At 43.8% G+C, this 119,216-nt stretch overlaps 1 protein-coding gene and 1 long non-coding RNA gene across 11 annotated transcripts; one reads left to right on the top strand and one right to left on the bottom strand.

Annotated features, from left to right (window-relative positions):
• Positions 1 to 5,816: 5,816 nt before the first annotated feature.
• On the bottom strand, positions 5,817 to 116,408 carry CYLD (ubiquitin carboxyl-terminal hydrolase CYLD). Of its 9 annotated transcripts, none has more exons than XM_089580400.1 (18): positions 115,613 to 116,408; positions 115,264 to 115,348; positions 66,026 to 66,180; positions 65,697 to 65,829; positions 63,441 to 63,518; positions 55,380 to 55,448; positions 50,570 to 50,620; positions 47,259 to 47,315; positions 44,980 to 45,026; positions 32,715 to 32,754; positions 28,402 to 28,645; positions 26,804 to 26,895; positions 25,091 to 25,154; positions 22,847 to 22,967; positions 21,635 to 21,743; positions 17,590 to 17,702; positions 8,796 to 9,000; positions 5,817 to 6,120 (listed from the first exon to the last, which is right to left on the bottom strand). In XM_089580400.1, exons 1-18 carry the CDS (start codon positions 116,009 to 116,011, stop codon positions 5,924 to 5,926), a joined length of 2,259 nt encoding a protein of 752 aa, XP_089436526.1. In that variant the 5' UTR covers positions 116,012 to 116,408; the 3' UTR covers positions 5,817 to 5,923. The 9 variants fall into 9 exon arrangements, with proteins under 9 accessions (XP_089436526.1, XP_089436523.1, XP_089436524.1 ...); XM_089580397.1 differs by having other exon boundaries at positions 65,936 to 66,180; positions 115,613 to 116,407; XM_089580398.1 differs by lacking the exon at positions 47,259 to 47,315 and having other exon boundaries at positions 65,936 to 66,180; positions 115,613 to 116,406.
• Positions 55,381 to 70,577, top strand: LOC149351137 (uncharacterized). Of its 2 annotated transcripts, none has more exons than XR_016290531.1 (3): positions 55,381 to 55,895; positions 62,941 to 63,033; positions 67,757 to 70,577. It is a non-coding gene; the product is annotated as an uncharacterized LOC149351137 (long non-coding RNA). The 2 variants fall into 2 exon arrangements; XR_016290530.1 differs by having other exon boundaries at positions 67,753 to 70,577.
• Positions 116,409 to 119,216: the final 2,808 nt, after the last annotated feature.

The following is a 119,216-nucleotide window of genomic DNA, read 5'->3' as shown; positions in this document are numbered from 1 at the left end:
TATAAAGGTAAAGAATGTCACCGTGTTTCCCCTTCTCCATGCTTCCTGCAATTTTTTCTGTGCTTCCTGCCGCAGTCTGATTGAAACGGAACCAAGGGCTGAAGAGCAACTGCATGTCTCTGTGCTTTTGCGGTTCTCGGAGTGGATGGTGCCGGTTTCTTTGATGATGGGAAGAGCTGCAGTGGTTGCACTTCATTACTGAAAACTCCTCTGTAACTGAGTAATATGCGGTTCCAACGAGAACAGTAAGGGATGACAGTTTGAAATGGTGTAATGCGTGTGTCTTTCACTGACGTAGCCATTACAAACCTCTGATTTAAGTAGGTTTTCTTTTTCTTCAGCAGCGTTTTCTGGTACCAAAAGGGCCTCAGTACTCTTTGTTAGTTTTTGCCCATGTGAACAACTGATCGGGTGTCATTATGTGGCCTTTGTAAGGCTTTTGAAGGCTTGCCCTTGATGGAAGGCACTTTACTGTTCCTTCAATGCCGCCGCAAACGTTCTTGCCATAAGAGGTGGCAATAAAGTTCCACTCAGCTGAGAGATTAAAGTACTCTTCATGGTGGCACAAGGTAACGAAGTTCTTTTTATTATTATATTATTATATTGGGATGAGGCACCGTTGGATAAGTACTTCTCTGATGGTGCCTGTGTAACCACCGAAGCTCTCTTCCCATCATCAAAGAAGCCGGCACCACCCACTTTGAGAACCGTGTAAACACTGAGACAGTTACTCTTCTGCTCTCGGTTCTGTTTCAATCAGATTGCGGCATGAAGCACAAAACATGGAAAAGATTGCAAGAAGCATTAAGGGGGGGGGGGGGGGGGGAACGCGGCGACATTATTTACCTTATTAATTCGTGCAAAACAAGAATGCTCAGAACAAATAATCTGGAAAATGGTATATCAACTCATTATTCAAAGCAATGCATGCTCCATATTTACTGGAGCAACACTGAACACTAGAATGAAATGCCTGCCTGCACTGCTTGCTCATAGGATAAAATGCATTTATACAGTCGTGCCTCATTAATATGGACACTTTAGTTTCCGAGCAAAAGTGTCCACCAAGTGAGTCGTCCGTAATAACAAATAATCATGAAGAAAAAAAATGCTTTGAAAAAAAAAAAATTTACAATTACGGACTGTCTGTGCGTAGTGGCAGGCAGTGAAGTGGAAGTAGGGCAATCTTAGCAGCTCGAAAAGCATTATTCTGGTCATCATTATTTTTAAAATTATGTGGTGTAGGTTGAAGCATGTTTGAAGTGCCTAGTGGTCCATAAGATGCATGATGATGCCTCTTGGCGTGATGAAGCATCTCCTACTGCAACTGTTCATATCCCAAGAACTCCGCACTCACTTTGCCGACAGCTGCTAAATATGGTTTTCAGCGTAGCGCTCAATTTTTTTCCCCAAGCATTCATGCAATGCAACAAATGGTAAGGCGCGTCAACCTTGCCACTGTATCACGCATGAAACCACGCACAAAGGCCATTATTACTGCATTTGCATATTTTAGCTGGTGTTCTGCACTCAAAATATAAGGGGCGCAACATCTGGTAGAGACACTCGGCATTTTGTTCTCTTCACTGTTCATATTAACGGGACAAAAATACATGGGTCCCAATGGGCTCCGTGCATTTTAACTCTGTCTATTGTCTGGACTGCGAGTTTCCATATCAATGAGGCATAAATACATTGAAAAATTTGGTCCCCAGGAAAACTGCCCATAATTCGGGTCGTCCATATTAACGGGGGTCGTATTAACATGGGCTCTAGACATAACAAGGGCGAGTTATTAGTAGAATTCGCAGAGAGAAATAATTTGTGAATCATGAATACCTTCTTTCGCAAAAGGGAGAGCAGGAAGTGGATGTGGACGAGGCCAAATGGCGAAACTAAAAGACTAAACTGTGTGCTCGCCTTGGCATCGTGTAGGAACTGGAGGTCCTCGGAAAGGTGCTTTGTAGTGACCGCAGGATGGTAAGGTCTCAAATTAGCCTAGACTTGAAGAAGGAACGGAAGAAACTAATGAGGCATAAGCCCATCAACGAGTTAGTGGTGAAGGGGAAAGTAGAGGAATTCAAGATCTAGCTGCAGATCAGATATTCGGCTTTAACTGAGGAAGATGACCTTAATGTTCAAACAAAGAACGATAATCTAATAGCTATCACTGTGGAGTGCGCAGTAGAAGTGGACAGTAGGGTGGTTCGACAGGATACTGTAAAGCTCTCTCGGGAGAAGAACGATCTCGGCAAGAAATGCCAAAGCATGAAAGCACCTCACCCCACAGACAGAATAGAACAGGCAGAACTGTTAAAGTTATTAAGCGCAAGGTAACCGACATTAGGAAGTTTAATATGGAGAGAATTGATGAAGAGGAACCTAGGCATAGGCAGAAACCAGATGTATGCGTTAAGAGACAGAGGGCAATGTCATTAGCAATATGGATAAAATAGTTAAAAGTAGCCGAAGAGTTGTACACAAATCTATACAGTAGCCAATGAAATCAGGACGTAAATGAGAGAGGCACTAACGCACAGCAATGGCACATCCTGACAGTAACGAAAGAGGCAGTAAAGAAAACATAAGGAGCAATGCAAAGAGGGAAGACAGCTGGTGAGGATCAGATAGCAGCAGATCTGTTGGACGGAGGGGAGGTTGTGCTAGACAAACTAGCAACCCTGTATACGCAATCCCTCATAACTTGAGCATACAAGAAACTTGCAAGAACGCTAACATCACTTAATCCATAATAAAGAAGACATCAAGGACTTGAAAAATTAGACGAATCACCTTACTGTTCGTTGCCGACAACGTATTTACCAAGATAATCGCTGATAGAGTCAGGACAAACAGACTTCAATCAACCAAATGGTCAGGCAGGCTTTCGTAAAGGATACTCGACAATAGACCATATTCAAACTAACAATCATGTGATAGAGAAATTGGCAGAATATAACCAACGCCTATATATAGCCTTCATTGATTACAAGGAAGCATTTGACTTTGTGGAAACCTCGGCAGTCATGCAGGCATTGCGGAATCGGGGTATAGAAGAGCCATATATAATAACACTGGAAGATATCCCTATAACGACTGCACAGCTACCATAGTCCTCCATGAAGTCGGCAATAAAATTCCAGTAAGGAAGGGTGCCTGGCAGGGAGACACGATCTTGCCAATGCTATTCACCACCTGTTTACAGAGGTGTTTCGAGGCCTGGATTGGGAGCAGTTGGGGATAAGAGTTAATGGAGAATACCTTAGCAATGTGCGACTTGCTGACGACATTGCCTTGCTAAGTCACTCGGGGGATGAATTGCAAAGTATGACCAATGAGTTAGGTAGAAAAAAACGGTCGGTCAAAAAATTAATATTCAGGAAACCAGAGTAATGTTCAACAGCCTCTGAGGGGGATAGCAGTTTACATTCGGTAGCGAGGCGCTGGAATTGGTAAGGGAATAAGTCCATTTAGGGCAGGTAGCGACTGCAGATCCGGATCATGAGAGTGAAATAACGAAGAATAAGAATGGGGTGGAGCCAATTTGGCAGGTTCTCTCGGATCATGAATGGCAGCTTACTAATATCCCTCAAAAGAAAAGTATATAGCAGCTGTATCTTACTGGTACTCACCTATCAGGCAGAGATGTGGAGGCTAACAAAAAGGGCCAGCTTTAGTTAACAACAACACAGCGGGCTATAGAAAGAAAAATTATAGGTGTAACATTAAGAGATCGGAAGAGGGCAAAGTGGGTGAGGGAACAAACGCGGGTTAATGACATCCTAGTCGAAATCAAGCGGAAGAAATGGGCAGGGCATGTAATGAGAAGGCAAGATAACCGGTGGTCCTTAAGGGTACTGAGTGGATTCTAAGAAAAGGCAAGCGTAGCAGGGGGCAGCAGAAAGTTAGGTGGGCGGATGAGATTAAGAAGTTTGTGGAGATACGGTGGTCACAGCTGGCACAGGACAGGGTTGTTTGGAGAAATATGGGAGAGGCCTTTGCCCCAGAGTGGGTGCAATCAGGCTGATGATGATGTATTAACGAGGCACGACTGTACTCTGTATTTGGAATAAAGACTGTATCGAGTCTTCTTTATTAGGTGAACAACTGCTGTTACAAAATTTGGGAGCAAAGCAAATTGTGTCAGCTCCGGCTGGAAGGTTGGTGGGAGCAAAGAAAGCAGATCGCAGAGGTGGCGAGACGCCTGTTTCCTGAGGTAATCATATTTGCCCTTCCTGATGCCCCCTAGAATCATTTGATGCGGCTCTCGCGTACCATCAAGTAAACCCAACAGAACTCTGAGCGGCACCACAACCGTTTTCTGCAGTGCAGTCGCAGTACGGGGTGGTGGTGGTGGAAAACATCTTTATTGGTGAGGTTGAGTGGGGCTTTGGTCTGGGAGGTTACGAGCTGGTGCTGACCAGCCAGGTCGGGTGACCAAAGGGCACTGTACCAGCCGGCTACATTCAGGACAGCCAGCCCTGGCAGGACCAGATGGTGCGAGGTAAAGTGCATGCTCTCCGCCTGGTGGGCAATTGGCGCAGTAGCGTGTAGGGTAAAGGCGGGGGTAGCGCGTGAGGTTAGGGTAGGTGCCGGTGTGAAGTTGACGAAAGGAAATGGGCTTCTCATGGCAGAGGCGAAGGTGAGCAAGGGAGCATTTGCAGCGTCAGGAGCGAAAATGCTCGAGAATCTAAGAAGATCAGGGGTATGGGGTCAAACAGTGCCGAGTCAGAGGAGGCGGCCAAAGGGGAGTCAAACCGGGAGATACAGTGCGGGCCCAGGCCTGCGCCTGTTGATTTCCCTTCAGAGTCATGTGACCCGGGGTGCAGGCCAGAGTGCAAGGCAAATCTCGAAGAGGTAGGTGACGGAGGACTTGCACAGCAGTACAGTAGACGGCAAGACAATGGAAACAGCAGCAAGCAGAACTTTTGCATTCGTCCAAGAAATTTTTTTCCCCCAAAGTTACAAAGCATAATCACTTTAGACAATCCAATAAAGAGTCACAAATTTTATGGAAAACATCGGAGGGGTCGAATGCAAACTATGGTTCGTTTGGCATGGAATGAGCCTGCTGGTCTTATTTTATTTTGGGTTGGCGTCACGCCATCCTAACGCCCACTTATATTTCCCTCCCTTGCATCTACATGCTTCTTTCAGTACATGCTCCAGGGCACTCAAATGGTGTGTTGGTCACGCTGCTTACAGTTCGTGCAGTGAAGCATCCTCAAAGCGCGATGGGGCTGTTTGTGAAGAGGCAGCACTATTACTGCGTCGCCCTGCGGAAAGGGCCATGGAGGCAGTTAAGATTTTGGAGCCTTCGGCTTTCCCAATAGTGTGCGCAAAGTAAAGCACCTGAACATGAAAAAAATCTTCGACGCCTGGTTTTCATCTCAAATGCAACCATTGTCCAGGCATTTGTCAGTTAAAATTACAGTGACGCGCAAACGGTTTTCAGCAGTTCTTTTATTGAGGGCCATTCAATCTTTCAGGTAATTCGAAAATTTTTTCTGGTCCCTTGAAGGCCGAATGAACTTTTCACTGTAATGCTACTGCAGCGAGCTTTAGGTTTTAAACTACAACGGGAAATAAATTGCAGATTTCATCACTGCATTTTCCATTGCAGATGAAGCTACTGGTCCCATTGCTAGTGCACACTGCCAGGCTTTAGTCCACGTGGTCATCAAGGTCTTAAATACAGGCCCAGCTCTGTAAATGAGCTGCTGTGTGCAGCATAATACGCATTTCCTAAAACGCATGACAGCTCAAGACAGCAGTGTGAAGTGATAGACACCAGCTAATAGTGAGAAATGCACAAAGCAGTTTTAAAATCATTTAATAGCGACAATATTGAATCATCAACTCTTGTAATGCACCACTGTGCTTGTCACACGAACGCTGTCACTTGAAGCCTAACTGATGTGCATCATTTGTACTGCATAACAAGTGGGTTCTCGTACATGCACATGTAGGCATCACGGAACACCCTGCGTGTCTTGCCAGGAAGCATGTTCCAACTGGCTTCGCGGAGAGATCGGAGTTTGTCCAAGCCTTTTGGCCCAAGCCAACTTTCAGCGTCCACATACTTCTCCACTTTAGGGATGTTGTGGCCATCCTCTCCTCCTGCATGGTGCCAACAAGTGGATCAGAAGCGAAAAAATTCCAAAGCACAAAACACAATCTGTTGAAGTCTACAAAACTCATTAGTGCCTAGTTAGCCACAAAAGAGTGCAAAAAAGTATCCCAAAATATGGCAAGAACATACAACGGCCTTTGCTCAGTCAAATTTGGTTGGTGTGAAGCAGTTACAAAGATTAGTTCTTTGCAGTTTGGTATCAGCCATATTTATGCAAGCCGCACTTGCACACTGCCATATAACCCTACTTGATTCTGATTTAAAACTGGCATAATGGCGCTACATTCGGTCCTTCCACTCCAACATGTGATGACCAGAATGCCTTTAAATGCAGACTTGTGACCACCATTTCAAACACACAATGCACTGCCCACATGTAACTTTAGCTGCAAGACTCCTGCGATGCAAATCAAGCAAGTAATTTCTATTATTCCTTGTATGCATAGCACAGGACATTGAGATGCCTGAACACCCAAGGAGACCACTGAAATTGTAATATTTAACATTTTAATCTGCTTCAGAAATGCTTGTTTTTGACCCATTGGGTTCAAAAACAGCAGCGATTTTCGACAGCAGAAATGAGGTGGCACTGCCTTATTGATTGGTTGGGCGTCCAGTTTGAATTAAGTTCCTTTATACTCAGGAAATGGGTCCAAATACGATGCTTGCTAAGTGATATCAGCTTTTCGCATGAGGAAAAAAAAACTGAAAACAAGCAGTAAAAGGAAACAAAAACAAATAAGAATAATGCTAGGGGCAACACTTTCCGCTTTGCTTTAAACTACCGTGGAGGCAAGCACTGCAAACTTTGGCCACAATCTTTTGCCTTGTTCACTGTGTATGGTGCGCAGGTGGCTTCAAGTTTTTTTTTTTCATATATTTACCATATTATTTGCTGTACTGAATACAATACCAGCCCAGTACCAACCATACCACACAGCAGAATGAATAAGACTCCCCTCCACGTTAACAACACACTGCAATGAGCCATGTGAACTGGCTTCAGCACACTTTCTCTCAAATACACCTTTATATGCACTGCACTTTGTTGGTTGGTTGGTTGGTTTATGGGGTTTAACGTCCCAAAGCGACTTAGGCTATGAGAGACGCCGTAGTGAAGGGCTCCGGAAATTTCGACCACCTGGGGTTCTTTAACGTGCACTGACATCGTACAGTACACGGGCCTCTAGAATTTCTCCTCCAAAGAAATTCCAGCCGCCGCGGCCGGGATCGAACCCGCGTCTTTTGGGTCAGCAGCCGAGCACCATAGCCACTGAGCCACCGCGGCGGCGCACTGCACTTTGTCCTTGCTCCAATGCCTCTTGTATGTGTGTAGCATAGCAATGCATGAAATGACTGCACATGCCGGTCTTGAAATGTTGGTGACTATGACGCGAAATGTTGATGTCACTGGCTGCAGCAGTCTGGTACAGCCCGGCCATTTCGAAGAGAGACTCGATTTTGTTGGAGCATAAAGGGGCCTACCACTCATGCTGTGCAAAAGTTAGCACCTGCATAGGATTCTTAACCTGCAACTTCAGTCAAATTTGTGCATCCTTGAGCTCAGGAAGTTGTTCACAGTATACCACCTCACAAACATTGTGTGTACACATGGTTTTTCCAAACAGAGACAGAAGTTTGCTACTGATGGATGCTCTGACAAAGCAGAGCAGAAAGCTTGCACCCTTCTTTCCGCTTGTAACTTAACAGTGCCATGGAAATAAGAAAAAACTGGTAATGGCGCAAGAAACGGGGACACAGAAGGCACACAAAAAGACAGGACAGGTGTGCCTTCTGTGTCCCCGTTTCTTGCACCATTACCAGTTTTTTCTTTCAACATGAACCAACTCGTCCAAGCCAGAGTTTTACTTGGCCATGGAAATGGCTAACCACATTTATGACATTCTTGGAGCCCCCTTTCACAAAGGAAACTGTAGCAAACTGAAGCTCCCTTTTTGTCATGCTACTTGATTTTTAAGTTAGTTTTATGAACTCAAACACCAGATTCTCTGGACAAACAGTAAAATAAAAAATAATGCCTGAATAAACAGTACAACAAGTGTAAGAAGTATAGAATTATTAGTGAGTCGTGAAGTCCAGCTGCAGGCACTCCTGCCAACTTCCATTTACTACTAATTTCACTCAAACAGTTTTAATAATAAAACGATTGCACTTTTTCTACAAGAATGCCAACACCACACTGAACTGTGCACTATGCTAAACATTTCTGGACAGACTTAAACATCCCTACATGTTTTGTAAAAAAATAAAATAGCCTCAATGCCAATAAAAAGAAGGCCACTCCACGATTACTGAAAATGGAAAAGTGAACACCAGAAGCAAGAATGAGGCCATGGTTAAAAAATGCATGCAAATACAATTGTGCCATTTAACTTGGCACACAATTGTGAAACTATTTATTGTTAACTGCCTAGTACAAATTTAACTTATTCATATGTGCGTATTACTGCCTCAGAGGACATAAGCGCACGCTTATTACAAAAGATAAAGGACATTTAATGCGTACAGGCATATAATAAATGTCAACCTATATTTCGCATTGCATGGCAGCACAGACTAAATTCTTGTAGCAGAGCTTCAAAGGAGGGACGTGACCAGAAGTAAAAACAAATAGAGTATAACAAATTGCAAACATACTAACCTACACGGTCAGCCATGCTGTCAAAAAAGCACCATGAGTACTTGTTGTTCTTGACAGGACATTTAACAAAGCAGACATAGTGACTTGTTTCAATGCAAACAATTGCAAACAGTCTCATGAATATCCTGAGGGGTTTTGCTTCTTCTCCAAAATTATTCTCCAATGTAGCCGGTTTGTGTGCTTCTCGGCTCTGGTGCTTATGAACCTGTAGATATACAAGGCAAGGAAATGTAAATAAATTTATAAATTTACTAATATTTGGCATGAAAAAATAGCACCTTTCTTGTGTGTGACCAAATGTGTTTACACTTCAGTACAAAAATTTTAAAAACAGGTGCTAACTGCTACACACGATTGCTGCTTTATAATAAGCTTGTAAATGACCCATGCACACTTCTGACTCCATCATGCTTTTCCAAACAGCATGCCAAAAGCATTGCTGTTTTTATCGGGCATGCAGCATGTGCCCTTGAACAAGCAGCTTTTAAGAAATGGTTAAAGGGGCACATGGCAAAATGAAATGGTCAGTTTGGTCAAATTTTTTTTTTTTTTGTAAACCACGAGTTTGCACCTGTCCCAATGCCGAAAAAATTAGTGAAGAAAGCAGTCCAACTTTAGAAAATGGTGTTTTTTTCATGTGCGGCCGTCAAAAACTGAGCGAATCGCACTCCTCACAGTCCCAGAGCAGCGTGAATTGCATGGACTTCCAACAACATAGCACCACTACGTTGGTATCACAATGAAGAGGACAGATCAGAAGATCAGCGCTTCTGTTGGTTGCAATGTTGCATTCCTCTGATCAAAAGTAAAACCATATGAGGCGATAAACGAGGCAAATGGAATAAACCGAAAGGTTTATGTTCTCAGCTTTGGTTTGGTTTATGGGGTTTAACGTCCCAAAGCGACTCAGGCTATGAGAGACACCGTAGTGAAGGGCTCCAGAAATTTCATCCACCTGGGGTTCTTTAACGTGCACTGACATCGCACAGTACATGGGCCTATAGAATTTCTCCTCCAAAGATTCAACCACCGCGGCCGGGATCGAACTCGCATCTTTCGGGTCAGCAGCCGAGCACCACAACCACTGAGCCACCACGGCGGCTGTTCTCAGCTTTCACTTTTTATGAGTTTGCTATCACTCATTCCTTCGGCATTTCGTTACGAATCACAATGTTTGTTGCACATGAATCTCAAGATGTTGAGAAGTGCAATAAAGCTCTCAATTTTCTGATATACATGTGTACTATTTTTTCAAGTTCTTTTTCTAAGAAATGTTTTCAAGTATACTGGAGTTTAATTTATTTCTACGAGTACTGAGCATTTAAAAAAAAAACATTGAACTAATAGCACTATTGCACTTAACAAGGCTTTAGGGACATGCTGGCATTAATATCTTGTGCGCTTTCTTCTTGATCATTTAATGTCCCGGGGACGACTTTACAAGGGTGTTAATTGTAATTACTCAGCAACTACACCAGCTAGCTTAAAATAAAATTAAGTTCTGAAATCAGCATAAAAAATTATCTGTGCCAAATTTGGTCAAATTTCACGCACAAATAACAAAAGTTGTTTTAACTGCCGTGTGACCCCTACCAACAGTATACAAATGTAGCCATTGTACTCTTATTAAAGGCACAGTACATGCAACTGATCAGCATAGATTTGGCATTAATAATAGACAAAATTACATTAGGGTGCCCTCAAGCTTAAAGTATACATCATAACGAACCAGTTTGTGAAAAAACAATGTGACCTCTATTTGTAGCTAGATTTAAAACCTAGCTATAAGAAACTAACTACCAAAATTTTGCTTCAGCTATGAATAGCTAATTTAGCTCTTTTTCCACAATCTACCTCCGAATTTAGCTCTTATAATCATCTCATTTAGCACAAAACACACGCCAGACAAAAGAAAGGAATACACAGGATGAAACACAGAACACACGTCCTGTGTGTTCCTTTTTTTGTTTGGTGTGTGTTCTGCGCTAAATGAGATAAATATAATAGCTGAAAACTAACCAGCCCTCAGTTAACTCTTCTGAATTTAGTTTGCGAATTCCAGCTTTAATCCAGCGAATTTTGATAATCAGTAACTTGGCAAAAGTTCAGCAGTTCTGGTAATACACTTCCTACTGGCGATAGAGCTAATGTTAAACATATAGCACCATTTAGTAGCGTTACCTCAAGAGAAGGAATGAAGCAGTTGAAAAGCGGGAGGAAAAGACATCAGCTTCCCTCTTCTCTTAAGGCACTGCAGGGGATATTTTAAATACCTCTTTCTTTTTTTCTTCTCTTTGATTTTCCTATTCCCTGGTTCCCTCACTGTGCACAGCCACTGACAACAGTGCCCCGCCTTTCTTTTCCCATCCTCCGCGACTCGTCTTGCTGTGCTGGCTTCTCTGCTCTGCCGCAGCTTGCTACACCTTGCTCGTTTTCCAAACTTTGGTATTGCTTAGGCAGCGAGGCATTCTCCAAAAACACGGAGTTTCTCCTCGAGCAGGACACCGCTGCTTTTGGGCAAAGAGGAAAGGGCATCATCAAACATGTACAAGGCGATGCCCTCTCTGGCTGTCATCAACGGATATTTTTCCATGTTCTCATACTTTCTGTCGTGCGAGTGGGCGAATTTTTGTTCATGTCATACAAGCTACCTGAATGCGCACCATTTTTGTTTTGCCCGTACAGAAACACGATTGGGAATATAGACTAAGGACTGTGCACAGGAGAGAGGAAAGCAGAAAATTCTTCAAGGCAAGGTAGTGTAACAGAATGGCCACAAAAATGAAATAATCTAGTCGAAGAAGCAAGCCCTTGGCATCGACCTGGACAAATTTGTTAGTTTATTTCCTGTTGATAACAGTGTGCAGGTCTAATCTAGAGAAGATTAGCCTCAGTGTACTTCACACACTTTAATACAGCACTGTTTTCACCAGGAGTTTTACTTTTGATTTTGTGAAGGTATGCTCACCCAGTAAAAAAAACCATTGGGACCAAGTGGGAATTTCAATTGGGTCCACATGGTTCCAGTTGGATCCCAATGGAACTGATTGGAGATCCAATTGGATTCAATAGGAAATAGCAATCCAATTGGTTGGTCCACCTGGATTACCCTAATGATTTTGCAAATTCCACCTTGACATTCCAATTGGTTCTAAGGGTACAATTGGTGTCATATCGCCCACTTGGATAATCCAGTTGGGAGAGATATCAAATTTTGGAATGTTAGGAACCAACCGAAATTTGCAAAACCATGTGAATAAATATCGAACATGTTAAGATTCCAGTTGGACATTCCAAATGGTTCCTGAGATTCCATATGGCATACCAGTAAACAGCAATAAAAAAAAACTGAGTGTCAATTAGACAGGTGAAAATCTTGACCAGTTTAACTGGTGTATGAAACAATTCCCAGTGGGTTCCATTTAGAACCAACTGGGGCCAACTGAATCAATTCCCAGTTGATTCCAACTAGAACCAAGAACTGAACCATAAAAAAGTTAAACTGGTCAAGACACAACTGAAAAATTTCTAATTGCAAATATATTTGAAATTAGAAATTTTTTCAGCACTGTATTTTCAAGCAATTGCAAGCTACAACTGAAATTACAAGTGAGCTAATTGAGATGTCCAACTGGGTGTTAACTCCAGTTGGTTCCAAATACACAACTGACATTTTCCAGATGGAAAGCCAAGCCAATGATAGACTTGGTTGGGACCTGCATATTGCTTTCTGTTAACACAGAACAGAGCACTAATTAGGTTTTAAAAAAAAAAGATATAAGCAGCTTTACACGCTGCAATTTTTTCATCATTTCTCATCCCAAGATGTGAATAAAAAAAAAAAAAAACTTCACTCAACTAACAAGCGCCACTGGCTCCAGCAGAAGGGTCCTGTGCATGGAGAATATAGTGGGAGCCAACGTGCGTTTTGTAGATGTATATATTATGTCCCTTTAATTATGGTGAATTTTTATGGCGCAAGGGCAGCTTTTGGCCAAAGAGTGCCATGGCACAAGGTAGTTTTCATTGCACAAGGCGGGACCAGAGACCAATTTCTCAAGCATTTCACTCTAAAGAATCCGAGCACCAGGCAGGGGAAAGCTTGTACCCACTGCATCACCGGCGAGTACCCGACAGCGCTTGGGATCAAACCTCATACCTCATATTACGTCCCTTTGTGATGCAGGCTTGCTTGCTTGCTTGGATTCATTTCTCTAATAGCATGGAATTTGCATGATTTCAATTGCCTTGTAAAAATGTTAGCCCAAAGGAATTCCCCCTGCAGACCTGGGAGAAAACTCAATTGACTCCAATTGGACTCGGTTGATTTATGAATGCCATTGAGACCAAGTAGAACCAATCGGATGTGAAGCCAATTGGCTCCAACAGGTTTTAACCCCAAGTGGTTCCAATGGTGCTCAAAAAACAATTGGTTCCAAATGGAATTCCCAATGGCTTTTTCTGACATTCCATGCTCACAGAGCAGTGATGCATTTGCAGCTCGTCTGTTGTGAGTGCACACGCACCCCCAATTTTGGCGAAAAGTAGTGCTGTAATAAATTATTTGAATCAAAACAGGGGCCCATTTTCTCCAGTTATTTTGTTGCTAATGCCCTAGGTACAGTTACCAGCTGAAAAACAAAACCTGAGAATTTTGTGCCTCTTGTCCTGTATGGTGTCATTTCAAACTGGTTAAATATCAGCAGCTCCACTCAAAGTACTTATATATGGACAAAATACATTGAAAAAGCATTTGAAAAACTTGAGCTACTTTCAGCTCTTTCTTTGCAGTTTTAGCTACTTTTTGGTTACTTTTACATGGCATTCTAGCTAGTTTTCCAGTATGGCATTTCGCAACGCTCCCAGCAAACCAAAAACCTCTCAGAGATGTCTAGCTAGACGTCTCTGAGAGGTTTTTGGTTTGCTGGGCTGCTCTACAAACTTTTTTTTTTTTTTTAGGCCTTATGCTATAACATTGACATCACACCATTCATCAGACATCCCACTTCAAAACCTAATGTTAGCAACTAGAGCACTGGAACACCAGTGCATTAGAAAGCTTTTCAGACTACATTCCTTGCAATCAGCCTGCTCATGCAATTTCCTTCTTAACAAAAAGTGTTTCACCCACTCTTCAACATGCACTGTCTCATTAATAATGGTGTCTCTTCCCAGTCCCCAACTTTCAGCAGCAGCAAAATGGTGCAGTGAACACAAGCGAAATGGCATATTTTCTTCATTAGCATGACATTACTATTCTGGAGTGCATGGCAGCACAAGTTTAACGAGACAACAGCTCTTGTGTGGTAGCAGCAACCAATCTTACTACTGAAGTCCAGGTAGAAGTTTACGGACAAAGAAAGAAGAATGGAAAAACGAGGCATTCTCACATACAAATAAGAATGTCACTAGTTCACAAAATATTCCACACGCACAGAATGAAGCAATGTTACCCAAGCCTACATTAGCATATCATGTGAATGCAAAAGAAGTGCCTGCAACTTAAATGGGCACATTTTTTTTTTTTTTTAGAAAACGGTGCTAAAATTGTCATTTGGTACCCGTGCTGCCATCTGTCGGCAAAAAAAAAAAAAAAATTCTTTGGATGATTCCTACTTGGCTTAATCCGGACACCGAGTGCTAGAAAACACATGACAAGTTGGACTTGTCATGAGCCAGAAATGACAGTCAGCTTATGACAAGCTTGGCTTGTCCAAGCCCACTAGGGGGCTATAATTGTAGTTCTCACAAAGAAGATAATGCAACAATAAATAATAAAGGCAAAAAAAATAGTGTAGCAAACAAAATATCTTTCTCAAGTGAAAATCAAGAATACACTCCGGTCTCATTTCTTATAACACTGAAGATAAGTGGCTGCTTTTTTGCAATTAATTTCAATAATTCCAAGTTATACTGACATAAAAATGCAGTTCTGTGGCCCTTCCCTAGTACTAAGCACCACATGGCAGATGGCTAGGTATGCTGTGCATCAGGGCTATCGGTAATCTTGCATACACAGACAAGACAAAAGAAGCACCACCATGGAATGTAAAAAGCATAACATCACCAAGCAGTCCGTGCAACTGTATAAACTTTGCCTTCGGCAGTACGCAAGTGGCAGCAGAAGTAATTGAGAAGACATGAGCAAGCCCAAGCAGAAATTAGCACGCATGACTGCAAAAGCAATGTAGCAGGAAAAGGCAGTCTTCGTTCTACAACAGTTGGACAGTCCTAAAGCAGGCAGCATGATGGAAACCATTTTAAATTTTGTGCTGTGATGCAACTAGGATACTTCAAAATAAATGCTTACAAATAATAAATTCCATGCAGATATGATGCAAGTGCAAGTGATGGTGCAAAACTTCTGCAAATTAATTTTTTTTTTTAATCCACGACACGAGAAAAGTTTCAACCACAAGGTGGAGGAAGAACAAACAGGCAGTGATCCCAGGTTCGGGCATCAACTATGAAAATATTTCAACTGACACAGAGTGGTTTTCCTGGTGCCCACAAAGTTAGTCACTTAGAAGGCAAATTTTCCCTCAATAATACATCAAATACTGTACCCATGCTACTGCTTAACTACACAAAAAACTCAAATACATGAAGCTCAACTAGGTTATAAAAGTAATCTATCACTTATTTTAGCACATCTCATATGCTGGCCCTTGAAGACATTCCTGGGGCCACTGAAGCTCCTGGGCTTTACTGAAGGCCCCTACATTTCTTGGATGAGGATGCTTATAAAGCCAAGAATGAGCCTCAAAAGACTGTGGTAGGAGCACGTGAGTGCGTGACCAGCGATGCCTGCAGCACTGCCTCATGACAGCCACCTGTATTGCCTATAAAGTTATACATGCGTATAAAGCAAGAGCTGGGCAGCAGCAATGAGCCAAAAGCTCATATAAGTGTAGCAATTAACTTTGTGTCTATCTTTTCACACGCTAAACACACAAATTGCATTCACTGGTTTTGTTGTCATATTGACCCCAAAAATTCATTAATGTGTAACAAAGGTACTTAAGCCCCTGCTGCACACCCCATCTTTAACAATCAGTTTAACAATCAGCAATGTGAACACTTCCATGGCACCGTCACCACTGTTTCCTTTGTGGCCCATGCATCACCACTTGCCCAGCATTCTTTCAAATCATGAGACCAATACCATTTCTGCTTGAAGTTGTTGACTGATTTGGCTGCGTTATGCTATCTGCTAGCCATTCTTATACTGTTAACCCTCAAGTGAGGGTTCACAGAATGATTAAATGAATAAATTGGTTTAGTAGGTACAGTGACTGCCCCAGTACGGCAGCACTTTTGGGTTCAGGTGCCAGACATGAAAGAATTTTTCTAGTGTTAGCACCCATAGGAATACATGCCAACAAAAGTTTTCAAAGTAGCTATCTCAATTCACAGTGCATCTATGATGTCGTCCCTTTATGAAGAGCAACCAAGTTCATCCTAGAACAGATGTAAAGTCATTTCAAAGCGAAATATTTTTAAAACATCGTGTTACGTGAGCGTGGGGGTCATTCCCGGCTGGGAAAACGGGGCAGGAGCGCGATCCTTAGAAGCACATGAAAGCAAACCTTTCAGAAATATTTTCCTCATTTCACAGAGTACCCTTGGAGGCTGCTATTTGTTAAAAGTTGACAAGTGCTTTGAAGAACAGTGTAAGAAATTATGCTACATCATTTCAAAGCTATCTTTTTAAAATGCCACAATAAATGTGTGTTGTGAAGCCGGACATACCTACAAAAGATGCTCTGTCCACTGGGTGCTTCCCCAAATCGCTCAAGCTTCTCATGTAGTCCACCTTTTCTGCCGCGCACACATCATTTCCTAGCAAATACTGCCGTTCAAACGATTTACACTGAAGAGTCCTTAAACAGCACGTTAAACAAACTGCGCAATGTAGCAGAGGACTAACATTACACATATAGGTGGCACTGACGGATGCCGGAGCCCAGGAGCCAGAGGAGGCTGAGGGTATCATCTGTGGCGCCACCTGCTACAGTGCGTGGTTCTTTTTCATGCACTCGCCATGGTGTTTGAGAACTGCAGGTAATACTGTCTAGGCTGTCTAGTTTAGTGAGCAAATGTAGCACATGCAGCAGCATGCTGGACTACATGAGAAACTTGCATAATTCGAGGAACACCCAGTGGATAGAGAGCCTTTCGGGAGTGCATCCAGCTTCACAACAAGCAGTTTATTAAAACGATAGCTTTGAAATGATGTAGCATACTTTCTCACACTCTTCTTTAAAGCACTCGCCGACTTTTTTTTTCTTACATCTGCTTCAATCGGGCTGTGCACTCACCCCCTACCTCCAGGCGGGGATCACCTCCAAGTGCACGTAACGAGATTTTTAAAAAATACATCGCCTTCGAAGAGACGTTTTATGCTTTCATAATCTGTTTGAGCCTCATGGATGACCTTGGTTATTCTTTATGAAGAGACGACATCATAGTTGCACTGTGAAACAAGGCCACAAAAAGAGAAAAAAAAAAACCACTTAATTATAAAAAACTTCTAAAAGGGAATACATTAAAGCTGGGTCATAAATGCAAAGCCTGCCACAAGAATTTTACACTGCATGAACTGCAGCTAAAAAAAAGATGAAATGAGTAGAACACTGACCAAATCAATGTTTTAGAACAGCACCAGACTTGCCATGCACATGTCTGGCATGGAAAGTGATTTATGTAACATTAAGTGCACAAGGTCAGCAAAGGTGCTTTGCATAGAGTGAACTGCAGCTATTAACTGCAGTCAATTGCATCAGGTACTTACAGTATCACTGCAACTACGACAGTAACTAATGACTTCAAGACCCACATCTGGCCGGAAGCAGTCCCAACACTCATGTGTAGCCTGTCTCCCACAGACGTAGCAAAACCGGGGTGCTGCATATGAAACCAAATTGTGAGGCACAGCACAAGAATTTCTTGGAACACCATAACAGCAAGTGTAAAGAGGCTGTTAAATGGAGATTAAAAGAATGACACTACTTATAGCGGAAGACGGGGTGTGGGAGGGGGGACGTTTGTCCCCCCTCCTGCACCCAGTCTTCCGCTTTATCACATGCACAGTGTGTGAACATGACACTAGTGACATCTACAACTGACAAGCCAGGAAATAGTTGCACTTCAGTGACCCAATGAGACAGTAATCAAGGTTTCTTTTGCCTCAAGGCAGAAAGCAACAGTCATGAGACATTACACAGCCGCTTCGTAACCTGTACTGTGGCGAACAGTCAGGCTGAAAAAGCCCCCTTTCAGTCTCTTTTCCTTTTTTTTTTCCATATTAATCAGATGGAAATATGTTGCTGTTATGGCCGTCCTGAACAGAAACATGTCAGGGATTGAAAAGAACATCTTCTGACAAGGCGTCAGCACTCAAGAGACAGACACTTGCACACTAGCAAAGGAACAAAGCATGACAGCGAAGCTCATATCCCCATATCAAGAAGCTGTCAATGGGCTTGCAGGATGCATTATACAAGTTACTAAGCATTTCATTTCTACAAGCATGTATGCAGAAGGACTTTTGTCTGAGCTGGTTGGTGTGACATACTGGAAAACAACAGCCAATGAACAGACGCCACACAGGAAGGAACACACACACATAAGGCAGAGCCTCGTGTGTGTGTGCAGCAAACAAGGCACAGGGGGGTATGCATGCAAGAAGCTTTTAGCAAGTTTCACAAACCAAAAATCACACTATTATATTAAGAGACTTGATTAGAATGAGAAAGCTCTAATAACATCGGAACTAAATGCTCCAGTGCTCCATTCAGTGCTAAAACAACACAAGTGGGATCCTGAAAACTCACAATCTAGCTAACAGCCATCAGCAATGTGAATACGGTTTACAGTCGATGACCTTCGTAATTAGTCCTAGCAACTAGAGCCAAAATCGGCATCATAACTAGCGACATGCACTCTGCGGTGGCTTGTGTATAATGAGAGGCATCTTGCCTGTCATCAAAACGCCAGTTGTTGACGGGTTTACGATAGAAAATTCAGGGTTGTTATGCATTTTGCAGCAGGTAGACTGACCTCGCTTTGAAATGCACCACTCTTTTCTTCAACACTTGCCGTCTCTGTAAAGCCATATGCCTCCCACATGCTTCATAGCTACCTCTTTCCGTATTCGGGACAAAAGACTCCACATTGATAGCTTCCGTGAGCTGCGACTAGTTTTTGTGCAGTGGACAATGTCCAAGAACAGTACGCAGGTGCAATGTGCAGACTTGCGGAGAATTTCAGCCCCGGAATTTTAGAGGCTCCTTTTGCGACCCTGAAATGATTTCAATGGGCATATTCTAATGCAACAAATCTGTAGAGGTGATCTTTGAGGGTATTTAGTCAAATTTGAACGCTCTGCATGGACCCTAAAATTTAGAAAACACTGTAAAAATCGCTGCTCACAATAGCTTGCGATTGATTAGGGTGATGCCTCACCGCCATGGCCCCACCCCAATGAAGTCAGTGGATATTTAAAAATGATTTCTAAATTATAGGGCCCATGCAGAGCTTTCAAATTTGACTTGAACACTCGCAAAGACCATCTCTACAGATCTGTTGCAGTAGAATATGCCCATCGAAATAACTTCAGGGTCCCTCTAAGCTTGAATTTCGTTTTGTTTGATCAGGTTTTCGATCTCCCTTGCAGTCTGCATTAACCAAGTTCCACTGCACACATTATATGGTGGCTTTGGTATTGGCAGCGAGAGCAAACGAGGTCCGAGAAATTGAGTAGTCAGTTGCGGTGCATCCAAAATTTCAGGCGCACTTATAGGCAACAGACAAACTTAACTGCAGGATAAGCTCGCTGCCGCACACGCTCCAACGGCTGCAATCTGATTGTGGCGGCGGGTCCTGCTACATTCTCAGTTTGCTAAGACTGACGATTCTGAACACAAACCGCTGAGTTGTCACATCGTTGCCTATTGCACAGGCTTGCAGATGCAATATTTCACCAGGAAGTCAGCTTGACAGCTCCAGTCACTTGATCGCGCTTGTCCCGCGGCAAACGTTGCATCACACGTACTAGAGTTTGTAGGTTACCAGATATTGAAGCTATGAATGCAAACTTCATGCAACAATAATTGAGACTGACTCCACACACACCAGTCGAGAATATGTGGAGCTTTCTAACTGGCGGTGCAAAACCCAATGAGACCCACCCCGCTTACTACCACTCGGCACTGCTGTAAAAGCGACACTGAGTTCTGGCTAGGGAATGGCTATATTAGTGCAAATTTTTCTGAGAGAACAAGTCCTTCGGAACTAATCTGTTTTAGGCACAAAATCTTTCGTCTTGCTTGAAAGAGCATCATTTTTTTATTAGTGCAGCTCATAGCAAAGGTACATCATCCTTCTCATCCCAAATGAAAACACCTTAAGTGGTCAAATTGGTTTAAGGAAGTTTTTTCCAGCTGGTATCAACTGCCTGATCACTTGGGATCTTTTCACCCGATCCGGATATTAATTATTAATTACACCCTTCATTCACTGGTGCCCTCCTTATGTCCATCAACTGCCAACTGCTTCCAGCACCGTTTCCCACCAGCAGAAACACCCCAAGCTCATGTTCGGCTGATTAGTGACCTAAACTTCGTGTCTTGAGCGTATAACGAGACAGCTCCACCATGCTCGCATTGTTTTTGCTTGCCGCACTACAGGCGCAGGACACCGGGAGTATTTCAGTGTCGGCAGTAGAGAGTTTTTGCACTCATACACTAAATATGATAACTATACAACCGCACGGCAAGTACAGACAAGCATAGTGCAACAGTAGCAACGGTAGGAACGGTAAACAGTTACGCGTTGCCATATTGGCCATTTCCGTGGCTGTGCTAAAGCAGTCTAAAAGCAGTAAAATTTGTAGGCACACAAAATACAAATATTTATTATGAAGACGTACAGCGGTGCTTTTATAGCCCGTGGTGGGCATTTCACTGTGATCTCAGAGGCGACTGACAACACTAGGCGCTTTATGTGATGCAAGTGTCCTAGTTCAAGAAAGCGTGGGTCCATTTGAAATTTCTTCTACGAAAACAAAAAACCCACGAGTTGAACCCTCATGGCCATGCAGCGCTGTCGAAACAATTATAAGCACGCTTTCTCTTGCGGTGCCTTCGGTTTCACACTATGCTACTCAGTCTGCTACACCAGCTGCACTGGAGCAATCCTGCAGTATTCTCACCCCTGCTTGCTGGGTGGCACTGGCTGCTAAGCAATGGCAGCGGCTCCTAGTGAATGCCAGTTGCCTATACGTTGGGTCTACAGCCCATGTCGCAGTGCCATGAAAAAGTCCAAATAATCAAGCATGTCCGAAAAATCAGGGGTCCAAATTTTTGATTGTCAGCTGTACATGTCAGCTGGAAAAATGAAGACAACCAGGAAGAGTGCAATGGTCCTGATGGTTTATGGGGGTTTAACGTCCCAAAGCGACTCGGGCTATGAGACACGTAGTGAAGGGCTCTGGAAATTTTGAGCACCTAGGGTTCTTTAACGTGCACTGACATCCCACAGTACACGAGCCTCTAGAATTTTGCCTCTATCAAAATTCCACCGCCACAGCTGGGATTGAACCTGCATTTTTCGGGACAGCAGCCAAGTGCCATAACCACTTTGCAGTGGCCATGAGAAAAATATAGTAAACTAGATCCCAGGACACAGAAAGCGCTTGAGGACGATGATGAATAAAGTCAGAATCTGTGTTTTCACCAGCATCAGCGTTCGAATGTCATGAAAACATCACAACAGAACCATACACCATTATAACTTTTTAAACAGCACATATAGCATCTACTCCTTTTGGTACTCACAGTTTTCCAAGGCATCCGTAATGTCCAACTCGAGGCTGGGCACAATGTGGTCATACAGCTTAAACTGCTTTCCACAACGAGGCATCTGTATGATCAATGCTTTTGGAATCTGCAAACATATTGAAATTCAGTTGGTTTCTGTAGTCTGAAAATCACAGACTGCATCTGTCCTAGGCATGAATTCAAAATGCACTAGACAGCTTCACACTTAGAAGAATAAAAAAGTTCCCTCGACTAAATCATCTTCCTGCAATCTTTATTTGAAAAGCAAAAAACAAAAAAAAAAACAGAACCAATTCTGTATCCTAGACACAAACAAATTATATAAAACAATAAAAAAGGCAACAATTCGCAAAGAAAACACAAAACCGATGCACTGTTTCACACAAGGTGCACCTATTGCTGAGAGTCCAACACCCTTTCCTCGAAACATATCCAAATAAATTACAAAACTTAGATAAAACATCACTTTTCTTTTGTTTCTTGCAGAAACTGCCAAACATGTGCATGCAAATATATATACAAAAGCTTTATTAAATCAACTGAAACTGCAGTGCAGATATCTTTTGATAAATGAGAAAAAAATGGTCTTCAATTCAGATCAGAAAAATAGACAAAAAAATTTATACTGAAAAGTTCTACAGACTGGCTCCACTTGCCTGCTGTCCTTTACAATTTGATAGTTTGACAGTTCCTTTTTTAAAAAGAGTAGTCAGAAGTTGGAATTATACCTATCTTCTGAACAGATGCATTTAATTTGTGAAAAAAAAAAGTCTGCCTTAATAAGACATCAGTGAAAGATACATAACAAATAACGTTTATGCAAAATACCAAGTACGCCCATGGACAAATTTATGAGACCTCCCAATTTCGCTTTCTAAACTGCATTTTCTCCCGTTACTGGCAAGGCAGTTATCCACCTCTGGTGCTTAGTGTGCTAATTACAGGCAAAACATCAAAATATTTGTCAAGAAGACACATACTAAAATTCAAATACTCTTGCCCATAGATGTTTACACTGATGCTACTAGAGCAGTAATTAGAGAACTAAAATTTTCAATCTGAAGCACTTTGGAACAGATTTGATTTAGGTTTTTTAGGACATGTTCGCGAAATCTCCTCATAACTTGCGCACCCCCTCTTTGAAGATAAAAAGTGCGCAAATTAGCGATTTGCGTAAATCCGATAGTAGAAATGAAGGGTGTAGCTGACCTCCTTGAGCTTGATCCTGGATTCATGAATGGACTGATGGAAGAGCTGCTGCACGGTGGGATGATCCAGAAGCTCATGCTTGGTGACAAACAATTGATAGAGGTGTGTTTCCTGCTGTGAGCTGAGGAGAGGAAAGAGAAAGAAAAACAATTTCATTTGAAACCTTTTACCAAGAGAATAAGATGCCTGAATGAAACTTCAGTAATGCAAGCAGTTTCTGATGCAGCATTGCTGCGTATTTGTGTGGGTGGTGAATTTTTTTTTTTTTCCAGCTTCTACAGGCACATCCTAGTTTTTCCCAAGTCAGTGTGAGGCAATAATACTTGTAATTTTTCTTCTCCAGTTTTCCCTTCCACAGTACAAAGTAATAAGTCACAAAAAGTCCATTCACATTAATACATAAATACCGAATCTTAGATCCCCACCATGATGGTTTATTGGTTAGGGCATTCAGCTGCTGAGTACGAGGCCATGGTGGATGCATTTCAATGGAGGCGAAATGCAAAGGTGCCTACGTGCTGTGCAATGTTGATGCACATTAAAGATCCCCAGGTGATCGAAATTATTCTAGAGTCCTCCATTATGGCACCCCTTTTCCTTCTTTCAATCCCTCCTTCATCCCTTCCCTCATGGCACGGTTCAAGTGTCCAAGGATAATCGGGACAGTTACTGCACCTTTCCTTTCCTCCAAACAATTTTTTTTCCAACCTTAAACTAAATGTGCAGCTTTTAAACTGTCTAAAGCCTCATAAGCATGGTACATGAGTACAATGCAAGCACGGGCTGACCACAACGACATTAGGCAGCCTTATACCATGCATTAAATGTTGTGCTAAACATTGTTAAAATATCGACTTTTGGCTGCTAATGCAGTAAAAAGATGCCAGCAGATCCCTATGCATCTTGCATACAAATTTTTTATAGTTGTCATAAAATTACTAACATTAAGTAATTTACCTTAACTACATCCGTGAGTACTGGTTGCACATAACTGCAACTGACAAAAACACATGCAAGCTGGTTTGGCGCTGTTGTGGTAGGCATTCCTAATGCAGACATGTGTAATAGGAGCAACGCAGTAAGCATGTGCATTGCCCTAAGGCAGAACACAAGAGCATGTGGTTTGCCCACTGCATAAAGCTAGGCACAGGCAATTGTGAGAGCATTATCTACGTACTGCATGCGCACAAAGAGTGCAATGGGCCAGTTGTCTACTATGGAGCTAGGTACTACCTGTATTGCTGCCAGGAGAAAAAGATCTCTGCACTTTGCTAAGGCTATTCAGCTCTTTCATTTATTGCAAGTCAAACAATCTCACACATTGCAGACAGCTTCTACACAACCAAGAATTAGCAAGCTAGGCGACCTTTGGCAGATACAAATGAATTGTTTGGAAACAACATAACATGCCTGCACAGAAAGCAGATGCTTTTTTTCCAGGCACCTGCAGCACAGTAGATTGTGTGCAGTGCTTTACACTTTATAAATATTACACAGTTGCCAGTGTTGCTCATAAGTGCATTTTTCACTGTTAATACATCTCCTCACCTCTGAAAATTTTTAGCAACTACTACAGAATACGGTGCACAACACTGAAATGCACTTGCATTTTCAACTCTCCACCTCTCCTTTGTTATCTGGCAGTTACACTCACGGAAGACTGTAACAATGTGTAAAGACGAATTTGCAGTTACATATTACAGCTACCCAAATTAAATAAGCACACAGGATGGCCTTTCAGAAATAGTTTATCGTTTAAGGGACTTACCGTCCCAAAGCGACTCAGGCCATGAGGGACACCGTAGTGAAGGGCTCCGGAAATTTTGACCACCTGGGGTCCTTTAACGTGCACTGACATCGCACAGTACACGGGCCTCTAGAATTTCGCCTCCATCAAAATTTGACCACCGTGGCCGGGATCAAACCCCTGCTTCCGGGTCCGCAGCCGAGCACCATAACCACTGAGCCACCGCGGCAGTGATTTTTCACGAAAGTTAAGCATACTTGAGTTCTTAGAAGACTACATTAGCAGCATCTGACAAGTATCACAAGTGTTGGTGGTAAAAGCCAAGAAAAGTTGCGGGCAAGTTTTCTCTTGCGAAAACCATAACTCCAGTGCAAATAGTGAAAAATGTTAATTTCATTACTGAAAAAAAAATTACATAAAGGCCTTTACAAGAGCACAAACACAATCATTATTTGCATTAAACTTGGGGAGTATGACTCGTCCTTAAAATCACTCACCTCAACTTAAGGAAAGGTGGCACCCGTAATGCATGAAACAGAGAATTCAGAAACTCTTCGGGATCTGCAAAAGACGAATAAGCATAACGAGAAAAGACAAAGCCGAATTTCACTTTTTGATTTATGCACTGAAAACTAAAGAACTGAGACAAGCTGCCCCAGCTATGAGGTGAAATGCAAGCTGTGACACCATCTACCACAAAGAAGACCGCCTCTAAATTTGTGTTCTCCACCAATGGCACATAACTTTGCTGTTTGCAGCGAGTATTTATGAGAAGGCAGCTCAATGAAAATGTAACACAAGACGTGCACGAGGCTTGGCCAAGTAGGTCGATGCAGAGCAAATAAACGAGCACTTGACTGTGGGTGCTCAGCTGCACAAAGTACTTGCTCACATGTAGCAGCATGGACGTATTAGCCCCGCAGATGAGAGGATCGTGCTTTGAGCCAAGCAGTCGCAGTCAGGTTTCATTTCTTTGCTGAGATAAGCACCACTCACATGCTCTAAAGAAGCCAGATACACACTGTACCTTCCTTGTCAGAGAAAGGAAACAATAGTGCTTTCTCTCAGCATGACTGCATAACAGGCATCATATCTCATATCCATATCAGTTTTTAAAATTTCAAAAGCGTGATTGCCCTCTATGCTAAGGCTGAACAAACGTTGGCCATCTCGTGTACACAGCACTGCCCACCAATACACGTCACACAATGGCACATGGGCCACATGACCTTATCTGTACTCCCCAAACTGCAGTGCTAGCCACTGCTCACTGCACTTGCTGCTTCAGCCCAGACAGGACTGAGAGAAAGTCACGTGACACATAACATACACTGTACAATAAATAACGTGTACTTTGTCACCCAAAGAGGCCAATGCAGGTTATCTGTTCTTGGCATTACATGCCCTACCCATGTCTATTTCTTCTGTGATTTCAACTACGGTATCATTAACTTGCACTTGTTCTTTAACCAACTCTGCTGTCTTCCTGTCTCTTAACGTTGCCCCAATCATATTCTGTCGCACAGCTTCCTGCACTGTCTGCAACATACTTTCATGCCTTTTGGTTAGCTTCCAAGATGCTGCCCCACAGGTGTACAGGCAAGATAAAACTATTAGTCACTTTCCTCTAGAACAGCACAGAAGACAACAGTTTTTGTATCTGATTCCATTATGGTTTGTCAGTCTCTATGATGGGTGGGAAAACTGACCCATCGGTATGTGATCACACAATGAAAGAAGTCAGACCTTATCACGGTTAAATGAGTCACAAGTGCCTCAACAGCACTGACTTTGTATTTAAAAAGTATGATTAAGAATATGCTGGATTGTTTTTGGCACCAGGCTCGTGGTCAAGAAGATGAACCACAGCTTTTAGTCTATTCAGATCAAGAAAGGAGCGTCTGTGGCATGAGCACCACACTACAACTACGGCTGTTTGTTTTCAGGTTGCATCTCTCAAAATTCTAGGGTAAAAAACAGGTGCTACGTTTACTGCTAAAAATAGGGTAGAAATACACAGAGACTCCTACTCCAGATCATGTGCACCTATCTGTGCCTCCGCCAGCAGCAGTACTAGAAAGCCACTATATGCAGCTCGTATACCTTGTCTTGAGGGTTACCACTTGTCACACAAAGGATTTTCTATGAGTGGTACTCCGATCACATACAATAGCTATGTATCCATACAAATAAGGAGGAAACATACATACCTTTCTCTTCAGTGGTGAGCCCAGAGACATTTCCTAGGGAGTCAAGGAGCTCTCGAAGCTTCATCACATTTTTGTGAGGTACATACTTTTTCCTAGTGAGCACAGAAATGACATAAGAGGAAAAGGAAAACAAAGAACTAAACGATCCTAAAACACAGCACATAAACAGAAAAAAGTAATTGCAAAATTAGCGAAAAACACAATATTGCATTCAAACTAGCCATATAATGCCCATGGCAGACAAAGAGCATGAAAATGAAGTATCTGACAACACAAACTTCAACATGGGTAGGGAGGAGAGCCTGATGCTGACTAACATTGTGACAAGCCTCTTGTCAAAAACATTCATCAGTGGACCAAGGCGTTCCTCCTGCCCCTATAGTCACATCAAGAAAATTTGAAAAAATTCATGTCAAAGAAAATTATTTTTTAGAGTATACCGTATAGACTCGAATCTAGTCTGGCCTCTATTTTAAGCCAACATCTGAAAGTTGAAGGTCAAATAAATAAATAAAAAAAACTTTCCTCGAATGTAAGCCGACCGAAAAAAAAAGTGAGAACGACAGCAGGGACAGCACAGAAACGGCATTTATTGCCACGAATCTGCTCCTGTTCACTCGTCCTAGTCATCATCGACCTCCTTATCACTGTCCTCTTTGTACAGTGCAAAATCTTCTGTGTCTTCTGTGCCATCAAGTGCATTGGAAATACTGCACTTTTGGAACGGGTGCACAACCAAGCTTTCAGAGATGTCATCCCAGGCTGTAGTGATCCAGCTAGCTACAACTTCTACCGACTAGCGCTCGATGCGGCTTGTTAGTTAGCTCATGCAGTTCACTGGTCCTGTGGAATGCCTTGCTCGCCTGCCAGCACTCTCACTTTGGCCTGTAGCACTTCTGTGGTCACTGGAAGTGGCGCAGCTCTGAGATTTCACAAACTCAAGTGCTGATTCCACTTTGAGATGGCAGCCTTTCTTCAGGTCCATGAAGGCCCTTACTTGTTGCAGCGCAAGCAAAAACTACATCACGAATACAACAAAATCCTCGAACCTAAGCTGGCCAAGGAGTTTCATATCTCGTGTTTAGAAAAAACAATCGAACTAGACTCGAATAAATAAGGTAATTCTTTGAAAATTTTTGCCTCTTTAAAACATCTTATTGGCAAAATGCACTATGTCATTTTAAGTGCTCAGCCCAACACGCACCATCTTACATTGCAAAAAAGCCCACTTGGGCCATGGATTGATTGTTTTTATAGAGTGGGAGTGCAGTGTTGCAGAGCTATATCTGGTCGCTTCTTTGCCTTGCCAGGGGGCAAAAAAAAAAGTCTGGGAGCTTCTGTCAAATCAACGACCTTAGAAGGAAAAAGTGCTTAGGATAAAAAAAAATGTTCAAATTCTGAAATGCAGCCACTAAAGGTGAAGGGGTGCTTAGGCTAGCAGAATCCATGACTAGTATTAATACAGTATACCTTCAAAACTACAACCTCAGGTGGGGAAGTCACCGTCAATTTTGCAACAAATTATGCACGTAAAATCCCTGCTACATTACACCAATGAACAAAAAAAGAAGAAATGATAAAAATTACAAAATACATACCTGCGAAGGGTACAGACAATGTCGTCCCGAAGAACTTCCCGAATTTGATCATACTCCTTTATGTCCTCATTAGGGTCACGTTCCCGAGTCAGAATATCATCAAAGACATAGGTGCAGGAAAACATGGCAAAAAGTGTAGCATCCAGATAGCATGAATTGTGGTGCCCTTGTATCCCTGCATCACTTCTGCACATCTCTGTTACTTCCTCCTCAGTTTTTCCCATTACTGGAGCAAGGTCAGAGGCTGCAAAAACAAAGTAGAGCCAAAATAGACTTTCTCACTGTTAGGACAAAGTTCTCAGCAATTTTTTATCTCGCAAAGATTAAAAATATTCATTTCACAATACCTCTTTTTGATGAAATGTGCACCAGGATAAAGCTACCATAACAAATATTATAAAATGGGTCACAGCACAATCTAGGTCATAACACAATTCTGAAAAGTTATTTTTAAACATGCAATGTTTGTCCAATCAAACACAGATTCCTCTATCAGAAAACATGTGCCTCAAATTCAGATATACTGAACAAAAACTGTGCTGGCAATACCTTCATTGCTGACACAAGATGGTTGCGTAGTTCTGACGCAGTGCATTGCTGCGATAGCGTGACAAACAGTACAGCCTGTATCAACCCTTGTGAACAGCACTCTAGCAGTGTGCACCATGCATTAAGAACAAATAGAAATCAGCCCACAGCTTCTGGAGGAAGTGCTCGTACTCGTGTTGCTTACAGGTCTATGTGGCTCTACTTCAGTGCAAGCGTTGCCTCTTTAATCTGGAAGCGGCGTCAAGGTAACGATTTTTATGCGGGGAGGTGCCCCACTCTAGCGCTCTACACAAGGCTGACACAGACTGTACAGATAGATAGAACACAAAGAACAGACAAGTCTGGCCACCCATTGAGCAGCTCGTAATGCCAGCTTCCTCTTCTGCTTTGTTGCCACTCACCAACATCACACATCTCATTTCACTACAATGTTTGCAGAGAGGAAATGACACATCAGCAGGTGTAGTAGCTTCCCCACTGACTACCGCTCCAATCAGCATTTTTTTTGGCCTTCCAGCTCCTCATAAGAAAAGGGAATGCAGCGTCATGATTTGGTTCCAAACATTCATTTAAAGCATTTTTTTCTGCTTCTCTATGTCTTCTGCAAAACTTTAGAGTGCGGTATTTCTCGAAGTACTCGATAGTATGTCTTCATTGCTGTGTTGCACTACCGTACTCCTCAGATTCACTGTAAAAACTTGCTGTGGATGTCAACTGTTGCACCGAAGGAGGCACATATTCATCTTCATCACTGAAACAGTCTTCACCTTCTACATAATGATTTGAAAACTTTCCACAGAACACGTCTGGCAGAATAGAAGCTATGACGCAATGTTTTCGCACCATTTCAGCACTCCACAACCACATGATCAAAATATATTTCCGCACCAGTACAATGCTGCCATCCTTCCAGGAAAAAAAAAATATGTAATCTGCAGGCTACAACCATTCCCATCAGATGGTGCGCCATTTTGACTACAGATGATAGCAAGATGTGTCGAGACGGCCGACAGATGACCAGAAAGGGTTCATGCTTTGCTCCAAATGACAGCCCTTCTCTGCCTGAAAGCAGTTTTCTATACATGGAGTTCAAAGAATGGCTTTAGTATATGTAGAAACTGCCACACCTTTCATTAATAACTATTCAATAAGACCAATATTCCAACCATAATTAATGGCAAAGGAGAGGCGACGAGTAGTCCCAGAAAGGTGACGTTCATGCCAAAACATACTTGCTTCCTCATGCATTTTACCTTTTTTCTAGCCACACAAACGAAGTACATGTTGAAATGAAAAAAAAAATAAATAAATAAAAGGCACAACTTTGTTAAACTGGCTTCTCTGCAACAACAACAACAACAACAACAACAACAACAACAACAACAACAACAACAACAACAACAACAACAACAATAATAATAATAATAATAATAATAATAACGTTTCTTGCCAACAGAAAATAGAAATGCAAAATAATGCGTGCCAGTCAAAGCCTACAACGGCTTGCAGAGCACGGCCCATTAAGAAGGCTATGAAAGGGGCTCTAATAAAGTTGAGGTATGCCTGGGATGTTTAAAGCGCTCTGCTCGACAATTATTGTCCAGCAATAATTTTTTTAATGCGCTTTGTAGAAGCTGAGTTGTCTGTGGTCAAAATTTGAATTTCAGCGTCTTCGCGCCTTTCCCTCTCCTCTCGTCACTTTTTTGCACACTGGAAGGTCAGCGCCCCTCCGCCGGCACCAACTCTGGGGGCGGAGCTTCCTGACCGGCCGGAGCTACACGACTTATTGGCTGTGGCCATGGTAGCTGCTCAAGGTTTGAAAGAATCTAACCAATGGCCACCTCCCAATTTGTACACGCAGGTGCGAGCGACGGAGGAGGGTGCGAGAATGAAAAAGTCGTCGGGAAGGGCTCATCAACTATTGTGCATGATTGTGAAAAGTGTATTATTTGGCTCATGTGTTCATGACAACACAATGTAGTGATTGAACGAGTTGATGCGCTCTCTTCGCAAGGTGTTTCAGAGCCCATTTAACACAAGAAACTTGCTGGTACATTGGCTATGTGATTCATAAATGAACATAAGTACTTACAATAAAATTTCTTGCCAAGTCACTACTGTACATTACACACTTTCAAAACCTGACCAAATTAATGAACATTTCATTCTCTTACAACTTACCAGGGAAATAAGTAAAAACTAAGTTCTTAAGAAGTTCTCAAAAGATGCTTTCGTGCACTCAATGAGGAAGCCGTGAACACTTCGTCTGGAAGTTATTAAAAAATCCAGGAACATAAGCGCAGGCCTTGCTCATCCAAATCTAAATTTCGGGTGTATTTGCACATAGTGTAGACTGCCGCCCTACCCATATCGTTTCTTACTATTGCTCCCCCCTTTCTTTCCCTCTCCCTGTCCTTTTATTCCCACTAGCCGCAGCTCAGGTGCTTCAGGTTTTGATGGCAGATGCCGCGGCTAACAACATATCTTTTCCTTCCATTTTTATTTTTTATTAATAAATAGCCACTAACAAGAACAACTGCAAACCTACACTGGTTACGCACAATGCGGGGAGCAGCACAGTCAAACTCAAACCCAAAGTGTCTTAAGACCTGGAAAAATAGTCAAACAAAAGACGGGAGATTTAGCACCTGGAAGATATCATCTGATGACACGACAGAGGAGCTGCATGCAATAGCAGCGTTTTGTTCAGTAGTAATAACAATAATGCCTTCATTCACCAAAGTAAAATTACAAAAGATTATGAACGGTCAGCCCAAGCCAATAAGGTTTGTAGAGGCTGTATCTAGCAGTCAGGCAGGGCAACTTGTACACGAGATTAGAAAAACCACAAGTACTAACAGGTGGGACCAAGAACTAATTTAACCACAAACTACCAACCACTCAAAACCCTCACATTTATTTCAAAAAATTAAAAGGGGGTATACATTCAGGTCCAACATGCTCCTAATGGATGCCTTCATGCGTAACCTGCGCAAATGCTAGGTGACCAACATCTGCTTTCAAAACTGTGCGAGGATCAGAACTGTCGCAGAAAAATAATGCTTTACCATCTCCCTCTCAAGTCACCAGCATCTGTCTCTAGTTCACCTTCAATGAAGGAAAAAAAAAAGGGATTCAGTGCACCAGAGGCTCTTTCATTGCACAGGTCTCAAAAAGATTAAGCGAAGGCTGACCAATACCTTCCCACTCATGCCCTCCTCCTCCAGTGTTCCGAGCGTGGACTACGAATCCAGTCTGAGTGAGTTTTTGGGCTGAGTGTGGCTTTGCAGAAAAGCCAACACAAAATTTTGCGGATCATCTCGTGGGTAAGTGCGATAATCGTAGCTTAAAGCTGTCAGTGCCACACTGCCAACGAATTATCACAACAGCTTACAAGTACTGAACAATGCCAAGGTACAGCCAGAACAGCAAGGCATCGCTCAGTTCATTAATAAAATATTGGTTCTGCACAGTCATTAGAAAAATGCACAAAGTTACCTTCACATGCATATCAATATTCTGTGTTTCGTTTGTACTTTTTGCAATTGTGTTCTTGATCTTAAATTGTTGACCAATTGTTCTTGTATTGTTTGCTTGTTCCTGGGGTCGTTTTTGTTGTTTCCAGAATTTATGTATTGTGTGCCCACCCTGCGAAGGTCTTGTAAAAGATCACAGTATCAATAAATAAAATAAATAAAAAAAATATAAGAAGAACACATAACCATGCCATTTGAGTGCACACCAAAGCAGTGATATTTACTCACCACTCGGGGCTGGTGATGAAGAATTACTTCCGTCTCTTTCCTGCAGTGAAAATTTCACACGTGCATTTTCATGAACAGCACAGAGACATAGCAACGAGTTCTAACACATGACATGCACTGCACAAGGTCACAGCCAATAAACCAGCTGCAAATGGTTGACGGTTGAAAAGAGCAAGACAAAATGAGCTCAGGAATCTGTGTAATGTATGCATACTTAAATCATTCAAAATAGAGCACTGCACGGGCCTCAATCTGAGGCCCAAGCCAGGCCCGGGCCCGAGACCTGAAGCCCGAGCCCGGCCCAGGCCCACGGCTTCAAGCCCAGGCTCGGCCCAGGCCCGCTAAATTATCGCTCTAGCGAGCCTGGCCCGGCCCGTGAATCCCGGAGTGAAGCCCAGTCCGGGCCCGGCTCATTTTACAGTAACGCTTGAGATTTACTGCTCACTCTGAGCAAGTAGACTGCTAACCGATAAGAAACTGGCTGACAAAGGTTCTGAAACCATAGTTTGGCTTGCAGAAAGTTGGTTCTTTTTAACCCAGAAGGAAGTGATTAAGAGTAGTGCTCGCCAGGCCCGTCTTTTGGACAGTGAGCTCGTGTAGGTGCGCAAAGATAAACTCGGAAGTTCTGAGAGCCAAATAAAAAGGGCTGTATTCGAATGTAATAAACTACTTTGCGTTCCCCCATGGTTTTAATCAGCTATATTTTGCCGCCCGGAAGTATAAACATTAAAGCTGCCTAGCAAGCAGTGGGATGACATTTTTTTAGTGAACGCAATCTCACAGGTTAAACTTATAGCCGAACTGGTCGCCTTTCAACAGAAACGAAAAGCTAAAAGGCTTGAGTATTTCACGGTGTGTGTTTTGAAGACTATAATTCCTAAACTAATATGTTCTTCCCGAATGGATTTCTAATAGTGTATAGGTATGTTTTGGGATGACGAACGATCAACGGCCAATTAAGACTGGTTGAATTTTACTCTTACTGGTGGAGCAGAAGATAACGCACGAACCACATGATAACTTACAGGGCAAAACACTTGTCATGACAACCAGGCTGAAGAAGTGAGGAGGGATAGATGCGGTTATGAGATGAGATTTACAAACTCTCGCGAGCTTTTGTGGCTATTTCATTTACGAGACGTTTCAGTCAGTTGATCAAAAAGAAAACCAAACGCGCTTTAGTTTGTGAATTTTCTCACATGAGAAAAATATAGCTATAAAATAAAAGCTACGTTTTTGGGGCTTAAGGGCACAAGGGGAGTCAGGCTGTGAGAGACACCGAAGCAGAGGGCTCCAGATCATTTCGACCACCTGGGTTTTTTCAACGAGCAATGATACTGCAAAGTACATGGCTGTCATGCTTGCCGCCTAAATAGAAATGCGGCCGCCGAGGCTAGGAGCAAACCCTGGTTCCCCTGCTCAGTAATCAAGCGCCTTGACCACCAAGCCACCGCGGCGTGGAACTAAGGAAATAAATAAGTCAATGAATAAAGCTTAGTTTTTTTTCTCAGCGAGTACTATAACCCATAGCTCATCCGTGTCGCTGCTCCAATGCCGCAGTCGTGTACTTCACTCTGCAATAGTGAATGAATAGTCGGACACCAGCCGTTTCTGTACAGACCCAAGCCCGACTCGGGTCCGCAGCTTTAAGCCCGAGCCTGGCCCGGGCCCGCAACTTCAGGCCCGGGCCCAGCCCAGGCACGGCAAAACAGATCATGTCACGGCCCGGCCCGGCCCGCGGGCCGGCCCGAGCCCGTGCAGTGCACTAATTCAAAATGCCGAATGGACAAAGCTGACGTCTTCTCGGTGCAAATTCATGACTAACACCAAACTAAGGTAACGCTACTTATTAACACACGAGAATGGTGAAGAGAACATCAGCAGCACATCAGCCGAAAAACAATCTTCATGCACATCACTGCACAAAAAGTGCTTGCACAAAGTTGATCTGCACGTGTCCTGAGATGCGTGGTTTGCAATGGGAAATAATGCTGAGAAGTGGGCGGCACACGTTCATTTTGAAACACCGCCAAGGCGGGGGGCAGACGGGACGCGAAGACAGGACAGGCGCCTGTCCTGTCTTTGTTTGTGTCCCGTCCTGCCCCCTTCACTGCGTTGTATCAAAATTAAAGTTACAGCGCAAAATTGGTCAACTCGCAGCTCGACAACTTTGACAACAACGAGGTTCGCACCTGCAACAACACGTCGGTCGTGACTCCGGAATGCATAGTTCTACTCTGAGCGCTGGAAATGCAGTAGACAGCAGTGCAACACAGTAATCAAGCCACCGTACGTATTAGCCGATGAGACTGAACAAAATTTCGAACGCAGCGCTCACGGGCGTACTGTGATTACTGGTCACAATCAGGGCCCCCTGGAGCTACCAGGGGTAAGCAACGCCCGTTAGTTTCGGTTTCAACCACTCGGCGCACATCTTGGAGGAGGCGCACATGCACGCAGCGCGAGAGGCTACGGCTTGGGCTACGGCGATTATCGGATTGTATGAGGCACCAGAAACCGAAGCTGCTTTGTTTCAACCTTTCCTCCATGGTTTTAACCGTCAGCGATTCAAATCCTTCAATGGAAGAGATTTTTTTTCTCCTTTTTAATTATCTATTTATTTATTAATTTATTTGTTGGATAGCGTTGCCATGACAACGATACGTCGGTGCAGTCACCATGAAGGAGCCTTGAGCGATAAATAACGGCAGCGAACGACTGAGCTGACAATGGAATTTGAAGTTCGGAAAGTTTTTATTGTATCAAAGGTAATACAATACATATCGAAAGTTTAAAAACACAGCTGTAGCGGTCAACACTGCGCAACTGTATGGCGAGCGAAGACGTCTTCGTGCCCTAGTAGGGTCCCAAGTATTTCTAGGGGCCCTAGTAAATAAAGTTGCCGATCACGAAAATTCAGAATTGCGGCGATGCTGGCGGAATGTGCAGATTCTAAGAAGTGTGCGCCGCTTTTATGAGATACTGCGTTAGCTCTGGAATCAGCGAAATCCTAGCATTGCCCGCGCGCGTACACTCGTTTTCGGTGTGCGACGCACAAGATGCAGTGCATGGTTTCGGCGCAAATACGAAATCATACATATGTAAGGTTTCGCCTAATATTGTGCTATCATCGTGATCATTGATTCGCGTGATGCATAAGGTGTTTTTTTTTTTCAAGTAAAAAAAAAACCATCGGAATTAATTGGATTTCCAAGTGGTTTCAATTGGACCAGTTCAGCTTCCAACTGTTAATTGGAATGGTGTTCCAAATGTACTGTCCAAATGGACTACCCAATTGGTCTGCCCAACTGTACTCAATGTATTCAATGAATGTTTGTATATTTCACAAACAAGGCAGAACTAATATGGTTCTTATAATATGAACTATCAGCAGCTTAACCTACTAAATTGTATTCATGATCTGCACCTCCACTGCGGTCGAAATTAAATTAAATAACTGCGCTCAGTGGGAAAGTGCCATTGGCCCCAGCATGAGAGCTTCATAAATGGGGTACATAAGCTGGAGCAGAAGTGTGTTCTCTGGATGTACATGTTGAACTAATATATGTCACCAGTGTCTGAATGTGTATTGCTTCTTGTGTGTGTATACTGTATGCATGACTGTTAGCCTTGATTTCCATAAAAGCATGTTAATTTCAATTCCGTAGGAAAATGTTGAATGGTGCCAGGCATAGTGCCTCCCTGCAGTCCTTACAAATCAGTTTTCTGTTGCACATTATAATATGTTAAGTCGTAGAAATATTTCTCACGGTATGTATTTTGTGGAACTTCATTGTGAGTTATATTTTGTGAATATTTTCTGGGTGAAATAACTGCCTGGCCTAATGGGTCCAATTCGTTAGTCCAGTTGGGTCCAACAGGTCAGGCGGCGAAAAACACAACTGATTTTTTTTTACTGGGAAATTAAACACTGGTGCCCTGACATCTCTTGGTTTCCTTTTCTTAGCCGTATCTTATTTACCACCAATGTCTCTACTGTCTTCTGGCAGTTAAATTTGTCACAGTGACTTTACTAGCGGTGCACTGGCTTCATCATCATCATCAGCCTGACTACTCCCACTGCAGGGCAAAGGCCTCTCCCGTGTCTCTCCAATTAATTATGTCCTTTGCCAGTTGCGGCCACCGTATCCCCGCAAACTTCTCAATCTCATTCGCCCACCTAACTTTCTGCCGCCCCCTGCTACGTTTGCCTTCTCATGGAATCCACTCCGTTTTAAGGACCACCGGTTATCTTGTCTTCGCATTACATGCCCTGCCCAAGCCCATTTCTTCCTCTTGATTTCGGCTAGGATGTCATTAACCCGCGTTTGTTCCCTCACCCACTCCGCCCACTTCCGATCTCTTAACGTTACACCTATCATTTTTCTTTCCATAGCTCGCTGCGTTGTCCTTAAATTAAGCTGAACCCTCTTTGTTAGCCTCCACGTTTCTGCCCCATAGGTGAGTACCGGTAAGGTACAGCTGTTGTAGACTTTTCTCTCGAGGGATATTGGCAAACTGCCATTAATGATCTGAGAGAACCTGCCATATGCACTCCACCCCATTCTTATTCTTCTAGTTATTTCCCTCTCTTGATCCGGATCAGTGGTCACTACCTGCCCTAAGTAGACATATTCTCTTACTACTTCCAGCAACTCACTACCAATTGCAAACTGCTGTTCCCTTGCTAGACTGTTGAACATTACATTTGTTTTCTGCATGTCAATTTTTAACCCCACCGTTCTGCTCTGCCTGTCTATAATTGGTCATGCTTTGCAGTTCATGTCATGAGTGACTTAGCAAGGCAATGTCATCAGTGAATCGCAAATTACTTAGGTATTCTCCATTAACTCTTATCCCCAACTGTTCCCATTTCAGGCCCCGGAATACCTGCTGTAAACAGGCGGTGAATAGCATTGGCGAGATCATGTCTCCCTGCCTGACACCTTTCCTTATTGGAATTTTATTGCTGACTTTATGGAGGACTATGGTAGCTGTGCAATCAATATAAATATCTTCCAATACTTTCACATAACACTCTCGTACACCCTGATTCTGCAATGCCTGCATGACAGATGAGGTTTCCACTGAGTCAAATGCTTTCTCGTAATCAATGAAGGCTATATATAGGGGTTGGTTATATTATGCACATTTCTCTATCACCTGACTGATAGCGTGAATATGGTCTATTGTCGAGTATCCTTTACGAAAGCCTGCACGATCAGTTGGTTGATTGAAGTCTAGGGTTGTCCTGACTCTATTAGCGATTACCTTAGTAAATACCTTGTAGACAACTGACAGTAAGCTAACGGTCTGTAATTCTTCCAAGTCCTTGACGTCTTCTTCCTTATGAATTAAGATAATGTTAGCGTTCTTCCAAGCTCCTGGTACGCTCGAGGTCACAAAGCATTGCGTATACAGGGTGGCTAGATTTTTAGCACAATCTCTCCTGCGTCCTTCAACAAATCTGCTGTTACCTGATCCTCACCAGCTGCTTTCCCCTTTTGCATTGCTCCTAAGGCTTTCTTTATTTCCTCCTTCATTACTGGCAGGATGTCCCATTGCTGTGCTTGAACGCCTCTCTCAGTAACGTTCTGATTACATTTGCTACTGCATAGATTTGTGTAAAACTCTTCGGCTACATTAACTATCTTATCCATATTGCTAATGACATTGCCCTCTTTGTCTCTTAGCACATACATCTGGCTTCATACAAAATGTTAATGATCCTTGCTAAATACTACAGTGAAATTTTCAAAACAACAGGGAAGAAATGTTCAGACCACCACTGAAAAGAAGCATAAAAAATGGTTTCTTGCTTCAGGTTCATACAGTCTACATTCTAGCATGGGGATCTCAGATTCCTATTCAGTATTGGTAGGGGGCCTAAGTCCCTCCGAGACCCCCCAAATTTAAGCACTGATCACAACGCGCTGTGTTTGTAGGCAGCGGTTCAGTGTAGTGCCTGTTTTCTGCGACCATCTGCAGGTCTTCATTGCTCAGTCGGCCGCGTTTCTTTGGAAGTGCTTCTCCATTGGCTATTTTCATGAACAATGCTTCAGCGCAGGAGACATCCAATGTTCTCCTTGCAGAAACATTGTTTTCAACACCTGTTAGCAATAAGCCCATTTTGTAGTGTACTTGCTCGAAAAAACAGTGCATAGTGGGCAGAAAATGACACTTTAATATTTTCGGCATTACGACGTTGTCCCCATGTTTGTGGACGTGCCACTCTGAACGTCCTCTGCAGTACTTTTTCTTCGTCTATGAAAATGAACATTGGTGTGCCATTTCTACATTAACCTACCGACACATTCCGAATGGTAAATTGCATCATTCACGACAACTTGAAAAGATAGCACACAAAAATAAAAGCTCTTCACTCGTCCCACAAAAAACGCCATGATGCCTATCTTTTCTCATTTTTTGCAAACAAATTTTGCTGTAGCTGTAAGAGATGGCACCATAAACTTGACAGGGAGGGTCAAAATGGAAATTCGCCTTGTATACGAAAATATGAGCAGGCCTAAGTCGCGTCCATATTTATGGCCACAGCGCCTGAAGGAGTTTGTGTGTTAGTGTGTGTGTGTGCGTGCGTGTGTGTGTGCGTGCATGCATGTGTGTGTGCACACGTGTGCGTGTGTGCATGTGTGTGCGTAAATATATATATCACTCCTTCAGCTTCGTTATAATGACGTTCAACTGTAATTCAAACCAAACAATCCAAACATTATAGTTATACACATATTTATTCGATGTGAATAAGTTCAGTACAGGTGTAATCATTAGGAAAGGTTATCTTTAAATCTAAAAACCTAATCCTTTTTAGCCTTTATTAAAGGTTCCCTGCGACGTAGATAAAGCATGGGGTCTTTATTCTTTGTATGCAGAGTAAGGGACATTGCGAGTCCTGAACGCGCAATGAGATCACCGAAATCATAATATTTGATATTTTAATCTTCGCTAGAAATGCTTGTTTCGAGCCGATGGTGTCACAAAGCGGCGGCCATTTGCGGCAGCGGAAATGAGGTGGCATCCAGATAGGGCGCTGCCTTTCTCATTGGTTGGGCGTCCAGTTTGCATATTGTTCCTTTATTCTTGCGAAATGGATCCAAAATATTATGTCTCTGAGTACTGAAAGCTTTTCGCATGCCACAAAAACTGGAAAGAAGCAGGGAAAGCGAACGAAAACTAACAAGAATACAGCTAGGGGTGACACTTTCCATTCCGCTTCAAACCTTCGTGGCGGCCAGCGCTGTTCAAAAAACGTTGGCTCACACCAGAAAGCGCGCGCATCGAGACCGGCCGTGACCATACCAAGACGGCAGCAAAAAAAAAAGTCAGTCGACACACCTTGCCCAAAATTGTGAAGAGAAAGGCCGGACAAGAGACGAGAGTCGAGTTTGGGGGGGAGGGGGGCTACCGCTGACAGCCTTCCAGTCCGACTAAAAAAGAAACTTCGGGGAGCTTCCTTTGTCGTTAGTCACCCCTGCCCTGACTACGGCGTCGCGTACACGGGGGGAAGACGCCGTCAAAATGCGTGGCTGTCTACAGCCCCGACAAAGCAACAACTGCATGCACGCTTCCGCTGCGTCTGCGCTAGGCGCGGTTCTGATTGGTAGCGCCCAATCTCGGTACTGGGTGAGTGAAATGGGTGAGTGAAATGCGTTTTCGTCTGAGCTTTTCATTTCGAATTTTCAGAGTGGAATAACTTTCGTTTGCATGCTCCGATTTCAATAATTCTTTTTGCTCTGGTCTATGGAAAGCATGATGAATCTATTTAATGATATTAACTGGTACTCAGGAAATCATCGCGGTGCCCCTTTAACCTTTCCTTACAACTACCGCTTGTTCTGGACTCATTCACATCTGTTGGCAAACGCCTTGATGTCATGTGGTTTACATCACCCAAAATTGGTCAAGCACAGGCCTACTTCCTGATGTAAGAAATGCTCTTTAGAAAGCCATAATCACACAGTGAAGAGAAATCTAGAAGATAAAAATGAAAGGCTGAAAGATGCAGCCTCCCTTTTGAGTGTATTGAATGCAGTTTTCAGTTGCCTTTAGTAATCACAACAAAGGCCAAATAACATGGCACCTGACAGTAAAAACAAGAAAGTGCAAGTGACACTATACATTCAAAGAATGTCATACAATGCCTTCCTCAAAGTACTTTTCACTCTTTTTTATCTTGAACACAGACAGCAGCTTTGAAGAAATATTTTTTGGCTCAGGAATTTTCAGCCCAACATTCCTATTCAAATATTAAAAAACTGCTCCACTGGTCACATATTATGCAGCAATTGCTACAGTATACAGGGTGTTCTGTATTTATCTGTCCAGGTTGTAAAAAATTCTCCTGCACAAACTACTTGCTATTAGTGCTCAACTACAGACTACAAAGTAGCTTAAGGTAATCTGTGTTTTTTACAAGTAATTTAACATTGGAACTTGCCTGGATTGTGCGAAATTGGCGAATAACTGCAGTCATCTGCGCACAGAATTTTCGTCGAGACGAGCAGAGCAGCAGATTTGACAGGATGCACCATCTGGGGTACAGCGAGACCTGCTCTAGCTCCAAGCAGTTCTCCACATGGCATAGCCTCTCAATGCGGCTAGTCTGCTCGCCTCAACGAAAATTTTGCGCGCAGACGATTGCAGTTTTTCACCGATTCTAGGCAATTCAGGCAAGTTCTGATGTTAAATTAATTATCAGAAAATGCAGACTATCATGAGCTACACAGTGGTCTGTTACTGAGACCAACTAGTCCAGTAGCTTGAGCATGAAAAATTTTTACAACTGGGACAGATAAATACGGAACACCCTGTATATTGTACTCATAGTCTAGTGTATAAATACTATATATACAAGAAGAAACTAATTCCTCTCTTCACCATTGCATCAATGTTGTGATTTTATTGCCGAAGTGTTAAAAATACAGGAATAGCTTGTAGGTTTATTGCCTTTGCAATGATATATGAAACATTTTTGTTGTTTATACATGCAGTCTTCTGCCTTTCGTCATTCATATTTATGTGTATGTATCTATGACTAGCCTCTGGCTATGAATCTAATTAGCTTCAGTAAGGCAGAAGATTGTGCACAAATGGCAGTAAAAACTGAATTAAAAAATGAAAATCCCACGCCAAGGTATTAAAGGGGTCTGGAACGAAATTTGAGCACATGCATTTAGCTTGTTGGCTGCATAAAGAGGGATATGGTGATGCTTTCAGCATCAGTTTTTATGCCTACATCAATGTATTGATTGAATGCACTAACCCCTTAAGGGCTCATTAAAAAAAAAAGTATCAAAATGGCTCCATTTTTTTATGATGCAAAATGCTTTAATAACATGTTTAAAACACAAAAGTACCCGTGAAATCATTTTACAGCAGAAAATAATGTCTTATTAGCCATTGTGTATTGTCCACTCTTCGAACTTCAGAAAGAAAGGGTTGGTTTTGAATAGCGGTAAACAAAATGCACTATTCGTCCATTGATTCCCTCTAAATTACTGGAGACTATCAATGGCATGCTAGTGCTCAAAACACGGCACTCTGCACAGGGCCTTTTTGCACTACCTACACCAGATCCTCATTTCCTTGTGGATGTTTCGTCACTATCTCGACACTGTCTTCACTTGAAGAATAAAACTCTGAGTTGACATCCTCATTGCTTGCACTATAATCATCCGGCGGATAACACCCTTTCGCCCTATAATGCTGCATGGATAATGACATGTTTGTCTGAAAGCACGGGAAAATCTGGTGCTAACAGGGTGAAGCTCAACACACAAGGAATGCCTTCTGCCATCTAGCGTGAAAACTCTCATTCAATAAAAGCACAGATGAAAGAATGGGTACTGCCATCTATGTTTTAAATGTAAAAGCCCCATATGATGAGCACAGCTCGTCAAAAGCCAGTTAGACAGCAGCGAAACACCCTTGACGAGGTGAGCTCATCATAAGCGAAAAGTGGCTATCGCTCATGATGAGCAGAGGTCATCATGAGCCCTTAAGGGTTTAATTTGCTTGATAAACTAAGCTCCTGGCGCTGACAGTCTCACTCTACATCAGACCTTTTCGCCAACAGGTATGATACACATGACATTAATTTGTGGGCATGTGATGACTGGGTAAATGCAGAGTGTATTGTAAACCTTTCGTACTGGGTTAGACGTGCCATCTATTCCTCTACACCAGAGATTTGCCATACATATTTGTACAAATTCTGGGACATCGCATGCAGTATCACTACCCAAGTCCGACAACTTGTTCATAGCACAATGAAAGTTACAAGCACAAGGCCACAGCTTCCAGACATGGTTTCAGACGCTTGTGGAAACTTTCATCTCATGCTAATAACTTCCATTCTGCAGTGAACAATTTGCTATTATGCAGCACACTATACTCAGCGACAGCTTTTCTTCGCAATGAGGGGGAAGGATAGAGGGGTGGAGCATTCATAACTGCGTCATTCCACCATATTATACATCCGCACGATGGTGCGTCAGACCACCTGCCATGTTGCTCTATCTGCGGTAGCTTCACTCCGTTTCTGGTGTAGCTGGTGCCATCTATGGAATCTTCTTGTGCCTTGCGAGTCCATTGTAACCAAGAAAACTGTTTTTTCCTTAACTTTCTAACACTGAAAGTTGGCAGTTGTGTAAGAAATATGCCTTAAATAATGAATACTGACATAGCAAAAGCGAGAGCTAATAACTGAAAGCGGAGACTATAATTAGCTGCATAGGAAGAGGGGGCATGTTTCGGCTCCATAGCTTCCACTTCACTGCTAGAAAAAGCTGTCGCGGAGTATACCAGCAGGCTGTATGCTTACACTTGTATGAGCCACCTACAACAATCAAACAGTAACTAGTAGTTTCATCGATGCATGAAAAATTAAACAATGGCCAAGTGCAATATTTATTTTTCTCAATGCAGACCCTTCATGCTCACAAAACCAATGAAAAACTATGAACATCACAGAACGCTGTCACTGGGTCACTGCCATGGAAGGAATGCCATCAGTTTGTGCAAAAATGACTTTTTGTGCCTACTTCCAAAATATGTATGGATAGGCTGCTTAAACTGGCTCCACCAAATCGCGTTACTGGGAGAGTGAAATGACAAATGAAAACCATCTGAAAACAGTTTTTAGAGAAATATTTTGTTTGTTTATATTTTGAATGTTCTTTATTGGATAACTCTAGCTAATGCAAACCGATTTCTTTAGTTTTTTTTCCATTACATCTGTGTCAATGAAGCAATAAAATTCACATGAGGCATAACCAGCATCACTTAAAAAAGATTTCAGGGGGCCGTGTTCTGTTAATGATGCCTTTGAAAACCTTGCACACTAGCCAGTTTGAGCCCATGGATATCAAAAGGTCCTATGAAGAAGTCTTGCAAAAGAAAGCATTTGAACAAGCTTGTCAAATGCACTAGTAAGGATGCCAGTAAGATCCCTATGATAAGTGAAAAAGGTTACATTAGTAAAACAGGGAGGTGTGCAAACCAGATTCACTAGCACAATAAATCAAGTTGGAAGCAAGGGGTCACTAGCCATTTCACTGTCATCAATGCAAATGTAGACTAGATTTCGCTGCAACCACCATTTTGGCATGCAGTAGAAATAGATATGATCACTCATTTTTTGAAGCTTTGATCACTCATTTTTCGAAGAAAAACAAGGACCAGTACCTCAGCCTGCCATCTATCTGCCTAACCGATAAATAACTTAAGTTCATAGATACCAACAGATAAAAACATTGTTTTCGTTTTTCAACATTTGCTTACTGCATATCATGAGGTGGTTGTGATGTAGGAACAAAACCATGCAGTGGTTTTCTAAAAGAGCGTCACTTTAGGAACACGTCAGCTAAGTCTTAGCAAGTGTTCCACTGGCCCTTTTCTTGTATCCTAGTCTACTTTTCACCTTTTGAAGTTACTACTTACCAATCTAGCTCTGCTAATATGTGCTTCACTGTCTGTGTATTACACGAGGCATCCAGCTTTACTGCAATCACTGATAACTGTTAACAGAGGGATGCTGCCTCTTTTCCAGCATTCCTGTCATAGTTTAGTCTCTTTAAAACCCGCTCTCTCTCTCTCTCTCTCATGTGCACACAAATGAGCTAATTCACAGCAGCACCAGTCATCAGTCATGACCAACAATTTGAGCTGCTTCACAGCAAATTACCGCAGCCCCCCCAAAAAACTATCACAGCAAAAAAATAATCGGCATGCAATAAATGGCTCTCACCATAGAAGACGCTGAGCTTGGCATTGCTTCCGCTTTTGCATTCGAGGCTAGAAGACAAAATTTGACATGAAGTAATCTTTTGAATGCACACAACACACTAAATGAGTATGAGGCTTTAAGGCGGGGGTCCTCCACCAGCAGCTGTCACCCACTGTTTTTGAGTGAGCTTGCACAATCGCTGTGGCCCTTTCACTTATGCTTGGAAAAAATCTTTAGCTCAGAACAAAAAGAAACATAATTACTTTCCAGTGGTATGCGTGATTATTAACAATTAATGTTGGTACAAATGGGGTGAGCAAAAAACTGTGAATAAAACAATTCTTTTGTTCGATTTGGCTGCTTGCATGATTATTTTTGGAAAAACTACTGCACTAAAAAGAGGGTGCTTCTGCAGCATTTGAATGAAATATAAATCTTGGTAAATTCCTAACAGTTCTCGGCTCCAGGGTGTAGCTATTTAGAACCAACGCTCTAAAAAGGGCCAGAAATGATAAAAATGACGCATATATTAAAGGCTCAATAGCTTCTGGTCCAATGACAGGATGCAAGCATATTTAGCACATTTGTAGACTAAGCATATTATGTTAAGTGTGCAAAACTTCTTTGACCTGCACTTAGCATTTCTTTACTTTTTCTTGTTTAAAGCTAGCCCTCACCATGAAGACATGTAGGCACATCGAACAAAAGTATTCTTTTATACACCTTGTTTTTGCTCACTGCACTTGTACCAACATTAGTTGTTAATAACACATACCACTGAAAAGTAATTATGTTTACCTTTCTGATTAGCTAAAACTTGTTTTTCTGTCATAAGCACGAGGGCTACAGCAGTCGTGAAAACAGCGAGAAAAATGGCTGGTGGCAGCGCAATAGTGGGACCTCAGCCTTAAGTTGCCACACTGGCTTCCATGAGCAATGCAACATGCACAAGAGAAAAAGGAAGCTCATCAGAATGGTAACCACATGGAACAACAGCAAAGTATGTCAAGAACAGACAATAATAAAAAAAACCTTTCATTTGGCAGGAAAAAGATAAGTTACAAACCGCTATATCTTAATGATAAAAATCATAAGTGAACTTAATTTCTAGCACATAAAATACTAAAATGTAAGCGCTAGTTTCATAAATGCAAAACTGCTATGTTCAACAATAAATTAAGGGTAAGGCTTTATTTATTGCACATATGAATTCTTGCTACTTCCAACCACTCGTCAATTTAAACAAAATGTTGCTGCAGTGACAGATCAGATAAACTGACTAGCATTACAACAACTTCATTGGTGCCAGCAAAGAACTTGGAACACATCTGGTAACAAGTGCAAAAAACCTACAACTAAATAAAAACACTTTTTGCAATATTTCACATAATAGTAAACCAAATATTATCCAAAATAAAATATAAATTGCTCTAAAACCAAGTATAAAGCTTGACTGAAACATCAGTCAACTTCCAAGAGAACAAACAGATGGATCTGAATTGAGTCTAATAAACTTTACTGAGACGCAGGTGATATTAAAATTTTTGAAATATTCAATAACAAGAAAATTAAAGCAACCAAGAAAAAAACATGAAGCTATCTGCCCCAAAATCATGAAATGCTCCAACAAAAGAAACAAACTAAAGAGCACACATACCTTAAATGCGAAGTTACATCAAGTAAGTGGCAGGTGCCAGCTGATTAATCATGGTACAGAAGAGTTCTAATTTGTTTCTCACTTTCAAAGCAGGTTTGTTTCAAAATTTTGAATACTTTTCTGAGTGAGAAGTCTATCGTAATTGAAAAGCACCAAAGAGAAAGTGCAATTAAAACATCACTTTCAAATTTGAGCCACAAAAACAGTATCCTGTCTCTGTGGTTCTTTTGATGTCCTTCTCCCAGCACTGTTTTTTTTTCTTCAGGCATAACTTTTACCATTAGGCGAGATCACTGGTAACTTTGTTGCAACTAAATCAGTACATGCTTACACAGCCTTTCAGGGATCGCGCTAAGATGCAAATGCATGCACACAGTATGGGCAAGTGAACTATATAAGAAGGTTGCATAATAGCGCAAAGGGCACTAAAAATAATACAATGCACTTGCAATTAATAATCTATCGACAACAATGGTACAATGATTCTGGTGCTCTGGTGGTTAGAAATTGCATTTCATTATATTAGTGATCTTATGCTACCTCTTAAGCTAGCATCGGTATTTTTAAAAAAATACAAAAGAAGCATCATGCACAATGGAAAAAACAGTATGCATGCTAGAACATGCATGCCAGAACATGTTACCTTGATACTTTTCATACAATGGGTTGACGTGATTAACAGCATCACTAGATGCTAGCTCTATGCAGCAAAAAAAAACAAGGGATAAAAAGTCAACGTTATGATCATATCTCTTGATGTTCAGGTGCAATTTTTTTCAATCCAAGCTATTCAGCAAAAATTGCAATTTAACTGCTTGAAAGCTATAGCCATTCATGGTCAGCTTCGAAAGATAATGCTATCATATTCTCAAGAAAGCTTTAGTGGTTTCTAGAAGCACGTGCTGCAGAGAAGTTAAAAAGTTATAGTGGTGGTTACAGGGGAAGCTGTGTTTAACCAAAACAGGTTACAACTGTTATTGTTCTTAACTGACTATTCTTGGCAAAACGTATATGAAAGTGGCGACATCAAGACTATTTGTGATTTCCATAAATAGGGGTTTTTTTTTTTTTGCTAAACCACAGAAAGTAATTTGTTCCCACTGGTCAGTACAAAATGGCCACACACTTTCCACTGGCTATTTTGGAGCAATTCATACTCTGGGATGTAGATCTTTCTTCCTCCACAAGGTGACGTTTTCAAGTGAGAAATATTCTTAGTGGCCAAAGCACAAGGCCACACACCAAAGTGAAAGCCAATCAGAGCAGGCTAGGCTCTTGGCAACCCAGACGTATGACATGTTGACACTGAAATTATTTATTGCATTTGCAAGCAATAATACCAGCTCGCAACCAGCAAGAACAAGTTCCTTATGGAGATGACAACAATAATTAAATCAAAGGTACTCAACTCCATCACCTAGAGGTGCATAAGCACATTTAAGCAGAAAAAAATCTCAGCAAGCTAGGACTAATTTAAGTGCTCTTCCCAGCACCAAGCAGCTGTTAACATTATCCAGCAAGCAGTGCTTGGTTGTTACAACGAAGTGCTGGCAAGACAAGCAAGAAGTGAATACACATGAACCAGCATTCAGGGCTAGGGTGGCTGGCCAGCATGAGGAGTGAAAATGATGGCATGCATGGCTTATAGAACGTTTGAACAATTGATGATTTTCATGGGTGATGAGCTGCAAGAGCCTGAAGTTGATCTGTGTATTTGTATCTACTTACACATCTTTGTTCATTAACAACAAACCTGTTACAACTCTAGTGAACACATTCTCTATAAAAATGCACATTCCCTTTTCAGAACCTTACTTCATACATAATATAAAACAAGATTTTGGATCATTAAGGACTAGGAGATACTTGACTATAACCTCGTCACTTGACTCAAGATTTGTCATCAAAAACACTGTGGAGAAAGAAAAAGCAATAGGCTAAAGCACAAGTTCATCCAAAACAGCCACTGAAAACAGTGTGCCCATTTCGTACAGATGAGTGGGAAACATAATACCTTCTGCGATTTAGCAAAAAAAAAAATATCTGCTTTATAGTCCGCTTTATGGAATTCGTGAATGAATCTTTATGTAGTAAGCAGCGCTTTGACCGATAGTATGGAGCAGTCCAGTAGAGCAACCACTTCCCATTGCTTTCTGAATGATCCAGCAGGTGTGGAAGTGTATACCCGGCTAAATCTTAAACTGGCTCAAGTGTTGCATCGCTAAATGCACCTTTTAAAAGGCTTCTCTTGGCTAAACCACTGGCATATTCATGCTGTAATTTGGCAAGTGAGGTGGTACTTGGCGGTTCCTTTTTATTTATATAATGCTTGAATAGAACAGCTCCCTGACTAGATCAAAATTATTAGAAATCTGCATCGTCTGCAGCTACGAAGAGCCAAAACAGTGGCATAAGCAGCAATAGTTCTGGCAATGCTCGCTTCCTCCTTTGGGTAAACTACCACTCCTTCCATGGTAAACAAGTCGTCCACCTAGAGTAAATGTGATTGCGCCATCAGATCCATTGCTGCCCATCCTGCTTGTTTTGGCTCCTTGTAACTGCAGACGATGAAGATTTCTACTGCTTGGTCTGCTTGGCGCTTGGTCTTCAGAGACTGCAGTATCTCCCAAATAAAATAAAATAAATAATTTTGACCTAATCAGGCAAGTACTCTATATAAACGTTAAATGTACAAAAAGGAACCGCCAAATGCCAGCTCACGCATCAAATTACAGCATGATTATGCCAGCGGTTTAGTCGAGAAGCCTTTTATATGGTGTATTTAGCGATGCAACACTTGAGCCAGTTAAATATTTGGCTGCATATGCACATAAGAAACTACGCTCATGCACCTGTGCCGCTCATGTTAACATGTGATGCTCGTGCCTTCTGGTCATAACTATCAATACTATGCAAAAACTGCAGTGCATAATTCCATCATGCAGGGAAGGCAAACCTTAAAAGGTAAAAGAAAGGCACATCCCCATAGCCATGAAAGCCCTTATTCAACCAAAAGTAGAGGGGAGTAATGCATCACTGCTGCAAGATGTGGAAATGATAATTTTCCTGGTTTATGCTGTACATAAATGCTCTTGTGCAGCACTATGCTTTTTGGAGAATAGCTGCACTTTGCAGAGTTGGATCCTTTCCATCTTCTGACAGTAAGAGGTGGTACAAAACTGCCATCATCTCCAGAAAGAATGCTATATGGCTATAATCATATATTAAATACCAAAACTATGGGGTGTCAACTTAAGCAGTCAGGAACCTTTATGCATAATTTTCAGTGTTATCTAGCACAGAGTACTTTTTTCCAACAGATAGATTTGGGTTCAAAAACCCAAGTGCCTTTTCAGATTTAAGATGCTTTCCCTGATTGACCGAGGGATTTCACCCCAGATCAGTAGTAAACTTTCACATCATGAGGTACGCAGCGCACAGACAAATGCCACAATAGCAGTTTTGATGCACCTTCTTTCAAAGACAGCTTCACAAGATATATCCACTGTGTATCACTACAGCTACCAGACAATGCCTTGAGCAAGACTGCAATGTGGCAGCGGTAATAAGTCAGGCTAAACTTCACTGTCATCACTGATCAATATAATTAATAAATATCACTTTTGCCAGAAATTTCCTTTGGAAAATCAAGAATGAAGCAAAAATATCACAATGAAGCTTGAGAAATAAAAGCCCACAGGATGCATCAAACAGAATGGTAAAAAATAACCACCACATTTACCAATGAAATCCTAATGTGTGCACAGTTAATGTCCTCACAAAACAGCCCAAAACACGAGTGAGTATGCAAGTTACAAAATATCACAACAGGCTTAAATGAAAAAAGCAAGGAACAAAATAAAGTACAGAATAGCCATAGTATTCTAGTGGTCTGTATGCATTGATAGTACTATGTAACAGTGAAACAACGGGACAAAACCGTCAACAACTTACTCGGTGGTGGTCTTGGGCTCCTACTAGGTCTCTGTTCATCTTTCGCAAAGTCTATAATAACCAAGACATAATAGTATTTATAAGCATAAGTTTCTTCAATTTAAACACCACTGCCAGTGAGCCATAAAGCTCATTTCACTGAATTTATTTAAAATAGGCAGCAACAACTAGCACTTTCTGGAAAAAATTGTGAATTCTTCATAAAAGGTGGCACATCTGAAACCTGAGAGCTTAAATGACAACATAAAAAACAATAAAACCGTGGGGTACACTTAAGCTTTGCCTTATGGGTAAGACATGACAGGGTTAATGAATTAATGCCCATATATGCAGAATTGGTCGTTCTCTACTTTACATTCACAGATACCTGGGATTTCTCATACCACTCATGGCACAGTGGTTAAGTGACGAGCCACTACCGTGCAATGGCAGATGCTACCACCGGCGAGACTTATGAGACCCAGGTTACCCTTCCTGAGCAACCTCTCACGACGAATCATTAATTTAACTGTCACCTGCCAAGGTGCCATTTGGCTCACTATCCGATGGGCAGGTTGTGATGACGCCGCAAGGTCACGCGACTTGGGTGGCCCCACCTGCCACCTAGGTTGCTTCTCTGGGGATTTTTCGTGGATTTTTTGCTCGCGAGACGCCGGCTTTTCTGTGACACAGGACCATTAATACTGTTGCAGTAAAAATATAAACAGCACATATCATACTCAATTATAAAAATGATCTTTTGCACAATAGCATGCTACAAGACATCTAAACAAATATTTTCTTGCGATGAGCAATGATATTTTCAAAACAAAGTAACTTATGTTTATCATGGCTACATAAGACCACTTATCCAGAAATTCTTTCTGAATATGCAGAAAAAAATATAATAAGACCAAAGCTCCAGATTAAAAAAAATCATTAGATACACATCATAGCCAGCTGCCACTAAAAGGTAAAATCGAGCACAAATGCTAAAATATGCACTAATAAATCATACATGTCTCGTGGAAATCAGAGGCATACTGCAGCACTGTACTGCAAAATAAGCCTGGTAATGGCAAATCCTCATTATCTGTATAAGGCAACAATCACCTGTATAAGGCAACAATACACCAGCTGTCAACACATTTGTCAAAAATGATTTAAGTGCCAAGCCATAGCTGGTTTTTGGATTCAATTTTCATTTTCTTGCAGTGGTGATACAGTTTGCACCATAGCAAGAAGAATGTGCAAGAAAATCATTGCCACAGTTGCCTTAAAATTCTTGTAAGAGAAGTGGCTAAAAGATAGTTAAGATACTGTAACATAATAGAATGAATAAATAACAAGCAAAATGAGCAGAGAAAAAGCTGAATGTTATTAAAACTAATAGCTCAGTCAATAAACTAACTATGTTCCATTAAAACTTCATGGCTAAAAAACGACAAGCAGTAAGCAGTATCAACAAACAGGTGATCTAACATGAAACATAACCATGAACTAGAAATAGCATTTCCAAGTGGAGACAAACTAGGAATTACACAGTTACATTTCGAACCAGTTGAAGGTCAATGTGGTATTGTACCATTTTTGGCAAAAGTAACCAGGCAACAAAGCTTGCTTCTAGGCCATACAGTGGAGCTGTTTTGGCACTCCTAAAGACCAAAAGGTAATGACAAAGGTTCTCCTTACTTTACACAGATTTAGAGCTTAAGGGGTGCCATAAGTGTTCTGCTACTGGCTCAAAGGTCAATTCAAAGGCCGTGGGTTTAGATCCCACCAGTGGCATGTGGTAGCATTTTCTTCTGACTTCTAATCAATTATCTTTCGGCTATAAAATAATTACACTATTAATCTCCCACTGATCAACACCACAAACTTAAAAAAAAAAACTAAACATTCTCCTTTACTCTTTGGTTTCGTTGACTGTTGGCTTCTTTCAGATGTGTGTCACAACAAGCCCCTCATTTCCCTTCCCTTACCTACTGGGCACTGTGCAATCCCTAACAGAACTAGTTAGCGATCACAATGCAGTATGTATGTTTCCAGTTAGGTCCAAGCAAGGGTTAAATGGACACTGTGTGATCCCAACAGGAATCAGTTGTGCTCCAACTAGGACTAGCTAAGACCGGTTAGGCTCCCACTGAGACCCAATCTTGCTAGTTCAGCTGGAATGCAGGCAGTACAACTGGTATGCATTCTAACTTGAACCAGCTCAACTATGAGCTTTCCAACTGTCTCAAGACCCATTCTGACTAGGCTCAAGTGAGAAAATACTAAATATGAATATACAGTGCAATAAACCAATTTAACTACGGTAATTTTATGCACATTTTGACCCTTTGCCTTAGTCAATAAAAAATCCATGCAAAATAAAATTCAGTTTCTCAAACAAAAGGTTTCTGTAACTTTGATTTACACTGCTTCAAAAATGATGACGTTTGCTAACAACACATTACTTTTTAATGTGGAGCACTGGCATCAATTTGCAGTCCCATTTTCAGGCTTAGAGAGGTGACCAGCAAATTATGAGTGCGTTAACTATGGTTGGCTTAGATTTCAAGTGTTCGTGTTGAGTAATATGGGCAAGTATTGACCACACGAGAATATTATGCAAAACATGTGTACATGTGTACATGTGTACAAACATGAGCAGAAGAAAGTTTATGCAAGTGGAACAAGCTGCTATTGAAATCCATTTTGACTAGGCCAACTTAAATGGAACCCTTACAATGGAATGGTTTGGTTTGGTTTGGTTTATGGGGTTTAACGTCCCAAAGCGATTCAGGCTATGAGAGACGCCGTAGTGAAGAGCTCCGGAAATTTCGACCACCTGGGGTTCTTTAAAGTGCACTGACATCGCACAGCACACGGGACTCTATAATTTCTCCTCCAAAGAAATTCAACCGCCGCGGCCGGGATCGAACCCGTGTCTTTCGGGTCAGCAGCCGAGCACCATAACCACTGAGCCACCGCGGCGGCTTACAATGGAATGGTGCAATAAGTCAATTACATTAGGACAATTTATTTACATTACAATATTATCACATGGGAAGCTTGTACACCTCAGATGGCATAAATAAATAACTTAGGATTATAAACACGTAACAAAGCAAATACTGAACAATTTAGTAAGAGTACCTAGAAATCAGCTACACAGATGCGAAAAATCTCACATAAAAGAGATCAAGATGACGTAATGAAGCAAGCATACACAATGCTTACAAGCTCTCCTGTGCTATGCTTATAAACCCAGTTGCGTCTGCTTCCTCCATCATCCTCTGTTCCTTCATGCTAAAAGCATGCTCTTGTGTACAAGCCCTCATGCATGATTTTTTTTGCATTTTAATACAGCACAAGCCATCCGAAATAACAATGCAAAAGGTTTTCTCTAAATGCAAGACAGAAAAATTGGGTAACTCAAGCAGACAGAGCAAAAATTTGAAATACACCAATCTAGCAAAAAAACACGGCTATGGCTGCTGCAAGACAGCTTTGCAAAAAAAAAGACCAGCTATTTCACTTTACAGAAACGAGGGTTAATTAAGTATGTATGAACAGCTCACTGCCAGTGTAGGTGGAACCAAAATTAGACTGAGCCAGCTTCTGAGGTTTATGACGTATTTCTCTTCAGAATTTAGAAAGCTTGCTGTGCTTACACATGAGTGTATGTTAAAGTAGGGCAAGAGAAGCAACACTCCTAAATTTCCATTAAGTTACATGCCAGTACAGCTGAACCACAACATAATTTTACGTTTACGTTTGCTGCGCTTTGCAATGCTGTTCATTCAGTTTAGAAGCAAAGTACATAACAACTATTGCTATGCATCATATCTTTGAAGAAATTTTTAAACAACTATCAATAACTCGCAAAGAAGATTTACTTCAGAATATATCTGTCACTAGTCCACTTGAAAGTTATTTCATTGTTCTACTTGGATCTGCAATGTTGCTATAAGCAAGACTGCAGATAGCAGTACAAAACATTTTCAAAAAACCTTAGCCATGTGATAAATTCAACACAATGAAATGCAGCAGCTCCGGAAAGTTTAGAACGTTATGTCTTGATAACAATTACTGCTCAAATCCCCACAAAATGACCTATGAATTCAAAGCATCAGGAAAGCAAGTTTCAAGTATCTGGAAACTGATCAAAAGCAAAATTTTAAATCGAATATTTAACCACAAAAGGAACACTAATAAGTGAAAATAACACTTGTTACCACTACCAGGGTACCTGTATTCACTTTGTTACCTGGAATGAAATCACTGCCTGGAATATACAATCATACAGTTTGCCAGAAACAGGTAGGCATCATTACTAACTTTTGCATCACAGTTAAATTATACATGCTGTAAGCCCCTAAATAATTGTAAATCAGGTTATCCTTTCATTTAATAAATATTCCTTCCTTTTTTTTTCTTTCCTAAGCTAGTGAGGGTTAGCTAAATGCTGCAAGTCTGCTGAGATCCTATATTGCACCTTGCATTAAGCCTGCAGAGAAGATGGACCCAATAGGCAACTGATTAAGCAAGCATACCCTGGTAGCAGGGAAAGAAGTACAAATATAATACAACAATAGACCAAATTACAAAGATAATCAAAACACTCACAATGTAGTCTAAGTAGCTAATAAGGGAAAACAGACTCAGTGCTACATTTTTTCAATAATGAAAGTATGAATATTCAAATACTAGAAAACATCATAAACAATGCTAAGGAAATAAAAAGTATTACTAAAAACACTCCAGAAACCACTAAAGAGGAAGGCAAGCCATACAAATGCAGGAATTTGCATTTAACTTGTAGGATAGATGTGAGTCAGCTTACCCATACAGTGCTTCAAGGTGGTCTTCTTTAGATCATCATAATCAGCTTCAGCGATCACACGCCCAGCCTCTAGTAGAGCAAGATTATCAGCTGTTTCACTCCCACTCTTCATTTCCTCACTGTTTGTCATGACAGAATTCCGAGATCTGCTGCTGTCTGAGCTGTCTGCATCTACCAGGGCAGCTCCAACCAAACTGCCTCCACTTGTTTTTTCCAAGTTTGGCTTATCACACTCAATGCCCGCCCCAGGAACTTCCTGATAAGAAGAGGAAGTTGGGTGTGGAGGGGTGCCTGATAAGGCACCAGCTGCCTCCTTGCTGGCACTCATTTCTAACGCGTCCTCTTTTCTGTGAATATCGGCTTCTAATGCGTTACGTACTTGCAATGTCTCAGCTCCAGTATTCTTGCAGATCGGGCTGTCTCCTTGGCACTGTACATGTGACATGTGTGTGCTTTGTGGCTCATCAGGGATACTTTTCACCATGCAGGACACATTTCGTGATGCATTTGTTTCAGGTGAGCCAAGCTCCACATTTATCTTATCGTGCATCTTTAAATCGACACACTGACGTGTGTTAATTGTTGAGCGCTGTTTTTCTATGAGTGAAGTTTGAGCACACTTCCTCCTTGGGCGTGCAGGAATATTAGGAACTGATTTTGATTGATCCAGCTGTTTTCCTGACTGTTGATTCTCAAAATCTTCATCACCTTTTCCATAATTTTCATCTGGAGTAACACAACCAGACTGGAGACTATCTAAGTTACTTTCATTGAATGATTGAGATGTAGCATCTTCAAATACACTGTCAGCACCACTTCCATCCAGCTCTGAATGCTCACTTGTGTCTGGGTCAACTAAAAATGCTGACAAGTCAGCACTGGGTCCAAGTTTCACCATATATGGTGGACTATCATCACAAGTATCCTTCAGAAAGTCACAGTTGTCAACAACATGAAATGAAACAACATCCAGTGGAGAGTCATCCTCAAAAAGATGCCCAGTCAGTTGTGATAATGAAAAAGGTAGCCTCAAAATCCCACTGGTAGGAGGTTCTCCATCAGGCTCTGGATCCCCAGATGATAACAGCCTCAGCATTCCATTGGAAGGTGTTTCTATATCAGTCTCTGGGTCCTCCGAAGATGAGAAACTGCTGTCTTCTTCGCTTTCATCACATGTTACTCTGTGCAGAAATCCTTGTCCAAATAACGGAACCTTATCTTGCACCAAGCGTTCTTCATTACTACTGTCTTCAACAACAGTAGAATGGTCTTTTAAGAGCAGGGGACCAGCCGCAGAGACAGAAACTTTTTCTGATGAGGGGCTGTCTTTAACTGAGATGCCTCTTAAAGGCTGAAACCCTCGCATGATCTTCTTGCGTCTTGCAGGTACTTTCAGGTGACTTTCAAGGCATGGGCCACTTTCAGGGGTGGCCCAGTTTTCAACTTGAGCCTTCCCTGTTTCAGGAAAGCAATGAGCCTTACCAGATTTCAGCTGGCACTGGAAAGGTTGCGTTACACTGCTGTGGCGCGGAGAACGAGGAGGTGGTTTTGGTGGCTCACTAAATGAAGCATCACACTTTTCCTGTATCGGAGGAAACTCAGTAACTTTGTTTTCATGCAGCAGAACAAAAGAAGGCAGAGCAGGAGACAACTCAGACTGGCTTTCTTCAAGAAGCTCTTTAGGATGCACCCTAGACAGGGACTGAGCTTGCATAGCTGTGTCTATAGTTTTTACAGAATTTATCTCTTTTGCTGGCTCAACAGGGAAGGAAGCACCCATAGTCGTATTTAGTACCTCAACCATGGTGCCATCTCCATGGCCATTAGAAAGACTAGTGCGAGGGTAAGTGCTGATATCTGGGTCACTACTCAAAAAATTTTTGTTTGTTGAGTTCAGTCCCTTGGGCTGCACACCAGTATCAGCAATATCTGAACTGTGCCGTCTCCAGTATTTTTCGCTTAGGTCACTCGCTGAGCTAGTCGCAGGTAACAATGGTGAAGGACAACGTCTCGGACTTCCACCATTACGTGAACCATCTGAAAAGGAGTGCACATGAGGCAGGCTTTTTAATGATGACTGTGGAAATCTTTTAAATGTTCCAAGTAGTGCATTCCTGTTCAAAAGTCCTTTCTCTTCGAAGTCTGACTGCCCAGTATTGTCAATATCATCCTCCGAGGCATTCTCAAATGTTTGTGGGTCCAGCTCTTCTTCTGAGTCAAAGCAGGGTTCAAACTGTCTGTTGAAGGCATCAAGAATTTCCTGGTCTTGTGAAGTCACTGTATGTTGTGTACTTCCATTAGCAACTGTCACCGCAGACTCCAGCAACTCAGTTTGACCACCATTACCATTTGATAAACCCTTCAGGAATGGCCTTGCCATTCCTTCTCTGCCTCCAAAAACTGAGACAGCATTTACAAATCTGCATGCTTCTTCCTGAGCCTCATCTAGAATGAACTCTGCAAATTCTTCAGCTGCCTGTTCAAGGTAAGAAAAGGGAGGTGCAGTAACCTCTTCTTCTTGCATTTCGTCTCCAAGTTCGCCACTTTCCGTTTCTTGCCAATCATGCTCATGCTCCACATGACAGGTAAATTCCACAGGCCTACAGTGAACTCGCGGTTCGTGGTTGACAGCTGGTACTGCATGCTCTTGAAACAAATCTGTTTTTACAGGAATTCGAGGAGGTGGACGCCACTTTCGAGGTGGCGGCTGCATTTCATTTTGGCTACCCTGATGTGTCTGCTGACGTTTCAGGAGAGGCGGTCTATGCACAACAGACCCATACACATCTTCAAATAGCTTCCCATAGCTAAAGCTTTCATAAGCATCATCAACTGTGCTTTCTTTAGCGACAGCCTCCTTATATTCTGTACCAACTTCTGGCATCTGCTCCGAGAGTAGCTCTTCATCCACATCAGCATATCTAGAGTCAGAATCAGACGAATCAAGATCTGAAGACTCTGCATCATAATATACACTGCTTCTGTGATCAGAAAGAGCAGAGTAAAATGACTCAGCCCCATCTGAAAGTGCTGATCGAAATGACTCTGCTCCAGGACTTCTTTCCCTTTCTTCAGAAAAACCTTCGATAAGTGGTAGAACGTGCTGCCGCAGCCAAAACATGCTTCTGGCTGCTAATAAGTGGTTATTTCTCACAGCTTGCTCAGAAAATGTCCTCTTGACCAGGAGTCAATTATTTACTGAAAACTGTGACTCTGTCTCAACTTGTCGCACATGCCTGATTTTCCTAGATGCTGTGAGTCAAACCAACATTGCAGACAATGTTGCACCAGGAAGCATTGTCAGAGTTGTGCTAAATTCTTCTGACCTTTATAAATGTATCCATTTTCAGCAGGTCATACGGATGCTGTCAAAACTAATATGCAATCTGATTCATTGCATCACTCACGGCTCCTTGAATGATCACCACACAATCTTGCATTCACAATCACATAGCTGTGTTGTTGTTGACCTTTAAAGATGCTGCCGCATACACTTGTTGAATTGCAATCCCAAAGCACAAATCACCATCACACTGAAAAGCTTGTTTCCTCCAAAGCGAGCAACAAACAGGAGTGGCAACGGAGAATTTAACGCATCTTCACACAAGCGTCGCACTTGACCTCAGCAGTTGTGCAAATGCTGCAGCCTGAGCTGCTTCCTGAGCCCCTGGTTTAAACTGCAGCGCAGCTGCCAGAGACACTGAGGGTAGGGCCATGGCGCTCAGCAACAACAACAAAGCTTAAAAGAAGGCCACTACGCAGAAGGTGGGATGAGAGCTAAAAACAGACTGAAGGCGGTCGCTCTGGGAGCTGTGCCAAGAGCACGCAAAGGAACGAAAGAAAGTTTCAACAAAATAAGAGAGTTCAAAGTAAAAGACAAACAATGAACAGGCATAATACTTAAAGCAAAGGGTGAATGGAAAGAATCAAGGAGACCTATTCTTAAGCATTTCCAGAGAAGCAACCACACGAGGAAAAAGAAAAAAGTTGAAGAGCAGAGAGGTCCATTCAGAACAGCCTTAGCATGACAATCACCATGACCTATCATTGCTTTTTCTTAACGATCAGAATAGAAAAGGAAATTTGCACAAAAAAAGCTACCAATCTTAACAACAGATATTGGTTTATGATTTATGTGGGTTTAATGTCCCAAAGCGACTCAGATATTGGTTTATGATTTATGTGGGTTTAATGTCCCAAAGCGACTCAGGCTATGATAGACGCCGTAGTGAAGGGCTCTGGAAATTTCAACCACCTGGGGTTTTTTAACGTGCACTGACATCGCACAGTACAGATTGTCTTAAAAGTAATGTCACATCAAAAGCTCATTCGTGCATAGCAGCACAAGTGTAGCCATTAACCATTAATATTCACTAATATAGAATCAAGCTTTCAATCATGACACAAAAGCCACACATTAGTAATGCTGAGCCGTGCAAAATTTTTTTCATTGTACAAAGGACAAAGCAAAGAAGGAAGACAAAGAAAAAACAAACAACCCTGAGTAACATATGACTTTTTGTATGTTTTTACTGTTGTTGATAATGTAAGCCACAGACACACAGGAACACAGTTACACTCATAGTAGAAGTTTGTCTCCCATGCTACGTTCCATCAGATATATACACATCATGATATGCACTTTTTGGCCTTTTACGCACCCCAAAGCTGGCTCTTCTGCCATCAGCCATTAGCCTTTTTACTCAAAATTCCAAATAAATATGCTGACCAATCAACCAGAGAGGACCGCTAGCCACATAATAAACATATGCTGCTACCATATGCAGCATGTATAAGCATAACAATTATGTATGAAAGTGAAAATCACTGAACATCTTTCATCGATAAAACCAACATTAAACTACTGGTGCTTGAAGTCTGTGATGCACAGCCTTCTGCAGTGAAAGGAACAACTTTTTATTAGTCCATTTATCTCGTCACTTTCGGGAGCCAAAGATAACACTAAAGGCTGCTTCATGGTTGTTCATCTGTGAAGCACTAGATGAATTTTGTTGCTGAAGGAATGAATGAATGTTCATTCACGCAGAAATTACACAGAAAGCTCTGTCTAAGAGGTTGACTGACAAAAAAGCACAAATGCCTTACAAAGTGTCAGTCATTTTAGCAAATCCTTTCCCAATACACACAACACCCATGCATGTAATACAAACGGCTACTTATGTGATAACAAATATTAAATGGAAGGTAAATACATTTAATATCGCATTGTTTATACCTAACTGTAGTTATTGCAAAATCTATGAGAAGGTGAATTACTGTAAACCTATTCATTTTTATTCTAGAACACCCCAGATGAAAATGATCAACCAGAACCAAAACTGAATTAAAAGATTTCAGACTACTCAGCAGAAACAAACTGTTCCCAGTTGGGAATCCTGCCATATGCTGTTTGTTTATGGTTTATGGGGGTTTAACATCCCAAAGCGACTCAGGCTATTAGGGACGCTGTAGTGAAGGGCTCCGGAAATTTCAACCACTTGGGTATAACCTGGGGTTCTTTAACGTGCACTGACATCACACAGTACATGGGGACACAGGCCTTTAGCATTTCACCTTCACGAAATGCGACCACCGCGGCCAAGATCGAACCCGCGTCTTTCGAGTGAGCAGCTCAGCACCATAACCACTGAGCCACTGCAGCAGCCTGCCAAATGCTGTTCAATTGGGAAATATTTCTGACAAAATAGAGAAATATAAGATTTTAATCTAGTGAACATGTTCTAAATCATTTAGAATTCACTTTCAGCTAGTTCAAGTTACAAAAACAATGATGAATAGATTGGGGGTGAAAGCAAACTGCATTACAAGACTCCTGAACAACCTTCAGCACAAGCTGCCTATTCTCTGTCTTCAAGGTGCTCCCTCTTATCTCGGCACTGATAGTGCGTTGAAAGGCCCAGAGGTACACCTGACAAGCACATGTGATGCCACTGATGCAACACATGCATTGTTCCTGATGCTTGGTCAATAATACAACAACATAAGGTATTTTTTTTACCCTTTGCTCTGACATGCACTTCTGAACAAGCTTCTACTCTTAGTGCACAGGAAGACCTGTCAATGGTGGCAAGTTATTTTCATGATACTAAATACAAGAATGATCTCAAAGGATGGCCAGGACTAAAAGGAACATGAAAAGAATGAGCAAGAATAATAGGGAAGGCTTTTCAACTCAACATACTATTAAAGGCAATCTATCTTGGAAGGACCTATTTCAGAAAGTGTGCCTCTATAATAAAATCACAAAAAAAATGAAGTGACTGGTTGTGATTAATGGATTCTAGCAAGTCGTTGACACAATCAAAGATACGCAAATGACGTGAATTTTACACTCACATCATTGATGGCATGGCATCACATAGCATGGCATGGTAAGGTGGTGGTAAAATATTTATTAAAGCTTAGTTATATAGCCATCCATGCTGGGCGGAGTCCTCAGTCCAGGACTCTGATGGATGATGCAATCCGGCACGCCTCCTCGATCAGTGAATGCTGATCGCTCAGGTCTGAGCTGGACAAGGCAGCCTCCCAGAAGGAGAATGAAGGGTGGGAGATGGGTGTCTGGTATCCTGGTGAGTTCGGACATTCCCAGGCAGAGTGATAGAGTGCTAGGTTTTGATTGTTGCACTGTGGACAGCACTCATGGTATTACGTGGGGAAGAAAAGGTGCTTGTGAAAAATGTTAGGGCACGTGAGAGTTTGGACCTGACGCCAGGCGATGGCACCGCCTCTAGTAAGGGTTTTATGGTGTGGCGAAACCATTCTTCTTTGTGTCCTGTAGTACTCAGTTACGTTTGCGTAAGTGAGCGGTTCTGAGCTTGAAGGCCCCGCAGGGGGCTCTTGTGCCTCCTCATCATTTTCTTTGTCTGCAGTCCGGACTAGGCCTGGTGTTCTAGCCTCTTCCTCCGCTGGTGCCCGGCAGGTCAGATCTTGGGCGAGCGCATTGCCATGGAGAGAGGCATGGCCTGGGGCCCAAATAATACGAATAAGGGGAAGGTTGCTGCCATGGCAGTGCTGTAGAATGTGTCTTGCTTGTGCGGATAGGATGCCCGATACGTATGCTCAGCATGCTGCCTGCGAGTCGGTGATGACGGTATCTGTGGTGTCGCTTTCATTACGTAATTCTTTCTGCACTTCAGTAGCGTACTTATCGTATAGATGTCGTATCGTGAGTGCAATGGCAGCCTCTTCCGCCGTCTAGCTCAAGTTGACACCCCTGATGAAGCCAGCGATTTGAAATCTGCCTGTTTTGTCTGTGGCCACGATAATCATGGCATCTGCTTGTGTTGAGTATATGGCCGTGTCCGTATACGAGATGTGAGGGTTCACTCCAAATTTCTGAGTGAGGGCTAGGACTTGCATGCACTGCCTTGACATGTGTTCCAAGTGCACGATTTTTCAAATGTGTGTGAGGTTTAATGTCCTAAAGCTACACTTGGGATATATATGGGATATATTACTCCAGATTACTTTTGATCACCTGGTAACCACATCGACACAGCACATGGACATTTTGCTTTTTGCCTCCATCAAAATGCAGCTGCCATGGCTGGAATTCAATCCTATGACCTGGGCCTCAGCAACCAAACAGCGTGACCACTGAGCCATTGCAGCAAGTGCAAAGACTATAAAGGTATTGGCCTGCGTTAAAACAAAGTGCACCCTTGTGCATACATTAACCACTATAAGTGCTTGAGTCCTTCAGCAAGATAACACAAAAACCCTTTAGGAAGCATGACCATTCTGCAACTACGTGTCTTAATAAGGAATTATGCATACAAACAACAATGGCAGCTAAGCATGGGTGTGCAAATCCACTGCCAAGAGTACTGAAAGTGCAACAAAATAACCCAAAGATGTACAGATGCTTCCATAAAATACCAGCATAATTGCACTTCACAAGATCTGAACAATGCCAGCAGTGAGGAAAGTATTAATTATGGTATGCAAGACTAAAACATTACAATAAACCCTTCAACTGGTTCAATGGGCCACATGACTTCTTATATCAGTATTTACTTCAGAGCTCTCATGACTCACCTTGAAAATGACTGGATGAAGTAACCTTGGGCCTTCGATCAAGATGTGTAGTGTAGAAACATGAATTTCCATAGTCAACTGTAATATATGATAAACAAGCCAGTTAACGGACACTGCATCTCCTATAAAATCAGAACAAAAAGTCCTCAGAAATACTTCTCAAAACACTGACAAGAAACAGTTATTGTTCTTAAAGCATCCAAAAATTTAGGCACTGAGGCTAAAACCTCATCAACTTCACCTAACCCTTTCAGGCACCACTCACCATTTTTGTTTTTTTTATGGAAATAGTATCTGCAGGCCTATGGCAAACCAGTTAGCTTTATTTTCATCATACCTCATTTGGCATGATCATACCCCATTTATCATACCTCATTTGGCATATATTTTCCTTCACACTTTATTTTTTTTCGTCAAGCTTAATTTTCTGAGCAATATACACATAACTGTGTACAGAGCGTCCAGGTAGTTGTAGAATTGCGACAATGGCCGGTATAATACAGCAATTCTTTTCATTCAAATCTACTTTATTCTTGTAACTCTCAGTGTCAAACTGATGATCCATGAGATAATGTGAGCATGCCAGCCCTTCAGCCAACAACAAAGGGTAAAAAATAATAGCGTTAGAATAGAATTGTTATCCCATGGTTTTAACAAGTGAAGAACCCCGAAATAGTTACCAACTCGTTTGAGGCAGGGTGGTCCTGCAAAATACTCTGGAGTGATTTCTGGGAAAGTCTGAAAACCATCAAACTGATAAGGGAGAGATGAAAGGAAAGGTGGGGATGTTAATCAGTTATAATGTCCAGCTAGCTACCCTACACATGTAAAGAGGAATTAAGGAACTGCAAAAGACAATTTGAAAGCCAAATATGCACTCAGGAAAAGTCGCCTCATCCACTGGGGTGCCAGAATTTTTTTTTAATGCAGTGTCAGCTCGAGAACAGTACAGGTCTCTTTTTCCATTGAAAAACATTTTCTGAAGATATTGCCTTGTTCACTTCACTCACATATTAGAAGCTAGCAGAGGTGTAACAGTCATTTTCTTCAAAATTGCCTTTTTCTCCAGGGTTGCATGTGATCTAAAATGGCTTACGGGCATGGTTTTCATCCAACTGTGCAATTTTTTCAATGTAAAATTAAATAACTGCAAAGGCAGCAGAGAAAAAATTCCAGAGAGAAATACTAGGGCCATTTCACAAATACACCTGCAAATTTCTCTCAGCGCAACTCAATGCACCACTGGTAGGAAACTAACACTTCTGCCATGATGTTTTGTATACAATTATGACTATGACAAATTTTGGTCTTGGATAATTAGTGCTTGCTGTTACTCACCAAGATTTGTTGAATAGACACTCTAAGGATTGTGTACTTTATTTGTTTGTTGGTTAGTCAGGTTTTGCGGCCTAAGTGAGACTATTGCAGGAGTGCAATGTGCAATGAAGCAGTCTGAGAAGTTTAAAAGCTTTGTTACAGGTGATATTGAAGTTTTGACCATGACATATCATTCATAAGATGAAGACCGGGATATTTATATTTTGACACTCTTCGTAAACTTTGACTGTGAAATGAGCATGTGAAGACACAGGTGAACGAGCATCTAGATAAGAACATGGAAGCAGTTTTAGAGAAGTTAATAGTACTCATTTCCCACTCCTTGCAACAACTGCAAAATTTTGCAAAAGGGTCACTGTAGAGTTCATGATCATGGAGTGTGTTGACAGAGTGGTATTAGATGCAATCATCAGTGTAAATGCAAATTTCAGTGGAATGCAGGAAATAATTGACGTATAACAAGAAACGAAATGTGTCAAGAACTGAGCCTTGTAGAATGCCATATGAAACTCCAACAAGAAAGGACACGTATGAAAAAAAAAAAAAAAACTTAGAATGCTGGGTCAGAAAGCTTCACAATGAGAGAAGGACTGTTTAGAATAGAGTTAAGCTTCTGGAGTAATTTGGGATGTGTGACAGTGTCAAAAGCTTTAATAGATCCACAGATATGCCAAAAACTTCAAATAAAGATCCAAATAATTAGTAAAATAACTTCAAATAAAAATAAAATAACTTTTTCTAAGCTGCACCTAATGTCAGACAAAATCAACCTTCTTGGTTACGTGGATGCACATGCTGCCAAGTTGACGGTCTTGAGAAATATTATTTACTGAGCTCACTGCATACCATAAAATTTTATCCCTTAAAATATTGCTAATACCAAATGTCTAATTAAAGGCCACTACTGTGGCATATTACCTGGTGCCTGTTCTCCAAGATAGTCATCTGCCCTCAAAAGACCCAGTAGAGGGATGAGTGAAGCATGGCCAAGTTGTGCCTCAAAGAGCTGCCGGTCACGGTATTTTCCTGTACCTGTGCCCACTTGGTTGTCCTGCAAGCAAACAAACCAAAAAAAGTGAAATGCCTCAAAATAACACACTATGAAAACTGAGAATTAAGTGCCAGACTACAGGGAAGGCAGATGTGCAGGCACTCACAAACTCCACGCCAACCATCAGGTCTTCACTGGTATCATGAAGGTGGCCCAGCCACCGCACTGTGCCATACTCTGGGCCATGGTCGCTCACCCACACGACACGGTCGTTGATTCGCAATGGGGAGGAGTCAGAATCACAGAAGTCCCTGAGCCTCTCTTGACGCCAAGGGGCGGGATCACACCGGGTTATACCTGATGATAGAGATTTTTTCTTGGAAGGAAGACGCGGCACCACGGAGTTGTGCCCTGCAGGTACAAAACAATATACTCCCATTTCAATGCCTGCTCTTGCACTAAAGTAATGACACAAACTCTCCAAAGCCATTCCTAGAGAAATACTGAGGCCATAAACATGGCAGCTTCGATGCAGTAGAGTGGTATGGCAGGCTCACAGCACTAACAACAAATGATGAATAAAGGCAACACCATTGTACACCCACCATAAAAAGTTTATTGAATTCAACTTCAGTAAAGAAAATATAATTTCTTTGCATTCAGCGTGCACTGCTTGATATTTACCGATGCACTATGTAATTTGCACACTCACAGTTAGGCTGCAAATATTCAAGCCTGCATTTCAAGATGGCACTCAAATGAGGTTTTTTCACTTATACTAGCTGCACTCCATACAATTCTGACTGTAAATGTACATTCTCTTTTCATTGTTCTTTGTCATTGTTCCTGAAGCACATTGTTGGGTGCTATATCTTCCCTGCCAGACCATGCTGCTGGTAAGAAGACCTGAATATTGATAGAGAATCTCAAATCAGTGTTTCTAAGTTATGCTAGCAATGACTAAAGTGCTTTGTATCTACTACAATGTGCTCAAATTTACCTTAACATGCACCTTTGAAGTGTGTAACTGCAGTGATTGCTCTTCTTACAAGTAATTTTTTTTAAGGTAATGTGACCTAGACAGCCAATGAACTGATTTTGTTAAAAATAAATATCTAATTTCAATAACTAAACAGCTTAATTCACTACAAAACCAAACTATTAATTTACACAGACAAAACTATCACTTGCAAGATAAAGCCGACAAGCAGCATAAAATTTTGGCAAAGTAGCCAGCCATCACAGCCCCTTTGCTGTAATCATTATTACCTGAATACAGGTTACAAGCTTGTAATTTTCTGTTCACTTCTTTTTCCTCCAGTGTAAATTCTGCTGCAGTTATGAACCAGACAATGCAAGCTTTCTTAAATTGTACTACAAGGTCCAAGCAGAAGTTCACCACCATTTTAAAGGGACACAGAGGAGTGATTGAAGTTGACCTATATTGATAGATTACCGCATTTCTAATGACAAAGGCAATACTTTCACGGAAAACACAGCTTTTAAAGCTTGAAAAGGTAAAAAAAAATTAAATGCAGGTGTCGCCAACACCACCCGTTTTTGAAAGAAAACTGTGGTGTGTAAAGACAGACTTATTCATGTACATCCCCCGAGGCTACGCTACATCGACATACAAATCCGAATGATAAACACGGAGAACTTTTCGGTATGAACGTCAAATGTTTGAACTGAGTGGCGAGAAAACATTTTTAAATGCAATTTTCTCAGCAATAAATGCGTCTTTTGCTGCCGGACAAACGTCGACACAGCCAGAAAGAATAACGATTTTTACTATGAACGTAAGTTGGACGGAGTTGTCTTTAGTTTCCCTTTAATGCTTCCTCTGGTCACCTGGCACCATCTACATAATGCAGGCATGCTGAGCTGACTTGTACACCTCTTCCCTTTCCCTCAATGCAAGTGAAAATTTAATTCCACAAATACATGCACTTTCCTTAATTAGTTTATTGTTTCTTTTACAAGCCAGTGCGCCATTCAACCTTCAGGATGGCATGTCCAGGATGCAGCACACAAAGTGATTACATTGAACACCCCCCATCCGTGAGTACAAGGTCTCTTTCGAGTCTTAAAAAAATTCAAAAAACACTGCAGCCAAAGGATAAAAAAAAATTTTCACCACGGCCAGTAGACGTCACTTTGAGATTCTAAATTAAAATATTTTACATATCTATGCGAAAACGAGCAAATACTGCAAAACTTTTCTTCAAGACATCAATTACTGCCAGACACTCAACTGCGATTACAAAGTTTCACCTTAATGCATGCGCAGTATGTGCCACCATAATTTTGACTGCTGCTCACTTGCTCACACAATCACAAAAAATTTCCTGAGTCGAGTGGAGGGAATACAACAACTAGTGTTTTTATTTTGATGCTGTCACTCGAACTGACAAGGGAAATTTCTACACCTCACAGACAAAAAGAAAGCTTGTCCTGCAAGGTCAACCACCAATAAAAACATATCACGTGGGTGTTTCTGCGTGTTGCGTAAAGTATAAATGGCCTTATGTGCACGCTCCTTGCATAAAAACCAAATAGCGATAAAATGAATATAAAAAATTGCTTCAGCAAATCTGGACTAGCAAACACACCTAACATTGTTTTTATGCACAGAAGACCACATCCTTGGAGCTTGTTTGAATAAAACTGGCATAAAATGAAAATGTTGTCAGATGCCTCCGAAATGACATGACTGTTTAACAGCCTTTACAATGCATGTCACTGCAGCCTTCCCACTAAGCCAACTGAGCCGCACCCTTATCTGCTTGGCCTGTTTGGTCACTCACTACCTTTCCAGTCACTACCTTTTCAGGAACAAACTTCTAGCTGCGATGAATTCCAGTTATTTTAAAAGTCATGTTAATTAGGTAGCTAATCAACACAAGTTTACTAATTAACCTCTCAGTTAGCAGAGTCTGGTGGTTAGCTCTAGTGGTGAGTTCGTAACCATGAACAAGGCAATGACATATCAGTTTTTGAAATGAAGGAAAAGTGATTCTCTAAAGCCCTGCAGCGCATGGAGATTTGTTTTTGCAGATTTGGTTTTCGTTTTTCTCCACAAAACCGAAACTGAGTGTATGATGTGTACAGGAAGTTCAATGTAAATGTATTGTCCGCTGGTGACATGTGCTAACTAACGCCTACGGCACCCAATTCGAACTGCCTGTGCTATTTTACCATGCCACACACTTCCTTTTGCTTCGTCACATGGTGCAAGAAAAAAAAAGTAATTGCCAACCACCTAACTGTCATATTTTAGCGCAATGAAGTAAAAAAAAAGTGCATGCTGCTGTGCAATAATGCTGGCAGTTTGAATTAGGTGCTATATGCATTGCCATGTCACCAGCGGAAATTGCATTTGCACTGAAATTGCCACGCACCACGTCCGCTCAGTTTCAGTTTTGTGCAAAAAAAAAAAACACATTTTCTTGCATTTCAGTGCTTCAAAGAATGGTTTTTTATTTCTTAAAAAAAAAAACTACAGGGGTGCTTAATTATCATTAGGTGATGACAATTCCTTAGCGTAAGGTTTCCTCCGTGATATTGCAGGGTGACAAAAAAGTATTGTAACACGCTTTGAATTATACTTTGCTTAATTCTGTTCACATTTTTGAGCAGCACTATTGTTGTATTCGTTTTCCTTGTGCTTTTTTTCATTTACAATTGCTATTTTTAATGCTATTGGTGTAATATTGCTGGGGAAAAATGGTCTCTGAAGAACTACTCTACACTATCGTCGGGCGCCACAGGCAGAGAATGCTAATTCCGGAGACGCTCAAATTGCTGGAAGTGCGAGCCCATCATGTCTTAAACCTATTCCAGAAGACAGGAAGCATCAAGAGCCAGCAGTAGAGTGGAAGACCTCGAACAACCATAACCCAGGGGATAAAATTGGCTGTGTGCAAAAAAATCAAGCAGAATCTCCTGAAAAACAGACTTGCTCAGGAGCACGAAGTTAGCAACTCTCCCATGTAGCTGCTTGTCAAACAGGAACTAGGACTCCAAGAGCACGAATTAGCGAAAGGACAGCAGCTCAGATACCAGATAAAGACCTCTAGACTGGAAAACTGTCACATGATGAAGCATCTGAGCCGTGGTGAAGCCTCGAACCGGATTCTGTTCAGGGATGAGAAGATATTCACTCTCAAACTGGTCTGGAATTCATAAAATCATAGAGGCTTGCTGCCGAACGGTCCTCTGCCAACTGTGCGAGTAGAAAAAACGCATTTGCCCAAGAACATCATGGTTTTTGGAGTGATTTTAGCCCTTGAGGAGACAAAGCTTGTTTTTGTGAAAAATAGTTCAAAATCAACACGCTAATCCTGGAGGGCGACATCATACCCAGGGCTCATGAGAATGCAAGAAACATTTACTGGTGGCTTAAGCAAGACTGGGTTCCAGCACACAGTGAGGACAAGACCCTCGAGTGGTGTGAGGCAAACCTCCTCGCCTTCTGGTCAAAGGAAGTTTGGCCGTAAAATTTCCCCAGTCTCAGTCTGTAGGACTTCGCTGTTTAGGAGATGATGGAGAAAAAAGCATGCTCTTTCAAGCACAAATCCAACCAATCTCTGAACCGTGGTCTTAAAAAAGCCTGGAGCGAAACCACTCCAGAAGGCATCGCGGCTAGGTATTTTGAAGAATTTCGAGAAGCGTCTAGGAGCCTGTATTGAAGCATAACATGGACACTTTGAACATGAAATATAAGCTGTCGTACAGAACTGAATGTGCTTTCAGATAAAAAAAAAAAAAAAGTGTGCCCCATTTCATTTGCGCATTGAAAAGTTATGATTGCCTTTTCACTTCACAGTATTTTTCAGTTACAATATAATTGATTCTCTTTTGCTCCTATCACAAGCCACCTCCTAAATACCAAAATGTACGGGACAGCCCCCACCTGCACGGCACGCATGTTTCAACAGGAACCTCGGTGCAGTGACCAGGCAGCTCGAGGCTTTGACGGCTGCGTCGCGCAACCTTGGAGAAGAGTTAAAAAAGGAAAAAGGCGGGCTCATCCTGCCAACGGGCAGTGGTCTTTGGGGAGATTCAGTCTCTCGGGTGCCTCCCTCGGAACCGAGCGTCCGCCATCCATCAAATGCAACCCTGCTACGACCAACTCGCCGTCACCCTCTTGCTCGCCTCCGCCGGAACATGAGAACTCTGCCACATTGTACATTCCTGAACGATCCATTCGCAGGCATCAGCTTTTTATTCTTTGTTGCTGTATGCCCGTACATTCTATATCGCCTGTACACTTTTAGTGTTGCCTTAATCTATTCTTTTGTATCCATGTAATTAACCTTGTATATACTCTGAGCTAACAGTGCGTGTCACCTTATCTTAGATTTTTTTAATTTATATATTTCGCTTTTATGCAGCCTTGTAGCACTCTTCATAGTATTTCCATTTCTGTAAACTTTTCCTTCTGGTATAAATACCCACCCAGTTTATGTGTACAAGCCAAAGTTTTGAGAATTCCTTCTTTCAGTCCACCAGACGCAAAGGTCGACCGGCCTAATGAAATTAATGTGCCACAGGGATCATCCATAGTGGGAAGGCAGGTAACCATAGAGGGGATCCGCGCCTTAACCTACCGAAGGCGGAAATTTGAGACAACTCCTCAGCGTCTCTTCGTATTTTGTAAATATCATTATCAATTTTTCATAGCTCCTCAGCTTCTCTTCGTATTTTGTTATTATCATTATCAATTTTTCAAAGTCATTTTTTGGGAGGTTCTTCCAGTAGCAGCCACCTGCCGGCATCTCCCACCTCTCCCGTACAAGTGGACAGGTGGATTTCCCTCTCTCCACTTTAACACCTGCCAACCATGGCTGGTGGCTCTTCCGTGTACCAGCCGTGAATAGTGGCAGATGGCAAGTGTACACAACATGTGCTTGCAGACACCAGACATTTTCCAGGTTTCTGCCAGCAGGTGACAAGTGTACACAACACTATGGCGGACAACGCCAGACACTTTTTCTTTATGGTCAGTCTTCTAATGCTAACGTTTTAAAATTAATATGGCATTGTTTTGTTCATGGCTTTAACTCACCATTGGCATTTACCACCAGACTGCATGTATGAAAAGTTCATTAGTAAATTTTGGTTGCACAGCAAGCTAATTAGCATGGTTTTCAAAATAACTGACGTCCATCGTGGCTGCCTTTTTCCTAAAAAGGTTTGCTATCTATTTCGACCAACCTACTCTTAGAATTTTTGAAAGTGCTCACTGAAACACCGGTATACATACACAGTGCCATGTCAAGCAGCTGGCAAGGCAAAGCCATCCTTTGATGCCATTTTATTACATCAAGGCCAAAGCTGGCATCCTGGAAGCTGCCACCACTGCCACAACAACTGTAGTTACAGCACCCTTCCTTTGCTCATAACCTCCTCTGCCCTGTGTACTGCACACTACTGTTCATGTATGTCCACATTTCAACCAGTCAACATAAAACCAACTGCAGCCAATTTCTGAGCTCTTGTGCTTTCAGAGACAGAGCTCACATATAGGTCAGGCATTCTCTCACCTCAGTTTCACAAATGTGGGACATAATGTATCCCAGTGCTAGAGGGCAAAAGAATAGCAAGGACAATTTAATGCAGCATCAGTCAGCACAGCAGAGCACAACACAAGGCTAGCACGGCTGCTGGACTACCGGGCAACCATTGTGGATTTTCGGTGGCGGAGCCCTTAGCAGGTACTTCGTGAACCACTGTGGAAAGACGGAGCACTCCTTAAGCACGGCCAAGCTTGAATGCCCGAGAGCTCAGTTTGCGCTTCGCATGACAGCTACCGTGCCTTTCATCTTCCCATAACGTTCTCTTCCACTAAGAGGTTTGAAAACCACCCGGCGCCGTTCCTATGGCAATTCTGCACTGGCACGGATTACTTTTTAGAGGGCGGTGGAAAGCGGTGCGACAAAGGCTGACACCACCCTGAGCTGGGCGGCGGCGCGTCACATAGCGGCCCGGTTGTCCCGTGCTCTTTTTGAAACGGCCGGGTCAGAGCGACGAGTGGCCAGAGATCACGTGACAAGCACACCGCTGCGCCAAGCCACTGCGTGACGCGCACTCGTATATCGTAGAGCATGGCTCGCGCCACCTAGTGGAGATCAGTGGGTTAGCGCTCTCTCCGGCTCCGCGGTTTCGGTTTTGCCAACAAAAATTTCTTGCGCTTCAGTGGCGACGAGAACGGCATTTTCGAAAGTCTAAAAACTGATATGGGTAACACTTGCGGCAGGCTACAAACCTCTCAATAAATGAGGAACCTAACTGCAATAGTTGAAAAGTTTACTGTTCAATATTAGTTAACCAGCCTGCTAGTTACACACGTCTTTGCTGTATTCTGATATACACTACCGCTGAAAATGCAATGCCGAAGAAAGCGCTTTTCTAACTCAAAAAGCCTATTTCTAAAAACTGCTAACAGTCGTAGGTGAAACACCTCGTATAACTTGTGTCTAGGTTTGGTCACATATTCACTGGGTGTAATATTTTACCATAACGGATCCGGCGAACAGGCTTTCCGCGGTCACAAAAATCGCGGACGCAGCCGTTTGCAGAGCATTCATAAGAGAAAACGCCGAGCCAATTTTAGTACTGGTTGCAGAGGCGCGCAAGCTCTGTCACTGCTATACACAGTTTTGTCCAACTTTTTTTGTTTTGTTTTATGGCAACACTGCGATTTAGCTCTAGAACACTTCTGTTTGGAGCAATTTGGACGGGCGCGTTTTTCAAGCAAGCAGTAACACCAGGGGAAAAGAGAAGCATCGGCGCCTTATCAAACACCTGCATCGCCTTATCATCACCTGCATCGGCGCATTATCAAACACAGCGCGGAATGCTTCGGTTGCTGCGCATTATTATCAAAACTATAGTATACTAGAATTCTAGTACACTATATCAAAACTAGCGGGACACTCGTCCATCTTGAAAAAACAGGGACGAAAAAGACACACATACGACCATAGAGTTTCTTACTATTACCTAGAGGGAAAGCTGGCGGCCCGTCTATGGGAGTTTGCATGGCGACCCCTTGAGACCACTTCAGCCACCATGGGCGCTCAAAGCATCATGGGGCGGTGAGCTACTTGTTGCGGAACTGCAACTTTTGGCCAAAAAATAATAAAAAATAAAGCTGTTTGATAACTACAAACGTCCTAACATTGAAAATCTTGTCTAATGATTGTAACAAATGAGCAGAAAAGCATTTAAGTGCAAAGTTTGCCCAAAATAAGAGACGACTCGCTCTCCTATTGGCCTAGTAATGAACAATAAAAAACTAATATTTCGTACTTAACAGGCGCACTTTTAAAAGTAAATATGTTTTTAAAAAAGATGTTGTTGCTTAGATACTATAAGAGGTTTTTTTAATGGCATTTCGGAAAAGTGAAACCTTTTATTGGCGTCGTGTGTCGTCGCGTTTTCACTACTATGGTCTGTACACTCTGCATTCGCGCGAAAGTCGTCTGCGCACACACAAACAGCGTTTTCGGAATGAAAACTCTTAGTAGTGCCACTCCGTGTTCCCGAAAAATTACGACTGTGCCGCAACAAGTAGCTCACCGCCCCATGATGCTTTGGGCGTCCATGGTGGCTGAAGTGCAGCGCCGCCAGCTTTCCCTCTAGGTAACAGTAAGAAACTCTATGCATACGACAGGAAGAATGCTGTCGTCTTGTCGCATGTGTCCTTCTTCGTCCCAGTTTTTTCTTGCAGCTATATTTTTTCAAGATGGATCAATACAAAATGGCTCAAACTTCGGTGCTTTTGTGACATGTGTCGTCTGCACCGGCGAAAACATTAGGGCCATTTTTTTTACCTAAACTGGCTACACTGGTGTAGCAAGTGTATCAAAAAATCATGATACACTGGCTACACTGTAGGTAAAAAAATGGCCCCATTTTCAAACGCCGCGCTACTGGTACCCATAGAGTTTCTTACTGTTACCTAGAGGGAAAGCTGGCAGCGCTGCACTTCAGCCACCATGGACGCTCTAAGCATCATGGACCGATGAACTACTTTATAGCATAGAGTTTCTTACTATTACCTAGAGGGAAAGCTTGCGACCCCTCTATGGGAGTTTGCATGGAGACCCCTCGAGGCCACTTCAGCCAACGTTAATGGAACGTTGACTTCAGCCATCATGGGCGCTCAAAGCATCATGGGGCGGTGAGCTACCGACTGCAGAACTACAACTTTTGGCCACAAAATAATAGAAAAATAAAGCTGTTCAATAACTACGAATGTCCCAACATTCAATATCTTGTCTAATGATTGCAACAAACGAGCAGAAAAGCATTTAAGTGCAAAGTTTGCCCAAAATAAGAGATGACTAGCTTTCCTATTGGCCAAGTGATGAACACTAAAAAAAACCATGGAGGAAGGAAAGAACTAAGGAGAGGTCCTGACGTCACTTTTTGTGAAGCCGCCCCGCAACCGGAAGTTGGCTCGGCTTTCCTCACTATCTTCTTTCTCCACCGAGCTACGGGGCGGGTATCGCGCGCGGCTCTCAAGCGCTTCGTAAAAGAAAGGTATAAAAAAAAACCGCGCCGCTCGCCGCTACACTCCCCGCAAACACGCACCTAGACACAGACCGGCGCACAGGTGCGGTGAACCTTTTCCGACGCCAGGCGAAGAAAGACGACATTGCGCGCCGCTTATATCTCAGCTCACCATCCTCCTCGGGCTACCGTACACCCGCCGTGTGGCCTTCGAAACGCAGCTCAGCATCGCCGAAAGCGGCTTCATGTTTCTGTGCTGTTTAGTGAGGTGCGAAAGTTCGCTGATCAAAACAATCAACGCTTCTTCGCGTGTCGAAGCGCGGTTCCGGAGTGCCACCTTTTCGCGAGATTCATTTCAATGCATCGATCGCTCCGCGTAACGACACCAAGTTTGACGAACAAAATATCAAATCAGCGGTTATTTGCCGCATTTAAAAACAATCCTAGATGCGTGCGTAACGTCACGACGCCAGGCATGTAGACTTTAACACACAAGGCCGAACACACCGTGCCGAAAGCCCGTCCACCGCCACCGAGAAACACTCGGGCCCCTAGCAACAACGGCGCTAACGACGCCGTACGCCGTTGCTAGTGGCCCGAGTTTTCTTAGCAACAACGACAACGTTGCTAGTGGCCCGACTTTTTAAGCCTAAATTTTGACGTCACTTCCGCCAAATTCTCGCCAATGCATTGGGAATACGAAGGGCCTCTCCTTAGTTTTCCTTCCTCCATGAAAAAAACTAATATTTCGTAATTAACAGGTGCACTTTTAAAAGCAAATATGTTAATTTTGTTGCTTAGATACTTTAAGAGGTCTTTTAATGGCATTTTGGAAGAGTAAAACCTTTTATTGGCGTCATGTGTCGTCGCGTTTTCACTACTATGGCTTTTGCACACTGCGTTCGCGCCAATGTCGTCTGCGCACACGCAAACAGCGTTTTTGGAATGAAACATCTTAGTAATGACACTCCGTGTTCCTGAAAAACTACGACTGTCCCGCAACAAGTAGCCTCACCGCCCCATGATGCTTTGAGCGTCCATGGTGGCTGAAGTGCAGCGCTGCCAGCTTTCCCTCTAGGTAATAGTAAGAAACTCTATGATTTTATAGTGCCTAGAATATACTGGCACTATAGCTACTTGGTGCGGAACAGTCGTATTTTTTTGGGAACACAGAGTGTTACTACTAAGATGTTTCATTCCGAAAACGCTGTTCGTGTGTGCGCAGACGACTGGCGCGAACGCAGTGTGCAAAAGCCATAGTAGCGAAACCGCAACACACGACGCCAATAAAAGGTTTCTTTTTCCGAAATGCCATTAAAAACCTTTTAAGCAACAAATGTTTTTCTAAAAACATATTTCCTTTTAAAAGTGCGCCTGTTAAACAGGAAATTATAGTTTTTGTAGTGTTCAATACTTGGCCAATAGAAGAGCGAGTCACCCATTATTTTGGGCAAGCTTTGCTGTTACATACTTTTCTGCTCATTTGTTGCAATCATTAGACAAGATATTGAACGTTGGGACATTCTTGATTATCGAACAGCTTTTATTTTTGCGTTATTTTTTGCCAAAAGTTGTAGTTCTACAGTCGGTAGCTCACCGGCGTACGGTGCTTTGAGCGCCCATGGTGGCTGAAGTGGTCTTGAGGGAGCTCCACGCAAACTCCCATAGAAGCTTTCCCTCTACGTAATAGTAAGAAACTCTATGCTGGTACCGGAAGCTCTCCGAGGCTAGTATTATACTAGTATCACCATCAGCACCCAAGTTTGTTAAAAAAAAACGTTTGTAAACAAACATGGGCATAGACGCTGTTGGTGCACGGATGAAAAAACCGTGTATACACGGTTTTGACGTTTGTAAACAAATATGGGCATGGGTCCTGTTGGTTGGCACACGGTTTTGACGTAAGAATAGAGAGGTGTACCAACGATGCCGCTTGGCTTGCCCTGCGTTCCCAAAGTTGCACGATAAGTCTCGCAGTTTTACTGCCTGCCGACAGGTGGCGACACTGAAAAAAAAGGCACTTCCGCTTTTTGCGTCGTTGTCGTCTGCTTGCAGTGAACGCGGCATTGAACATAAGTTTTGCTCGGCACGGACTTCCAATTCGGTCTGTATTGTAGTTCTTCGACTGAGACTGCATTTTGATTTTCGTGGTGTATGGTGCTGTCGCCGGTGCTTCGACGATGGGAGAAAAGTGCTTTGCCCCGCGATGAATGACAGGCTACAAGTCATGCAAAGAAAAGTTGTCGCTGTTTTCGGCACCAAAGGACGAAAAACGTTTGAAAGTGTGGAGAAATGCCATCCCACGTAAGGACCGCCTTCAGACTATTTATGTTGGAGCATCTCGAGCCTCATCTCGCGCCGAAACCGTGGGAAGCCATGTACAAGGGCCATGTACTCGTACCTACACCGCGGCGACCGTGTCTTGCGAAAGATGCGGCGCCAACAAGGTTCCACGACTGCCCTTCAAGACACCTGTCAGAAGTCTTGAAGGAACGGAAAAGGCCTGCTGAGAGGCACGATATTCTGGTGCCAAAAAAAAAACGCTCAACGGTCGCTCAACGGTCCTCAAGAGGATTCGGCGAATCAAGACGCGGGCCCGCAGGAATCATCCTCCTCGAACACGATATCGCGCGGCTTCTGCTACTTGTTTGAAGTGCCTACGAACATTTTACCTTCTAGCTCTTGGGGCTGCCATCGACTCGAACTAGATGGAGTCAAAAATCAAAATGCAAAAATCAAAATGCAAAACGCTCAAATGCTTTCGAATACAAAAGAAAAAACAAGGCAAGAATAAAAGACAGGAAGAAGCGCTGAACGGTGGGTAAGAATTCAATAACGGATTAGAGAACAGTAAAAACCGCATAGTAAAACAAAGTGTAATCGGTCAACGTTAGAGGGAAAAGGTACACGAAAACCTAAAATGTCTCTAAAGATTTAAGCTTATCTTTTGATGCAAGCGTGTCTTCTATTATTACAGCGGCATTGGGAAGGCCGTTCTAATCTTTTGTTGTTCGGATGAAGAAAGGCTGCGCAAATGTTTGTGTTTTTGGGTAAGGGTATGACACCTGTTGACTGTTTTTGTGACGAGCTGAAAGCAGGGAGTGTTTCGTGACGTAGATGCTTAACGGAAATGAATAGTAGAAACGATGAAAAAGGGCTAAACTGGCTAGTTTTCGACGGTGCTTTAATAATGGCAAGCTGGATCGGTTTTTCAGATTGGTTACACTTGCGTAGGATGTATAATCGGAATGAACAAATCTAATAGCGTGATTTTGAGTTTCTATGCTCTTAGAAAGGTTTAACACGTTTTGGCGGGCTAGTTGGTTAAGCATCTTGAATAAACAGCGCCAACGAAGACGAGCACAAAAGACAAGGAAACGGACGACACAGCTCCTTAGTAATATAGGATGCCGCGGTCCATGCCCAGTGTTACCAACTGCAGTTTTTTTTATTGTACTTTAATAGAGTTGCGGGAAATTTTTTTATGTATATACTGTCACCCAGGTGACATACCGTAGGGTCTGATTGGACTTTCCAAGTGATTCCAACTGTGCAATGGAACCTTCTGATCTCAACTGGAGCAAACTGGACCTTTCAATTGGAACCAATTGGAATGTCCAGTTGGTTCCAATTGTAATGCCTCAACTGGAGCTTTCAATTGCTTCCAAATATACAACTGGAACCAATTTGAATCAATGAATTCTAACCTGAATGTCCAATGGAAACCAATTATTTCCAAATACACAATTGGAACCAATTGGAAACCCAACGTTTTTTTTTCGCATCGGCACTGCGGTCATTCTGCAAGAAGCCGGACAGATTTGGCTTAGTTATTAATGCGAAATCATCAGATGGATGGCTCACTGACACGAAAAACCGGCGTCACCCAAGAAAGTAGCGGCATTACAAAACTTTCGATTGGTCGAAATGGTGTGACATCATCAAAGGCGGGGAAATACGAAATGTTAACCAGCAATGATCAGTACTGGCACTGACAACTGCAAGGAAATGGAATAGAATTGAAGTATAATTGGAATAGAATTGCAATGCTACCGCATTACTCACACGTAAGTTCCTTAAGTGCCCCGGGAATTTTTTCGCTAGTTCGCTGCATTCAAGTCAAGCAGTAATAAAAGCTCAGGAATCACATTGCATGCGCAAACAAATACTTTCACCCTTTCTTATGTACGCCGTCAAACCTCGCTATAACGGAACAGTTTGCTGCGAAATAATGAATATAACAAAGAAATAGCTATTCCCACTTGGATATCTCGTTTTTACGAAATACAATTTTCCTACGACGGGATATAACGAACACCAAGTGAACTTTACTGCGCTTTTCGCGCCGCGTATCTCGATTTTTTACTGTGCGCAACAGTTATGTAGCCATTCGACGCGATAAATCAGGCATGGGAAGCATAGAAGGTACGTGTATCTTCGATACTATCTTTCGATACATTTTGTGTATCGATATTAGGTATCGCTCGCCAGAAATGAAAGTACCGGAGTATCGGTATCGAAGACACATTTCAGTGTATCGTGCATTTTAGCGATAATCGATACTCAAAAAAAAAAAAGAAGGCGAAATTCTATAGAGGCCCGTCACTGGAACCTTCACTACGGCCTCCCTGATAGCCTGAGTCGCCTTGGGACGTTAAACCCCATAAACCAAACAAAAAAAAAGTGTGCCGCAGATTTTGAGACTGCTGCGAGTCAAACTTTGGTTAGGCGGCGCTCGCTCAGCCGGTAGTGCATTGAAAAAAGGGAAGTGGGAAGTGATGATGTCAACGCCATTGGCCCGGTCAGTCCTTTTTTTTTTCCTACGTTCGCTGTTTGGCTGACAGATTACAATACGCGTATGCACCCTCGGTGACAAAGGGACAAGGAGACAGGCTCACCGTTATAGTAGAAACAACACTCGTTCGCGGCTATTTCAAGTTGGGGTTGCTGCCAACAGAATGAATAAATAACAGTACTATGTTTCCAGTCTGCAGTAATGGGTTAGGCATGTGCATTCCAATATAAAATTTTAAGGGGGAACTTCTTCACAAATCCATGTAATAAGTTCTTGATTTTATTTGTGAAGCATGCACACGCTGTGCTCTCTGTACGTAGATCTTCAGTGTATAGTATACAGATTTTCTTGAATATATGAATGTGTGTGCATAAATGGGTATAAGTGTTTTAGAGTGTACGTGCATGTAATTATTTTCTTCTATTTTTGTACTGCAGTGCAACAACTGCTACAGAAAACAATGCCAACTATCATAAACCATGTGTACGAGCTTGTTAATCTCAACGTGTATTTACACTATGTAGAGACATTGTTTACAATTATAGTTACGTAACATGCACCTCCACTATATTTCACTGCTGTATTATTTGTAACCGCTCTACGCTGCCAGCAAAAGAGGCAGAGGCCTTACATAGCAGCTGTAAAGGAATACACACACCAAATTTTCGCTTCCGTGTTTTCTTGCAAACGATGCGTTAGACATTAATATAGATGAATCACCACGTGATATTCGCCTAGTAAATGACTGATAAATAATTTAAAACGAATTCATTCTTGGCGCTGTTTTGATGTCGGTTTCATCAACTCATGGCTGTGACGTGTAGTTGAGCTTCATGACACGTGAGGCACGGAAAAACGGCAATATAACTGCTGATACGTTGTTTGTTGCCCTTCGAGCTCTTGAAGCAGGCTGATTTAAGTGTTGCAGGAAATCAAAACTACTCAGCAGTTAACGTTTACATTGCAGGTGTTTTCGTGCCTCACGTGGCCAAAAAGTCAACCACACGTCACGGCGATCGTTCGGTTGATGAAACCGAAACAGCATGAGAGAAGAAATTCAATTATAAATTATTTAGCGGTCGTAGGCGAATACCACGCGGTGACCCATGTATTCTGATGTCTAACGCATCATTTGAAAGAAGAAAATACGCAACTAAGATTAGGTGTGTATAGTCCTTTAAGTCCTTGTCCTTGCATTTTCCTGTACCAGAAGAAATGAGGAATAAAGTCAATGTGAATACCTTCATGCTCATGAAATTACAGAACATTTGCTGTTCACTTTGTAAGCACGACAAAGGTCACGCACTCTTCCACATGCGGGTCAATCAGCGCCGGTCGCGTCAAATGCATCATCTGAGACATTCATTTCATTTGGAGGAGCAACGCTATAAAATCCGTAGTTCTCAAGATGCGCTTGTGAAACTTGAGTTTCTTAAAGGGACTATGCAACGAATTAAAGGTCGCTTGTAAGTGTTTTCAATGCTTAGAAATGTTGCTCAGAATCATTGACTCTAAGTATGAGTCTTCGGAACTGAGCCGGCAATTTACTATGATTTTTTTTAAAACGGGGTTTTTGAAATTCGCGGGCCGATTGGTGTCTCCGCAGTGACCGATTTTGAAGGGAAAATCGGGAAAATATACGTCACTAGTCCCGTGGCGTCGGTAGGCCAGCACACGCTTTCGTTCGCTGGAGCCGCGGCAGCCAAGACGTCACGGGCACATCGTCTGCTCGTGCCGCTACGCGACCCCCTCGGGCAAGCGCGAGCCAGGGCATTGCCTTCGCGCATATGGTTTCAATTTACCTCTGCCGCCTCTTTCTGTCGGGAGCTCGGGAGCCACTCGCACCGCCTTCGTCGCAGTGACAGGCAAAGAAAGAAAAGTTGTTCGTTCCTGTGTTTGCGCTGTTCCCTCTTAGCAAAGAAATCCGACGCGCGCCGCAATCCAGGAAGGCGGAGAGAGACCGGAGAGGCGTTACCGACGGTGCTGCTGGGGTGTTGGGTCGGTTGGGTACGACAACCGGAAGTCGCAAACCGAACGTCAGCGAATGACGTATTCATGGGCGGGGCCCAGTCCCAGAGCTGTTTTCTTTATTTTTTTTTTCTGGTGCCCCGCGTGTACGAGTTGAGGGGGGAGAGGAGGAGCGGGATTTTTAATTCATGCTAGCTCAAACATTCTTGCGCTGGGGTGACGAGTGATGGAATGCCTCTCTCTCGTCTGCTTTACGTAATCGCAATTAATTTATTGCACAGTCCCTTTAACTACACCTCCAGGATCCTCCAGTCGGCGTGGCTATGATAAAAATTTTGGGGACACTTAAGCCCAGCCTTAAATGAATGACGCGACAGCGTCAATGGGTCCGTCCCTTCAGCGCACTGGTGTCCTCCTTGCAAACACAACACTTCGCAGACACGGACACTTATTTTATTTATTTATTTATTTATTTATTTATTTATTTATTTATTTATTTATTTATTTATTTATTTACAAGCTTTTATCTCTCACAAGACCTCCCTTTAACCAAGTCAAACGAACGTTTAAAAATCCATGATGTGATGAAGGACACAGACTGTGATGATGAAACTGTACTGCGGTTTTGAAAACTAACACAACTGAAAAAGTCTGAATGTTCACTGCCTGCTAAGAGTGCTGCAGTTTTCCAAAAGCCACCTGACTTTATTGCATTGTATCCCCACACGTTTGAAGGCTGGAAAGGGGTAGCGTACCCGGCTCATGACTCGAGAGGCAGCGGTTCAAGTCCCGGCTCGACAGCTTTTCTTTCCAGCAACTGCTTTTTTTTCTTCAGCGGTGCTAAGCAATGGTGGTGACAAATGAGAAATTCTGTAGTGACATCATCATTAGACTATGTGATCGTTGTGGTGTGTTTTAATTACCCGCGCGAAGTCATGTGCTTGTGAAGTCAAGGCCCCCTCGAGCAATCCCGATTTTCGCGACAAGCTAACGCCAACTGCGGCGGTTTCTCCGCTGAACGAGACGCGTAACGCTGTTGCGTTCAAAGCCACCTTCATAGAATGCAACACGGCAACGTGGTCGTGTGCTCCTGTACACAGAGGCTTTTTTTTTATTTGCTTCCCTTCACGCACGGTCAAATCGCGGTGTGCTCTTTCGGACCGACGATCTGAGGAAATGCTGTTACTGACTACCGCTGAGTAAAAAGGCGTCTAAACAAAAGAGGTTATCAAATACGCTTTGTCTAATAAAAAAACTTTTAGCCCTTTTTTTCTTTGTTGTTTTCCTTCTCACCTTTAACGAAGAATGTCCAATTTCAAAAATCTTTTAAACATAGTGCTGTGGAAATAACTGTTCGGATTTCCCAAGTGCTCGGAGCTTGCACCTTTTCCGCACATACGGCTGGAGCACAGCGGTAATTTTCACCTGGCGTCACAGGCGCCGTCTTTGGGTGCAGCAGAGACTAGGCAGGGAACGGTCCCTTGTCCCCGTGCCATGGGGAGTGGCCCCTCAGCACTGCCATGGACAAACTGCTCACAATGAAAGAGTAGCGGACTGTCCTTGTGGGATTGCGGGGACGTTGCCCGATGGGTCCTGATGGCATGTCCAATCAAATGCTTCGAAATCTCCAGAAGAAAAGACTACGTGATCTGTCAGATTTCTTTAGCGAAATTATGGAAACGGCAGACATTCCAACGGCACGGTTGTAGTGACTGACCTTGAAATACCTTGAACTGGGCGCCTGCAAAACGCAGTGTCGTCATTTCGGCTGAGAGTCGCCATTCTATTTGGCTCCAAGTCTGCACTACAGCGCCAGCAACGAGGGACTCCCGATGGTAAACTTTTGCCTCTGTGCTCTCACCTGGCTGAGGAAGCTACAGTTGAAAGGATTTACAGTTTGCAAGTCGCGCTCGTCAGAACATATCCGTAAGACTAGCATCTCATATGGACAAGCTGTCCGCTTTAGACGGATATGTTCTGACGAGCGCGACTTCGAAAGAAACTGTACTAACCTACGAAACGCCCTGACTGAGGCACTCCTCAGTCACCGTGAGGCACTCCTCAAAGCAAAACACCAACCATCCCATCAATCGCATATCAACCTGGTACTAACCCACTCAGCATCGGTTCCAAACGTCGCGGGCATTTTGAAAAAACACCATGTCATTCTCATGCAAAGTGATCGACTCAAACACATTTTTCAACAAGCTCCCCGGGTCGTCTATCGCCGTGGCAAAAACCTCAGTGACATTCTCACTTCTTCTAAAACAAGCACAAGTGTGTCGATTGGCTGTCATCCATGTAATAAATCACGTTGCAAAGTCTGCGCGCAGATGATGACATCAGCAACGGCTTCCAGCACTGCATCGAACTTTAAAGTGAAAATTCGGGGAAACTACTCATGTGATACCAGCAACGTAATCTACATGCTTGAATGCTCAGTCTGCAAAATTCAGTATATTGGCCAAACAGACACACCATTCAGATATCGTTTTAATAATCACAAAGCACATTGCAAGACAGTGCCTAGCCTTCCTATCTCTAAACATGTGAACAGCACTAAGCACCTTTTCGAAAAAATTCAAGTAACTTTACTGGAATCAGGCCCATCACTGGAATCAGGCTTCAAGACCCATCATGAACGCGAAGTTCGTGAATCATTTTTTATACACAAATTTAATACTGTTTCTTGTGGTCTCAATGAAAATGTCGGGAAGCTGACATGTCTATCGTCATAACCGCAACACTTTATAGTATCATGCCGTGTTTCATCTACACTGATCATTTTCGTCCTCTTTTTACTGTTAGCGCCGCTTTTTTCTGTCTTAGTAAATGGTTTATCTCTGAAACAGCACCGCATCTTAGTACCACACCATTTCACAAGAGGCGTTGTTTAATCAAAAGTAGTATTCACCTGTGTTCTCGTGTCTGATGATTTTATTATTTTTTTTATTTTTTTGTTGTTGTTGTTGTTCGTTTTTTCTTGTGAATTTGAGCTAGGACCAAAACATTTTTGTATTATTTACATTTTTTTTTCACAATGTGATTGCAGTTATCCTCCACGATGATTTAGTAATTTTTGACTGAGCTTTGTTGACTACATTTATCATTCACTGGCGATTCATACTGAGGTGTTTGCCGCTGCGATGCGCCAATCAGAATGTTCCCTCCCCGCGTACATTCCCTTACAAAATGTGTCTTTTGCCTGTACCCCATCACTCTGACGAAGGCCAGACCCTGGTCGAAACGTTAGAATAAAGTTGTTGTTTTTCTACCGTGTGTCAACCGAATTACGTTTATGTTCTACCGGATCCATCCGATCTTCATCCCCTTCTTATATATATATATATATATATATATATATATATATATATATATATATATATATATATATATATATATATATATATATATATATATATATATATATATATATATATATATATATATATATATATATATATATTCATCTACCTATTCTTGTTTTCTGTATTTTTATTGCCATGCATGTTTCGTACGTATGCCCCTCCCGCTTGGGTCTTTGGCCTTATTTATCCCAATGAATAAATAAATGACAAGCAAACTCCTTTCTCGTGTATGTAGACAGAGAGTATAGGTTGGCTCACGCACTTGTCCGCACATTTGACGATGTAAACGGCCTCAGCTAGCTCCCATGTCCCCTGATCGCGGTGTCTGAATAACACCGTCGTTCTGTTTAGGTGCGGAGTAAAGTCGCTGCATGAAGCGCAACGTGGGGTTAAACACGTGTACGGGCAATCCATGATACGATCCAATGTCCGTAAAACCCGAACTAGTCGACCACAGGTCGGGTTATTTGAAACTTGTAAAAAAGAGGCATCGTTGTAACGTTTTTGGGGGGCGGCGCTTTCGAAATTTTGCTTTCACTGCGTAGAGTGCAGTTACCTAAACCAGGCTAAACCCAGGGCATCTTCATCCTGCTAGCACTCAGTTACGCAACACCTGCTACTGGATGCCATGCGGCCACACTGTCTTCGCTCTGTCAAGATCTGAACCTGTATGCTATAGACCGTTTACAGAGAGCAGTTTGCTCTGTCCACGACAGATGGCGCCACTAGGAGGTCTGCCACTTCTGGCCTTCGAAGCCGGCGTTAGCAGCATCGCCGCGCAGTGCGAAACGCTGTTTCGCAGCTTGTGTACGAACGTCAAGTGACTCTTAAACAACCCAGCTGTGATACGGATGTCATGCGTATTGTTGAATCTATTTAGCTGTGAATGAATTTAGCAGTTTGTTGAATTAATATCTAGATATCATATCCCTGCGGTGTAGTGTCGGAAAAATAGACGCGCCTGTTACATACACGAAACCGCGAAACAATTACCGCTGTTTTCGGAGGAGCTGTCTTGCGAGTTCATGTTGCTTCCAAGCAGAACAGAACGTTAATGTGTTGTTCCACGAAAAAAATAAACATATCACAAACGCCGCGTGCCAGTTTAATTCAACGCCAGCAGTAGCTGCGGGAATGGCAGAACGAGCGTACATATGCCTGTAACCTTTCTCACCTTCGACAAACACTGATCCAATACATCGAATGATTCGTGCTTTTTCATACCTTTGCAATAAGTGCTTCATTGGCGTCGGCACGGTGCTCACTAAACTATCGTGCCTACTTAACGCTAGCACGTTGGAAGCGGCAACTGAGCGTTTGCAAAAGTCCTCAAAGAAGGCGTTTCGACATGCAATTCTGTCGCCGAGTGCAAAGCTCTACAGAAGTGTGTTAATGCACGGGACAGCGGTGAAATTTATCATTACAGGACTTCGAATATTCCAGCTTATTCCGACTGCTTACGCGGTGGTTGGTGGCCTGTGTCCACGTAGAAACCCACAATCTGCGGGTGCTGAACTCCGAGCAGTTTCCAGTTTTACTCAGCAAGAGAGCACGGTCGAACGTCGCTGAGCTTCTGAAGGGGTCCTTGAAAATCATCCATATTCTTCCTTTGGAAGCCAGAATGTTAACGGAGGATAAAGTAAATATCTAGACAATCGGCCGGCCATCACACGCACGCGGACGTTCGGCTGTAAGTCGCTTGCACAGTGCTGAGCAGCGAACGTTCTTGATAGCTGTGAACACATAATCCTCCATTCGGCAAAAATATCGAGCTCTAAAAAGCACGCTTGCAGGCAATGGCCCACTTTTAATCTGCAGTTCGACAACAAGTTATGCGGTCCACAAACGTTGTTACGTGGTGAATTGAAATATGAACGCGCAGGTAGCTGACCGCGGTCTGTTGACACATTCGAGCCGATGCCGACAGTCTGAAGGAGACGACTAAATCGGCTGGTTGAAGCAAACATTTTCCAGCACCAACACGTTCTATGCGCACTCACAAGAAATTTTCGTGCTGTCCGGCAGCTCGTTATCCACAGCGAGAGCCGGAGAAGCGTCTTGCAGCCGGGCACCTGCGCGCCGGCAGCCGTCGAAACGAGAAGGCCCGAAGGCCAGCGATGGCGGAATGGTCATGTGACCAAATATGGCGGCGCCCATGCTCCCGCGTTTCACCTGGGACGAGGGGTCTCGGTGGTTGTAGACGCTCAGCTTCAACTCTGTCACGCGGCCACTCGGCTTATCTCCCAAACACCAACGGAACTTGAAACGCGCGCATTCACCCGAGCAATCACCTATCATTTCCGTCGCACACCAGTTACCATCTTCACTGACTCCCATTCTGCATACCGCAATTTTTTGCTCAACCGTTTTCAACCCTCTGACGCCTCAGCCTACTAGCCAGTTCTTCGCACTACCTGGTCACGCGGGTGTCCTCGGTAATGACCGTGCTAATACGCTCGTCCCACAGCTAGATCACCGGGTTGCCGGGGAACAGCTGCCAATCCTGCACAAGCCTCCTTTCACCCCATTTGCCTATGCCACATCTCTACACCTCGGAGGCCAACACTATCCCTCACCTCACCCTCTACTCTCTCGCCATCAGGCTAGCATCTTTCGCCAGCTTCAGTCGGGCTCTTTCCTAAGTCCCACACTCCTTGACCGCTTCCGAAACAGCCCCGGACTACACCCTCACGCCCCCACTGCGGGGCGCACCCCGGCATCTGCCACATGGTGTGGCAATGTCGCGAAATCCCAAAACTATCCCCTGATCATGAACCGGACTCTCATGGAACGAGCGGCTGACCGACTCAACCGCCGCCCGCCAGCAATTTGGGGCCACGGGGAACCACACGTTATTAATCATGAAATAAAGGTTTCTCTCTCTCTCTCTCATGGTCCAAGGAGAAACGCAACTATGCAGTGGTATCGTATGTCCACGATATGGCGCACTATAGTTGAAAAGATCAGGTCAGTTTTGCGCGTGCGCAAGTGGTTACCCCAGATCGCTCAGCCAGATCTGCTTCTGGGTCGACAGAAAAGCGGGAAAAACGGCTAATGCCCCCAATGCAAAGTGCGCAGTGCAAAGTACGCATTTCATATTTCATGCACCACGGGTATTGTTTATCACATCTGGCTGTACGAAGCGGTGATCAAACTCGAAGTGGACGACCGTGTACACTGGGCGGAGGGGCCGACGCCTGGACCAGCGATTTCCGGGGAATTTTTTGTCGCCATCAAAACACCCCCATACACGCACTTAGCTGCACAATGCGCCACGTGCAGCAATTGTACTTGCACCTAAACAGCACGACAGTGTCGTTCAGAGAGCGCGATCAGGTGACACGTGATCTGGGGCCTTTTACACTGGCGAATGGACTGACACGTGCGTAAGCAAACGTGCACTCTCTGTCTACATGACAAGAATGTTTTTTTTTTTTTATAGATAACCACAGATTACGTGTTCATGATTTGATTAATCCAACTTGACATGAGCTTTTTCCCTCTATATATTCCGTTTTCTTCAATTAAGCATTTCAGTTTCTAGTTCAGTGCTGTGGCTGTCTGTCTCAGCTTCTCTGCTGTTTGTGCGCGCTACTTTTAAGGCTACGTCAAGGGAAGCGCAACCTTTGGATAATCAAACGTCATTTGTGAGGTAAAATGAACTGCTCGCGGCACCACTTGTCCAGATTATGGGCTAATTACGAAAATTACGACAGACCGGTCTGCACAAGAATTCAGTCGCTTAGAGTAGACGATGTCGCGCACAGCGAACTCTCATTCACAGCTATGTTATCCGCGAGTTCCTCGTAACCTTAACCACGAATAAAACCAGGCTGCAGGGCAGAAGCACATGAAACCAAGACACGGAAAACACAACGCGCGTTCGTCTCCGCGCTAGCACCCATCTCCCATGCTTCACATTTACGTATAAAAAAAGGACACGACACTAAAAATAGCCGCAATTATTTTTTTCACGTAAAATTACGCAAGCAATTACTTTTAGTTAATAACAAATAGATAGGAAAATACTTTCCACCGTGTGTTCAGAAGTGCAACAAAATAATTTGAGCACATTACTTGAAAGCAGGCGGGCTTTAGCCCACCTGCGTGCACGGTCAAGTGGCTTGCACTTAAAAAAAAAAAACAGCAGGCGGCCAGCTGCGATGGCAGTGCAGCCACGATAACAGCCGTGCCGTTGCACATATACTGCGAAGAAGCCAGGGGTAGGAAGAGAAGTTGTGCTCTGGAAGCCGCAGGAAGAGGCACACACCCCTCAAAGGAGGCCCTCAAGCCACTGCGTCGACCGTTTGCCAAGGCCATAGTCATGCCGTAGCGGTTACTGGAGAAACTTTATTGATCTAAAAGATCAATGGGGTGGGATGAACGGCCCCCTAAGGGAAGGCGACCTTTCCCACCCAGTCCGCAAGCTTGGCTTGCGTGTTCTTGTCAGCCTAAGCCAGGCCTCCCGGGAGGGAGCCGGTAGACGGTCTTTTGGAGGTGGATTTTCCTTACAGTCCCATACGATGCGAGACGAACAAATCCTATGGGAATGTAAGGAAAGTCCACCTCCGTAGCGGCTAATCGCCTAGCGTGACATCAGAGGTGGCCAGCAGATGAAATGGAATTAACGGCAAGGTGATGACAATCGGTCGGCATCATTGGCTGGAGAGCCTCCTCTGATGACGGTTGTGTGCCGCTTCGTTCTTGAGCTGTGTCCGACTATAGGGATTGCAGTCATTTTTTAATGAGAAAAGAAAAAATTATGAAAGTACACCGGGTTCACTTTTTAAAAATTTGGCTTCAAAAGAAACGGCGCCAAGGCCATATTAGGGCCCTCGCCGGAAAGTGAGATCTCTGATCTTTTTGACGAGTCCTGCCAAATCAAACTCACCCCCCCCCCCCCCCCCCCCCACCCTCAGGCGACGAGCTCCTAGAGAAGCTCAGTTGTCTCACTTCAAATCGACACCGCCTAAGAGAACCTAGTGTAGCAAATGTAATGGAAACACGTCTCTGCTCCTGGGCCACACAGCGCTGTGTGGCATGCCTCACTGCAGCCAACAGTTGCATTCTAGAGGAGCCTCATCGGCGAAGCGGGAAAAAGCACGTGCACAGAGCGCACCTGAGCCCAGCCAGGTCGCCATGGCAGCGCGGCGCACGCGCGTTTTCCCACGCCAGCGTAGCGTGGCCGATCAGAAACGGAACGTCGCATCGGAACAATGATTCATTTGAAGGCCTGGCGCCAGCGACCCCCGGCAACAACTCGCGACGCCGCGCCAAACGAGGCCAGCGCAGCACCCAGAGCCGCTGGGCGTCAACTGACGTCCAGCGAAAACACGAAAGTCACTTCGCGAGTGGTCAGCCGGTGGCGGCTGCGACCCGTTCCGTTTTAAGCAGCCCGCGACAGAAGAGGACGCCCAGGCCGGGACGTTCAATGCACATGGCTTCCGGCGCAATTTTCAATCGCGGTGGGTCGTTAGCTGCAGGTTCCGGGCACGAGCGGGTTTTGCGCGCTAGTACAAACATGCGTCGCAAGATCTCGGCAACTTGCGACGCATGTAGATTTCGCAACTAGTTCTACAACTCATTACTCGCAGAGCAACGAGTCATCCTCACAAATGGTACACTGACAGTGGTGAGAGCTTTTCCTATAGGTGCGAAGATCGAATCCGTAACCGTTAATGTTTCCCATCTTATCTTCCTCTCATTCAGTTACGGGCAACCAAGGAAGCCTTTCAATGCCGCGACGGCGTCACTAATTGGCCTGTAACGCTGAACTCGTAGAGCTTGCACGCGTCGTACCAATATTGGAAGGCACGCATCACTGGCTAAGCGACTGTATAGGATCGTTCCACGGGAATACTGCGCAGAGCTTTCAGTTTAAGAATGTCAAGAACAAAAAAAAAAAAACTGCTCAGCGCGGCAGGGGCTCCACAACACACTGAGGAACGGCAACGTTTCCGACGCCTCCTCTCGGAATTCGGTCAGCGCTAATCCAGGCCGGAGGCGAATAAATAGCAACGCCGGCCCCAACAATCGGCAGCCAGGCAGCAAAAAGCGACAACCGAGTCAGCGCCGGAGAAGGCGGCACCTACCGTGCGAGTCGCGGGGCAGGTACATGTCGCCATCCCCGCGCGGTCTCCTCTTCTTGGAGCACATGCAGTTCATGAAAGTGGGCCGCTCATGGGTGGCCGCAGCGGCCGCAACTGCGCGCCCCCGCTCGCCGCGACGAGCGCGCTGCCAAGAGTCGCCCCCTTCGCGAGGTGTGCGCGTCGCTCGGACTTCCCTCGACGAGCGCCCGAAAAACAAAACGCTCGCCGCCGCCGCCGCACGGGCGCGTGTTCCTCGCCGCTTCCGACGACGGCGATTGTACGCCGCCCCATTGTGTCACACTCGAAAGCCGCGCCTGATTTGATCAGTCGCTGCGCGGCCGCCGCCCCGGGTCCGATGGCTGCGCCAGCCGCGGTCCACCCTTTTAAAAATAGCCACGCAGCGCGCTCAAGAAACGACGCGACTGACGACCTCGCACCGCAACGCTCCCCCCACTGCAGCAGCAGCAGCTGTCGACAGCCGCTCGCGCGGTCGGCCGACGCTGGTCAGCAGAGACGGCCCGACCGAAAACGGGGGCTCGAAACGGCTGCGGGATAGCAGTTATTTCCTCGTCGTTAAGTGAGGCAGCAAATTTTCACCAAGCTCTCCCAGCAACCACGGTGGATCAGTGGCGTAAGAACCCCACGTGATCGAAATTAATCCGGAACCCTCGACTACGGCGTGCCTCATGGCCCAGTGTCGCTACGGCAGGCACAGCCCGCTGACGAGAATAGAATAATGTGAGAGCACAAAGGGCTAGCAAGTCTCTCGTAGGCCGTAAAAAATGCCTCGCAGGTTTTTTTTTGTGTAACGCGCTGAACGGCACCCGAGGAGCCAAGCTCTTTCTCGGGGTAAAAAACAAGGCATTCTAGAGTGAACGCTAAGCGTTTATTGGGTTCCCACGCGTTGCGCCTGCACGGGAAGCTGAAGACAGGTATTAATTGAGGGTCAAAAAAGAATAAAGGCTGAGGAATAGAGAGAAGAGGTCATGAGGAAAGGAAGACAAGGGATGAAGGGGCGAAAGACATCCCACTGAAATATTTTTTTTAATTCTTTTTACTATTCTCGAATCAGTTTGCCCTCATTCATTTTTCAACCCTCCGGGATGGCATCGCGCTCCTCGATTCGGCGAACACGCCAAATCACCCCGGCTTGTTCTCGAGGCGCTGCGCAACCAAGCAGCAGTTGCTAACATATGAATTGAGGTGAAACAGCAGACTCCTGGGCGAGCTGGTACTGTTCCATTATATCTATCAGCGCGCAACAGACGAGCCACACAAGAAGCGGCAGTAAACACTGCGCTGAGCTTAAAACTAGCTTCCATTACAAAAGACAGCGGGGGGAGGGGGGGGGGGGCGCACATTTAATAACAAAATCCGAGACAGCACGCAAAGCCGGCTCCTACTCCACCATCTTCCCCTTTCTCGAAGCACGTGTCAACACCACTCGGTATGGGTTATTATTATTAGTGGCCCTTTATTAATCAAATAACAATGGAAGGAAAAGATGTTGATAACCGCGACATCTGCCACCATAACCAGAAGTACAGTGGTGAGCAGCCTTGTCTAGAGCGCTCGGGCGGTGCACTTCCTTGCAAACAAATCCAGATTGTGTGGCAGCCTCTAGGGTCTAGCTGCAACGCTTGCACGGAAGTAGCGCCAGATAGCCTCGTAAACAAAGCAGGCACGAAAACTTTGCCCTGTAATGAGGGGCTGCTCTCTAATTTCGGTTTTTGTTACCAAGTGCGCACTGCTCAAGCGCTCTAGACAAGGCTGCTCACCACTGTACCTGAGCAGCGGCTAGCGTGAGTAAACGGACGAGGAGAAGACAGTACAAGGGAAAGAAAGAGGGGGGCGATAGCAAGAACGGATAGGAGACGGATTAGGCCTTCCGGTTCGAACTCAGTTGGGTTCGCCTTCGCCGGAGGGTTGAGTCACGGCAATAGTGTGGCCGTGCCCAAGTCGGCAGCTTTGTACAGGCAGCTCTAATATGAACTGGAACATATTACGAGCATACAGCGGAAGATTATTCCTTGAATATGAGCGAACAAGCACGCGGCTTCCTGTTTTTGTTGTAGTTTTCCTGTTGGCGTTAATATCCGAAAGCCATTTTGAATTTTGGTACAGAGACAACCATAGAATTCCTTTTGTGCAAACTGGTTGTTCCCTTTTACGTTGGAGCTACGTGCACGTACATACATATATTTATGTACACGTATATGCTTATGTATACTTTTCCAAGGTATGTACACGTATGTGCTTATGCATAGTTGTCTAAGTTGCTGCGGAATGGGGCATAAGGACGGGCGCTCTTCGGCCGCAGATGCCACTGCGCCCCCTTTTGTTAGTTTTTTAAAATAAATACTGCAAGCGGTAAAAAAAAATCGCAAGGACAAAATGAACCATAAAACTACACTCAAAGCAACGCTACGTGAATTCAAGACTCGGGGCCAGGCGCCACTGTGCGCCTAACGAGTAATCCATCAATGCGCGCGCGAGAACGGTTTGTTGCGCGGATCCTGACGGCGTCAGCCAAGCGGCCGCGACGACGTGACGCGACTACACAGAAGCATCCCATGCGTCGGGTTGCCATCGCGTCACGCCCCGAGGGGAGAGTCGCTGGGCGCCGATGGCGTTATTTATAAGCCGCACGCTGACGCAAGATGCGACCAAGGGGCGAATTTCGCCCACACCGTGCGGTGACGCCGCTACCGAGAGCAGCCTGTGGGCGCTCCTCAAAGTGGCCGCACAAAATAAATTGCGCAGCACCCTTGGCCGGTCTTCCTTCGTTTTTCGCAACAGTTTCCACGACCGCGTACTTCCTGCAAACACCAGCAGCGGTAGAAGACACGCCGCCCAGCGCGGCCGAACAACAGGTTCTCCCTGTAACAAGGCGAATCAGCGGAAACACGAAGGAGTCACCAAAACAAGAACCGGGCGCGCACTGAACAGGCACAGCAGCACTTGGCGAAGCAACAGCAAACAAGATAGGGGCGTTAAACTCGGGGCGAATAAGGTAAAAATGCTGGACGAGTACCGCATAAATAATAGATTGCGTACGTACAGACCGGATCACCTGAACGGCTGAACCTCTGCCAAAACAATGACCATTATGCTTTTGCACTGAAAAGGGAGGCGCAATTTCGGATACCACTTATGGCGGGTTGTGGCGGAGAATTCCTACTGCTGCAGGGTTTATTCGCGATACTACTACTGCTTTGCTGAACTACTACTGCCGCTGTCGTGCTGACGTCACGCGAGTAGAATGACTTTCACGGCGGTCCTGCGCGTGCGGTACAAATCCAAAAGAATTAAAGCAGGGTTGTCCTCTATCACCTCTGCTGTTCGTGCTTTACACGATAAATATGGAAAGAAGGTGACAAAAGTAATATACATTACAATCAATCTATCGTACAGATTAGGCAGAAAGGTCGTGGAGCAGCGGCTCCCATGGTTTAATGCATGCGGACGATATTGTACTATTAGCTGATAGCCAGGAAGAAAGTGCGGTGTATTATGTACGCAGCTAAAAATGACAAGGCGTGAATTTGGGCCTGTTGGTTATTCATAAAAAAACAGCTAGCGCAAGAAACGGGACGACAGGAAGAGGACACAACAAGACCGCAACTAACGACAAAGCTTTATTGCAGCGAGGCAATAAATAGGAAAGGTTGCATACATAAACAAACAAAACAAAGAACCACAAACGCGGCAGTCAAAAGTTAAGAGCGATCTAAGAAGGTTATCTCTTTAGCCAGCAAACTGACAGCAAACTAACACAACCTGTGCGTCCTTTGCTGATTGCGAAGGCTTCTATAATTTCTCGCGTGAGTTGAACCCTATGCTTTTTCAAGACCTTGCAGTGACGCAGGCCTGGCTCACACGCGCCTTCTTGGCAATCACGGCAATGCAGCGCGAGGTTTCTCTGGGGGGCCGAATATCTTAACAACTCAGCCAGCTCCCCCAGGCGGTCATTCTGCGTCCGTCCACATGGTGCTGCAGTTGCGATGGCTTGCCCTGTTCTTGCTGCGCTGGCAATCTTGGCAATCGGGTGCGGGGCTGGGCTTGGGCACCAACGACCTCATCGAGGCGGCGTGCTTGGCCAATGTACGACCGGCCACATGAGAGCGGGATGTCATATACACCACCTTCCTCACACGGTACAAAACGGGTCTGGTGCTTTTTTCGACAATCCGCTTTCTTACGTTAACTTCCGTTTGCTAGTTGGCATAACCTGCCCAGCTTGTGCGGTGCAGAAAACACCACTCGAACACCACACCTTGCGCCAATCTTCTTCAGCTTGGGCGCAAACGCGTGGACGTAGGGAACCACCACCACCGGGCCTTCTTCCTTTCCTTTTGTGGTCAGTCCACCACGTAATTCGGCCAAAATCTTTTCAGACAGGCTGCGGAGAAGGTGCTCGGAACACCCTGCCTACCTGAGCCGGACTAGCTGGGCATCAAAGCTGGCTTTCAGTTCAAAAATGACAAGAACGGTCGCCAAGAATATGAGCAACGTCATGGACGTTTCAATTTTTTGGTGATCAAGTTCTGGCTCAGTGCAGCTGGCTATTTTTGTTTTGCTTGTATTTTTTTTGTTACCAACATATTTAACCAACACATTTTCGAAAAGTTTTGCACACACAACCCTGGCGTTTTTTTCGTTCGAAAGTATAATCAATAAGCTACAGTTTAATGCATTACAATGCGCAGTGCATTTAGCACTTCAAGAAATCATTTTCATTTTAAAACACTCAAAATCGGTAACTTTGACGCGGTAAGGAAAGAGTTAAAACGCGAACCTACAAAAAGAAATCTAGCCAAGAAGATGACACGAGTGCATTGTGTGGCAAATCAGTAGAAACAATTGGAAATATTATACTAGAAAGTGGCGGTATCTATCCGGATGTAGATGCAGGCACAGTCACTCTCACTGATGCCCTAGGGTTTAGAGATAACAATGGTCACGTGAATGAATATGCAGTAGAAGTTAGCAAAAAACGATTGGAAGATTGGAAAACGATTGGAAAAGCGGGGACGCGACATAAGGTTGTAAGTGCTGGATTAAAAATTGCATTTGAAAAAATGGCGAATTTATAGACCGATTTATTGCACTGATAACACCGTTAAAGGAATGTAAAGAAGAAAAAAGCCGAGCATGGTGGCAATTGCCACCACCCCGATTCAAAGGGGACGCTCCTGTCTTCCGTCCGTCCATTCATCTTCCAGCTGCATGGCGGGGAAAGGTGCCCGTGACGCCACGCGCAAGCCGTTTAAATGGTAAATTGTGTCGTTTAATTAGCATCCCGAAGCGACATATGAACTATAAGTGGCGCCGTAATGGAGGGCTCCGGATTATTTAAGACCATCCGGTTTCCTTAGCATGCACTAACACCGCACAGCATGCGGACGTTTTTGTCGGAATACGGCCGGGATTCGATCCCGCTACCTTGGGAACAACATTCGAACGTCAACGCCACAGGTCACAACGCGCAAACAAATGCGAGACGCTCTCCAGCGGCCCACACAAGAACTGCCTAGTAAGTAAGACATCATAAAGGCGGCAGGGTGTCCGCAGAAGGGTAACCAAATCCCGGCGCGCAGCTCTCGCAGCCGCGCACAACAGCCCGCGTGCCTGGCTCCAGTAACTCCAGGACTTTCTCACGCCGCTGGCCGGGAAACGCGACGCTGCTTCTCGCCGGCAGCCACGAAGATGCGCGGGAGCCACAGCCGCGGGTAACGCGATATCTGCCATCGGCGCGACGCGCGGGCGCTTGAAGCCTCGAGGCACCGAGGTGGCGGGGAACGATGCGCCCAATTCCCGCGGCTGCTCCGAATGCGTTGGCCAACCGTGCACAGCGGCTTGCGGGCCGAGGTGTGCTGCCTGCGGTATGCACAGTCTGACGCGATCTGAGGGTTACCGCGGTCATTCAAATGTTCCCTTGTGTGATGGTAATTTTCTCTCCAACAACAAATTAAGCCAGCCGTTAGCGAGGTCGTGTATTTCACCCTCTTTAGGAAAGTAACCTGCGTTACAGCACTTTAATCTCAGTGGGTTATTCCTAAACTGATCACCTTCAACGACGTACTTCTACAGTTGCTTACCTGAAAAATATATCACCAGTTAACTGACCCCTCGGCATATCTTCCATTGGAAGCCGCTCTCATCAGCGAAGAACTAACGGCACTCGACCAAAGTCGCCGCTACACACGAACACTAAACATACAGGGTGATTTTTTTTTGTATGTTTACAGATTTGTATTTTTAAAACTGTGAGAGACGTCGGTACAGTCTATTTAGCTCTCCGCCTTGAAAGATTATCTAACTAAAATTAACGAATAAAACTGATTAACTTTTTAGCCACTGCGGCTAGCGTAAATTTTTACATTGAAAATATAGAGGCGGTCGCATTTTTAGACTACTCTACTTGGTAGCATTCTTCTAGAGCTCGCGTGTTCCGAGATATCCGCCCCCAAAGTTTCCAGTGATTTCGCGTATTTGCATGCAAGGTGGTGGCAGTCGACACGAAACTCCTCCCTAGTGCGATGCAGATTTTGTGTGGGGCGTTTCGTCCATTTTGATAACCGAAAGTGAAAGAGAAACAGTTATCAGCTTCACCGGTCGCTCTATGCCGTTGGCAGACGAAATGCCGCGTCACGTATGGAGCAGTTGCCCGCTGTCGCTACCGCCTTGCATGCGCAATTACGCGGATCGAGATGAAAATTTGGAAGCGAATATCTCTCAATACACGCGTGCTAGAAGAATTTACCCAATCAAATAGTGTAGGGATACGACTGCCCCTAAGTTTGCGATGACACTTGTCATCTTGTGTCCCCTTGGCCGAGTAAACAATGCGCAGAGCTGGTTTTCACGCATTTACCTCTCAGTGCCTAATTTTAAGAAATCTGAAAACGTTAATATTGATACGTACACCATCCTTAAATGTATACATACTGCTATATACAGCAACATTCCTTCAGGTGTGTATACATCGCCGCTCCCAGTCGGGCGGGGCGAAGAGAGCACCGTGAGAGAGCACCGCTGTGTGAAGCGGCCAGAGCGCGGTTTCGCTTTCGCCCGTACGGGGTAGGAAATTCTTACGTTCGGTTTCAACTACTTCAGCACGCCTAGTGAGTGGAAGAGAACTGAAGCTTAAAAAATGAACGATTCCTTCGCATGCACACACGGCTCCAGCGCACCGGACAACGAAGCTGTTCCAAGTTTTCGCTCGCGGTGTTTCGAATCCCGCTCGGGAAAGAATTTTTTTTTCCACTGCGGCCACGACTGCGGCCTAGTGGCCTAGTGGTCTGGGCGTCCGCTTCGGCTGCGGGAGGTGGTTGGTTCGAAACCCACCGCCGGACACCCACCGGTAAAAATGGGTACAAGCCACCCCCGGCCCGGCGCCCGGCTTCTTCAGGGGTGTGCGCTTGGAGGAAGCTCCGTAAACACCGCTGCGCCCCTTCGGGGGCAACCTAGTTTCGAGCACTCAGTCTGCAAAGGTGGTTCGTGTTTCACTGCGAAGTGAAGAGTTCCGACTCAAAACTCGTACGCTCTAACCAGCGTGTCTCAAGACAAACACTGTAAGCGATCCTTCGTTTCGAAGAGAAAACTTCAGAGTATCACAGCTGACTAGACATGGCGGCTTTTCCGGCTGTCTGACTTGCGAGAAAAAAAAAAAAAAAGGGCCACAAATTGGGCTTATGCCGCACGAGGCGGACTTATGGTTGCTTGGCGGGGGAACTTATCACTCATCCGCCAAGGCAACTGTTTGGTCTAAGACCCTTTTCCCAAGCATTTCACCCTAGAAGAGCCGAGCACCAGGCCAGGGGAAATCTTGTACCCATCAAAGAAACCGGTGGGTACCCGGCGGCACTGGGGATCGAACCCAGCACCTCCCGAATGCGAGGCGGATGCTCTACCACAAGGCCACGCTCTACCACACGACGCACTAGTTCACTTTCCTCCGGCCGCTATGGGACAAATTGGCGCTGACGTCTGGACTGGCTGGACAGTGGTGTGCACGTAGGGAGCTTCCTACCCCTGGAGCGGCCCCGAAATTCTTTGCGCTGCAGCGGCGACGGGAATGGCATTTTCGAAAAACTGATATAGAAATTACCTTCGCTGGCCTACAAATCTCTCAATAAATAAGGAGCCTAACACTAATGGTTAAAGATTTAACAAATAGAGATTACTTAACCAGACTTAATCAGCAAGCACGCCTTGGCTGTATTCTGATGCACTGCACCGCTGACAATGCTATGCCGAAAAGAGCACTCTACTCATTCAAAAAGCATTTTTTATTTTATTTATTTATTTTTAGTGCGAAAGCACAACTTCACGAGGTCTAACCGGCTCATCGAGTTTCTGTGAAGCTTGGTCCTGAGGGTGATCTTGGCCCATGCAGAAATAAAACAAACATAAACACCGCCGCGACAGGGATTCGACCCCGCGGAGGAGCGAACAGATCTGCTTCGCCGGCCGCTGCGCGAGAGCACTAGACTATCGCCGCAGCCGATCACGCCTCGTGTTAAACTGCGACACACTCTTGCGCTGTGCATATGACATCGTCTTCACCACTTCCATCTGCGGCGAGAACAGCTCAGCTTAACCTCGATCAGAGCTTAACCTGAGTCTGATATCGTCACCACGTGCCAACGACCCAGCAAAGCTAAGCCATGAGCCAATGAGGATAAACAAAGGCTTTCGCACGTCTACTCGGTTGAACTAAGCTAAAACCCTACCACTTTTTTTTAAACAAGGCTAAGTAATTTTAAAAAACAGCCTTTTTGGCATAAAATACAAAAAAATATATATATTTTTGAAAATTTTTAAATATTTTAATAAAAAAAATTATGAAAATATAAAAAGCGATCATAGCGACCGCACTGGCGGAGGTCATAAAACGTGAGAGCTAAGCTCATTGCCAGGGTAATTAACTAAAATCTGCTAATTAACCATTTAATTTTAGCACTTCGGTGCTCGGTAGCAATTAGAGAATTGCAGCGGGTCTTCAGGGCATCCAATAACAATTATATGTGCAGAAATCTAATTGCTCTAGGCGCAAGGGGCATGAGCGAAAGGAGTGCGATGCGTCCGCTCCGAGCTATGTTACTCCGTGAGTTGCCGCGCGGCCCTTTGATACGGCCGAAATTCCTACCTTCATGGTGCCAAAGGCAATGACGTATTTACCATCTAATAATTGCTGTTTGCTGCCCTGATGGCCCGCTACAATTATGTAGTCGCAACAAAGCGCCTAGCAGCTAAAAGTGAAAATTTGCAGGTTTTGGTTAATCACCATATAGTAATCACTTCTCTCACAAGTTTCACGGCGTCCGCCAAAGGCGTCGCTAAGATCGCGAACGAGTCATCATTTTATCTGAAAAAGCCGATTTTTAAAATTAATCTTCCCGCGACGCCCTGTATAGGCATACGCATGCTGTCCGATACAAAGGAATCGTTTAGATGTGCAGTGCTGATGCAATCCTCCCATCAACGGCTTGTAATGCCCCTTCTGGTAAAGAGCTAGCATTTTTGCGCAGGTATAAATGATTCACTTCCGTCGAACTGCATACATATAATACATATACCTGTAAACCGCTCACAATGATGTCGTTTGGAAGTTCAGCGCTCGGACTCGTCTCTGCAGAGGCCTATCTTTTGTCTTTTATTTTTGCGCTGGAGTCATTTCCTGTCAGATACAAACACGTACGCCCGATTCGCAAGATGCATCACTAAGGACGGCGCACACAGCAAAGGAGGCTGGTGAAGTAGGATGATGATAGTGGGATGCTTGCTGGGATGCTTACCCTATAGCTGGGTAAGACACCTTGAAGTACGCGACTTCACTGCTTTTCCTTCATTTTTTTTTTTGTTTTGGCTCAATAGAAGCTCCGTCCGAATTGGCTGTCGATGGCCTGCTTATTAGTTATCGCAGATCACGGCTTTCCATGTAGAGGAAGGAACTGATGACGCACTTTGAAGACTATGCTGAGAGCGGCGTCGACCGCTCACTTCGAGGCGGTGAGCACGCATGCTTCGTTCACTCAGGACGCGCTTGGCAGCGCTACAATACGGTAGCGCAAGAGCGCGATCACGTGTTTTTTTTTTTTTCTCTCTCATATTTCATCATGAACACGCTTTCTAAAACCTTAAGGTCGGCAGCTCCACACAAAGGCTGGAAGAAAAGCGGAAACCCGTGACCTCACACCACGAGTCAGTCCAGACCTGGCCACTCAGCTCCAAGGCTACCCTATAACAATGGGAAACACGTACAGTGTAAAGTCTCCCCCCTCCGGCAACCTTCACAAGTAAAGAAAGCTTCCAGCCTCCCCAAATTAAAAAAAAAATGGCTCTAAGCCGTTCATTATTTTTTTTCTTTATCTTTCCCGTCTCCCGGAGAAGATTAGCGAGTGATTTCTAGATTGCACCATTTTTTGTTTACTTTCATCCTGTATGCATGCAGTTCTTTGGACACTATAACTTGCATTGCAGGGCAATGCGGTCACGCCTATGTTGCAGCATTATAGTTCTAACAAAACGAAATGTCGGCGCTCATCGTGAAACTACCGCCGTGACCGGAGGCATGTTTATTCATTCCGGCTTGGTGTAACCGAGCTCCTTCAACCTGGCGGATCGAAGGTACTATCGGAGACGGAGGTAACTGAACCCCCTCCAAGTGCCGAACCCTGCCGCACTATGACGCACTGCATGCGGACACCACCTGACGATGCACCTCTGGTGTCGAAACTGACGCGCCTGCCCCCAGTAGTACTAACAACGCGACGCAGGAGACGGTATAGTCACCGCGAACATTGTGGACCATATATTGAGTTGCAAAAAAAAGCAGCCGCACTAAACTTACTTGCCTCATCATTCTTAACTCCCCTCATTTCATCCTCCTGCCGGCTGATGTTCAGTTACGGTGCGATCGGCGCCTTCCCATAAAATAAAAACACCACAACGACCATTAAAAATACTTTGGCATGGTCAAGACGACTGCCTATAGCCGGATACAAGTCAAGAACACAGCGGTAAATACCCATCAAAGGCGGTAGCCCAGGCAATGCCGTCGACCGATTCCCATGACATCGGGAAATTATTCGCCTGGCGTGGCATCACAGGTGGCTGCACGCAGGGCCCTCCGCGAAATGGGAATAACCGCGAAATAATGACAATCGACCATTGCCATTGGCTGCAGGGCCTCCTTTGAGGGGCATTTGCCGCTGCGTTCTTGATTTACACGTGCATATAAATGTCGACCAAGGACAGGTCCCTCCAATATGAAAGGAAACAAAAGCTTGAGCACTCATTTATTACTGCATAATTACGTGTGCCAAGCACACTTTTGTTTTTTTTGAACTAGTTTAAACAACTTTAGTGGAAAAGTAACAAAAAAACGTCTTTTGTGCAAAATGGTTGTACCCTTTCAGGCATCTGCTATTACAGGGATCTGCTCCCAAAGTCGCACGTTATTGCCCTCGAAACATTGTCTACATTGTACTGTGTCCATGACATAGACGCTCGAGACCAGTGAGGCGCTCGTAACGGATGTGCATGGCTCGTTGCGCCTGGCTGGTTCGCGCTCAGTTTGAATCTGCCAAGGTTATCTTCCTTTCGCGCGCGTCCTCACGTCTTTCAGCCGGCCGCTGGTGGTGCGCTCGTTGCCAGTGGCGGGACTGCTATGTGGATGCTCGAGATGCGAAGCAGCCTTTCTCGGATAGATCGAGGTGGTGCCCATGGAAGACTGACTAATGAGGCCCCACACCCGCACAGAATAACTTTCCTCTCGCCTCTTCCTAAAGCCACTAAGGCGACAAAGCTGATGCTGATATGCCGACTGCACTTGTTCGTGGAGTTAAAAAAAAAAAAAAACAGGTGCTCGGAGATGGTTTGGGCACCCTCTCTGCGCTACCTTGCACCCCTCTTCCCTGCATCACCCACCGGCTGAATGGGGCAATTAGTCATGGAGGGGAGATAATTGCCCCAACGATGACGACTATCTGAACTGTGCTCGAATGTGCTGGCCCGCTCCTACTGCTTCTTTCGTTCCGATGTATCCCTTGCACATACTTGCCACTGTTCAAGAGATTCATGGTAACGGAACGTGCATCGCGCTGTGCTATATGTATTTTCTGGTATCTATTTGAAACTACAATGTGCATGAGGCAAGCACGAAACGTTGAAAAAGCAGTGCACTGGAACAGGTACGGACAAGGAGTCACATAGGTCCCACTTCCAGTCCTTTAGGTTTGTGGGTTAAGCTGTCCTGGTGGTAAGCATAGTTAAGCTATGTAACATAGATAAGCTATGTTTACTGTGGGAGCAGAAGCCCGCGGGTGTGCCTAATCCGTTTATCGGCACAGTGGGTATAAGCAGATTTGAAAAGTTCCGGAACCTGAAGAGTGACATCACGTGAAGCCTAGTCCACGGCCCCTGGTGTGAACCCACCTTTATAGCCGGTGCAGCACGCAACATTGAAAAAGCTGTGCAAAAAATATCCCAATCTGACGGCGAGAGACGAATGCACCGCCCAATGCCGCTTTGATACCCTGGCCCATTAGCACAAAGCGCGCAGGTCAGGGCGAGGAGGTGGCGCCGTCAAGCCGAATATGCGACGCGCTCCGACAGCGGTCACGTGACGGAAACAAAACACGAAAGCTTTGTTCGCTTGGAACCGACTGGTAGCAAAATTTGATGCACTTTATTCATCTCTACCTAATCCTTCCGCATCACAACATATCCATACTTGATTCTCAGAGAACTCGCTGACAAAGCGCTAGTTTGATAGGCACCACAATGAGTCTATCGAGCTTATCATCATCACCCCGATCACTTTACCAGCAGACCACGAAAACGTAGCACTTTCGCCATGCACATGCATATTTTTTAGGCTAAAGCCTTACCAGACCGTCGCTGTTATGCGCAACAGATATCACCAAAGCGCCATTTGCTTGTACGGCATAACTGGCGAACCTACATGTGGCGCCAGTTTTCCTGGATTTCGTATCAAAACTGTGACGCACCAGTTTTTCGTACAGCGCTCCGGGTGATGTCATGCGATTTTCCGCTGCACATAACATACGTTTTTTTAGTCACGTTGCAGGCTAGCTCGCGACAGGGATTCCAACTGACGACATATAAACTCGAGACATTCATGTTTCCGCCTTCACAGCACAAAAGCAGTCTTCAGTGCCCTCCGTATTTTTGCACTGTACGCACTAATGAACGCCTCTACTGTATTTGCAGTCACAATAATGGAGCTGCAAAGATGTCAAAAATGCAGGCGCAAAGACTAGCGCTAAGCCTTTTCCATAATTGTAAACGCCGCTAGTGCGTGTGCTCTGTGCTGCTACTCACATCGAAGCAACGTTCGGAGACACCGGCGCGTTCTGATGAGCTTCGTCGGCGTGAAGCTTGTGCAGAACTCGAGCGCATGAACATGAAAACATTGTCAGAGTCACTGCCGCCAGCCCCCGACGACCGCCCCATCGTGTATCGCCGCCATGCAGTACCCAAGAGCGTCCCAACCGCTCCGAGAAAGCCGCAGAGACACGTATCCAACAATCCACTTAGCCATATGGCGACGCCCAGGGAAGAAATGTGACATGCATTTGCAAGGTTTTAGCTAACCAGCAAGGCGCGCGAGCCAGTCGGCATGTGAAAAATCACCAAACAGCGGAAGTGAAAATATGGGGAACGTGTCCAGCGGTTTTCGTTTCAAGGTAGCGCCAAGTTTGAAGGAACAAACAGCGCGACGAAACACGGACTAGCCCGGAACCTTGCTCTTCTGAGCGCCAAGTTGTTCACCCTCTAGAATAATAAAAAAAAAGTTTAGTACAAAGGCACTTTTGAATGCACTTATGCCATTAGCAGGATGCACGCGCGCCTTGAGAGACTGCGGTAAGAAGATAGGAAACCGTCTGCGGCGGGAGAAAAAAAAATGCATTCCTTCGTCAGCGAAATCTTCCACAGCAAAAGCTCGGACCTGTGCTGGCGTTTTTGTTTTTGTTTTTTTTTTTTAGGCTGCGCTCGTCGAAGAACTTGAGCGTCTTTGAAGATTTCCTGCGTGAAATTTAGAAGAGTGAGCCGGCAGACTATAGTTATTGTAACACACCAAAAAGAGCGAGATATCACAATTTCTTTTCTTGAAATTTAATCAACGCTACATATTTAGACGAATACACAGAAAGACATGACAGGCAGGACGGGCCAAATGGCCTCGCAACGTGTTTTATCGCAGACAAGCACGGACAAACCCAAAAGAATAAGCTGGTGGTCTAATTTGCAAGGGCTGGCTTTATCGGGAATCTGTCGTGGATCTTTGTACGCAAAGGAAGCAATACAGGAATGCATGAAATGTGAGCAAACGCTTAATTTTATTTTGCGTTCACTAGAAACCAACTTCCTTGTAATTTTATTTCTGTGCAACCATGCAGAGCACAGCAATACGCCACAAGACAGACTGCGAGCGTGATTCACATCGCCATGTGACTGCTGTCGCTTAATTAGCAGCGCTCGTTTCGTAACTGTTTTGCAGAACTACATGCATTTTGGTAAGACATGAAACCACAAATTGAAGTTGATTTGAAGGCGCTGCGCACCTTGTTTGGTGCATGTTCGAAACATCGTAAGGGAGGGTTATATTACATTACGAAATAAATATCTGGTTGCAAGAGACGCCCTACATTTCTCTATAAAATCATGTTTCTTCAGCCTTTGTCAACTTTCAATGGATCATTTGTAGAACTCTGAAAATCCGTTACCTTCCACAGCAAATACCACTTCGATCATCTCTGTTACTCAGCTTTTTTTTTTTTTTTTACGGTGGGGTGGGGGCAAGTAATTAGTGCTTAGTATTTTAGAGATTTAACATAGCGGAGGCATACTAGCATAAACGTACACCGGATTACCGGACGCCAGCTGCACACGCGCAGTGGCCCTGCCTAGCCCCACCCCTGCAACTGCGCGTGCGCCGGAGGCGTCCGGTAATCCGGTGTACAGTCGGGGACAAAGGTCTCCGGACCACGTGTTCCTCTAACGAAGCCGATAGCTCTGCTATTAGTCGGCGGCTGGAGACCACACTGGTGGACGTAAAAGTTAAATTTTTGTTCTTTCATCTCCACACGCGCGGTCTCCAGCCGCTGTCTGATAGTAGAGCTATAAGCTTCGTTTGAGGAACACGTGGTCCGGAGGCTTTTGTCCCCGGCTGTACGTTTATGCAAGTACAGCCTTTGTCAAAAGTTTAGAGCCCAGGGGGTTTGCTTCTGGGCCACATTGCTTTGCTTGTAATGCGTCCTCAGCGTCCTAAATCTCCTGAAGGTAAGAAGATTTTTGGTCCTGCTCCCTCCGATGCGCAGAACTTTCATTAGTGCTACTGGAGCGTCACAATAGTGCTTAGAAGCGAATCCCCTGGGCTCTAAACTTTTGACAAAGGCTGTACGTCTCCGCAATGCTAGATCTCTTTCATGGCAGTGAACTGATCCCAGCTCTCGTCTCATTTTCGCATTGCTTTTTTTGCATCTGAAACTGCTATTTCTTGTCACATGGTGTAGAACGGTCAACGTTCCCGCTTTTGTGGAGTTGATTCTGGCAGTGCTGATTATCCGTTCAGCACGCATTCTGGGCAGATCGTAAGCGCACAATAGCGTCGGACTAATCAAGCAGCGGACCGAACGAAGTGTAGGTATTGCTAAAATATTTTAGTTCAGTTTAGTATTGGCCTGTACCACTTCTAAAGTTGAATGATGTTTTTATAGTAGGAGGATCGTTTTGCGCTTCATTCTGAGGAGTACTTGTCGGTGCCACTCTTGTAGTCCATGCGAGCAGGTTCATGCGATTTTTTTTTTTTGCTCTCGCCCGTCACTCCATGCTTATGTTGAAGTACGAAACTAGTTTACAACGCTTATGGTTGTTGAGCAAATCACCAATTTTAGAAAAAGCTACCGTAAGCTTACGCATCGTCCGAGAGGCGTTTAGAAAGGTTTGGCACCTTCTTACGTAAGAACGGCCGCCCCAGCCAATGACGACGACAACAACGCGAGGCTCAGGTCACGGTGTAGATACCCTGGCATGGCCCTGCCCTCCCCTCCTACCTCAGCTTTCGCTGCGCTTCCCTCTCTCCTATGTTTCACCGCACCCCTTTTTCCTCTCCCTCGCCAGAATTCCTTCCCCCGCTAACGATTGCTGACCGCCTGGCGTTGACTGTCACTCTGCCCTCCCCAGTCAAAGCGCTCGCTGCCCTTCTCATCCGCTCGCCGGTGGTAGAAACCGCGCACTCCTTTGAAGGGCTCCCGATAACGCGCCCACTGAAAAAAGAGAAAACGTTTACAGTTCCAGTGCAACAGACGCAATGTTCGACATACAGCCAGTTTCCACCTACGCAATGAAGCTTGCGTGACGGACGACACCGATTTTTTTTCGCTTCTCACCGGCCGCTCAGACATGCCTCAGTAGTCACTTTTGGAAGCGGAGTTTCGCAACTGGTGTGATCTAATGAGCGGGACGCCTGCTCGCGATCACCTGTGAAGCTTAGCGGCTTCACTGCAAGCGAGCGTCCACTGCTCGCCTGCTCGCACCATGGATTGTACAGTGGCACGAGCGGGGGCTGCTCTCGCCGTGTACCGGTTTTGGTAGAAACAAGCGGCGGCGCTGTCGTCGCCCGCACTTGAAGCCAGGCAGCATGCCCTCCACTTCTTCATACTGCTTCTCGCCGCGGAATTCCCCCTCTTTTGCGTCTTTTGCTGCTTCTGTGTTTCTGATGTCTGGCAAGCGACGTTTATACCATTCTTATGCACTAGGATGGACAAGAGGGTACGCAAAAACAGGCGAAGAGCGCAAATTATCTTTCCAAGGCCCTAAAAACGTGAAGAACAACTGCTTGTATGGCAAATAAACTTTCATAGATTTTACTGGCTCCAGATTCCGGCTGTGCTGCGTGTGCATTTCTACGCTTTCAGCCACGTATAATTTAGAACGATTACATGCGCACATGAAGAACGCTTTACATAGGCGCGTTTCCGATACTTCTACCTAACCTTCCGCCTGTTTGCGCAAGAACACTCCAGTGCAAAGCTTTAAAGGAGAAGATAGCAGATGTAGGCGCGCGGAAATACCAAGAATAATTTAAGCCTCTCGCACAAATCACGTAATCCAAACAGATGGTAACGCTACAGATTATGCAGTATAGGCATAAGAGCAATTATTGGGGCTAGTTGGTATTTCATCCTTACGGTTTTGGAAAGGCGCTGTGCACAGGAACGCACACACAAACGGCGACGCTGAAGCGAAGTTCGTTTGTGTCGCCGACCTCCGCAGACATATGCATCTAAATACTTGGCGCCTGATATATTCCTAGACTTGCTCCTGCTACGTGTTTCGTACGCCGAGTACAACAAAGAAAACGCTGAGAACGTTCAAAGATTTGACATCCAAAAAAATATTACTAAATAAAACAAAAAAGCAAGAATGCATGCCCGCCGCCGCGGTGGCTCAGTGGTTATGGTGCTCGGCTGCTGACCCGAAAGACGCGGGTTCGATCCCAGTCGCGGCGGTTGAATTTCTCTGGAGGAGAAATTCTAGAGGCCCGTGTGCTGTGCGATGTCAGTGCCCCATAAACCAAACCAAACCAAGAATGCATGCGTGCACGTGATATAACGCGGAGTGCTAGGTTAGGTTGTCTTCTGCAAAAAAAAAAGGAAAAGTGAACCACATTAGCATCATAAATCGATGTAAATCGCAAGGCACGCCGACGCTCAGAAGGAATAATAAAAAGGAGCCACCAAGAGCAATAAAGCTTCGAACATCATGTGAAAGCATTTTAGCACCGTTCCTTATAGAGCTATATGGCTCATGGTTAAAGGCTTCATACATCTTAGCGCAATACGTGCGGCAGCACAAAAAGGTACACGGAACGAGTGCTCAGGAACGAAGATATAGCGATCGCCCGTCTGCCTTTTTGTAGTGTCCCATGTTATACACAATAGGAGGTAATTCGCGCCATATGGTAGCATGTTCCTTCCTGGAGACTGCCCCGGCACTTGCCATTGTCCCGGCGCGTGCCATCCCAATTTTGAGTTTGTCTCGGCGTGAGCTGCGTCTTCACTTTAACTGTATATATGTATGTCGTACGCAGAAAGCATTTTTTAGGCTTTGGAAAGTAAGGACACAGGTGAAGAAAGGTTTTATAGAAAATGCAGCGTCAGTTCGAAGATTTACAATAACACATCTTACAAGCGCTTTCCGCATTCTTCAAAAATCCTGTGCACACCGCTGTAAAAATGCCCGAACTGCACCAAACACAGCCAGATACAGGTTATAAAGAACCTATATACTTTTTCTCCCTCTGTTTTGCTAGGCGGTAGAGTCACTGAATAATATAAGTGCATATATGTGCAGCAACGATGCGTCGTTTTCGCTATATGCATCCAACCAAAATGAAACCCCCCATGATACCCTGATGCAGTTCTAAAAGCTCGGGTTATGCAGCATCAATATATCTTCAGCTGCAAGGAAAGGAATAGTTTTGTTTTCTTCCTAGTCTCATTTTATCGTGGTGGTAGTTATTTCAGGCTGCTCTGCTTTGAGCGCATCAAAATGATGGTGGCGCGCTGTCGCGCTATTGCACGACGGCCCGAAAGCAGACGCGCTTTCAAGTGCGGTCGACTGCAGCGCCGTCGCATCTTTCTACCCCGCGAGGCACCCGCCGGCGGAGGCGGTCGCGCCACTAGAAACATGTACCGCGGAGGATCCTCCGTGGCTCGCACTACAGTTACAGTGAACTAGAATACTACAGTGTTCGCACCATGGAGGAAAAAAAACTTGGTTCGCACACAATACAGGGCTACGAAGGGTGAGGCGGCGCCGCCCAGACGTGGAAGTGACGCACACATTTTAGTAAACAATTACCGTAGCACACGAGAACACTTGTGAATCTTGCTTCAAAATGTTTGACGGCGCCTCTGTCGTTGACCGCCGAAACTCCATTGCTGAGCCGAGCCTCCCGCGAGATTCAAATGCGACAACCCCGCAAGACAACAGCGATTACTGAATTAAAATGACTCTTTTACCATAAATAACTTGATATTACATCATTATGACCAGAGACTTTAGTTTCTGAGACTCGAGAACCTGCCATTGCCCTCAACTGGGCCATGATTACAGTGCTCCCAACAATGATCTTATTAAAAGAGACCTGCCTTGCATTCCCTGTCAGTGCCCTGGATAGAGCTTTGTATTGATGCTGGCTCCAATATACGTTGCAGCAGTCATTTGTCTATGGTGTGCACTTGAGCTCCATCACCAGCACGCAGCTGTTTTCAGTACTATCAGAACAGGGCTCTCTTCAGCAAATCATGGCTGCGAGTGTTTGACACACTTTGAGGCGAAAGCTTTAAATGTTTGTGCTTTCCTTGTATAAGCCAGGTAAATGAAAGCCATGCATACATATTACCGATTAGTGAACATCGATCACATATTATGCACACCTTAATGCAGACCTAGCAATAGAAATGCAACATCACAATTACTTTAGTAGTGTCGTATATTGGGATTGGGAAAAAAAAGAAAAACTATTACCAAAAAACCAATACAGTCAGATACAACTTAAGTCTCCAGTGAAGCTCCGCCCACATTCAGTACCGTCGCACAGAATTCCTCCAGGACAAAAAAATTAGTCCATTGTTGAAACTTTTCTTGTTTCCTAAACAAGAAGCTAATCACAAGAAAAAAATTATGAGTTTTAGAATTTGGATACCTGCCTCGCTTAATAAAAACTAACATTTAAAAGCTGATTTTGTTTACTGTTGTAGGTATAGATAGTAGCATTTATATCGAACCTGTTATACGGCGATGTACACGATCAAACCATTCCAAAAAATTAAAAGAATATATGTGCCGAACAGATACCTTTCAAAATTCCTTTTTTCCGAGAACCGTCCGTCAGTGGAACGCTTTGCCTTCTGACGCTGTGGAATGCCCAACTGTCGAATCTTTCTTATCAAAATTGAAGTGCATAAGTTAACTCAGCCTAAGCGTTTTTGGTTCCCGCTATTGATATTACTTTGTGGTTGACATTGTGATTGCTGACGGATCAGCGTATGTCTACCGTTAGTGTTTATCTCCTAAAGTGTGTTATTTATGCCAGTGTTCTTGTGTTATGTGCCAGTGTTGCTTCTATATGCCTGAACAGCGCGAGCTTGTACAATGCATTTTTCTTTCTTATTTTTCTTTTTTTCTTTTCTTCTCGGTGTTAATCTGCTCAAGCAGGCGGATGACACCACTGTGTTATCATTATCATGTCTTGTAGCGCTTTTTTTTTCTTCACAATGTATGCTCACTCCTGCCAAAGGCCTTCTGCGAAGGCTGGCAGTACCTCTGAAATATATAAATAAATCGGCCAGTGGAGTAATACAGGACACCGCAGACCGTAGCCCAGTGTTACAAACTGCTGTTTTTTTTAATTGTATCCTACAATAGGTATCAATACTTGGAAACGTCGCTATCATTCAAAAATAAATTCCAGTATGTTTCTCCAACAGGTTAGGTATAAGCTTCTGTAGCAGCAATACAGTGATGCCACAGATAATGTTACTACTGCTTCAAGAAGGCATAGAAAACACAAATAGCTTATTTGAAAATGCTTTTCTAAAGAAGCAAAATGCACGAAAAGTTCACAAAACTCCCTGCAAAGAGCCCAGCAATGTTGAACTTCAACTTGTTGAACTTCAACTTGTTGAAGCGAATGCTTGATGCATAAAATTTTATTTAGAGTCCCTTTAAGTACTAAGGATCTACAGCCATTTACTTACGAAGTTACAGCAAGATAGTCTTGACAAGACACTTTTGGGCAGTAGCAAAGTAAACAAATACAGTTTTTCACAATAAGGGAGCAATTACTCATTGATTAATTACAGCTTTTTGTTTGTTTTTCAAGGTGAATCACAAGAGGTGCACATGTCCTATAGTTAAGCTTACAATATAGAGGTGACACCAGCATTTTACTTGCTGTAGGAAGTATTACAAGCTCAAAAGATATAGCATATTCTACCCTAAAACAGATGAATAAAGGCACATAACAGTATGCATTTCAAATTATCACTGCAAACACAAAAATAATGTTTATTTTAGCATCACATTATAGAAGCAATAATGTAGCCTTAGCAAAGGAACCTCTTCCTCGCTCAGCACCACTTTTACTGCTATGAAGAACTTTTTTTCAGCAAGGCTGCATTGAATACCTTTTGTAGCCATATGGTACTTGTAAAAAAAAATGTCGTATGTTACCTGAGACAAAATCTATAAAACAATTCCACCGTTGGCTTCTTTGCTTCTCAAGCTTCAGTTTATAAATAAAGTGAGCCTCATATTGTTGCTTACTACAGTCTAAGGAGTTGCCAAAGCAGTTCAGTTTACAGAAAATGCACCAGCACTCAGTAAGTAGCATGACCTCAGATCAAAATATTGCCCGATGTCATGTGCAAGTTGGACAAATCATGTCGACATCTTTCAAGACGTTATGACTGATGTTCAAGACTAAGAAAGTTCCAAACAACAGATCATTTACATCCAAAAAAGGATTTTTGTGGCCATCAAGGAGCATGTGTAATGATTTGCAGCTAAGTACAAACACTGCAATAAATTTTCATTAGGTATTGGGCATTTTATATTTTTCTTTAGTAAGGCGACAAAAGAGGCTGGTTGGTAACGAGTAGACGTGGCGCAAGTCACCGTCTCATTCGATCCTTGTCACCACTCAGCACTTTCAAGCAACGGAGTTTTATTTTTCACAATGCAGTATGCACTGTTGCTACCTTTAAAGTGATGTGAACTTAAGAAATTTTGAGCTTAGTGTAAAAGAAAAAGAAGGGAAGGCAGTTCCCTCAAAGAATGCTTGAGTACTAACAGTAGCCTTCATACAACATTCACCCAGCCCCCTGAACTACGGAAGCAGGAGGATTCGTATAAGGTATTCAACATACAACACAGCAGGCTAGCAAATGCACCATGGAGGTCAGTCATGTTACAGCTGCATGCCTGTCCTTAAACCTTTCTTCAACACATAAATAAACATACATTTATTTATTTATGTTTATTTAAATAAATAGACATGCATTTAGAGTGCTCTTAATGAAAAGTAATAAACAAATTTTCCAGTCCGGGTTTTTAATCAATTTGCAGTATTCAGGGCTGTATATCATTTAAAAGAAAGATAATAATAATTGTGTTAAGCTTAACTATCTTTTCTCCAACAGATGAATCTGACAAAATTGATAGCCTACAAAAAGTATACAATATCTAACAAATATATCCAACAAAGTGCAACACATAAATATAAGTTCACATAGCGAAACTCTTGCTAGCAAGGAGAATGTTGCTGCTGTCTAAGTACAGGGTGTCCAATATAGTGCGAGAAAAGGGCTCTAAAATGAAAGGTAGATGTCTCAGCAGTTAAAACAAATTGTGTTTTTGGTGATCCAACCCCATGCAGGAGTACATTTTACTTCTGCCTGAGCTTGGCAATTACCAAGAAATAATATGCTAGCACTAAATGACTACATTTAAACCAGTACAAACAGAAACTTTTATTTACAAAGTTTTTGAGCACTGAAAGGAGTCCCATGTAGCGCAGTTGCTGTAAGTATGAGCTCATCTGGAGCCTTTTTCCCATGCTCTAAGGAAGTGCATGAAACCTTGGATGGGTGCAAGACTGCAAGCACTCATGTGCCCTGATAGCATCTGCAACTGGGCCAACTTAGGTTCACCATAGCAACAGCCAATAGACCAGTGGGGCTAAGCCCAGGATGTTCAAAACACACAGTAATTACGGATTTCATGTGCTTTGTTCAGAGTGCGACAAACCCGAACACAGTAACACTACAACTACGAAAATTACACGATTTATGTTGTCTTCTGACACTTTACATGCACCTCCAGTGGTTCATAAGTTGATAATTTTGCACAGCTGAGTAGTTAAGAATGAAGTAAAAGATACTGCACTGGCTTCTAGCAACCATCAACAATGTTAGTTCATATTCATTCATGCAAAAGCTTTGGCGCATGTTACATGAGTCACCTAGCACTAAAAGGTGCTACTGCCTCAATCTACAACATGTTCCTTGTTTTCATGAGCACTGACCATAATTTAGAGCTGATAAAAATTTTAGAACACCAGTGCTGATTATTTTTTTCACTTCTAAAGCACACAAGGGCCTATTGCACTAAGCTTCTGTACAAAACCAGCTATCATACCATGCTAGGATTACATTTTGCTGACAGGTGCCACCAGAAAACAACGAAAACTTCACAATGACAGGCATACATCTTAGCACCCTTTTCATGACACAGCTATGTGAAAATGGTTTATAATTCCAACTTTGAGCTGAATGAACAAAAAGCATTTCATGGGTACAAATGCATAACCACAACCACAAAGCATGAAATGTATGCTGAGTGCAGCAGTTAGGCCATTCCAGACTACAGTAACCATTAAGAAAGGAACTGTGCATAACAAGCGTGGACGAGAAGAGTAACAGGACAGATGCAGACTGTCATAAGAAGAATGAAAATAACTGTTATAAGATGTGTACATGTTTACCTTGTGTGATGGCAATTCACAGTGTGACGATTAGCTGCTTATTAAAGCAAGAAAAAACAAAAAAGACGAGATTCAATGGATAAGAAAAAATTTAACACAGCATGCCCAGGCAGTCCACTTAATAATGATAAAGAGCAGTACACGAAGGTTAAAAATAAAACTGACCATGATATATTTCCCGGCCTTCAAGCAGCCGAAGGTCTTGAATTGAGAAACACTGCTTCCTCTTGATGGGGTCATTGGTACCATCCTGTCAGACAAAAACAAATAAAATAAAGGCAATAAAAAATGAACTCAGCCTGAAATACACACCACTCACTATTCATTTCCCTCTTTAACTCTCAGCTGGTAAAGGCAACACTGTTGAGCGATTTTAGGCACAGTTTAAATTTCAGGCACCACAGTGGTCTCACCCATTATTAGAAAGAGGCATTGCTGATGATCATTTATATTTTGTTAATAGATATAAGAACACACGAGCGCATCACCGTTAAAATAACGCATGATACACTACCTGAATTTCCACGATGAATCGAATGCCAGGCCCGTATTCACGAACGACTCCTTTAAACTTGACGATCCCTTCGAACTTGTCCTTGACTACGACGCGTTTATTCTCGCTGATTATAGGTATCTCCTTCAGCCACTCTTGGTCCCGATAGATCTTGAGGCGGTTGCGCACTGGCTTGACCGGCAGCAGCACAAGAGCTTCGAGGGACGTCACTTCGCGCAAAATTTCCCTGTTGCACAGTATCACTCCCGAATCGCCGGGGTCAAGAGACTGCACCTTTACCTTCGACTCGTACGGATCATCCGCCAAGACCTCAAACAACGTCCCGGCGTCAAACCGCGGATTCTGGATATCCCGATCCAAGAGGACTTTCGGTTTGTGACTCTGAGTGGTTCGGTTCATGCCGAAATGGCTTGCTCATAAGGCTGGTTCGTGAAGTGGGAATGCTGAAAGCGTTGATTTGTTGGCTAGTTAGCTTGCGATCGTTCCAAAAACAAACATCCAAATGCTAGTTGCACTAAAGCCGGTCACAGCATGAAAAGCAATACGTCAGTTGGAGAGACATGGCGGAACGGCGAGAGAGGAATGACCTGCTGTCGAAGAACTGCTGCCAAGGCACCTGCAGTAAGGTTGTACTGGCTTTCATACTACTTATTTCCCTGCTGCAGCTTTATGACGCGCGGCCGACCAAGCCGCGCTTGTCAGAACTCCATGAACCTTGCGGGAATTGGCAGCCCAGATAAGAAACCCGAACTAGCCACCCTACCCGAACACAACAAACGTCAGTGGACCCAACCAGCCAGTTCCGACCAGCCGCAGGGACGCATTAAAAAGTGCAGATATACTTACATAGACGAAAAGCTGCATTGTCTCCTTAACAGAAAAATATGCTTATTTTTAAGGTGAACCAAATAATTAATGATCTGTTTCAGCTCTCTGATGTATTATAATGTTTTCACGAAAACCGTGCTCTAAAGCTCGGATCGAACGTTTTCATTTTTCGATCATTACCTGGGGTGTGGCACTAAGATGTATTAGTGTATTCATTTTAGGTTTACATTTCCAGGCTCTCGTACAACGATCTCTTCTGTTCCTTTTTTTAACTTTGGTGCAGCGGTACAGCTCCTGACAGCTCGTTCGTGCACATCAAGTGCACTTTGGTGAAGTTTTGAGAACTTGAGAAAACATCCAGTTGACACGGGACTATAGTGAACTAGAATACATTCTAGTTCACTATACACGGGACACACGAGGAGGCAACGCAACACAGGGAAGGTTCATGCACAGAGCGCTGCTAACCAGACAGGATCAGTGAAGACTGTACAACTGTGCCCTCAGTACAACGACTGGTTTTTGTTTTCATAGTAGTAGTAGTAGTAGTCGGCGTTGACACAACGCTCGAACAGACAGTAACGTTTTTAAATTGACAGTGAAGATGGGCAACGACTTCGTTGTCTTTTTAGTTCGGATGACTGGGCAAGCTTTTCATTAGTTTTATTTCTCTGTTCCCGGTGTCATTCCTTTCATGCTGATCAGACGTAAAATATCCTTGCGCGCCCGAGAGCTAACCAGAACAAGTACCACTTCTGAGGCTTATTTACCCAACCTCGGATGCCCTGTATTCCATTTACCACATCTAAGCAGACATCCACATGCATCCACTATCAGGCCCGACCAGGCCCAACATTGGGTGTACATCTTCCCCACTAAGTCTGCACTGCAGAATCTGGAAGCTGACAGCAACACGGACCAAATCATCAGTTTCTTCTTTGCCTCACTCGCTGCACAGACATTTTCTTATGAATACAATCCATATTCATTCTATACGCTTCCTTCACATTCTATGCCTTGAAGCAGGGAGGTCGCGGCCACCTTATGTTCGCTGCCGCCATGCGGTAGCACTCAAATATGCGCCCAAACGCGCCAAATTTGAACGGTCAGGCCGCATTTATTCAACAAGGAACGCAAGTTCTCGCGGTGGAGTGGTCTGGCAAAGTCGTCGAGGGCTATGCACTCTCGACCACTTAACGCGATCTCTTAGCACCAAGCTTTTTCCGCGTTGCTTCTTGGGAAAGCGTGGCGGGTCGACTGGCACGCCTGGCGATTGCAAAGGTTCGTCGCGTAGGTCCCGCAGTCTTTTTTTTACTGTCGATCGGAGATGAAGCTTACCAACAAAACCACGTCGCCAACTCTGCAGTTACGCTTTGCGAAGCTCATAAAAAAAGGCACCAAACATATGAGCTTCTTAAAGTTGTCTTCGTATGCTTTGCGTCCACTATGGTGCATGCCCGGTGTCGTCATACGTACCCGAAAATTCTGGACAAAAGCATTTTTGAGCTGGAAACCGTTATGAACGCAATTTTTTCACATAATGTAAGATTTCACTATAACAGTATCCGCTGATTATCCAACAAAAGACTTGCATTGTTTTTTTCTATACACGTTTTTGCTATCATCAAAAGCGCGTTCCCCATTGGTTTTCTATGGCAGTCGTAACTGTGCTACATATCCGAAGAATGAACCATTTCCTTCAATATTTCCATAAGAGTATCTTACAATTTCCCAATTTTCAAAATTTTTGGCCGAGAATGTTGTACACGTATGCATGCGCGTTTTGCGCTGCATTTTAGGATGCCATTTTCGCCACTCGATTCAAACTCGTGACGTTATTAAAATGCCGATGGAGTGTCCGATACCACAATTTGGAACGTAATGGTGGTGTACCCGATTCGCGTTAGAACAAGTTTGTTGACGTCACCGCTCTTTGTGCCATGGTCATGTCTCAAGTTTACTTTTTGCACTTTTCTAGGTAATAAAAGGACCGTTTTATTTGAAACATGCCTCTTGGGGAATCGAATTCGGAGATCTATAGATATCAGCAAACTACAGTTTGTCCTCGGGGTTACATTTGTTAAAGCGATCGGAAGTTGATCTCAACTTAGAACGAAAACCACGCAAAGGACGATACACTCCTTGATCTCCTTGATCTCAACCGCTTGCCTCACCATTAGGTATATACGAGGTCTATTAGAAAAGTATCCGACCTTATTTTTTTTTGCGAACACCTGATGGATATGAAGCAAGCGGGCTTGCATAAGCCGACCTTTAAGTGTCGTGCGCATGCACGAATTTTTTCACGCCTGCCGATAGCGTCAGTCGCTGGGAGGCAGCGTTTGAGTGAGGTAGTGCGCAGTGCTCTCGTCGGTTTTTTAGTGCAAGCAAAATGGCGGTGCGACAGGAGCAGCGCTAATGCATCAAATTTTGTCCAGAAGCGGGGCGACAGCCAAGTGGAAACCATTCAAAATATTCAGATAGGTTTCGGTGATGATGCTTAGAGCAGCACACAAATTAAGCAATAGTACAACTGGTTTAAAGATGGCCGCACATCGGTGGAGAGCGAGCCACGCTCCGGTCGGCCATCAACATGCCGAAATGGCCAGATCATTGCCGAAGTGAACGCTCTGGTGATACGGGACCGTCGTGTGGCTATCCGAGAAATTGCGGAAGAGGTGGACATCAGTAGTTTTTCCGCACATTCCATTATCACCGAAGATTTGGCCATGAAGAGAGTTGCGGCGAAATTCGCGCCGAAGCTGCTCACGGTGGA

Source organism: Amblyomma mixtum, chromosome 3, assembly GCF_055824585.1.
Source record: "Amblyomma mixtum isolate Tamu chromosome 3, ASM5582458v1, whole genome shotgun sequence".
Classification (NCBI taxonomy): domain Eukaryota; kingdom Metazoa; phylum Arthropoda; class Arachnida; order Ixodida; family Ixodidae; genus Amblyomma; species Amblyomma mixtum.
Note: the sequence above shows the minus strand (reverse complement) of the source record. Positions and strands in the feature narration are given on the sequence as shown.

Excerpts from the sequence above, each read along its gene's own strand:
- CYLD (XM_089580394.1), bottom strand. The coding sequence starts at position 58,500 with ATGTTTTGGCTGCGGCAGCACGTTCTACCACTTATCGAAGGTTTTTCT. Across the intron at positions 26,896-28,401 it reads ATTGTCTGTACCCTTCGCAG|GAAAAAGTATGTACCTCACA; the intron begins GTATGTATTTTG and ends TGTGCTCACTAG. Across the intron at positions 17,703-21,634 it reads TACGGATGCCTTGGAAAACT|CACCCCGGTTTTGCTACGTC; the intron begins GTGAGTACCAAA and ends TTTCATATGCAG.